The sequence below is a fragment of the Pelophylax lessonae genome (genome assembly GCF_965119305.1).
Source record: "Pelophylax lessonae genome assembly, chromosome: 1".
Lineage (NCBI taxonomy): Eukaryota > Metazoa > Chordata > Amphibia > Anura > Ranidae > Pelophylax > Pelophylax lessonae.
In genome coordinates, this window is record NC_138768.1 from 282120657 (window position 1) to 282264835 (window position 144179).

A 144179-nucleotide genomic window follows, 5' to 3' on the forward strand; every position below is an offset into this window, starting at 1 on the left:
AAAAAAAGGACGTAAATTTCGTTTGGGTACGGCGTCGCACGACCGCGCAATTGTCAGTTGAAGTCGCACAGCGCCGAATCGCAAAAAGTGGCCTGGACGGAAGACAGCAAAATCCTCCGGTGGTAAAGTGGTTAAAGTAAACTTTTCTCTGTCGCTCATTGACAGACGTAGTCCTCCTTGATTAATATCAACTCGGGTTATACTGCCCTCTACAGGAGTAGGACTAGACAGGAAAGAAAACGTTCTGGCCACACCCTAGGGGCAGTCCCAGAGGGTATATCCTCTCACTTCCTGCTACAGCAAATTAGTTTTTTTCTGTCTAGTTAGGAGTAAGGACCTAGATTCCTTGCTAGGATCTTTGGTCCTGGCAGGATTTTTTTAGAAATACTTTTTTAGACAGCTTTTTTTCTCCAGTGTTCCTGTGAGATCTTCAAGCAAGTACGCTGAAACTGGGCGACGGGCTGGATGTTGAGATCCAGTGGTCACCCCAGTTCAGCCTACAAGCGCGTGCAGGCCATAGCTCCGCGCTGGGTCGGCCGCGACATAGTCCCTCTGGACGGGGACTGACCCTGCGAGTTAAACGTCTCGCTTGGACGCCAATGACCAACAGAGTCACGGCGTCCGTATTGGTCGACAGCCCCCCCACCCCAGTGGAGAGGGGTTCTGTCAGGAGTTGGCGCCCGCCTGGTTCCGGTATGGTGAGTAGAATGTTCCCCCTCTCCCCCTGTCGGGTTTGTTGGTGGACGTGGGCCCCTCTCTGGGATGGTCGGACACTCAGTTTCTGGGTCTCCCCTCTATCCTATAACAGGTCACAGATCCCCCAATTTGAGTGTGATTTTTGTGAATAGAAACCAGGAGGCTTGGTTTGGGAGCTGACTATCTAAAGTCACTATATGACTGTAAGGGTGACTGAAGTCAGTGGCAGACTACTAAAAGGCATTACTATTGAGGTATAGAGGTATCCTACCTGTCTAGTGTGTACACAGGCCGATGCCTATGCCTGAGTTACTGCAGCCACAGATCGCCATCCCTCCAGAAAGCCGGTCACTTCCACAGGCCGCACAGCCTCCCGCAGACCGAGGACACCTCCCGCAGGCTGAGGCACTTCCGCAGGCCGAAGGCACACATCCCGCAGGCCGCTGCTAGCTGGCAAGCCGCCGCTATCCTACACAGGCCGCCGCCATTTTCCTGCAGATCGCACGAGGCAGCCATATTGGCGTAGCCTCGTGTCTCCAGCATGGGGGCGGCCATGTTTGAGGTGACCAAACACCTCGTGGAGTAATTGGGAGGCGCCGGAAGGCGTGTAAAGGGGCGGAGCCTCCTCCTTGGCCCAGGGAAAGCAAGCCAAAGACTTCCTGTCTGTAACAGACAGTGCTGGAAGCAGGTTGATAAAAAACTTCTGTGCATCAGGTGAGCCTTGGGGTCTCTCTCTCTCTCGCTCTCTCTCTTTCTGAGGGGTCCAAGCAGATAGACTGAGGGGAGCTACTGCGCTGGGGGACTAAGTTAATTAACCACTTTACTACCAGCCCTATTTCGGACACTTTTTGTTCACAAGTTAAAACCAGTATTTTTTCCTAGAAAACTACTTAGAACCCCCAAACATTATATATATTTTTTTAGCAAAGACTCTGGAGAATAAAATGTCGGTCATTGCAAAATTTTTTGTCACGCGGTATTTGCGCAGCGGTCTTTAAAATGCCATTTTTTTGGAAAAAAATTGAAAAATCACATTTCACTAATTTTAAAAAATACTAAACAGTAAAGTTAGCCCATTTTTTTTGTATATTGTGAAAGAACATGTCACGCCGAGTAAATAGATACCAAACATGTTACGGTTTAAAATTGCGCCCCCCCCGTGGGATGGCGACAAACTACGGTCAATAGAGATCTCAATCTGCGACGCTTTAAATTTATTTAACGGTTACCAGTTTAGAGGTAGAGTGTAGCTCTTTTTTTTAAATTATTGCCCACGCTCTGGCGATCGCGGCGATACCTCACATGTGTGGTTTGAACAGCGATTTCATTTGCGGCTCGACTTGCGTATACGTTTTTTTTTGTGCGCGAGCTAACGGTGACGGGGGCGGCTAAATTTTTTTTTTTTTTTTTTTCTATTTATTTTTTCTTTTTTTTTAACTTTATTACAGGTTTTTAAAAAAAAAAAAAATCTGATCACTTTTATTGCTGTCACAAGCAATGTAAACATCCCTTGTGACAGCAATACGTGTGACAGGTACACTTTATGGAGGGATCGAGGGTCTAAAAGACCCTAGACCCCTCCACTACACTTCCCTGTATGCAAAACGCCGAAAACGGCATTTTTGCATACAGCCGTTTTTTAAATCTGCCGCCTTTTGCGGCACAGTAACCCGGATGTGACGTCATGGACGCCGCCTCCGGGTTACGTCATCGGAGACCCGATCGATGCCGTTTCCGGCATTCATCGGGACTCCATCCAGCCGGCGGACGTGCCGGCTGGGTGCTCGGGGCTCCCGGTGGGACGGGAGCCCCGAGCAAAGCCGCGGAAGGCGGCGGGAGGGGGGGGACGTCCCCTCCCGCCCCCCCGGGTAACGATCGAGCGGCTCCCGAGCCGCATCGATCGTTACCGACGGAAAGCCGACCGCCGGCTTCAAACAACGGTACCGGGATGATGCCTCTAGCTAGAGGCATCATCCCGGTATAACCACTCAAAGTCAGCCGACGTAGATCTACGTGGCTGGTCGTTAAGTGGTTAAAAAAAAAAAAAAAAATGTTTTTTTCTTGCAATTTATTTTTTTGTGTTTGCTGGCAAGTGTCTTTTTACATGAACCCTGCCACACATGTATCCCCACCTGATCCCCTCAGGGTGGCCGCAGGACCCTCCAGTACCCCACTTGTGATGATGCATTATCAGCAGTTTTGGAGTCTTTGGTATCCCAGGTGGAGGTAGCCTGTCAGGGACGGGGGTCAAGAAAAGCGACCCCCGCCTACCCCTATTTCATCTGATACCTCAGATACGGATTCTGAGCTGGTCATTGCAGTCCCTTTTCTGGGGTTGTTGTCTCAGGTACGGTCTCCTCAGACAGTGAGGAGGACGCTTCTGCCTCCGCCATAGCACAAGAAGCGTTGGTGGAAGCACTTGTTGTGTCTGTCCGGGAAACCTTAAATCTTGAGGTTACACCGGCAGAGGTAGCTGAGACTCGTATTCCTTTTTTGGTACTAGCAAGCCTACCAAAATGGTGAAGGGTTTCCCTTGCCCAAATAGGGTCGTCCTTAATGAGCCCTGCTATTTCCAAACGCATTGCTAGGCGCTATCATTTTGAGGAATCCCTCATTCCAAAGATAGACGGTACCACCAATAGTGGACTCACCGATTTCCAGACTAAATAAAGCCACTGTTATCCCGTTGGATTGACAGAATGGGCCCCACCCATCTCTAGGGTGGGGGGACGTCTTCACCGGTTTCCGGATCCAGGGCTTTCCAGAATCCCGGATAAAGGGGTTCGCAAGGTCATATGGTCGGGATACAAGATCGAGTTTCGATCACTTCCACCGGTGCGATTCTTCCCTTCCAATATTCGACATCCCCGGGTCGCTTAAAAAGCTTTGCGGGGGACAGCTTGATGCAACAAGCAGTGGTAGTTCCCATTCCTTGGAGGAGTTTTAGTCGAACTTGTTCACAATGCCCAGGAAAAAGGGCTAGGTGTGTTCAATTCTGGTCTTGGAAGAGATGGAGTCCATCCATACAGTGGTGGCCTCCCTGCATCAGGGGGATTTCCTGGCGTCCATAGACATTTAGGATGCCTATCCTCATATCCCCATCTTCGCAGGACATCAGCGTTTTCGTTGCTTTTCCCAAAGATCATCTCTGGTTCCCACCAGGAGACTGAACTATCTGGGCCTAATTTTTGATACATCCTTGGCAAGAGTGTTTCTCCATGCGGAGAAACTCCAGAAGATTCAGTCAATGATTCGGATGTTGCTGTCCGTCAACTGGCTGGGATTGATGGTCGCCTCCTTAGAGGCAGTACAGTTTGCCCAGTCTCATACCCGAATTCTCCAAAGAGGAGATTCTTCTCATATGGAATCAGAATCCCGATTCCCTGGACAATCGGATCCGATTGAGTGAGCGGACCAGGGAGGCTCTGGTCTGGTGGCTTCGGTCTCCGATGCTCAGCCAGGAGAAGTCATTTCTTCTGATAAATTCCAGGTTACCGATAAATGTGTTGGAACTGAGAGTGATCAGACTTTGTCTGATTTACTGGACCGAGCAGCTCCAGGGCAGCCCGGTTCGGATCCAATCGGACTATGCCACGGTCATGACTTATGTCGATCACCAAGGGGCACCAAGAGTTCCCTGGCGGCCATAGAAGTGGCCAACATTCTTATTGGGGGAACAGTTGTTCCAGTTCTCTCCGCGATATTTATCACGGGGGTGGACAGGCAGATTATTTCAGCCGTCAGATTCTGGATCAAGAGGAATAGTCTCTTCATCCAAAGGTATTTCACCAGCTATCCCTTCATTGGGGCACCCCGGATATGGATCTGTTGGTAGGTTGGCTCAACAGGGCTCGCACCCGCATCCTCTAGCGGACGCAGCCTCTCAAATTGCTGCTGAGATTTCTCCGCAGGATAGAGGTGGAGGGAACTCCAGTTATCCTGGAAATTCCGAGCTGGCCTCATCAAGCCGGGTACGCCGACTTGGACAGGCTAGTCGCGGACGCTCCTTGGAGACTTCCTCTCAGGGAGGATCTGCGGTCTCAAGGACCGATCTTCCATCGTGCTTTACAGTCGCTGGTTTTAATGGCCTGGCTATTGAGACCCAGGTACTGAAGGACAGAGGGTTGTCAGCTTCAGTTATTCCTACTCTAATTAAAGCAAGGAAAGCGACTTCCAGCAAAGTCTATTATCGCACATGGAAGACTTATATCGCGTGGTGTGAATCTTTGGAATTTCCCCCACGTACCTATTCGGTGACCCGAATCTTGGCTTTTCTGCAAAAGGGGATTGAGCAGAAACTATCCTTGAGCACTATCAAGGGTCAGGTTTCAGCATTAGCAATCTTCTTTCAGAAGCCTTGGGCTACTCATTCCTTGGTGTCCAGGGGGTGCGGCACTTGGCTCCGCCAGTGCGCGCGCCCTTACCGCCCTGGGATCTTAATTTGGTGTTTGTCGGTTCTTCAGAAACCTCCCTTTGAAAATATCAGGGAGATTCCCTTGCTTACATTATCCCAGAAGGTGGCCTTCTTGGTGGCTATCACTTCTGCACGCAGGGTGTCAGAACTGGCTGCATTATCATGCCATTCCCCATATCTAGTGGTTCATAGGGATAAGGTAGTTCTTCATCCGAAGCCATCCTTTCTTCCTAAGGTGGTTTCAGATTTTCATCTGAATGAAGATAATGTGCTACCTTCCTTGTGTCCTAAGCCCAATCATCCTCAGGAATATGCGTTGCATTCCTTGGATGTGGTTCGGGCAATCAGGGTCTACCTGAAGACTACGGAATCGTTCCGTAACACGGATTCACTTTTTGTGATCACGGATGGCCCCAGAAGGGGGTTGCCTGCATCTGCCGCGACTATCTCCAAATGGATTAGACAGACGGTGGTACAGGCTTATTCTATTAAGGGTCGGAATCACATTGCACACTAATAAACAAGTAATATAGTGTTTTACTGTATTTTCTATTAGTGTGATTGTGACTTGAGTTAGCGCTAGCGAGTTAGTTTCTATCCCAAGGAGGTTTAGGGTCCCCGCCACCCCCCCAATAAAGATTTAACCCCCTGATCACCCCTACACCCCCTGTCACAACACACACTGTATAGAGTATATAGCATTTTCTATATACCCGTATAAGTGTGACTTGTGACCAGGTTTAGCGCTTGCGGTCGTTCCTTTTATCCTTAGGATACCCGCCACCCCCTCCCAATAAAGATTTAACCCCCTGATCCCCCTCTGATCACCCCAGTTAACCCCTTCATTGCCCTGTCACAGTGTCACTTTTATAGTGTACAGTTTTTTTCTCTGATCACTATTATTAGTGACACAGGTGATATTAGCTAGTGTTAACGTCAGTCTAAAATAGCGCAGATCCCCGGCGCATAGTTAGAAATAACCCCTTGATTAACACACACACACACACACACACTTCCATTACTAGTATAGTGTTTGAACAGATCAATATCTGATCTGATCAGAACTATACTAGCGTCCCCATAGTTTAGGGTTCCCAAAACGCGGTGTTTGCACTATCAGCACTGATTCCTGCCAGCACCTGCGTTTAACCCCCTCCGGCCAGCCCACCCCACCCAGGTAAGTGTAGTAATCAATAGATTACTGTCACTTACAAAAAAACACAACACACAAAACCGCTGTGTTAGCAGAGTCAGGCCTGATCCCTGCTAGCATTAGCAGTTTTTTTTGGTAGCGGTTGAAATAGTCCTTGACAACTTGACAACTTTTATTACCTGTGAGTCACACTACTGTACCGGTAAATTTAGTTAACTAAAATGACCAAACATTGGTACAGTAGTGCAGAGGCTTACAGTATACTGACCATGTCAGATGAGAGCGATGGGGAAGCCTCACTGGCAGATAGCTTCGACGACAGAGGAGTCCCTGTTAGACCCAGGTGTGCCCGACCCCATTCTGGAGTTGTTGAGATGCAGGAATCGCAGGGTGCTCGTATGGAGCAGAGTGAGGGTACTAGTGCCGCTCATCCTTCTGGTGGCCTGGCAAGCGCCAACGGCCTAGTACACCCTAGACCTAGTACAACCAGCACTGCAGTATCACTTGGTGACGTGGCGAGTCCCATAAGTGCAGTTGAAGCTGGTGCGGTGGCTAGCAAGAGTAGTGGCCCGCGTATTCGAAGACAGGCCCGTAGAGCCCATAGTGCCCTCCCTGATGCGCTGGGATATCCCAATTGGCAACCCACTGATTCTACAGCGCCAGTACTTCCCCCATTCACTGCCCAACCTGGAATCCACATGGAGACAGCTGGTTTTACGCCCCCTGAACTTTTTGAGCTGTTCTTCACGGAAGATCTTTACGGATCTATTGTGGATCAATCAAATTTATATGCACAACAATTTTTCGCCGCCAACCCAAATTCGACCCTTGCCAGACCATTCGGCTGGAAACCTATAACGGTTCCCGATTTTAAAATCTTTCTGGGCCTTTCCCTCTACATGGGCATAACCAAACAGAGTGAATCGCGGCTATATTGGTCCACTAGCCCACTTCACCATATGCGCATGTACTCTGCCTCCATGTCCAGGGCGAGATACGAGCAAATTCTGCGATTTATGCATTTCAGCAACAATGAAATCTGTCGTCCTCGGGGAGACCCTCGTGCGCAATTTTTAAAGCATGTCATGTTTGTTATCTATGTACTCGGCATAATATCATCTTTTAAATTTTACCAAACAATTTGGAATTCTATAGTGTATTTGTGCAATAAATTTAAAAAAAATTTATTTTTTTTGCAGAAATTGCGTTTGGAAAATCTGTGCGCAAATACCGTGTGACGAAAAAATTTGCAACATCCACCATTTTGTTCTATAGGGCCTCTGCTTTAAAGAAATATATAATGTTTGGGGGTTCAAAATAATTTTCTAGTAAAAAAAAAAAAATATTTTTTCATGTAAACAAAGTCACAGAAAAGGCTTGGTTTTCAAGTGGTTAGAAGAGTGGGTGATGTGTGGCTAAGATTGAGCATAAAATGCTGGGACAGTTCAAACACCCCCCAAATGACCCCTTTTTGAAAAGTAGACACCCAAAGCTATTTGCTGAGAGGCATATTGAGTCCATGGAGTATTTTATATTTTGCCCTAAGTTTCGGGAAGATGACAATTTGGTTTTTTTTTTTTTTTGTTTTTTTTAAAGAAAGTTGTCACTAAATGATATATTGATCACGCATGCCATGGGTATCTGTGAAATGACACCCCAAAATACATTCTGTTGCTTCTCCTGAGTACAGGGATACCACATGTGTGAGATTTTTTGAGAGCCTAGCTGTGCACGGGACCCCGAAATCCAATCCCCATCTTCAAGTTTTCTAATGGCGTAAATTGCTTATTTTACCTCTACACTACCTGTCACAGTTTCAGAGGCCCTGAAATTTCAAGATAGCACAAAAAAAAATGACCCCATTTTGCAAAGTAGACACTCCATGCTATTAGCTGAGAGGCATGATGAGTCCATGGAATAGTTTATATTTTGCCACAAGTTTCGGGAAAATTATTATTCTTTATTTTTTTTTGTTTTTTTACACAAAGTTGTCAGTAAATTATATAATGCCCACACATGCCATGGGTATATGTGAAATGACACCCCAAAATACATTCTGCTGCTTCTCCTGAGTACAGGGATACCCCATGTGTGAGACTTTTTGGCAGTCTAGTCGCATAAAGGACCCCGAAATCCAATCCGCACCTTCTGGCTTTCTAAGGGCGTAAATTGTTGATCTCACTCCTTACTACCTATCACACTTTTGAAGGCCATGAAATGCCAAGATGGCACAAACACCCCCCCCCCCCCCCCAATGACCCAATGCATGAAAAAATGCATTTTTTTCCTCTTTTTTTCAATTTCCAAAACTTTGTGACAAAAAGTGAGATCTGCAAAACACTCAACATGCCTCTCTGCAAATAGCTTAGGGTGTCTACTTTCCGAAAAGGGGTCATTTGGGGGGGGGGGGTTGTGCTGTCTTGGCATTTCATGGCCTCCGAAACTGGGATAGGTAGTCAGGAGTGAAATCAAAAATTTACGCCCTTGGAAAGCCTGAAAGTGGGGATTGGTTTTCGGGGTCCTGTACTCGGCTAGACTGCAAAAAAGTCTCACATATGGGGTATCCCTGTACTCAGGGGAAGCAGAAGAATGTATTTTGGGGTGTCATTTCACATATACCCATGGCATGTGTGAGCAATATATCATTTAGTGACAACTTTGTGTAAAAAAAAAAAAAATATATATATATATATTTCCTGGAACTTGTGGCAAAATTTAAAATATTCCATGAACTTACCATGCCTCTCAGAAAATAGCTTGGGGTGTCTACTTTCCAAAATTGAGTCATATGGGGGGTTTTGTGCTATCTTGGAATTTTAGGGCCTCCGAAAGTGTGACAGGTAGTGCAGAGGTGAAATGCACAATTGACGCCATTAGAAAACCTGAGAGTGTTGATACACAGCTAGGCTCCCAAAAAGTCTCACACATGTGGTATCCCTGTACTAAGGGGAAGCAGTAAAATGTATTTTGGGGTGTCATTCCACATATACCCATGTCATGTGTGAGAAATGTATCTTTTAGTGACAACTTTGTGTTAAAAAATAAATAAAAATAAAAAATTGTAATTTTCCCAAAACTTGTGGCAAAATATAAAATATTCCATGGACTCACCATGCCTCTCAGCAAACAGCTTGGGGTGTCTACTTTCCAGAATGGGGTCATTTGGGGGGGGTGGGGTTTGTGGTATCTTGAAATCTACCCATGGCATGTGTGAGCAATATATAATTTCAATGACAACTTTGTGTAAAAAAAAAAAAAAAAAAAAAAGATTTTTATTTTTTAGTCATTTTTTAAACACCTGTGACAAAAAATTAAATATTCAATGAGCTCAACATGCCTCTCACTACATTCCTTAGGATGTCTACTTTCCAAAAAGTGGTAATTGGGGGGGGGGGGGGGTTTTACTGCACTGCCATTTTAGCACTTCATGAAATGAGATAGGCAGTCAGAAATTAAAGCTGCGTAAATTACAGTATTTACACCATAGTTTGTAGACACTATAACTTTTGCACAAACCAATAAAAATACGCTCATTGTGATTTTTTTTTGTCAAAGACATGTAGCTAAATACATTTTGGCCAAAATATATGACATAAATTGAGTATATTGGATATTTGTTAAAAGACAAAGTTGAAAATGTCATTTTTTCTCAATTGTCGCTCTTTTTTTTATTAATATCGCAAAAAATAAAAAGCCCAGAAGTGATCAAATACCACCAAAAGAAAGCTGTTTGTGGGGAAAAAAGGACGTAAATTTTGTTTAGGTACAGCATTGCATGATCGCGCATTTGTCAGTTAAAGTCACGAAGTGCCAAGTTGAAAAAAGGGGTCTGGTCAGGAAGGGGGTAAAATCTTTCCGGGGCTGAAGTGGTTAAGGCTGAAGTAACCAGAAGTGATGTCATGACATTGCTTCCATGTTTCTAAATCGAAGACCCAATCAAAGCCCAATCTGGCTTTGTTCGGGACTCCGGCCAGCCAACGTACGGTTCGGCTAGGTCTCTCGGTGGGACTGAAGACCCGGGCAGAAGGCGGTGGATGAACGGCTGATCAGCCGCATTGGTTGTTATCACAAGAAAGCCGACCGTCCGGCAGCTGCAGGCATCACCCCGCTACAACCCTTTGAAGCTGAAGGACACAAATTTGCATTACGTCAGCGTTAAGGGGAGAAGACATTAGTGACACTAAACAATATCCTTTTTCTACAAAAATAATTCATACACATTCACTACTTAATGGCCCTATAATCCATTTATAAGTAAATCATTTTTCTGCATCTTTGAATTATCTTCCGTGAGCTACTAAACCTCTCCTTTTCCCCCTCTTGCTTTTGTTTGTTTAGAATAAGCAGTGCATGTTAGTTGTAGTTTTGTGCACGCCTATGCTTGCTATACATCCCATAGTCAATAGTTACTAGCTCATCTTGGGAGCAAGCAAGACAGTGGCTGCGTTCCTGCATACAATGGGATCATGGAGAATGAGTGTAGCCAGCCTCTAACAGGAAGTTAGATCCCAGCAGCAAAAAGAAAAAGGAATTTGGGGATTTTTTACACTAGGAAACACACAGGAATGTGCAATGCTGTTCAGTGCACTGCAATGTGAGCCCATTCATTTTGAATGGGCTTAAATTGCATTGTGCTACCCCAAAAGTAGCACATGCAGTACTTTTTTTTAAACTGACTGCAACCAGATCATATGGTAATTCTGTACCTGGTGATCCAGTGCAGGCAAATGCACTACATTTTATGACATTAACATTGACACCTGCTGCAGATTGCAACTGCAGTGCCTTTGGAACATGGTGCAGGAAACGCACAGGGAACTCAGGCTTTACTGCACCACCTAGAATGCAAAGTTGAATATATATCCCTATCAAGTGAAAGATATGTGATCCAGGTTAAATACCAGTTTAATATTCAGTATCATGTTTTACCTGGAGTTCTTCGTTACACCTGAACATAAACTCATGATCATCTAGTTTTGCAAGCATATTGATGTCAATCCCAAATCGCAATCAGAAGATCCCTGTCTTAGCAAGAACTGGGAAAAAATTTTGACATAAAACATTATCTTCATTTAAAGTCAGGAATTTCACAATGATCTGATGACCACGGTGTCCTGAATATGTGATTCAGGGGCGTAACTACAGGGGTTGCAGGGGTTGCGATTGCTACCGGGCCCCATGCTCCAGGGGGCCCAGTGCCAAACCAGTGGGTGAACTTCCAGGATTGCAAAAGTCACACTTGCGACCGGGCCCTGGCATTGCACCACTGCGGGGAGGCCCCAAGATTGCAGGAAGGGAGCCCACTGCAGAACTTGTGAAAGGATCCTGCTGCGGGACCGTAATAAAAGGCCATGCAACGAGAGTAAAGAGCCCCAGGATTAGTGGGAAGAGCCCTGGGCTTGAAGGGAAGGGGATCTGGGGGGGCCCTTCATGGTTTCTTGCATCGGGGCCCTGAAGGCTCTAGTTACGCCTCTGATGTGATTCAATAGGAATTGCTCTTTTTCCGATAATGAACTAAGGATCATAAATGATTAGTGTGCTGTGTGAACAATCATTGATCGTTATTGTTGTTCAGACTAATGAAACACCTATATGTGTATGGCCAGTAGGGGACTGTTAGCAGGATCTGTTGACAGCGATTATCCTATTCAGGATATGCAAAGTGGAAGCCTGGGAACAAGAATGACAAGATCGAGAACCAGTTCTGTAACAAGCTTAGTTCTGGCTCATACTTTACTCCCCTAGGCACTGCTCTTACTTGGCTTTATTTACTGATCACTGTTTGGAATGCATACATTTGCAAATTACACACTATGCAGTCCAGTTATTTTTTAGCTGAGAAAACTGTATTTATTTTGTGGTGTTTGCAAAATATATGGTATTTTTTTTTGTTTTTTTTGTATACAAACTTTGTTTTTAGGTTTCATGAACAAGGTTTTTGGCATATGGGAGGGACAGAAAGCAGATTGAGACATCAAAGAATATTAATAAATTAGGGCAGATTTTCATATGCTGTATGTGTTGAGGTAACAGTATAAGGGTCCTTTCACACGGCCGCTCCGTGTGTCTGCAAATCATCCCATCTGTTTGCGGATGATTTGCGGACATAATGTAAGTGAATGGCACTGCGGATGTCAGCGGAATACCATCCGCTGACATCCGATTTTCCTCCTTTCAGTTCTGTTCCGTTTTTACGAACGGAACAGAACCCTATTTTTTCATCTGTGTAAAAAACGGAAAGGAAGGTGTCATCCGCTGACATCCGCAGTGCCATATACTTACATTATGTCCGCATATCATCCGCAAACGGATGGGATGATATGCGGGCACACGGAGCGGATGACACAAATGTCATCCACTCTGTGGAAAAAAAAAAAAAAAAAGTCCCGCAGCGGACTAAAGCAGCGGAGCGGCCGTGTGAAAGGACCCTCACACACTTGAATGCATACAGTAGGTCTATGTGCACTAAGTTGCACTGCCATTTATAGTTACATAGTTAGTTAGTCAGGTTGAAAAAAGACACAAGTCCATCCGGCTCAACCATTTAAAAAAAAAAAAACAGTAATGAAAACCCAACCATACAATCCCATATACACAATCCTATACCCACTGTTGATCCAGAGGAAGGTGAAAAAACCCAGCAAAGCATGATCCAATTTGCTACAGCAGGGGAAAAAAAATCCTTCCTGATCCCCCGAGAGGCAATCGGATATTCCCTGGATCCTTTAGGAAGGCAAGCCCAACGCATACAGCTTAGCACAAAGCAACATAATGCACACGTTAACACAATTATAACCTGAATGCTAGTCCAGTTGGTAGGGAGAATAAGTATTGATGGCATTAGAGCTATAAGTCTGACTCAGGGGTTGTTGGCAGACCCCCGCAGAGAGACCTACACAGATAGCCACGGGTCCTTCTTTGCAATGATCACATGTTACTATCAAGCACACATGGCGAAGGACAGATTCTTTACTTATTAGGCTGTGACTGCTTTTTAAAATGTAAGATTTTTCACACTTTTTGTTTTAATGCATCTGGAATATATTTAGCTGGTAAAATCTTAAAGTTCAATTGGGTTTGAAAGCAGTAGTAAACTCCGTTTTGTGATCTTTACCTACAGGTAAGCTTATAATAAAACTTACCTGTAGGTAAAATGAATATATCTTAAATGTGCACCATTCATGAGATACCTGCTTGTTTGGTAGCAGGTGACGTCACCGGCACATGTGCTTTTATAGCAGTTCCAGCCGTTTTGTGTTTGTTAAAAGTCAGCAGCTACAAAAAGTGTAGCTGCTGACTTTTCAATAAACACACTCACTTGTCCCACGATCCAGCAATGCGCTCAGCGGGAGCCTCAGTTCTCTCCCTCTTCTCTCCCTGCAGCACCGGCATCACCAGTGTGGGCACCCAGCTATGAAACTTGCAGCTTCACAGCTGCAAGGTGCGCATGCGTGATTTGTGCTGTGCTTCCTTAGTGCCCGGGCAATCTTCTGAGACCTGTGACGTGTCCCAGAAGATTGCAGGGAGGGAGGGGGAGAGAAGAACTTCCACTCAAGCCGCCTAGATGGCCCGAGCGGAACTAGGTACCCGCTCCCCCCTCAAAAAAAATGACATGCCAAAAGTGCCATGTCAAGGGCACTTAAAGCAGAAGTTCCACTTTTAGGTGGAACTCCACGTTAAAGGGTAACTCCACTTTCGTGGGGATCAAAAATCAGCAAATAAAGAAAAAACAATATAGTGCATACAATTGTGACACAAATTATATTGTAATTGAATGTTTTTAAAAATGACCTTTCCTTTTCAATCTGCAGCTGTTGTAATTTTCGGAAAATGCAATGCAATATGGCTACCTGGAGCTGTTCTGTACACAGAATGTGTACTGACCACACCCCAGAAACATAATTTCCTGCTTGTGTGATTGGATCACCAATTTTCCCAGAAGTCTGCCTAAGATACAAGTCAGATTTCAGGTATCTCCTGCAACAAAAATGTCATTTTTGATGAGATATTCCCAATAAGAACACGTCTTAAGGGATGCAGGCCCAGCAGCTTTCCTCATTAGATCCCTGCAGCTGCCACAGCTGATAGATAATTATGAACCCACTCCCATTAGACCCACTCAGCACAGAGGCAAAGAGAAACAAACAATGATTTCTTCAGAACAAAAGGTAGGAATCTGCAACAAAGTTTGTTAAAATCCCTGCAATGTACAGAGATCACCCGACCCAGAGGGGAATTTTTTATTTTTTTTTCAATAAAAGTGGAGTTACGCTTTAAGGAACGGCATACTCTTGCCATTCCTTCAGAGCCCTGTGCCGCAGCTAGGCATATACGCAGAAATGATGCCATCGCAGCTCGGCCATTTAAATAGCCGAAGCCCATGAACCTGGAAGGAAGGTCAAGTGAAGATGGAAGCCTTGTCAGTGGTGACAGCACGCAACTGGAGGGTTTCGATTCCAGGTATTTCATAATGTGCTAGTATGGTGTGCACACTAGCATTCTATGACATTACTTTGCAGGAGGAAAAACATTTTTTTCTAAACTTTACTACCACTTTAAGGCTGGGTTCACACTGGTGCAAATAGGATACGGGTTTCCCCGCATCCAATTCTCATGTCAAGAGCCTGTGACCAGCTCTCTAAGAAGCCGGTTTACACAGCTCTGGGACAGCTGCGGAGTGGTTTGCAGGAAATTTGTGTGCGTCTTCTGGTCCGTTTCAGGTCTGAATTTAGCCAAAAATTTGTACCTGAAACAGGGAACTGGATGTACCAGACCTCCTGCTGTGAGCCGCTCTGCAATCCAGTGTGAACCCAGCCTAAAGAAGTGTGCAGTATTTAGAAGTGTAGTATTTTGATATATGCCTTTATACCAACATAAGGCAGCTAATAGTCGGCAAGAAATAGGTGTCTAATATAAAGATGCATTGATCACAAAACTGCTAAATAATTTCAAGCTGCAACAGAACAGTCTTATGCCAGATAACATATGCTAACTCAGGACAAACTGTACCAGAAAAAATAAACCACAATCGCAATTCAAAGCATTCCAAAAAGGGAAAAACAAATTAAGAGTATAGTTGTCTTACTAAATGCCTTAAAGTACAAAAATACTTCTGGTTCTGGCGCCGTATGGAGTAGCTGACTCCTCGCCAGGCTCCCGCTACTCTCACCTGCAAACCCCCCGTTTCAGCCCGCTGACCTGTGGCACTCCATCCCCGCCAGCGATGGACAAATTCCTAGATAAAAGCAGCATCCGTCTGCTGTCAGCCCAGCGCCCACATGAATTAGCAAAGATGGCCCCTGCTATGGAGGTCAGTACCACCCCCTTCTCTCTTCCTCCCCAGCCTGCTGACAGCAACACTGAGCGTATTGCTCAAGCAGTAGCTGCCCTCCTAGCTCCCACTATAGCTGCCTCAGTGGATAAGGCAGTACAAGCAGGCATATCTCAAATCAGGAAAGAACTGGGGGAACACAAGACCAGGCTAAATGAGGCTGAGCAGAGAATTTCCAACATTGAGGATGAATTATACTAAGCCCAAGCCACAGAGCTATCACAGGATAAAAACATTAAATTCATCATTAAAAAGCTAGACTATCTAGAAAATAGGTCAATACAAAGCAATTTACGCTTTGTAGGAGTTGCGGGATCATTACAGGCTTCTGCTATTATGGAATTCTGCGCTACCCGCATGCCTGCAGCTCTGGGTTTACCAGCTCCTTACATGGTCGAACAGGCTCACCGTCTGGGAGCCCCGTCTACTGAACGTACCGCCCCCCTTCATATCATTGCCAAATACCTTAATTATGCCAATAAGACTACTATACTTCGAAAATTCTGACAAACTTGGCCTCTGCAGATTGACAGGCTTAAGATTTTGATCTTTTCTGATTATTAAGTGAAAGTTTCCAAAAAGCGAAAAGCCTTTCAGCAGATATGTTCGGAAAGTTTCCATCGCATTCCAATTTAAACTCACTTTGGCATTTCCTGGCACACTCCGGGCCCAAGACGCTTAACGGGGACCAGCTCACTTTTCAAGACCCATCAGAAGCTGAATCTTTCCTCTGCACTCTCAATCCGGATCCTCAATTCAACTCGTCTACCAAGGCACAACCCATCTCTCATCCTCTGGACCAGCGAAGCCCAAGAAAGGATCCTCCGAAACGCCCAAAATCCTCGGACCCCACCAACAGATCCAGGCCTCGCTGAATATATACGTCCTGAGACTCCCTCTTACTCTCTAAGTTTTAATGGGTAACTGAATACTATTTGTACTTCGTAATATTGCTATCAAGTTGTTAATGTTATCTTTGAGTAGTCATCGACTTCAAGATTTACTCTGCTGGTCACCACTTTTCTTTTATTCGCATGGGCCTTCACATCAATCTCCAGTTGCTCCCGGGCTGAAACGGCATACACCAAGGAAACTCGATTCTCTAAACAAATGGGCAGAGCTTTCACCTCCCCACCATTGGGTGAGTCTGTTTGGGAGCTGGTCCATGCTGTAATCCCATGCGGAAAAAAGTGAAGTCCTATTGCTTCTCAAATTTTTGGTTTAATTTCCCTGTTTCTTTGTTTGCTTTATGCTCTCTCCCCCTCCACTCCCCCACACACACAGCTATTACACTCCTACCTGACTCTCAGACCATACCTACTCCCCCCATGTCACTCTCCTGGCATTTTTTTCAATCATCTATCAAATCTTACCCTGGAGACCATCGTAATGTTAACACCCTGTACACTAATGCCTCGTTTCCACTGAGCGGACCGGTTCGGGTCGGTTCGGTACGGTACGCTAATTTGAGTGTTTCCATTATGAAAGTGGCCCATACAACCGAACCAAACCGCACCATTCCTGGTCCTGCTTCAGATGTAGGGCCATAGGAAATGGTACGGTACGGTTAGGGCGGAGCTACTGGCGTCACACGATAGAGTCCTCTGATTGGCGGACAGGAAACCATCAATGCTCACGTCAAATGAAAGAGCAAAACAAACACCTAATTTGGTGTAAATCCCGCATGGTCCCTGGAAACGCTCACCTGAATAGACCGGACCATTCTAACCCTTCCAAACTGTACCGACCCGAACCGTTCCGCTCAGTGGAAACGAGGCATAACCTACCTTCCCAAAAATTCCCACATGAGAATAACTTTGTGGAAGGTAAAAGGCCTTAGATCCCCCATAAAAAGACTTAAGGTTCTTCGCCAACTTAAAAGACTGAAATCTGACATTGCCCTTTTACAAGAAACACACCTCACATCTCCAAATTTCCACCGCATGAAAAAACTTTGGGTGGGGACAGTCCTTGGTTCTGACGCTGTCGGTCGCAAAGCTGGAGTCCTAATTTTGATCCACAAAAACCTCCCCTGTGAGGTAGTAGCGACGGTCACTGACTTGCAAAGACACCTTATTACTACACACCTACGCTTAGGACACAAAGATTGTCCAATAACATGCTCATACGCCCCCAACAACAGTACAGTAAACACTTTTACAGAGACCTATCCACTAGACTCTTAAAATGTCCTAACATTCCTCACATAGTTGGAGGAGATTTTAACGCTATAATGCATCTCTCTGATGATAGATCTACACCTAAGAAACTCCAAAAGTCCTCAGAGGATTTGGACCAGACTGTGCTTGCAGAGACGATGAATTCTCTGCGCTTTACTGATCTATGGAGATTGTTTTACCCACTAGATAAAGAATTTACTTTTAACTCCCCCCACATAACATCTTCACTAAGATAGACTATTTTTTTGGCACAGACAACATCATTCCATTAATCTGTGGAGCAGAAATCTATGACATAGCTATATCTGACCACGCTCCTACATCCATCTCCTTACTAGTCTCTGGTCCCCAACGTAATGCACGCCTATGGTGTTTCCCATCCCAGAATAATAATTCTGATTTCCAATCCTCCATGGAAGCTTCATGGGATGAATTTCTCTTAGGAAATTCCTCACATATGTGTAGCACCCTACAGGTAGGTGCTAGGTAAATGTATAGTGGGCCTTGTCTGCCTAACAGTGGGGCTGTGATTTATTTAGTAGGGTGTCAGGGCTTCCAGATGTGCCTGCTGAGGGGAGAAGTATCCCCACTGGCTCCTGTGAGAGGCGTCTCATAGGGCAGTGTGGGAAGCCCAATCAGGGGACACATCCAGGCTTGTAACTATCCCAGAAGGCAGATTAGGCTGAAAAGCATTCTGGGAGTGGGTATAAGTTTGGGGGAAGTGCATGACAGGATGTTTTTGGCGGGAGCAGAGCCCCAGGAGGGAGAGTACGGCTGTCTCTCCTCCTGTCTGAGGAAGCGGATGTCTCAGGGTGTGGCCTGAGAATCTAGAGAGTGTTGAGCTGAGCTGAGCTGAGGGGATCCGGTGTGCTGAGAGCCTGTGGAGCGAGAGAGGGGTCCAGTCCCAGGAAAGCCTACACAGGTCGTGAGTACTGCGGATTGCCCCTGGGGGTCTGCCAGAGTCAGAGGGGACCACTCCTGAAGAGGTTCTGGGATCCAGTGCCAGCTAGCTGAAAGGGGGTACCTAGGTTGAGGACCCTGAAGTTACAGAGGGGGGTACATAGTCAGTGAACCCCGAAGAGTTCAAGATAAAGGGAGCACCTGCATATGGGCCCTGAATTGGACAGAGTGTGACAGTTGAGAGTTGCAGCTTTACAGAAATCTACAGTGTACTACCTCAAGCCAGTGCAAGGCGGAAGGGGAGTATTCAGTGACTTTGCAGTGCGGCAGTGTCAGTAATTCTACAATTCACAGTCTTGGGTCTTCTGGACTTATTGTTGAGGATCCAGCACTTCTATCAAGCTACGGTGTGTTCTCAGTGTTAGTGCGCATTGACTGGCGTCGGCTGGCGTCAAGGAAGCACCAACGGGCATTTTCCTAGGATTAAGTCCCAAGTGTAATTAGTTAAGCCTAAAGGAGTACCCCACTCATTCCCTTCTCCCATCCCCTTTTCTACAATAAAAACCACAAAACCAAGATGCCGGAGTCGTCCATGTCTCAGTTCTCACACCCAGGGTCGCAGCTCACATGGGCTGGAGAGGTAACCGGTAACAATGGCAGACCCACATCAGGCCATAGGCCTTTAAAACCTGCTACATATGGATAACCCCAACCTTTTTTGGGAGACTGGCAAGGCCTTTATAAGGGGTAGGATTATTTCATATGCCGCCTCCTTTAAGAAACATGCCCTTCATTAATTCCAGGCGAGCACCAACCTTAACCTTGCCTAACGCTTTCTTTCCTCACAAGACACCCCAGAAAATAGGCATGCAGCCAAACAAGCTTTTAACTCCTAGGCAGAAAAACTAGAACTGACCAAAGGGGCTTTCAGTGATAAAACATTACAAAAATTCAGCAATAAACAAGGCAAACTTTTACCAAGACTTTGTAAAGATCTGCACCGCCCTACGCATATCACCGCTCTTTGAGACTCCACAGGCTCTTTTAGATCTACACCACAGGAAATAAACAAAGTAATGCATACGTTTTACTCCTATTTATATGCTCCCCACCCTATAGACAGAGATATTGCCTTGAGATTTCTGGATAAAATCTACATACCGACACTGATACCCCCTCTCAACTTAAAACCCTAAACGCTCCTATTTCCCTCTCTGAAATCTCCACAACATCTAACACCTAGGCCCAGATGGGTTTACAGGCAAATTTTACAAAATGCTCCTGAATAAGATTACACCTGCCCTTCACAAAGTATATCAGAATAATTGGTTAGGAGACCCATACTTACCCAAAGGAAACTAAGCCATTATCAATCTACTTACTAAAAACGGGAAAGATCCCCTAGAACCAGGCTCATATAGACCTACTGTATATCCCTTCTAAATTTAGACGTCAAGATCCTCTTCAAGATTATAGCGACCAGACTTGGCAATATCAATCCCTCACTAATCCACTCTGCTCAATCAGGCTTTGTAAAGGGCAGAACTGTCACTCTAAATATTCGTAAGGTCATGATGATCCTACAACATGCTAACACAAATTTTGCCATAATCACCCTAGACGCTGAAAAAGCCTTTGACAGTGTCAGCTTCCAATGGCTCTCCATGGTCTTGGCCAAAATGGGTTTTACTGGTCCCTTTTGCCACTTAATCAAATCAATGTATGCCTATCCAACAGCCAGAGTGGTGGTGGCAGGCCTCCTTACTGCAGACTTTCGGCTTCACAAGGGAAGCAGACAGGGATGTCCCCTTTCACCCTTACTCTTCAATTTAGCCATAGAGCCCCTATCCATATACAGTGCCATGCAAAAGTATTCGGCCCCCTTGATCTTTGCGACCTTTTGCCACATTTCAGGCTTCAAACATAAAGATATAAAACTGTAATTTTTTGTGAAGAATCAACAACAAGTGGGACACAATCATGAAGTGGAACGAAACTTATTGGATATTTCAAACTTTTTTAACAAATAAAAAACTGAAAAATTGGGCGTGCAAAATTATTCAGCCCCCTTAAGTTAATACTTTGTAGCGCCCCCTTTTGCTGCGATTACAGCTGTAAGTCACTTGGGGTATGTCTCTATCAGTTTTGCACATCAAGAGACTGAAATTTATGCCCATTCCTCCTTGCAAAACAGCTCGAGCTTAGTGAGGTTGGATGGAGAGCGTTTGTGAACAGCAGTTTTCAGTTCTTTCCACAGATTCTCGATTGGATTCAGGTCTGGACTTTGACTTGGCCATTCTAAACACCTGGATATGTTTATTCGTGAACCATTCCATTGTAGATTTTGCTTTATGTTTTGGATCATTGTCTTGTTGGAAGACAAATCTCCGTCCCAGTCTCGGGTCTTTTGCAGACTCCATCAGGTTTTCTTCCAGAATGGTCCTGTATGTTTGACAGTGGGGATGGTGTGTTCAGGGGGATGAGCTGTGTTGCTTTTACGCCAAACATAACGTTTTGCATTGTTGCCAAAAAGTTCGATTTTGGTTTCATCTGACCAGAGTACCTTCTTCCACATGTTTGGTGTGTCTCCCAGGTGGCTTGTGGAAAACTTTGAACAACACTTTTTATGGATATCTTTAAGAAATGGCTTTCTTCTTGCCACTCTTCCATAAAGGCCAGATTTGTGCAGTATACGACTGATTGCTGTCCTATGGACAGAGTCTCCCACCTCAGCTGTAGATCTCTGCAGTTCATCAAGAGTGATCATGGGCCTCTTGGCTGCATCTCTGATCAGTCTTTTCCTTGTATGAGCTGAAAGTTTAGAGGGACGGCCAGGTCTTCGTAGATTTGCAGTGGTCTGATACTCCTTCCATTTCAATATTATCGCTTGCACAGTGCTCCTTTGGGATGTTTAAAGCTTGGGAAATCTTTTTGTATCCAAATCCGGCTCTAAACTTCTCCCCTACAGTATCTCGGACCTGCCTGGTGTGTTCCTTGTTCTTCATGATGCTCTCTGCGCTTTAAACAGACCTCTGAGACTATCACAGTGCAGGTGATTTATACGGAGACTTGATTACACACAGGTGCATTCTATTTATCATCATTAGTCATTTAGGTCAACATTGGATCATTCAGAGATCCTCACTGAACTTCTGGAGAGAGTTTGCTGCACTGAAAGTAAAGGGGCTGAATAATTTTGCATGCCCAATTTTTCAGTTTTTTATTTGTTAACAAAGTTTGAAATATCCAATAAATTTCATTCCACTTCATGATTGTGTCCCACTTGTTGTTGATTCTTCACAAAAAATTACAGTTTTATATCTTTATTTTTGAAGCCTGAAATGTGGCAAAAGGTCGCAAAGTTCAAGGGGGCCTAAAACTTTTGCAAGGCACTGTATATATAGTGCATTCATAAAATATTAAGACCTCCTTCACTTTTTTCAATTTTGTTATGTTGCAGCTTGATACAGTTGTTTAAAATCATGTTTTCTCAATAATCTACACTCAGTACCCCATAATGACAAAGTGAAAACTGAATTTTAAAAATGTTTGTAAATGTATGAAAAAAGGACAAACTGAAATATGACATTGACATAAGTATTCAGACCCTTTGCAACACGACTTTTTAGCTCAGGTGCCTTCCATTTCTCTTGATCATTGCTGAGATGTTTCTACACCTTGATTGGAGTCTGCCTGTGGTAAACTACGTAAATGAATTGGACAACATGATTTGGAAAGGCACACACCTCTTTATAAAAGGCCTCACAGCTAACAATGCATTCTGTATCAGAGCAAAAGCCATGAGGTCAAGGGACTGCCTGCAGAGCTCAGAGACAGGATTATTGCAAGGCACAGATCTGGGGAAGGCTACAAAAAAAATATCTCACACGGAAGAAGTTTTGGCACAACCAGGACTTTTCGAAGAGCTGGTCGCCCGGCCAAGCTAAGCAATCGGGGGAGAAGGCCTAGTAAGAGAGGTGACCAAGTACCTGATGGTCGCTCTGACTGAGCTCCAGAGATCCTGTGTGGAGATGGAACAAAGTTCCAGAAGGACAACCATCACTGCAGCCCTTACCATTCCCCCCTCCCCCTCCTCGGGACTCTTGGCTGTTGCTTCTCCCACTCTGTATATTAAACCTATGCTCTCCAAACAGCAATGTTCAAACTAGTGGTGGCAGCAACCGCTTCAATTCAGGAGTTCTGCCATGCTTAACCCTTAGCTCTCCAACTGGAAATACCTCTGTAACTGGCAACAGTATCCACGGTGGTAAAAAATGCTTCAACATTCACTCATTTAATCTTAGACATGGGCCGAACAACCCCTGGTTCGTTAATCAAATGTGCTAAAGTAGTGACAGGTGGGAAGAAAGGAGCTCCATGCTGAATGTTGGACACCACTTAAATCCATCACCTGCGTGATCCCTCTCCCATCAGGTGGTAACTCACCCCAACAAGATGCCCCCCATTTGCATATTCAGGGCTACAAGCGCAATAACAAAACACTGTTAAGTGTAGGCGTCCTCCTTAAATGATATCTCCTCTCGCCTCGCATGTACATATAGGGAAAAACAAAGGAGAATCCACTAGTGCAATACAGTTTTAAAACTCCAATTTTTATTGTTAAAACATAGTAGTTGCACTCACATAAACCAAAATCAACACGCATGTAAAATATGGGGTTTGGGTGTTCCCCACGTCCTTACCAACTCCACGCTAGTGTGCCAGACATGGAGGAACTGCCACCGCTTCACCCGTTCACATCTCCAGTCTGCCGTGTAGCCACGCCCTAACGTTTCGTCATTCTGACTTTGTCAAAGGGACCCCCCTTTGACAAAGTCGGAATGACAAAACATTAGGGCGTTTTGTCATTGCGCATGTAGCCCTGACCATGCAAATGGGGGGCATCTTGTTGAAGTGAGTTACCAGCTGATTGGAGAGGGATCACGCAGGTGGTGTCCAACATTGAGCACGGAGCTCCTTTCTTCACACCTGTCACTACTTTAGCACATTTGATTAATGGACTTTATGTGATTTATTTTTTGCACAATTCCACCTGATATGTGTTTATTATTTATAATTAGTTGTTGCAATATTGTATTTTTTGCACATATTTATTTGAACACTTATTTCTTTGAAGTGTTTTTGCGTAGCTTGTGGGAGTTTATTTTTCACACTTTTTTTATATTGAGTTTGTGGTTTAAGCTGCAGCATACTGTATGTATTTATACAAACCGATTCCAAAAAAGTTGGGACACTGTACAAATTGTGAATAAAAACAGAATGCAATCATGTGGAAGTTTCAAATTTCAATATTTTATTCAGAATACAACATAGATGACATATCAAATGTTTAAACTGAGAAAATGTATCATTTTAAGGGAAAAATAAATTGATTTTAAATTTTATGGCATCAACACATCTCAAAAAAGTTGGGACAAGGCCATGTTTACCACTGTGTGGCCTCCCCTCTTCTTTTTATAACAGTCTGCAAATGTCTGGGGACTGAGGAGACAAGTTGCTGGAGTTTAGGAATAGGAATGTTGTCCCATTCTTGTCTAATACAGGCTTCTAGTTGCTCAACTGTCTTAGATCTTCTTTATGATGCGCCAAATGTTTTCTATGGGTGAAAGATCTGGACTGCAGGCTGGCCATTTCAGTACCCGCATCCTTCTTCTACGCAGCCATGATGTTGTAATTGATGCAGTATGTGGTCTTGCATTGTCATGTTGGAAAATGCAAGGTCTTCCCTGAAAGAGACAACATCTGGATGGGAGCATATGTTGTTCTAGAACTTGGATATACCTTTCCAGATGTGTAAGCTGCCCATGCCACACGCACTCATGCCACCCCATACCATCAGAGATGCAGGCTTCTGAACTGAGCGCCGATAACAACTTGGGTTGTCCTTGTCCTCTTTAGTCCGGATGACATGGCGTCCCAGTTTTCCAAAAATAACATCAAATTTTGATTCGTCTGACCACAATACAGTTTTCCACTTTGCCACAGTCCATTTTCAATGAGCTTTGGCCCAGAAAAATAGACTGCGCTTCTGGATCATGCTTAGATATGGCTTCTTTTTTGGCCTATAGCGTTTTAGCCAGCAACGGCGAATGGCACGGTGGATTGTGTTCCCTGAAAATGTTTTCTGGAAGTATTCTTGAGCCCATGTTGTGATTTCCAATACACTAGCATTCCTGTATGTGATGCAGTGCTTTCTAAGGGCCCGAAGATCACGGGCATCCAGTATGGTTTTCCGGCCTTGACCCTTACGCACAGAGATTGTCCCAACTTTTTTGGAATGTGTAGCTCTCATGAAATCCAAAATGTGCCAATATTTGGCATGACATTTCAAAATGTCCCACTTTCAACATTTGATATGTTATCTATATTATATTGTGAATAAAATATAAGTTTAAGAGATTTGTAAATTAGTCCATTCCCTTTTTACTCACAATTTGTACAGTGTCCCAACTTTTTTGGAATTGGGTTTGTACATCATTTTATATTGAATATCTATTTCATCTACACACTGGTATCACATTTATATTTTGTGTGATTTAGCGCGAGAGCTATCCTATTATCATCAACCCCAGGTTCGATTTGGTTCACAGCAGAACTTTCGAACATCGCAAAAGTTCGGAACCGAATAACAAACCCCATTGAAGTCTATGTGACCCAAACTGGAAAAATCAAAAGTTCTCATTATGAAGGCTTATATGCTAGTAATTGGGCACACAATGGTTAATGGGGGTCTGGGTGCTGCCCTGGGGGATATATATCAATGAAAAATAAGTTTGTAAAAAACATTTTTAAATTAAACCCTAAACCCATAAACGCTATGCTGTGTTCAAATTCCTCAAATAACAAGGCTGACTCCTCCATGCCTAAAGTGGTGTACACGCTATAGGAAAATCGGGTGAACGATCGTCTGATTTTCCTCGTTGTTTCACAGCAATTCGGAACCGATGAATGAAAATTTTTATGAAAATTCTCGTACAACAAAGGTTTTTTTGTTGTTGTTTTTTTTTTGTTTCTGATCATGCGCAGTCTTTCTTTTCTGATTTTTCTTGTACAAAAATTGTACGAAAACAGTACACAATAAACGAAAATCGTTCATTTTTTACGAGAAAAGTTTTGGAGTGTGTCCCTTCCAGAATTTTCATACAAAAATTCAGAATTAGCCGTGGAAAGTTGTGTACACACTATATAAAAATCATACGAAAATTCTTTGGATGAAAATTTTCGCCCGATTTTCTTACAGTGAGTACTAGCCTTAATGCTGGGGAATAGCTGTGGACAAGGAGGCAGATTTAGCCACTCTGGCAGCTGCAGTGGACTGCACACTAGTCTCTGCTTGGCGCCCATAGCGCCCTCTGCTATCCACTTCTACTTCACCCTTCCTATCTTTGTTTTTCTCCCACTATTACTTTCTTTTTCTTTTTCACGGGTTCTATGGTTTTTTCAGCTCAGCACTCACTGGTGGATCCCCAGCCCTCTCTTCCCTGACTCCATCTTTTGCCTTATTGGCACAGATCCGTTCACCCTGCTACTCCATATAGATTTCTATATACTTCTTTTGATATCACTACGCAATATCTTGCTATACATACTCATATCTATTTTTGCAGTCAGTGTCATATCAATAAGCAGGATGGGGTATCCATCACCCACGCTTTCTCACCTGGCCCTCTGTTTTGTTTGCCGTGCATCCATGTCCCGTCAGCTCCCGGACCAGACTTGATTTCTACCTTGGGACGAGCATTCATCCATCATTTTTTAGCCGCATGTAAGTGCGATTCCCCCACTTGGGGTATACATACTCATGTTGAAGTCTCACACCTGCTGGCTACTTTCATGCATACCAGCAATAGACTCATTCTGTTCTGTAATTTATTTTACTCTTTCTTGTACAGGCATACTCTTTCACACTTCTGATGAGTGGGCATCTAGAACCCACGAAACGCGTCGTGTTTACACTCCAGATATGAGTTTATGCATGTCATTCATTTTTATACTTATGTCATTACGCTACCATGCTTTTATGCTATGTATTGATGTCTGTTGTTTATATGCATGTTTTTCTATGTATTACATGATTTGTATTCAATAAATCCGACATTGTATATTTATGTTATTTATTTGTTGCATCCACCTCATTTCTAGTCCCACTGGGCGCTCTCTTTTGTTTTTCTATAAAAATTCGGGATGGAGGTGTTTGCAACTAACAGTGCTCAGACCATCTCTTTCTATTTTTGCCCTGATAATATAGGTGTTCGTCGAATAGGTAAACAGCCAATGTACAGCCTGAACTCATGCTGGGGCCGAACCATTCACCCGACACTAGTTATTAACTGCAGACTCTTCCCATGAAAACATGCACATGTAACTGGCTGCAGTTGCTAGTATAACAACCGCCTGCACCCAAGGATGGCGGTTGAGCCAACATGTAACATTGACCCCCAAACTGTTTGTTCCAGGTTCTTTTCCAGTCTTTCCATGCAGCAACAATCTCTCTCCAGTATTTCTCTTAGGTCTCTACTCACTGTGTCCCTGTATACACGGGCGCCTCCATCTACTATCAGCTAGACCCTGTACAATGAGCTTCCCAGGCAAATCCTCCACAGACTTTGCTCCAACTGTTCCAGCAGCTTTAGAAGTCAGTTCTTCAGTTCTCTCTGACCACACAGGACTCTATGCAAATTCTAAATGGATTACCTTGGAGGGCACCCAGCCCCTCCAGGCTGGGTCAATCTCTCAACAGCAAAGGGCCTTGCTGTTCCCGGTCCCGGAATATTTATACTCTATTTATAGCCTCTTGCTGGTCAACCTCTCAATCAGGGATTGTCTGGGGCTGTATCAATATTTAGCCTAGGATCTGCATCTTTCAGCCTACTATGTTCCAGCACTTTATGGAATACAGAAAAAAGTAGGCGAACCTGTAGCTTCAGAACATAGAACAGCTTGTAACAATTAACCCAGCTCCACTAATTAGAGTGAAGCCCACCAAAAACCTTATTTACCTATACCTAGTAGCACCTTACGAGGAGGGTGCTACACTTATAAGGATATTCTAGTCTGCAATATCCAAAGTAGATTTCCAACATAAAAACATTTGTTTTAGGAAGTGGCATTTGAGACAGGAAGAGGAAGAAGGTGAGTAGGATCCAAGATGGCAGCCAAAAGGCATATGTCACAGAGTGACCGTATTGCTGCGTTGGAGGAACATCCAGAAATTTGGGACAAAGAGGATCCCACATACTCAGATAGGAGAGAGACCATGGGAGGAGATGTTATATATTCACATACTTTACATTTGAAAAGGGTGTTTTCTGTCATAAATACCCTTACTTTTTTCACATGCTAGGATCTGTAGATCCTCCATAGATGGAGATCAGCATACTATATGCTGAACTCTACTGTCCATATATTTTAGTGTACAATAAAGCAGCAGTTGAGTGATGCATAACAATAGATAACATTTGCAACATATCAAAGAGTGACTGTCGCTCCTCTGCCAACGCACTTATCCCCATTTTCCTATCCATCCAGGAGAGATTTGGCTGCAGAATCTCCAGAAGTGTGTTGAAGGTGGTGATGGACATTTGAGAAAAGCTGAAAGCTAGGTTCACACTTGTGCAGGTCGGGAACCAGTGCGTTATTGCACACATTCCCGATCCGCAGGCAAAATGCACTGCTCTTTAGCAGATGCGCGGGGGTGCCATTAATTCTTAATGGCACCCTCACTTATTGGAAAACTTTCATGTGCATGAAACCACATGATGCCACAGCACCTTGTGGTTCTCTGTGGCAACATTTTAAAAAAGGTTGGGGGTTATTTCCCCACACTTTTCACAGGTACATTCAAATGACAGAACTGCTGTGTCCACGCTAATGTGAGCCACACCACCTACACAAGTGTGAACCTAGCCAAAGAACCTCTCCAGAAACGTGCATAGATCTCCATACCTAGTTGTGAAGTATCCATGTGTTAGATGCTGTGATACCAAAGTAGGTCCAGTAGCGATACATTGCTATTTTGTCTTCTTACTCCACTTGACTTCTCTTCAACAGGACCAAAAGTATAACTTTGCCAATCAGATTGACAATAGGGTGCACGATATCAGCAAAAGAAGATACAGTATTGCTACGCAATCAGCACACTGTTCTCCAAGTGCAAGGAAAAAGAAAAGTGCAAGAAAAAGGCTCCAATATGATCTAATTTGAATACATAAACACAATATTCTGGGAATGCAAACAGAGCTAGAAGAAAAGAACAAATGTAACCATATAAACACATGCACTTTATTGTCCAAACCTTTTATGCAGGATCTTTCCGCCAGTATGATCAGAATTTTTATTATGATCAGTATTTTATTATGAATTTACTTTATTTTCCAATGATTTTTATTATGATCACTTAATTTTATTATGACCAATATTTTGTTATGATTAGTATTTCTTTTATCATGACCAGTATTTTATTATGATCAGTATTTTATTATGATCGGTATTTTAATATGATCAGTAATTTTGTTATTATCAGCAATAACAGTATGATTGATACATCAACTACAGTAGATGAGGCAAGTGTTGAAAATGCCCTTGACTGACTATTGCTGATATTATCGACCCAGTGTGTATTTGTTTGCCCATATTATTTATCTATATGGACAATTTTACAATATTGTGTTTTTGTATGGTTAGTCTAATAAACTTTTGATATTTTAACAAATTTTTGTGTTTACCTACACTATTTGTCTATGACGGTACCGTTAAAGTCCATCTAGCCCCTCCCTCTCCTTCCTCCCTTAATATATATATATATATATATATATATATATATATATATATATATATATGATCAGTACTTTTAAAATGATCTGTATTTTAAAAGGATCAGTATTTTATTATGATCAGTATTTTTAATATTATCAATATTTTATTATGATCAGTATTTTAATATGATCAGTATTTTATTATGATCAGTATTTTAATATGATCAGTATTTTTTATATTATCAATATTGCATTATGATCAGTATATTTATTACAATAAGTAATTTATTATGATCAGTATTTTTATAACAATCACAACTTTAATATGATCATTTTTTTTATTATTATGATCAGTATTTTATTATGATCAGTATTTTATTATGATCAGTATTTTTAATATTATCAATGTGTTATTATGATCAGTATTTTTATGATAAGTAATTTGTTACGATCAGTATTTTTAGAACAATCACTACTTTAATACAATCAGTATTTTTATTTTTTTTTATTATGATCAACATTTTAATATGATCAGTATTTTTTTTTTTATTATGATCAACACTTTAATATGATCAGTACTTTTTTTTTTATGATTGGTATTTTTAATATGATCAGACATTTTTTTATGATCAGTATTTTATTATGATCAGTATTTTTATTTTTTTTATGATCAGTATTTTATTATGATTAGTATTTTTTTTTTTTATGATCAGTATTTTTAGTATGACCAGTATTTTATTATAGTCAGTATTTTCATCATGACCATTATTTTAATATGATAAGTATTTTTTTTTTAATTAGTATTTTTAATATGATCAGTATTTTATTATGATAATGTTTTTTTTGACTTACCATAAAATCCATTTCTCCGATGTTCATTGACGGACACAGCTCCTGGTCTTCTTAACCATTGGGTTATACTGCCCCCTACAGGAGTAGGACGCTAGGTGGAAAAAAAGGTCTGGCTACGCCTATGGACAGTCCCAGGGGGTATACTCCCTCTCTCTGCTATAGGTACTAAGTTTTTTTACACGCAATGTCAGAGAAAATACAACTCTACAGAGGGGTGAGTGCTGTGTCCATTAATGAACATCAGAGAAATGGATTTTACAGGAAAGTCAAAAATCCAATTTTCTCTTTCGTTCATTGACGGACACAGCTCCTGATCTTCTTAACCATTGGGACGTGCCAAAGCAGTGTTAAACATGAGGGGAGGGAACAGAAAAAAATTCCCAAGGCTAAAAACAGTAGCCAACCAGGCAACAGGAGCTAACCAAAACAACTGGAGCCCACTTGAAAAAACAATACACCCTCAAAGAGGACCAAGTCCTCTAAACAGCAGCCTGCAAAACCTTGCGACCAAAAGAGGCATCTGCAGATGCGGACACATCCACTTTATAGAACTTTGTGAAAGTGTGCACTGACGACCAGTTGGCCGCCTTACAAACCTGCGTCACTGAGGCCTGATGATGGAAGGCCCAGGAGGCACTGAGCGCCCAAGTAGAGTGTGCCTCAATAGGGAAAGGAGGAACCTGACCCCTGATGGAATAGGCCTGAATCACCCTCTGTCTAATCCATCTGGGAATGGTCGCTGAGGAAGCGGACAACCCTGTCCGAGATCCATCTGTAAGCACAAATAGGGAGTCTGACTTCCTTAAAGACTCCATAGCTGCCAGGTACACCCTAATTGCTCGAACCACATCCAAGGCATGCAAGGCAATTTCCTTAGAATGTTTTGGCCTGGGACACAAAGGGAAGGCAACACAATGTCTTCATTCAAATGGAAATCAGAGACAACCTTTGGAAGGAATGATGGACAGGGGCGAAGAACCACCTTATCTCTGTGAACCACCAAGTAAGGTGATCGACAGGATAACACCGCCATTCAACACAATGTCTTCATTCCCACCTTCCAAGACAGCATAAACAAGGGAATCGTCAGAAGAATCTCAAAGGTAAACTTCTGGAGGACCAAAAGCACCAAATTGAGTTTCCAAGGCGGCAACGAAGACCACACTGGAGGAACCAAATTGCGAACACCCTGAAAAAAAGGTACGCACCAGGGAGTGTGTGGCCAAGGTCCTTGAAATAAGACCGCCAAAGTTGACACCTGGCCTTTGATGGTACTCAAGGCCAATTTCTGTACAACCCCCCCCCCCCCTCCATGAAGAAAGGTCAAGATCCGAGCCAGAAGGAGCGAGGATGAACCCCAAGGGACTCACACCACACGATGTACGTCTTTCACATATGATGGCAGATCTGCCTAGAAGTAGATTTCTTGATTTCCTAGCTTTTAACAGCATTGGAATATCCGATTCAGACCAACTCCTATCCTTTAGTACCTGGCTTTCAACAGCCAAGCCATCAAAGCTAGCGACTGCAAAGCAGGGTGGAAGATTGGCCTTGGGACAGCAGATCCTCTCTGATAAAAAAAACTTCCAAGGAACGTCGGCGACCAGCCGCACATCATCGTCGTACCAAGCCTGGCGAGGCCAGTCCGAAATCCCTTCTGCCTCAATCCTGCAAAGAAGTCTTGCCAGAAGCTTGAGAGGAGGGAAGGCCTAAATCAGAAGATACTGACCCCACGGGGACACCAGCGCATCTGTGGCATCCGCCAGAGGATTCCCTGACCGTGCAACGAACCTCTGCACCTTTCTGTTGAGCCGAGATGCCAACAGATCCACCTCGGGGGTGCCCCACCAGAGACACAACTGAAGAAACACCTCCGGATGAAGAGACCATTCCTCCTAGTCCAACGCCTGCTGACTGAAGTATGGAACTGTGCAAATGGGACCTCTTTAAAGGTAGACACCATCAGGCCCAGCATTCGCATGCAAGGAATGACCATCTGCTTGAGAGCAGGAGGCGAATTGCAGCTTGCAGTTTCTGGAGTTTGTCCAGAGGAAGGGGTACTCTGGCCAAGGCCGAGTTTAGAGTCAGACCCAGATAGTCTAGTTTTCTGAAAGGAACCAAGGCAGACTTCTGACGATTCAGAATCCAACCAAACTTTCTCAGGGTCCCTATAGAGATCTCTAGGCTTTCCACCAGCGTAGTAGGAGACTCTGCTCGCAGAAGAAGGTCATCCAAGAGGCTCCTCTCCCACGGCAAAGTGGAGGAAGCGCTGGTGACCGACACATATTGGAATGTGAAGGTAAGCGTCCTTAATGTCGATGGAGGCAAGAAAATCCCCCTGATGCAGGGAAGCCACCACCGTGCGTCACTTTTTTGCCAGCCTGTCACCCAAAAGCCAATTCTACCTGGGCTACAAAGGACTCCAGGACCGCCGTTAATGGATGGTTGGGACCCGAAGGGCCCCGCGGCCTCAGAGAGGGGATGAGGTGGGGAGATGTGCTCTAAAAGACTCCATGAGTCACCAGGGGGACCCCACAAAGAAGTGTAAAACACTACTAAGGGACACCCCCACTGCTCTGGCAGCATACCCGGTTGCCAGTCACAGAGCCCCAATCAATCCTCAGCAGAGAGGGAGAGGACCCCACCACACTCACCACCCTGCTGAAAATAGGCACTGCAGCCACCAGGAGAATCTGCACTGCACGTATGGTGATCAGGAAAGGAAAGGATCCAGGAGTCAGCACCAGGGGATGAGGAGTGGCTCCCACCACCGAAACGCCCTGCCCCCACCCCTGGAGGTGTACCAGACCACCCACACAGCCCCAACATTAGTGGAGGGGGGGGTAGGATGGAGACAGGTGAAGGGGCTGCCTAACGGGAAGGAGGGGGTCCGACCGTCTCATGGACAGGCTCGCGTCCACCCCCAAAACCCTCCAGGGGAAGAGGGGGGACAGCTACTCACCATACCAGGAACCAGGCGGGCACCGCTTCAGACAGAACCCCTCGCCATCTAAATGGGGGGGGCTGTCAGCCAGGAAGAACACTGCAAGTCGGGCCAAGACTCGGTGGTATGTGAGCTCGCGAGGCACTTAACTCGCAGGCCAGCCCCCGTCCAGTGGGGCTATGTTGCGGTCGACCTAACGCGGAGCAGAGGTCTGCGTACTCTCGCTGGCCAAACTGGGGTGACCACTGGATCTAGATTATCCAGCCTGTTGCCCAGTCTGGCAGTTAATTGTAGATCTCACGGGAAAAACCAGGAGAAAAAAAATATATCTAAAAGAAAAAATGTTGCCAGGACCAAAGATCCCAGCAAGGAAATAGGTCCTTACTAGGCAGAAAAAAAGTACCTATAGCAGAGAGAGGGAATATATCCATGGGACTGCCCCTGGGTGTAGCCAGAATTTTTTTCTGCCTAGTGTCCCACTCCTGTAGGGGGCAGTATAACCCAATGGTTAAAAATATCAGCAGCTGTGTCCATCAATGAACGAAAGAGAAAAGTATTTTTTATCATGACCAGTATTTTATTATGATCAGTACTTTTTTATTATGACCAGTATTTTATTATGATCAGCATTTTTATTATGACCAGTATTTTATTATGATCAGTATTTTTTTATCATGACCAGTATTTTATTATGATCAGTATTTTTTTATTTATTATTATTTTTTTATGAACAATATTTTATTATTTTTTTATGAACAATATTTTATTATTTTTTATGAACAATATTTTTATATTATTTTTTTATGAACAATATTTTTTTTTTATGAACAATATTTTATTATGATCAGTATTTTTGTATCATGACCAGTATTTTATTATGATCAGTATTTTTTTTATGATCAGTATTTTTTTATGATCAGTATTTTTTTATGATCAGTATTTTTTTATGAACAATATTTTATTATTATTTTTTTTATGAACAATATTTTATTATGATCAGTATTTTTTGTATCATCATGACCAGTATTTTATTAAGATAAGTATTTTTACTATGATCAACAATTTATTAAGATTAGTATTTTTATTATGATCAGCATTTTTAGCACTGCCATGTGCATGAAGCCTTAGGACCAAGAGCAAGATATTAAAAAGCATGAAAGACTGCACAGTAGAGAAATGAAATACAAAAATATAAGCACAAGACTAATCATGGATCTTTCCCAACATTGTGATATTCAACACGAGAAGAGAGAGCATGTAAGGTAGTGGAAAGGGTTAAATCCTGAGCAGGACGTCACTGCCTAGGCAGAGTCAGCACACGGAGGATGGAGCTGTCATTCCAGTATCTGTGAGCATGGCCCCGCCCCCGGCCGCTCTCCTTTCACCAGGAAAGACTTCCATCCAGCTGGCACAGGTGATCGCATCTCTATACCGGGGGATAGGAGCGCTGACCGACAGCCGGCCCTAGGATGACACCAGGAACAGGTGCGCAGTATGGGACTGGGAGAATGGGCTCTGCTGGGGGAGGCAGAACTGGTGATCTCCATCTTATGTCTATGTCATTATCACATTAGGACGTCTTACATGGCCAGGCAAGGGGAGATTAGTGTGTGCACAGAGCCCAACCCATCAGTGTATGTGTGTACAAAGACTCCGACCCATCAGTGTGTGTGTGTACATAGACCCCGACCCATCAGTGTGTGTGTGTACATAGACCCCGACCCATCAGTGTGTGTGTGTACATAGACCCCGACCCATCAGTGTATGTGTGTACATAGACCCCGACCCATCAGTGTGTGTGTGTACATAGACCCCGACCCATCAGTGTGTGTGTGTACATAGACCCCGACCCATCAGTGTATGTGTGTGTACATAGACCCCGACCCATCAGTGTATGTGTGTACATAGACCCCCGACCCATCAGTGTATGTGTGTACATAGACCCCGACCCATCAGTTTATGTGTGTGTACATAGACCCCGACCCATCAGTGTATGTGTGTGTACATAGACCCCGACCCATCAGTGTATGTGTGTACATAGACCCCGACCCATCAGTGTGTGTGTGTGTGTACATAGACCCCGACCCATCAGTGTATGTGTGTACATAGACCCCGACCCATCAGTGTGTGTGTGTGTGTACATAGACCCCGACCCATCAGTGTATGTGTGTACATAGACCCCGACCCATCAGTGTGTGTGTGTACATAGACCCCGACCCATCAGTGTATGTGTGTGTACATAGACCCCGACCCATCAGTGTATGTGTGTGTACATAGACCCCGACCCATCAGTGTATGTGTGTGTACATAGACCCCGACCCATCAGTGTATGTGTGTACATAGACCCCCGACCCATCAGTGTATGTGTGTACATAGACCCCGACCCATCAGTTTATGTGTGTGTACATAGACCCCGACCCATCAGTGTATGTGTGTGTACATAGACCCCGACCCATCAGTGTATGTGTGTACATAGACCCCCGACCCATCAGTGTATGTGTGTACATAGACCCCGACCCATCAGTTTATGTGTGTGTACATAGACCCCGACCCATCAGTGTATGTGTGTGTACATAGACCCCGACCCATCAGTGTATGTGTGTACATAGACCCCGACCCATCAGTGTGTGTGTGTGTGTACATAGACCCCGACCCATCAGTGTATGTGTGTACATAGACCCCGACCCATCAGTGTGTGTGTGTGTGTACATAGACCCCGACCCATCAGTGTATGTGTGTACATAGACCCCGACCCATCAGTGTGTGTGTGTACATAGACCCCGACCCATCAGTGTATGTGTGTGTACATAGACCCCGACCCATCAGTGTATGTGTGTGTACATAGACCCCGACCCATCAGTGTATGTGTGTGTACATAGACCCCGACCCATCAGTGTATGTGTGTACATAGACCCCCGACCCATCAGTGTATGTGTGTACATAGACCCCGACCCATCAGTTTATGTGTGTGTACATAGACCCCGACCCATCAGTGTATGTGTGTGTACATAGACCCCGACCCATCAGTGTATGTGTGTACATAGACCCCGACCCATCAGTGTGTGTGTGTGTGTACATAGACCCCGACCCATCAGTGTGTGTGTGTACATAGACCCCGACCCATCAGTGTGTGTGTGTACATAGACCCCGACCCATCAGTGTGTGTGTGTACATAGACCCCGACCCATCAGTGTATGTGTGTGTACATAGACCCCGACCCATCAGTGTATGTGTGTACATAGACCCCGACCCATCAGTGTATGTGTGTGTACATAGACCCCGACCCATCAGTGTATGTGTGTACATAGACCCCGACCCATCAGTGTGTGTGTGTGTGTACATAGACCCCGACCCATCAGTGTGTGTGTGTACATAGACCCCGACCCATCAGTGTATGTGTGTACATAGACCCCGACCCATCAGTGTGTGTGTGTGTGTGTACATAGACCCCGACCCATCAGTGTGTGTGTGTACATAGACCCCGACCCATCAGTGTGTGTGTGTACATAGACCCCGACCCATCAGTGTGTGTGTGTACATAGACCCCGACCCATCAGTGTGTGTGTGTACATAGACCCCGACCCATCAGTGTATGTGTGTACATAGACCCCGCCCCATCAGTGTGTGTGTGTACATAGACCCCGACCCATCAGTGTATGTGTGTACATAGACCCCGACCCATCAGTGTATGTGTGTGTACATAGACCCCGACCCATCAGTGTATGTGTGTACATAGACCCCGACCCATCAGTGTATGTGTGTACATAGACCCCGACCCATCAGTGTATGTGTGTGTACATAGACCCCGACCCATCAGTGTATGTGTGTACATAGACCCCGACCCATCAGTGTGTGTGTGTGTGTACATAGACCCCGACCCATCAGTGTGTGTGTGTACATAGACCCCGACCCATCAGTGTATGTGTGTACATAGACCCCGACCCATCAGTGTGTGTGTGTGTGTGTGTACATAGACCCCGACCCATCAGTGTGTGTGTGTACATAGACCCCGACCCATCAGTGTATGTGTGTACATAGACCCCGACCCATCAGTGTATGTGTGTACATAGACCCCGACCCATCAGTGTATGTGTGTGTACATAGACCCCGACCCATCAGTGTATGTGTGTACATAGACCCCGACCCATCAGTGTGTGTGTGTGTGTGTACATAGACCCCGACCCATCAGTGTGTGTGTGTACATAGACCCCGACCCATCAGTGTATGTGTGTACATAGACCCCGACCCATCAGTGTGTGTGTGTGTGTGTACATAGACCCCGACCCATCAGTGTGTGTGTGTACATAGACCCCGACCCATCAGTGTATGTGTGTACATAGACCCCGACCCATCAGTGTATGTGTGTACATAGACCCCGACCCATCAGTTTATGTGTGTATGTGTGTGTACATAGACCCCGACCCATCAGTGTGTGTGTGTACATAGACCCCGACCCATCAGTGTATGTGTGTACATAGACCCCGACCCATCAGTGTGTGTGTGTACATAGACCCCGACCCATCAGTTTATGTGTGTGTACATAGACCCCGACCCATCAGTGTATGTGTGTACATAGACCCCGACCCATCAGTGTGTGTGTGTACATAGACCCCGACCCATCAGTGTATGTGTGTACATAGACCCCGACCCATCAGTGTATGTGTGTACATAGACCCCGACCCATCAGTGTATGTGTGTACATAGACCCCGACCCATCAGTGTGTGTGTGTACATAGACCCCGACCCATCAGTGTATGTGTGTGTACATAGACCCCGACCCATCAGTGTATGTGTGTACATAGACCCCGACCCATCAGTGTGTGTGTGTGTGTACATAGACCCCGACCCATCAGTGTGTGTGTGTACATAGACCCCGACCCATCAGTGTATGTGTGTACATAGACCCCGACCCATCAGTGTGTGTGTGTACATAGACCCCGACCCATCAGTGTGTGTGTGTACATAGACCCCGACCCATCAGTGTATGTGTGTACATAGACCCCGACCCATCAGTGTGTGTGTGTACATAGACCCCGACCCATCAGTGTGTGTGTGTACATAGACCCCGACCCATCAGTGTGTGTGTGTACATAGACCCCGACCCATCAGTGTATGTGTGTGTACATAGACCCCGACCCATCAGTGTATGTGTGTACATAGACCCCGACCCATCAGTGTATGTGTGTGTACATAGACCCCGACCCATCAGTGTATGTGTGTACATAGACCCCGACCCATCAGTGTATGTGTGTACATAGACCCCGACCCATCAGTGTATGTGTGTACATAGACCCCGACCCATCAGTGTATGTGTGTGTACATAGACCCCGACCCATCAGTGTATGTGTGTACATAGACCCCGACCCATCAGTGTGTGTGTGTGTGTACATAGACCCCGACCCATCAGTGTGTGTGTGTACATAGACCCCGACCCATCAGTGTATGTGTGTACATAGACCCCGACCCATCAGTGTGTGTGTGTGTGTGTACATAGACCCCGACCCATCAGTGTGTGTGTGTACATAGACCCCGACCCATCAGTGTATGTGTGTACATAGACCCCGACCCATCAGTGTATGTGTGTACATAGACCCCGACCCATCAGTTTATGTGTGTGTACATAGACCCCGACCCATCAGTGTGTGTGTGTACATAGACCCCGACCCATCAGTGTATGTGTGTACATAGACCCCGACCCATCAGTGTATGTGTGTACATAGACCCCGACCCATCAGTTTATGTGTGTATGTATGTGTACATAGACCCCGACCCATCAGTGTGTGTGTGTACATAGACCCCGACCCATCAGTGTATGTGTGTACATAGACCCCGACCCATCAGTGTGTGTGTGTACATAGACCCCGACCCATCAGTTTATGTGTGTGTACATAGACCCCGACCCATCAGTGTATGTGTGTACATAGACCCCGACCCATCAGTGTGTGTGTGTACATAGACCCCGACCCATCAGTGTATGTGTGTACATAGACCCCGACCCATCAGTGTATGTGTGTACATAGACCCCGACCCATCAGTGTATGTGTGTACATAGACCCCGACCCATCAGTGTGTGTGTGTACATAGACCCCGACCCATCAGTGTGTGTGTGTACATAGACCCCGACCCATCAGTGTATGTGTGTGTACATAGACCCCGACCCATCAGTGTATGTGTGTACATAGACCCCGACCCATCAGTGTGTGTGTGTGTGTACATAGACCCTGACCCATCAGTGTGTGTGTGTACATAGACCCCGACCCATCAGTGTATGTGTGTACATAGACCCCGACCCATCAGTGTATGTGTGTACATAGACCCCGACCCATCAGTGTATGTGTGTGTGTACATAGACCCCGACCCATCAGTGTATGTGTGTGTGTACGTAGACCCCGACCCATCAGTGTGTGTGTGTACATAGACCCCGACCCATCAGTTTATGTGTGTATGTGTGTGTACATAGACCCTGACCCATCAGTATGTGTGTGTGTGTGTGTGTGTGTACATAGACCCCGACCCATCAGTGTATGTGTGTACATAGACCCCGACCCATCAGTGTATGTGTGTACATAGACCCCGACCCATCAGTGTATGTGTGTACATAGACCCCGACCCATCAGTGTATGTGTGTACATAGACCCCGACCCATCAGTGTATGTGTGTACATAGACCCCGACCCATCAGTGTGTGTGTGTACATAGACCCCGACCCATCAGTGTGTGTGTGTGTACATAGACCCCGACCCATCAGTGTGTGTGTGTGTACATAGACCCCGACCCATCAGTGTATGTGTGTACATAGACCCCGACCCATCAGTTTATGTGTGTATGTGTGTGTACATAGACCCCGACCCATCAGTGTGTGTGTGTACATAGACCCCGACCCATCAGTGTATGTGTGTACATAGACCCCGACCCATCAGTGTGTGTGTGTACATAGACCCCGACCCATCAGTTTATGTGTGTGTACATAGACCCCGACCCATCAGTGTATGTGTGTACATAGACCCCGACCCATCAGTGTGTGTGTGTACATAGACCCCGACCCATCAGTGTATGTGTGTACATAGACCCCGACCCATCAGTGTATGTGTGTACATAGACCCCGACCCATCAGTGTATGTGTGTACATAGACCCCGACCCATCAGTGTATGTGTGTACATAGACCCCGACCCATCAGTGTGTGTGTGTACATAGACCCCGACCCATCAGTGTATGTGTGTGTACATAGACCCCGACCCATCAGTGTATGTGTGTACATAGACCCCGACCCATCAGTGTGTGTGTGTGTGTACATAGACCCCGACTCATCAGTGTGTGTGTGTACATAGACCCCGACCCATCAGTGTGTGTGTGTACATAGACCCCGACCCATCAGTGTATGTGTGTACATAGACCCCGACCCATCAGTGTATGTGTGTACATAGACCCCGACCCATCAGTGTATGTGTGTGTGTACATAGACCCCGACCCATCAGTGTATGTGTGTGTGTACGTAGACCCCGACCCATCAGTGTGTGTGTGTACATAGACCCCGACCCATCAGTTTATGTGTGTATGTGTGTGTACATAGACCCTGACCCATCAGTGTGTGTGTGTGTGTGTGTGTGTGTGTGTGTGTGTGTGTGTACATAGACCCCGACCCATCAGTGTATGTGTGTACATAGACCCCGACCCATCAGTGTATGTGTGTACATAGACCCCGACCCATCAGTGTGTGTGTGTACATAGACCCCGACCCATCAGTGTGTGTGTGTGTACATAGACCCCGACCCATCAGTGTGTGTGTGTGTACATAGACCCTGACCCATCAGTGTATGTGTGTGTACATAGACCCCGACCCATCAGTGTGTGTGTGTACATAGACCCCGACCCATCAGTGTATGTGTGTACATAGACCCCGACCCATCAGTGTATGTGTGTACATAGACCCCGACCCATCAGTGTATGTGTGTACATAGACCCCGACCCATCAGTGTATGTGTGTACATAGACCCCGACCCATCAGTGTATGTGTGTACATAGACCCCGACCCATCAGTGTATGTGTGTACATAGACCCCGACCCATCAGTGTATGTGTGTACATAGACCCCGACCCATCAGTTTATGTGTGTACATAGACCCCGACCCATCAGTGTATGTGTGTACATAGACCCCGACCCATCAGTGTGTGTGTGTACATAGACCCCGACCCATCAGTGTATGCGTGTACATAGACCCCGACCCATCAGTTTATGTGTGTATGTGTGTGTACATAGACCCCGACCCATCAGTGTATGTGTGTGTACATAGACCCCGACCCATCAGTGTATGTGTGTACATAGACCCCGACCCATCAGTGTATGCGTGTACATAGACCCCGACCCATCAGTGTATGTGTGTGTACATAGACCCCGACCCATCAGTGTATGTGTGTGTGTACATAGACCCCGACCCATCAGTGTATGTGTGTGTGTACGTAGACCCCGACCCATCAGTGTGTGTGTGTACATAGACCCCGACCCATCAGTGTATGTGTGTGTGTGTACATAGACCCCGACCCATCAGTGTGTATGTGTGTACATAGACCCCGACCCATCAGTGTGTGTGTGTACATAGACCCCGACCCATCAGTGTATGTGTGTGTGTACATAGACCCCGACCCATCAGTGTGTATGTGTGTACATAGACCCCGACCCATCAGTGTGTGTGTGTACATAGACCCCGACCCATCAGTGTATGTGTGTGTGTACATAGACCCCGACCCATCAGTGTGTATGTGTGTACATAGACCCCGACCCATCAGTGTGTATGTGTGTACATAGACCCCGACCCATCAGTGTATGTGTGTACGTAGACCCCGACCCATCAATGTATGTGTGTACGTAGACCCCGACCCATCAGTGTATGTGTGTACATAGACCCCAACCCATCAGTGTATGTATGTACATAGATCCTGACCCATCAGTGTACAGTATGTGTGTACATAGACCCGGACCCATCAGTGTATGTGTGTACATAGACCCCGACCCATCAGTGTACAGTATGTGTGTACATAGACCCCGACCCATCAGTGTACAGTATGTGTGTACATAGACCCCGACCCATCAGTGTACAGTATGTGTGTACATAGACCCCGACCCATCAGTGTACAGTATGTGTGTACATAGACCCCGACCCATCAGTGTACAGTATGTGTGTACATAGACCCCGACCCATCAGTGAATGTGCGCACAGCCCCTTGCCCATTTGTGTATATGTACAGATTTTAGTCCATCAGTATATGTGTGTGTGTACATAGACCCTGACCCATTTGTGTATATGTACAGATTTTAGTCCATCAGTATATATGTGTGTGTGTACATAGACCCTGACCCATTTGTGTATATGTACAGATTTTAGTCCATAAGTATATGTGTACAGACCTCAGCCTCTCAGTGTATGTGTCAGTTTGAGTTGCCATGTCTGATGGCTAGCTACTTTCAGTGCTTAATAATTAATGACTGCTTGTGTCTGCCTCCCTTATCCAGTAGCATCTGTTCTGCTAGCAGGCTGCTGCCTGTGTGGGTGCAGTATAACATACAGCATGGGAGATGGCAGGATTATGGCTTCCTCTCATCAACATCTAAGCATTGTTATATTGTTTCACATGTCTCTGACTATTTACTGCCTATAGAGCATGAGATCTGACATTTCCAGGGCCCAGGGTCATCACTCTGTGCTGGCTTTCTGCAATCTATGAGCAGGCATATTCTTATATCCTGGAATGACTTTGCTACATGCATACATTATAATATTACTATGTCTAGTAGTAGCAACACCAGAGACTACAAATTCAAGGAGTGGTGTGTACACCAGACTACATAAGAAATGTTAATGTGTGCTTTTCATGCATGTGTGATCTGACATGCTTAGTTGGCTTATATGCGGTAAATCTTATTTGCTCCTATTATCAAAGTCTTCAGTGTTTATCATTAGTACTGCTGGTAATCTCCAAACCATGGTATGCTACTGTTTGTTTTTTTCATATACCCAGCTTTTAAAGCAAGGTGTACATTGCACAGGAAAAGCAAACAAAAGTTTTCCCTGCACATAACCAACTAGCCTGCAGAATAAACAAAAGGCGCTGGCTAACAGTGTACATTAACCACTTAAGCCCCAGCCCTATTTCGGACACTTTTTGTTAACAAGTTAAAACCAGTTTCTCTTACGTCCTCCGACAGTCGCCGCCTCCTCTAAGTCATCACAATTGGGTATTGTCCACCTATCCGTAGGAATAGCTAGGCATATAGACTTAGTCAAAAGACAAAAGGCATTAGCATATACACACCCACGGGGGCTGTCCCATCTGGTCAATACCCCCCCTGCATCACCACTCCCAACTCAGTTTTAGTTTGCCTAGCTTTCAGGAATAGTCAGGCTCCCCTGTGCTGGGGCTTCAGTCTCAGCCTTCCTATATCTTTCATTTGATTTTCTTTGAAAATTGCCAAATGGATCAGACAGACCATTGAGCAGGCTTACGCCTTGAAGGAACGGGTTCCGCCCTTCCCTGTTAAGGCGCACTCTACCAGGTCTTTGAGTACTTCCTGGGCCTATTGGCAACGGGCCTCGGTGGCCCAGGTGTGCAAGGCGGCGACTTGGTCGTCGGTGCACACTTTTTCCAAGTTCTACAAAGTAGACGTTCTGGCATCAGCTGATGCTTCCTTTGGCCGCAAAGTTCTCAGTGCGGCTGTGCCATGATGGACCTTTGGTTTTTTCCTGGGTCCCTGGCTGCTGGCATTTGCTTTCCTGGGCTGTTGCTCCTGTTGAGCATTGTTTGTTGCTGTTGCCCAGTTGGTTCTTACAGTGCGGGTAAGCTTCCTTTCTCTGATGTGGGTACTGCGTTGCCTTTTCTACGGTTGCGTCTCCCACCCCTCATGTCTATACTGCTTTGGGACATCCCAATTGTGATGACTTAGAGGAGGCGGCGACTGTCGGAGGACGTAAGAGAAAACGGAATTTTTGTAAAATCTTACTTGTAAAATTCCTTTCTCTGAGTCCTCCGACAGTCGCCGCCCCCGCCCCTCTTTTTGGGGTTCTTATTACCTACTGCTATGCTACCAAACTGAGTTGGGAGTGGTGATGCAGTGGTGTGTACATGCTAATGCCTTTTGTCTTTTGACTAAGTCTATATGCCTAGCTATTCCTACGGATAGGTGGACAATACCCAATTGTGATGACTTAGAGGAGGCGGCGACTGTCGGAGGACTCAGAGAAAGGAATTTTACAGGTAAGATTTTACAAAAATTCAGTTATTTTTTTCCTAGAAAACTACTTAGAACCCCCAAACATTAGATATATTTTTTTAGCAAAGACTCTGGAGAATAAAATGGCGGTCATTGCAATATTTTTTGTCATGCAGTAATTGCGCAGCGGTCTTTAAAACGCCATTTTTTTGGAAAAATTTAGAAAAATCGCATTTCACTGCATTTAAAAAATACTAAACGGTAAAGTTAGCCCATATTTTTTTGTATATTGTGAAAGGTGATGTCACGCCGAGTAAATAGGGATGGCGACAAACTACGGTCAATAGAGATCTCAATAGGCGACACTTTAAATTTTTTTAACGGTTACCAGTTTAGAGTTAGAGTTTAGCTCTTTTTTTTTTATTATTGCCCACGCTCTGGCGATCGCGGCGATACCTCACGTGTGGTTTGAACAGTGATTTCATTCGCGGCTCGACTTCGGTATACAATTTTTTTTGTGCGCGAGCTAACGGTGACGGGGGCGGCTAACATTTTTTTATTTATTTTTTTTCCTATTCATTTTATTTATTTTTTTTTTTTACTTTTATTACAGGTTTTTTTTTTAAAAAAAAATCTGATCACTTTTATTGCTGTCACAAGCAATGTAAACATCCCTTGTGACACCAATATGCAGTGACAGGTACTCTTTATGGAGGGATCAAGGGTCTAAAAGACCCTAGACCCCTCCACTACACTTCCATGTATGCAAAACGTCGAAAACGGCGTTTTTGCATACAGCCGTTCTTTAAATTTGCCGCCTTTTGCAGCACAGTAACCCGGAAAGTGACGTCATGGACGCCGCCTCCGGGTTACATCATCGGAGACCCAATCAAAGCCGTTTCCGGCTTTGATCGGGACCCCATCCAGCCGGCGGATGCGCCGGCTGGGTGCTCGGGGCTCCCGGTGGGACGGGAGCCCCGAGCAAAGTCTCGGAAGGTGGCGGGAGGTGGGGGACGTCCCCTCCCGCTAACCCGGGTAACAATCAAGCGGCTTCCGAGCTGCATCGGTCGTTACCGACGGAAAGCAGACCATTGGCTCTAAACCACGGTACCGGGATGGTGTCTCTAGCTAGAGGCATCATCCCGGTATACTAACGCAAAGTTACCCGATGTACCCCTACGTCACTTTGTGGTAAGTGGTTAAACAGAGGGATTCATTGCACAGCATTTGCAAAAATATGTGGAAGCTGGACGGCCTCATCAAGGCCCTGCGCTGGAAAGTGTGGTCCTAATTTTTTTAGATTTTGAAAGTCTCCATTTTAGAACATATGTAGCATATGTAGGGGAATTTAACCACTTCCAATGCCGGGCACTTTCACCCCCTTCCTGCCCAGGCCAATTTTCAGCTTTTGGCACTGTCACGTTTTCAATGACAATTGCGCAGTCATGCAACACTGAACCCATATGACATTAATCATTTTGTTCACACAAATAGATCTTTCTTTTGGTGGGATGTAATCACCACTGGGTTGTTTTTATTTTTTTTGCTAAATAAATAAAGAGCAAACTTTCTGAAAAAAAATGTTTTTCTTTGTTTCTGTTGTAAAATGTTGCAAATAAATAATCTATCTTTATGAATTTAGACCAAAATGTAGTCTTCTACATACCTTTGGTGAAAATAACCCAAATCCTTGTATATTATTTAGTCTGTAGGAAAGTTATGGAGTCTACAAACTATGGTATATATCTTAAAATTGATCAATCCTGATGTACTGACAGCCAATTTATTTCTTGAGGGCCAAAAATGTCAGGACAGTACAGATATCCCCCAAATTACCCCTTTTTCGAAAGTAGACAATCCAAGGAACTTAGTAGGAAGATAGAGAGAGAGATATCTGCACAGTCATTGGTGTAGTACAGCATTATTATATAATGGGTGCGGCAGTGATCAGGGACACTGACTGGTGACAGTGCTAAAATTAAAAGAAAAAATTTCCTATATAATATATATATATATATATATATATATTTATTTTTTACTTTTTTTTTAACAACACACTTTTACCAGAGTAATATATTATCATAGTAACATTGTACTACTCTAGGGAAGCGTTCAGTATTTTTTATTTTTATTTTTTTGTTTACACATTATCTTTGCATATAACAGTGCATTGTATTGTTATATGCAAGCATTTTACTGAATGAAATAGATTCATTCAGTTTGTTTTTGTTGTGATTATTCAGAGCTAATCGCATGGTACAGGTAGGCTGTGATTAACCCAGTCTGTTCCATGCGATCACACTGACCAATCACAGCTAGCAACACAATTGTATACAATGGATGGCTTGAAAGGAAGTCATCCATTGTTTACAACTGTCTTCTGACCTACTGTGATTGGTTACAGCGTTCACATGGTACCAGCAGCAGGCCAGTACAGTGATTAGTCATTGGCTGTGTCTGATAGTGCAGCCGTGCGCGGGGTGCGATGCGGGAGGACGTCATGTGAAGTCCACCAAGATCGACAAGAGATTTCCGCAGGGGTCATCCTGCCATAGGCCAGGCGGGAACTGGTTAAAGAGGAGCTCCAGTCATTTTTGTGTTTATTAAAAGTCAGCAGCTACAAAAAGTGTTGCTTACTTTTAATAAACAGCCACTCACCTGTCCCAGGATCCAGTGATGGGCTCACCCTAGCCGCCGCTTCTCTTCCCATCATCTCAGCTGTGGGCACCTGGCTCTGACAGCTTGCGGCTTCACAGCTGGGTGCACACTGCACATCCCAAATGGTCCATCAGTCTTCTGTGACCCAGAAGACTGCAGGGAGGGAGGGGGAGAGAACGTCGTCCACTCGGATCGCCTAGGCGATCCAAGAGGTATTGTAAGCGGGTACCTCTTAAAACTAGGTACCCACCCCCCCCCCCCCCCCAAAAACAAATTGCACGCCAAATGTGTCAGGGGAGGAGTAATTTAAAGCAGAACTTCCCCTTTTGGAGCTCCGCTTTAAAGACAGGTATGATTGGAAGCAGCGTGGGGACACATTGGACATCTTTAGCAGCCAGTGTGCTTTGCTGGGCTTCTTATTGTCCCTGCACCTCCACTTCAAGACAAGACCTCCACTGCAACACGCACGTTTTTTTTTTTAACATAGTGTCATCAGTCAGTATCCCTGATCCCCGCCATATAAGTCAGATGATGGCACTATGTTACACTGGTAACAGTATGGAAAACAACAATAAATGAATAAATACAATTTTATTACTACTTTGGAATGTAGCAGAACACATTTTGGGATAAATTTAAGAAGAAAGATTATTTGTTTGTAAAGTTTTATAGTAGAAACTCGTGTTTTCCTTTCTTCTTTTTTTTTTTTTTATTTATTTTTCGTTTTATATAGCAGAAAATAAACCCAGTGGTGATTAAAGACCTCTAAAGGAAAGCTCTATTCGTGTGGGAATAAAATGCTCATTTATTCAACACTGTACGCAAATTTAATTTGCGTACAGTGTTGAATGACTGAGCAATTGCAAGCTAAAGTAGCACAATGCTGAATAGCAAAAAACGCCCCTGTCATGAAGGGGGAAATACCAAGGTTGCCAACTTCCTGCAACTTTTTTTACTGAGAAAACATGGAAAATTTATTGACGACCTAAAAAATGACAACTATTAGAAATGAAGGCAATTAATATTTAAACTGCATTTGCACAATATGAAAACATTGGCAATACCCAGAGCAAGTCGTTTACCTAGTTTTACATTTAAAAAGGAGTGTGCTACGTACAGAGCACAGGGTTCAGGGGTGCGGTATGTACAGATTTCAGATTATGTATAGAGTGCTAACCATTTTACTACAAAAAATGACACCCTCTTTTCCTCCAAATCGCCCCCCCCCCCCCCCCTACACCAGTAAAGTGCTCTCCTCCTACCCCCAAATCCTCCCCTTCGACAGTAAGAGAGAGCAAAACTGCTGCTGCAAAAGAGCAGCTATTGCTTTCCCCCCAGGACTCAAAGGAGAGTGTAAAGTGCCCGCCACAAGGCAGGCTGTGGGCACAGGTTTCAAGCTCCTAATACCACGAACGCTGGGTTCCTAAGGAGAGGTGGAGCGGTGGAGGACAGCTGATATCACTCCTTCACTGACTGTCTGAGGGTTGCAGCCAATGGTTAAAAACCATTGGGGTTTTTTTTTTTTTTTTGCTATATAAAGGAAATTGATGAAATAAGCTTAATCGCTTAGCTAGCAGTAGCCAGTCTAATAAGTATGTTCCCTTCATTGATTTCAAGTAAACACCTAAGCGGAGCAAAAACTGGTTACTGACTGATAGAACTCAAGGGGCACACAATAAGTGCCAAGGGCTGCATGTTTGACCCCGGGGGTACAGCTAAACTTTGTCTTTTAGCCAGACAACATGCTGCCTCCACTAATGCATTCTCTTTATAATTTCTATATTAAAATAATCTTGTGCCATTACTTGTAACAAATAGGATGGAGCTTTACAAAAAGGAGGACATTGTTCATGTCTGCCTAAGGCAGCAGTGGTCAGTTCACGAGGTATTGAAGGACGTAATGTGGCTGCTGACATCACTGTAATCTGTATATGTAATGCTTCAGAATTCTCTCATAGACTGCGAAGATCCTTAAAGAGCTGGTCAGAGAGTGGGTAGGGATAGAGACAGGACACGCGCGAGCAGTGGCCGTAGCATGGGTTGTCAGCACCAGGGGCAAGGCAAGTAATTTGCGCCCCCTAACCCGTGGGATTTTAGCACTCGAGTCTCTTCCACTAGATTAGTTAAAGAAACCCTTACCCCCTAAGCACATGTATTGTTTGTTATGAAAATACTGAAGTAAAATGCATCTAAATACAAGTTTGAATGACCAGCGTGCCCCCTTTCAATGCAGAATGACCAGCGTGCCCCCTTTCAGTGCAGAATGACCAGCGTGCCCCCTTTCAGTGCAGAATGACCAGCGTGCCCCCTTTCAATGCAGAGAGATCATCGTGCCCCCCTTCAATGCAGACAGACCAGCGTGCCCCCCTTCAATGCAGAGAGACCAGCGTGCCCCTTTTCATTGCAGAGAGACTTACCTGCAGCGGCGGCTTCTCCTCAGTTCACCACATCTTCTCAAGTCCTCCACGTCTCCTCGAGTCCTCCCGCCTCCTCTTCGCCAATGGCATTAGTTCGCCTTTCAGCCAATCAGGAAGCGGGTCAGCGCCAGGCTGCTGACTCACTCGCTGCTAAACTGACTGAGCAGTGAGGAGAGGGGGCATAGGTGGTGCTTGGCTTGCAACACCACCCCACCCTACACCAATGGACAGGTGAGGCACAGTCCAGCCTCGTCCCGACCTGCCATTTTCATCCATAGGGCGGCCACGCTGGACATCTCCCAGCCTAAAGATGGAGGCAGCCACAGACAGTGTGTGAACTGTGTATGTCAGAGTCAGACAGACACAGTGACACTGCGGATGCGCCCCCTCCCCCCCCCCCCCAGATGTTGCGCCCGGTGCGGCTGGCCCCCCCTGCACCCCCCACGCTACGCCACTGCGCGCGAGATCCCTTTCCGTTTACAAAACCGTGATCTCACTTCTGGTATTTTCTACTAGTTTCCAAGGGCTGCTCCACAAGTATCAAAGGGACGCAGGCTGGACACTAGGGGCCTGGGTAGCTAAAACTCCAGATGCAGCCCTAGACATACTGTACTTATTCAAATCTGTTCTGTGGAGTTCTGTTTTAGTTGTATTTATTTGTTATTGCAAGTATTACTTCATCAATGAGTTCTTTTATGGATTCTTCAACCCTTTCATCCCCAATATGTAGATACATTTAAAGATTAGTACCGTTTTATCCATTCGTTGTTGCAGCTTTCTGGCCGATAAGAGGCGCATAGAACGATATAGTGCAATGTAGAATTTTAAAATATAGTACCTGAAGCAAAATATTGCCAAGCTCACTACTCGTATTCTTGGAAAACAGCCATCAGATTTACAAGGAGCTCCTGGGGGAATTAAGTACTTAAAAGGCTTATATTGTTCATGAACTTTTTTCTCACGCTAGGGGAGCGTTTATTTAACCCTTCTGTAATATTGGGCACTAAGCTTGGTTCCAGAAAGCATCAGTCCATAACTGATTTTCTTTCTCGTTGATTGAGACACGGGAGATATTTCATCTTTGGGTTATACTGCCACCGGGGACACAGGTAGACAAAAAAAAAACTGTAGACCAGGATAACCCCTTCTACTACTACTACTACTACTACTACTACCACCACCAACATGCGTTTGTACTAGTGTCCTAGGATGGACATCTTTTTCCAGCTGTTTTTTCTAGCACTTATTTTTATTTCTCTTACGTCCTCCGACAGTCGCCGCCTCCTCTAAGTCATCACTGTTGGGTATTGACTTCCCATCTGCAGGAATAGCTAGTCCAAAGACAAAAGGCATTAGCATATACACACCCATGGGGGCTGTCCCATCTGGTCAATACCTCCCCTGCATCACCACTCCCAACTCAGTTTTAATCTGCCTAGCATCAGGAATAGTCAGGCTTCCCTTGTGCTGGGGCTTCAGTCTCAGCCTTCCTAATCTTTTATTTGATTTTCTTTGAAAATGTCAGTTTTTTTTCTCTTACTTTACTAGCTGTTTATTTTGTCAGCTTCTAGTTCTAGTCTTCTCTTCGGATGAAGATGGATCATGCGGTGCTTGGATTCGCGCTGACCGTCCTGGTTTTCCAGGGCACAGAGGGTCAGATGGACCCCCAGCCCGCCATCGAGTGTTCAGCTATGGTTCGCCCTGGCATTACGAACGACCCATCCCTGTTTGCTACAGGGATGCAGCCGTGGGGTGGCTACCTCACAGGACTCGTCTGCGGTGCTGCAGCGTCATGTCCCTGGCTCACGGCACTCCCTGTCAGATGAGGACAGAGGTTTTCCGTGCATAGAGGCTCCCCACGCCATCTGGTACAGGTAAGTACTTTTCTGTGTGGGGCCTCTGTCTGGGGTGGCAGTCTGTGTTGCTTTGTGTTCCCCGTGTCTGTGCCTGTGTGACTCCCTGTGCGATCCCTGCGGGGTTCGCTTGTGCAGATCTGTATGTTGCCGGGGGGTCCCTGTCCCTGTGTCACCTAGGTGCATTGTTGGGGGTGCAGACGTTTATGACTGTGCGGGGACCGCAGCGGTGCATTTTCGCGCGGTCCGCCATCTTTGCTATGGGCACACACGTGTAGCTCCTCTGGGGCGATTCTGCATGTCCTTTTGGCGCCATCCGCCGCCATTTTGTGGGCGGTGGAACGATCGGTCCGGCCGCATGTCGGCGGCCATTTTGGCGTGGCCTCCAATGCATCTCTATGGGGCAGCCATTTTCCCAGGGACTGGCTTATAGTTCAGCCCTCTCCAGCAGCACTTCCTTTCCATCAGCAGCAAGGACTCTGGTAGCAACGCTCTGCGGGCTCTGCAGGTTATCACTATCAATTTCCCTCTGTATGTCGCTTCTGGCTCAGTTTCTTTTCTCCTTTGGGGGTCTTTCATCACTGTAGCAGTAGCGGTGGGCTGCGCACACCGCAGCGTTCTTAAAGGGGACAGAGCAATCTCGTGTCGGATGACGTGCCGCCTGCCCGGCTGGAAATGGGGGATCAGATCCACCAAGGAGTCATGTACTTTGGTGGCTCCCTTGGTGGCTCGCCTCTCTAGTGTCGCGGTACTTAAACGGCGACTGATATGGCTGAAGAGCTGGTCGGCCGACCAGTCCTCGAGGAAAACTGTTGCTGATTTCCCCTATGTTGGCTCTCGCCTTTTTGGCGAGGCGTTGGACACCTTGGTAAAAGGCGTCACGGGGGGAAAGAGCACTATGCTGCCCCAGAACCCGAAGAACAAGTCTTTCCGAGGCAAGCGGGGTTCTGCGCCTAGATCCAATCAGGGGTCCTTTCGTGCCTTTCGGAACCAATCCAAGGGCAAGCCCTTCAAGGCTCAGGGCAACCAGAAGAAGCCCTGGGTGGGTAAGCAGAAGGCCGGCAATGCCGGCTCGGCGGGACAATCCGCCTCTGCCTGAAGGGGCGCCCTCACCCGTTTCTGGGGTGGGGGGACGTTTGCGCGGTTTCCTCCAACCTTGGCTGCTCCGGAGATCGGATAGGTGGGTTCAGGAGATCGTTCGATCAGGTTACAAGATCGAATTCCTTTCCCGGCCGGCGGACAGATTCTTTCCCTCCAATCTCCATCTGCTTCTGGGGCGTCTACAGGACTTGCATCAAGCGGTGCAGGACCTGCTTGCTCAGGGAGTGATTGTCCCGGTGCCTCATCGGGACAGGGTTCGGGGGTTGTTCACTGTGCCCAGAAAGGAGGGCAAAGTGCGTCCTATTCTGGACCTGAAAGCACTGAACCGCTTTGTGCGTGTTTGGCAGTTTCGAATGGAGTCTCTCCGTTCAGTTGTGGCCTCCTTGAGTCCAGGAGAATTCCTGGCTTCGATGGATCTGAAGGATGCGTACCTGCACATCCCCATTTTCGAGGGTCATCAGCGGTACCTTCGGTTTGCTATCGCAGAGGACCACTACCAGTTTGTGGCGTTACCTTTCGGTCTCGCTTCGGCACCAAGGGTGTTTACCAAGGTATTGGTGCCGGTTCTGGGCCTGCTGCGGGTCCAGGGCATTGCGGTCCTGGGGTACCTGGACGATCTGCTTCTGAGATCATGTGCCAGCCAGGACCTTGTGCGCGATCTGTTCATCATGGTGCAGACGCTCCAGGAGTTCGGTTGGACCATCAACGTTCAAAAATCGGCATTGGCTCCATCGCTTTGCCTTCCCTATCTGGGTATGGTCCTGGACTCTGCTCAGGCAAAGGTGTTCTTGCCGGAGGACAAGCTCCGGACTTTGCGGGACAAGCTCAGGTCCCTCAGGGACAATCCGTCCTCGTCACTCAGGACCTGTATGCGGGGCCTGGGGTTGATGGTGTCGGCCTTCGAGGCACTTCCCTTTGCCCAGTTCCACACACGGGTTCTCCAGACGGAGATCCTGGCCAGGTGGGACAGACTTCCTCAGTCCTTGGATCTGGATGTCTCTTTGAGTCGCCAGACCAGATTGGCTCTTCTGTGGTGGATCCAGTCCCTGTCGGTGGCGGAAGGCAAGTCCTTCCGTCCGTTGGTGTGGATGGTGGTTACCACGGACGCCAGCCTGTCAGGCTGGGGTGGAGTCCTGGGCAACCTGTCTGCCCAGGGCACTTGGTTGGAGGAGGAGTCCTCCCTCCCGATAAATGTGCTGGAATTGCGAGCGATCAAACTCTGTCTCTTCCAGTGGTCGGACCGTCTCCGGGGCCTGCCTGTTCGCGTACAGACGGACAATGCTACCGCGGTGGCTTACATCAACCACCAGGGGGGCACCAGGAGTGCTCGAGCGGCTCGGGAGGTGACCGACATCCTGTCTTGGGCCGAGACTCATGTCCCGGCGATCTCAGCGGTTCACATTCCGGGTGTGGAGAATTGGCAGGCCGATTATCTGTATCTGAGCCGCCAGACCCTGGACCAGGGGGAATGGTCCCTACACCCGGAGGTCTTTCAGATGCTGTGTGCAAGGTGGGGATCCCCAGACGTGGATCTGTTCGCATCCCGGCTAAATCAAAAGGTGGAAAGGTTCGTGGCAAGAATGCGTGATCCGTTGGCGGACGCCTCGGATGTGTTGGTGGCCCCTTGGCATCAGTATCGTCTGATGTACGCCTTTCCTCCAATTCAGTTACTATCCCGGTTCCTTCGCAGATTGGTCTCGGAACCGCACATGGTGATTCTGGTGGCGCCGCACTGGCCTCGCCGGTCCTGGTACGCCGACGTTGTTCACCTGGCAGTGGCTCCTCCGTGGCGTCTGCCCCAGCGGGAAGATCTCCTATCTCAAGGCCCGATCTTCCATCCTGCTTTACAGTCGCTGGCTTTAACGGCCTGGCTGTTGAGACCCATGTCTTAAGGGACAAGGGTCTCTCCCCTGAGGTTATCCCTACCCTGGTCAAGGCTAGGAAATCCTCCTCTGGTAAGATCTATTACCGTACCTGGAAAGCCTATTTTGCCTGGTGTGAGTCCAGGGGGTTCTCCCCTCGTTCTTACTCGGTGTCGAGAATTTTGGCTTTCCTCCAGTCTGGAGTGGATCAGCGCCTGGCGCTGGCCACAATAAAGAGCCAGGTGTCTGCTCTGGCTGTCCTTTTCCAACGCCCTGTGGCGTCTCATTCCTTGGTGCGCACCTTCATTCAAGGTGTGCGACATTTGGCTCCTCCCAGGAAGGAGCCTTTACCTCCTTGGGACTTGAACTTGGTTCTGTCCGTGTTACAGCGTGCTCCCTTTGAAAACATCAGGGAGATATCGTTGCCTCTGCTGTAGAAAAAAAGTTGCTTTTCTAGTGGCGATCACTTCGGCTTGCAGAGTGTCGGAGCGGGCGGCGTTGTCTTGCCGCTCCCCTTACTTGATAATTCACAAGGATAAGATGGTTTTGCGACCAACCCCATCCTTCCTTCCCAAGGGGATCTCTGAGTTCCACCTTAATGAGGACATTGTCCTGCCTTCGCTTTGTACGAAGCCTAAGCATCCGAAGGAGATTGCCTTGCATTCCTTGGATGTTGTCAGGGCGATCAGGGTTTACCTGTCGTCTACGGAATCCTTTCGGAAGACGGATTCCCTCTTTGTCCTTCCTGAGGGACCTCGGAAGGGCATGGCTGCATCCGCAGCGACTATTGCCAAATGGATCAGACAGACCATTGAGCAGGCTTATGCCTTGAAGGAACGGGTTCCGCCCTTTCCTGTTAAGGCGCACTCTACCAGGTCTTTGAGTGCATCCTGGGCCTATTGGCATCGGGCCTCGTGGCCCAGGTGTGCAAGGCGGCGACTTGGTCGTCGGTGCACACCATTTCCAAAATTCTACAAAGTAGATGTCCTGGCATCAGCTGATGCTTCTTTTGGCCGCAAAGTTCTCTGTGCGGCAGTGCCATGATGGACCCTTGAATCTTTCTCTGGGTCCCTGGCTGTTGGCATTTGCTTTCCTGGGCTGTTGCTCCTGTTGAGCATTGGTTTTTTCTGTTGCCCAGTTGGTTCTCTTACAGGGCATGTAAGATTCCTTTCTCTGATGTGGGTACTGCGTTGCCTTTTCTACGGTTGCGTCTCCCACCCCTCATGTCTATACTGCTTTGGGACATCCCAACAGTGATGACTTAGAGGAGGCGGCGACTGTCGGAGGACGTAAGAGAAAACTGAATTTTTGTAAAATCTTACCTGTAAAATTCCTTTCTCTGAGTCCTCCGACAGTCGCCGCCCCCGCCCCTCTTTTGGGGTTCTTATTACCTACTGCTATGCTACCAAACTGAGTTGGGAGTGGTGATGCAGGGGGGGGTATTGACCAGATGGGACAGCCCCCATGGGTGTGTATATGCTAATGCCTTTTGTCTTTGGACTAAGTCTATATGCCTAGCTATTCCTGCGGATGGGAAGTCAATACCCAACAGTGATGACTTAGAGGAGGCGGCGACTGTCGGAGGACTCAGAGAAAGGAATTTTACAGGTAAGATTTTACAAAAATTCCGTTTTTTTTTTTATCTACCATTAAATGTATTTATTTTGTTGCAATTATTTTTTCAGTAAAGATTCTCCTCTACACTGCAGCTAGAGTTGGTCTTTTGAAGTTATTCAGGGCTGCTGCCCCCTGCCCGACCTTTGGAGTGCCGCATTTGGACCTCACTGGAGTGGACATTGCCGGGATAGCCTGGAGGTGACCTTTGGGCACTTGGTTAAGCATAGGGCACCTTCCAAAACTTGTTTAGGTCAAAAGTAAGCAGTGGAGCATTTTGCAGGTCCAGAGCTGCTGGCATTGTCGCAGCGCTTTCCCTGTAACTGAAGACTTACTTTTTGAGTAGGCTGCTTGTGCCGAGCATCAGGAGTTACCATGTGGGTCGCTGGGTGCTTTTAAAATTTCCTATTTCTTTCCAGTTTCCACTGTGAAAGGGGTTAAGTGGTTGTAAACCTCAGTCATAAAATATGAACAAGGCATATCCCTCTATAATGTGTACTTGCCTCACTCTAGAGCACAAAGTGTCATTTCTGTCTGCTGCCTTGTTCCTCTGCTATCTGTACGAGTCACTGCTAACAAGTTTTCCTGACACCAAGAGAAAAAAGGTGACAGGGGAGGATCTCCAGCACACAGCCTGTGATTGACAGCCTCTGTTCTTGTTCCTGTACTGTGTGAAGGGGGGTGTATCTCTCCCCTTCAGCCAGCACTCCTCTTCTCACTGAGATTTACAGAGTGTAACTGTGTAACTTCAGCTCTCTGCCCCCTGTTTCTGACAGCTCAGACAAGCTTTGTAAATTCTGAATGGATATAGCGAGGTGAAGACTGCATAAAAACAGGTACAATTTATGTAGAAGGATTTGTTTAATCTCTGTATATCACCTGAGGCTAGTCACTTCATTGGGTATATGTAAAGGTTTACAACCACTTTAAGGGTGTGGGAGTAAGCGCTGACGTTATCTGCTAGGTAGAATGCTGTGATTGCATTCATTTTCCCACCATACAGCATGCTATGTTCCCAGCAGCTGCTACTACTTTGCAAAGTATTTACTTAGATTTTTTCCCTGCTTACAGTGACTTTGATCATCTCCAGGCATCTGATCTTCACTGGCTATGAGCTGTTTGGGTTTTGAGAGTACCTGAGACCTTGCCTTGTGCCTTGTACCCTGAGCCCTATGTTGCCACATAAGGTGAGGGGACATTCCCACTGTATAGAATGCTCACACTCTTTTATGGCACTTTTCCACTGCAAGTACTGGCTCGGCTCTACTCGGCCCTGCTTGGTCCGGTTTGGTTTTCCACTGCATGGTACCGCATGGTACGGTTTTGGAACGGTTCGGTACGGTTTGGTATGCTTTGCTTTTCCACTAAAGTAGTACTAAAGTAAGTGGGTGGCATAACAATGATTCTCTGACCAATCAGTGGCTAGTAGTGACAAACAGTCAAGGCTGCATGCAAAGGATTGTGGGATATGGTACCGGTACGGCCCTGTTGGAACCACAACTGAGGTGGTACTGTTTAAGCGAGCCGTACCGTTCGGTTCCATGTAGTGGAAAAGCGCTGCTGTACCGTACCGTACCGAACCGTTTCTACACTGTACCATGCGGTACCAGCAGTGGAAAAGCACAAAAGCGAGCCGAACCGTTGGGTTCCATGCAGTGGAAAAGCGCCATTAGTGTCTCAGGGGCTGCTTGTAGAACGCCTACTAATGTGGCTGATGTTTTCAGCATGGAATCCTGTTGCCCTCTGCTCCTAGAGTGTATCCCACCTTCAGAGTCATAGCTGGCTTTGTTGGGTGTGGCCGGTGCGCTGTCCTCTTGGTTGAGGTTTTTACAACAGCCATGCAAGACTTTAACAGCCCAAATCACCCAGTTACTTGTTGACTCCAACTGCAGAGGCCACAAGCACGCTCCTGTGCCTTCTCTTGCAGATTCTGTATCAGATCTACTGTACCTGCGACCTCGAAGCCATCACCTGCTGAGGCACTTGTCTGACTCTAAATTGCTCCAGTCTTTCCCCAACGATCTTGCCTACAGTTAGTCGCAGGCATGTGGCATTACTCCTAACGTAAAATAGACTGTTTCAGCTCTTAATGCAGTGGGCACTACAAAACTAGATAATTAGCCTTGTTGCTTTTACTAGTGCCATTTTTAGTCTTGGATATTTTGGAGCCCCGTAGACCTACTGTTTCAAGTCTTATTCCATAGAGTTTGGAAACACCCTGACAAGATGTTTGCTCCCCCCTCAAGTGCTTGGTACCTATTTGAACAAGACTTTGTTAGAACAATGCCCCAACTGTGGATCTGGCAGTGTTTTGCCTTACAAAGTGACCACTCTATGCCAATGGCAGACCCTGCTCTTTATCTCATTTTGACCATGACCCAACTTTGCTAAACCTTGGCTGACTGATCAAAGTCCCTTAAAGAGGATCTTACCACTGCTACAGTTGATCCCTTGGTTATAGAACATTTGGAGCAAATAGTTGCAGCGTTAAGCTGGAGGTTTATGTGTCTCCTATCTATACACTTGGTTGAAGTGCTAGACCACAGGACCCACATCTTAGAAGTGTCTGATCTGCATGGCCTTTGAGGGGCAACCTCTTTTCCAATCTCTTGATACCATTATGAAGGATGTTATCTGTAGTAGGAGTACCCATCTTCCCCAGCAGAAGAAGCCTAAGGAACAGACTGTAAAGTCTTTTTGCCTCTCTATCACATCAGAATTGTCACTTTCATTTCTCCACTCCTGCACCACCCATGTGCAAACAACTGATGTTTGGCTCCCAACCCCCCTGTTAGATCTGGGGCTCAAAGTCTGCTAAATCCTCAGACAAAAACTTTCTCAGCATGAAGATGCCATCTATTTTTCCAGACTTGAGGGCTTTTGTACCTTTTTTGGACACTTGTACTGCTTACATCTCAGAGGTCTGGGTGTAGGAAGTGGTATCCAAAGGCTACAAGCTGGAGCTTTGCTCCTTTTCCCCTTCCCCGTTTCTCACCTACAACTTTTCTGTGCGCCCGCACAGAATAGCAGATCTCCGTTGAACCCTCTTGGGTCTTCTAATTTAAGATGTTGTTTCCCCAGTTCCCATGGCAGAATGATTTTAGCACTGAATATATATGGAACCACCAGGTCTGTTATGTCCTCTGATCCTTTCACAGAGAGCTTTTTTTTATTAGCGTTGGAGGACATCAAGGACTTGTATTTACATTCTCTCAGCTTTTCAGTGCACCAGAGTTTCCTACGCTTTTTTGGTCTCTCGTCTGTACCTTGGGTGCTGGCCCCAGTAAAAAGCCTTACTGCTCTCTAGCAGCATACTCATTGTGGGATACATAGACAACCAAAGAACAGCTGGTGTAGGCTCTGTTGATTGACATGGCATTGACTGTCAGATATTACAGTGGTTCAGATGGATCCATAGCCTTCAGCAGCTGCCACTGGTACAAACTCCTCATTTGGGGTATCTGTGTCTAGTCCTGTATACAACGCAGGCCAGAGTGTCTGTTCCAGAGGAGAAACTTCAGACTGTCTTATCTTAGGTCTGAGCTATCCAGTCCAACTCTCCACTATTTCATTAATCCTTGGTTTGATGGTAGCCTGCTTCAAGGCAGTCCAGTTTGCCCAGTTTTACTCCAGACCTCTGCAATACAACATTCTGTCATTATGGGGGCAAGTAAGTCCAGTTCTTAAAAATATGTTTTGTTTGACATCAAGGATCGGGTTGTCCCTTGCTTGGTGGCTCAGGAATCAGGGAAGTTCTCTCCTTCCCGTCTTTTGGAAGAGTTTCATAACGCATGCCAGCCTTCCAGGCTGCAGAGGAGTCTTGGGCACCATATTGATGCAGGGGACTTGGTCGTCATCACCTGTTAAACATCCTGGAGCTTCAGGTTAAGCAGAAGCAATGGATGCTCTGATGACCCCATGGAATCAGTGCACACTGATCTTTACCTTTTACCCTCTGAAAAGTCTTCTCTGCTTCCTCAGATTAACGTTTAGGGCATTCTGGTGATTATCGTTGCTGCAAACTGGGCAAAGGCGATATGGTACATCAACCTTGTAAATCTCTTGGTGGACACTCCTTGGGCTTTACCGGATTGTCCAGATCTTCTGTCTCAAAGACGGATTTACCATCCTAAATTTGCAAAAATAAATGTTGCGTTGTGTCTTTAAAATACCTCGTGGGTAGCTCCACTATTTCAAAACCAAAATTTCATAAATGCAATGCATGAACCAAAAAAATATCAAAAACAATATGCATATATACTAGGGGTTGTTTGATCATTATCCACCTATAGGATATTGTGTGGTTTGCCACCGTCCCTGTCGTAATGTTTATGGGGTTAGGTACCTCAGGCCTAAAGATTGGTGGGACTTTATGGGCAAGGTATAGATAGTAAAAATTAGTATAATACTTAGTAAAAATAAATTTTGTTTACTGTATGTAAAATCATATATATACAGTATACAGTGGTAATAGTGAGGGGTTGTAGACCCCTGAGTGAGAAGGGTGAGGAAAAATATAGAGTGGTGACAGTGTGTAAATAGTGACTTGGTAAGATAGGAAGTTTCTCTATTTCTTTTAAGAGAGTTTTCCTCTTTTGCGTCCCAACGTGTTTCGGCTCGCTCCTGGAGCCTTTTTCAAGGGTGTGAGTCACATAATATTCCTGAAATAGTCAGATAAATACTCTCAGTTACATATTGGTGATACCTATTGATTGGTATATCAAGCAATGGTATCTCCAGACAATATTGTTACATACATTTTGTTTTGCCGCGAGTAGAGATGGAGTTCCCTCTAGAAACAGCGAGAGCGTGAGCCTTGTAAGCCTGCAAGGTATTAAGTGAGTTTAGGAAATCATATTTGTATCGACCAGTGCTGAGTGTTGTTGGAGTTAAACTTACTGGCTATGTGGTAGGTCTCAGTGCCCAGGATCGCCAGATGGGACATGCGGAAAGGTCCCATTCAGGTGATGCTAGGGTGTCTTGCTGGTTTGTACTCCAGATTAGAATAGTATATCCAGTCAGGGAAAAACTCTGAAAGAATGATTTGAGGAGTTAAATTCAGTGTGTGGGAATTATTGAGTGCAACCGACATGTATAGACCCTTTCATAAGCTAGTACCTTGTGGGTTCCTTGCTTGCGTTGAGGTCGGGCATCTGATTGTATGCCTGTTGGAGCCTGTTGGATGGTGTGCTCCGATCTGCAGGGGTGCATGGGTATGATGTATTGTATGTTATACGAAGATAATATAATATATATAAAGTATATATGTAGAAAAATGAAAAAAAATGCAAAAAATGAAAAGAATGGACGGTAGAGTGGTATAGGCCACTTGTGCTTGTTGTATTATTATGTTTTGGAATAATATATGTGTATAGCCATCTATGGGCTTTAAAACTTCTGGCTATGTATTAGCCACTTATTCCATTAGTGTATATTGGACCATCTATCCGTGCATCTTTGTGGTGATTATTGCCTCAATTTGAGCGACAGTGTGTTGCTGAATGCATTGCAATTCCTGGTAGGAAGTCAGCAAACATGTGTGGGAGTTTACTTGGTTTGTTGAGCCCAATATGTATCTGGTAAGCAAGACCGGAAGGTATCCTCACAGTGGGGGTACAAAAAAAAAAAAACAGTGTGCACAAATGTGACTTTATTGTTGCTGTTACATGTTTAAAACAATGCTGGCCTGTTAGGGCCAGTAACTCACTTTTGAAAAAAAAACAGGAATGTCTCTCCAATGTGCGGGCTAGTAGCGGCTCTTGGGTACCTCTCTCCTCTCAGCCTGTGTGAGAGTGAGAGGACCCGATGCTCCCCGGCCTTATAACGAGGCTCGCGCATGCGCAGATCGCGCCGCACGTTCCTCTCGCTGATTCCCTTCAGCTGACGTTAGGCTGTGGGGCGCGTGCGCGAGTTGCGCGCGCAACCTCACCTACGTCATCCGGGATATCAGCTGGCGGCCGCCGACAAGGTAAGGCGTGCTTCCACTGATGTGGGAGGGGGCGGGATGACGAAGCCTCATCGCTTCTGTGTGCCCCGGTCGGCCTGGTGGGCGGCGACAGGGGCTTACCTTGTCGGGTGTTTTTAGTGGGTAAAGTCATGTCATAACTATGCGGCTCACATGAAAAGATAAATAAATAATACAAAACTGGCATATAATAAATGAAAAAAATGAAGTAAACATATATAATCTCTTTAGTGGTCTCATAGAAAGAAGTATTAACAGCAGTGTGCAATTTGGATCTGAATATCAATGGGATGACAGATGTTCTGGGAGGGGGATATATATATATACCCCGGGATGGTTACCCGTATGCTAATCTGATTGGAGGTTGGGAAGGCCTGTGCCCGACATACTTGGACCATTGGGGGGTACAGTGATAGATGTTTTTATGGGGGGGAGGGGAAAAAGGATTGGAAAATAGGAGATATGGAGCCAAAAACGGCGACATAGGACAGTGGTGTTAATAGCCCACCTGTGTGTCTAGGACTGGGGTTTGGACTGTGGGCAGGAAAGGGGGAGGAGTCAGAGCATCGATCGGAAAATCAACGATCATGGAGTTTAGGAGTGGAGATGTAAAATCGTGTCAAAATGATGAAGCGAATGATAGAAAGAATAGAAAAAATTAATAGAAAAAATTAGTAGAAAAATGTATTATTTATTTATCTTTTCATGTGAGCCGCATAGTTATGACATGACTTTACCCACTAAAAACACCCGACAAGGTAAGCCCCTGTCGCCGCCCACCAGGCCGACCGGGGCACACAGAAGCGATGAGGCTTCGTCATCCCGCCCCCTCCCACATCAGTGGAAGCACGCCTTACCTTGTCGGCGGCCGCCAGCTGATATCCCGGATGACGTAGGTGAGGTTGCGCGCGCAACTCGCGCACGCGCCCCACAGCCTAACGTCAGCTGAAGGGAATCAGCGAGAGGAACGTGCGGCGCGATCTGCGCATGCGCGAGCCTCGTTATAAGGCCGGGGAGCATCGGGTCCTCTCACTCTCACACAGGCTGAGAGGAGAGAGGTACCCAAGAGCCGCTACTAGCCCGCACTTTGGAGAGACATTCCTGCTTTTTTTCAAAAGTGAGTTACTGGCCCTAACAGGCCAGCATTGTTTTAAACATGTAACAGCAACAATAAAGTCACATTTGTGCACACTGGTTTTTTTTTTTTGTACCCCCACTGTGAGGATACCTTCCGGTCTTGCTTACCAGATACATATTGGGCTCAACAAACCAAGTAAACTCCCACACATGTTTGCTGACTTCCTACCAGGAATTGCAATGCATTCAGCAACACACTGTCGCTCAAATTGAGGCAATAATCACCACAAAGATGCACGGATAGATGGTCCAATATACACTAATGGAATAAGTGGCTAATACATAGCCAGAAGTTTTAAAGCCCATAGATGGCTATACACATATATTATTCCAAAACATAATAATACAACAAGCACAAGTGGCCTATACCACTCTACCGTCCATTTTTTTCATTTTTTGCATTTTTTTCATTTTTCTACATATATACTTTATATATATTATATTATCTTCATATAACATACAATACATCATACCCATGCACCCCTGCAGATCGGAGCACACCATCCAACAGGCTCCAACAGGCATACAATCAGATGCCCGACCTCAACGCAAGCAAGGAACCCACAAGGTACTAGCTTATGAAAGGGTCTATACATGTCGGTTGCACTCAATAATTCCCACGCACTGAATTTAACTCCTCAAATCATTCTTTCAGAGTTTTTCCCTGACTGGATATACTATTCTAATCTGGAGTACAACCCAGCAAGACATCCTAGCATCACCTGAATGGGACCTTTCCGCATGTCCCATCTGGCGATCCTGGGCACTGAGACCTACCACATAGCCAGTAAGTTTAACTCCAACAACACTCAGCACTGGTCGATACAAATATGATTTCCTAAACTCACTTAATACCTTGCAGGCTTACAAGGCTCACGCTCTCGCTGTTTCTAGAGGGAACTCCATCTCTACTCGCGGCAAAACAAAATGTATGTAACAATATTGTCTGGAGATACCATTGCTTGATATACCAATCAATAGGTATCACCAATATGTAACTGAGAGTATTTATCTGACTATTTCAGGAATATTATGTGACTCACACCCTTGAAAAAGGCTCCAGGAGCGAGCCGAAACGCGTTGGGACGCAAAAGAGGAAAACTCTCTTAAAAGAAATAGAGAAACTTCCTATCTTACCAAGTCACTATTTATACACTGTCACCACTCTATATTTTTCCTCACCCTTCTCACTCAGGGGTCTACAACCCCTCACTATTACCACTGTATACTGTATATATATGATTTTACATACAGTAAACAAAATTTATTTTTACTAAGTATTATACTCATTTTTACTATCTATACCTTGCCCATAAAGTCCCACCAATCTTTAGGCCTGAGGTACCTAACCCCATAAACAATATGCATATATAAACAATAAATTCAACTTTCAATTTGAACACAAATCAATAAGCATTCAATCAGTGAAAGAGTCCACCACCTCAAAATTAATGTCCAAGTAAATTAAATAAATTGTCATGTATAAGAGGGTTTCACACCATTCCTTTGTTTTTTCCTCCACTCGTAATTGGCAGTAGTGACCTTTGTGATTTACACCACCATATGCAGCCGAATGGATAGACCCCAAATTATAGGTGGTCTATAACAGCATGTTTATATCTGGGATCACGGATAATGTATTCATAAAAAAAATAATTTTCCCTCTATTGACCTGATATCATTCATCATCTGGACTGTGAGAGTATACCTCTCAACCACTGCTTTATTTTTTTCTGAAATACTGTTTCCTTTTTTGTCATCACAGATGATCTCTGTAAGGATGCACCGACTTCTTGTTCTAGTATTTCATCTCGGCTCAGATGATCATCCAGGCTTACAGTCCCAAGGATTGAGGCCCTTTCTTGTTAAGGCACACTCCACCAAATCTGTGAGTGCTCTTGGGCCTTTCCGTATCCAGTAACTAATCCCGGATTTGAATGGCTGCCACCTATCTTTTGTTCAGTCTTTCTGCAAGGTGGACATTTTGGCCTCATCTAATGCCAGCTTTAGGCATAAGATCTTTCAGACGGCTCCTTGAGCTGCAGGCAGTCTCCAGTTCTCTGTTGCATTCTTGTGCCTGTTAACATTTATTTGTTGTGGATATCCTAACCATAAGGCTACGTTCACATCTTGGCGTTGCTATTACAGGCCTTTTTATGGGCGTTTTTGCAGGCGTTTTTTGTGCAGGCCTTTTTAGATTGACTAGAGACCAATGGAAAATGCCTGTAATCTGCCCAAAAAGAAGCTCATGTACTTTTTTGAGCGTTGGGCGTTTTGCTCACGGCGTCAAAACGCTCAGATGTGAACAGGGGCCATTGAAATGAATAGGATTGGTCTTGTTGGGCGTTTTGAGAGCTGATCCTAGAGCAGAAAAACGCCCCCAAAATGCCTACATGTGAACGGAGCCTAAAAGACTTCCTGTGTCGCTCAAAATTTGAGAAGGAAAATAGGATTTTAGTACTCACTGTAAAAACACTTTTTTTTCTTTGAGTCCAATAAGAGACACAGATCCCACACCTCAGGATTTATCATCAAACTCTTGGTGCTGATTTGCTACAAAACTGAGGGATGCATGAGGGCTGGGTTGTCCTACTTTTTGTTGTGTGGATTTTTATTTGGTTTTTTTTTTTGGCTAGTTTTTCAATCCTTCTGTAGATGGTGGTGTAACCTGAAGTTGAAAGACTCCCTGTAACCCTTAACTGACTCCAAGAAAAGGATTTTTACCACGAATATAAAAATCCTATTTTATGAATTTTCTTCATTTTATATGCAATGTCAGATATTACGTAATGCTTCACACAGAACATATTGAACCATCAGGTCCTGCACCTCAAGAAGCTTACAATCCCTTCCAGACAGGCAGGTGGAATTCTGTACAAATGTCTCTGCAGTCAGTTTATCTTAGAAAACCAGTGCCTCGAGGCAAACCTGTTTAATTATCCACTTTCCTGGCAAGGCATACGCCGTTTTGAAGGGCACCTCCTATATAACAAACTTACACTTGCAGCCTCCACCCACGTAATTCATTTTCAGACTCTGTAAATATATCCAATAATTTGTGAGTGTAATTCCTTGCTATGGAAATGACCATAATGGCATAACAAGCAGCTGGTGTCTGTCTAATCGGGTGTGCACACGCAATTACTATAATCACTTGTATGGGTACATGGGCAGAAATGAGGTGAAGAAACACAGATCCCTCAAAGAAACGCATGTTCTCTCAAGTATTTGTTTTTAGCTAGAATAATATGCATTGTTATTTAGTGCCAGTCAAGCAAATAACAGTCCACATTTTGTCCTTGTTTGTAAAAAATGCCACAGCAACTGTTTTTAACTTCAAACATAAGGCTCATTTATGTGTATTTTATACACTGATTTTCAGAACTATATTCAGAACCGAACTTGGATTTCACAATGTTGGTACCTGTTTTAGAATCACTGTTTAAATACATCCAAAGGCTCCTGTATGACAGTCTAAACAAGTACCAAGTACGCTCTCCTCTGTGGGCAGTCGGATGTAAACAGACTAGGGCTGCAACTAACGATTATTTTGTCTGTCGACTAAACTAGCGATTATTTTTTTGCTTAATCGAGTGTTCTTCTTTGATTAGCTAATTAATCCTTTGAATATCTTTACAAAAAATGATACGTACAACTTCTAATATAATATTTTAACTTTTATTACATTTTTTCCAAAAAATACTTCAATGTGGATGGAAGTTTTTACAGTATACAAAAATGGAAGTGGCAAAAATAAAATGTAAAAAAGGGAAAAATGTCTGCGCTAAAAACAAAATTATATGAGTGAAATAGCATACTAGCAAAGCTGCTGGCACTGATCTATAGAAAACGATCCAGTAAATAAATATATGCAAAAATGTGCAGCGCTAAAGCAATAAGTGACATAAAATCAAAAATATGACAAAACAAATTGTGTGCACAATCAAATAGAAGGGACAAATAGTCCTCAAAAATAAAAGTCCATGAAATAAAAAAAGGTGAAAAGAAAGGGGTTGACCCAAACTTGAAAAAAATAAAGTAAGCAAGTATCAGATGTTCCAAGTGGTTCCTATTCTTAACCACTTGCCGACCGCTCACATGGCGCGTACTGCGGCAAAGTGGCTCGATATCGTCCAGCGACGTAGACCTACGTCGCTGGACTCCTCCCATTGTGGGTGGCGCACGCGCCGCCGGAGGCTCGCTCCCGCTGTATTCAGACACAGCAGGACTCGGGCCAGGGGAGGAGAGGCGGTGATCACCGCCGCTCTTCCCCGATCGTCGGGGATCGAGTGAGGAGATCCGCCCGCTTGTGTAAACAAAGCGGGCGGATCTCCTATGTGACAGACAGGGACAGATTACAGGATTCAGCATAGCTGAACCTGCGATCTGTGCCTGTGTCACACAGCCCCCTCCCCCCACACACATCAGTAAGCACCAGGCATATATTTAACCCCTTGATCACCAATAAAGTTAACCCCTTCCTTGCCAGTGTCATTATTACAGTAACAGTGCATATTTATAGCACTGATTACTGTAGTAATGTCACTGGTACCCCCAAAAGTGTCAAAAATGTCAGGGGGTCCGATCTGTCTGCCGCAATGTCGCAGTCCCGCAAAAAAAAATCACATATCGCCGCCATTACTAGTTAAAAAAAAAAAATGAATACATTTCCCGTAGTTAGTAGCTGCAATAACTTTTGCGCAAACCAATCAAAATACGCTTATTGCAATTTTTTTTTTTTACCAAACATATGAAGCAGAAAACAAATTGGCCTAAAATGTTAAAAAAAATTTTGATTTTTACATTTTTTTGGGGGGGGAATTTCATATAAAAAAATGTGAAAAATATTGTTATTTTTTCAAAATTGTCACTCTTTTTTGTTTAGCGCAAAAAGTAAAAATTGCACAGGTGATCAAATACCACCAAAAGAGAGCTCTATTTGTGGGAAAAAAAGGACATAAATTTTGTTTGGGTACAGCGTCGGACAACCGCGCAATTGTCCGTTAAAGTAACGCAGTGCCAAATCGCAAAATATGGCCTGGTCAGGAATGGGGTAAAATCTTCCGGTCTTAAAGCGGTTAAAAATACACTCATTGAGAATTTTTTTGTCAAAGACATGTAGCTAAATACATTTTGGCCTAAATATATGACAAAAATTGAATATATTAGATATTTTTTAACTGTCAAAATAGAAAAATATTGTTATTTTTTCAAAATCGTCGCTCTTTTTTTATTAAAATCGCAAAAATTGAAAAGCGCAGAGGTGATCAAATACCACCAAAAGAAAGCTCTGTTTGTAGGAAAAAAAGGACGTAAATTTTGTTTGAGTGCGGCGTTGCATGACCGCGCAATTGTCAGTTAAATTCGCACAGTGCCAAGTTGCAAAAAGTGGCCTGGACGTAAAGCAGGAAAAGTGTGTGAAAAAATATATAAAATTAAAACCTGCGCTAAAATTATAAATTATATGTGAACCAAGTGATACCTGAAGCAGCAGCTGTTCACTTAGGCAAAGGCCAAGATGGAATACAACATTATGAAAACACAGCGCTACCAGGAAAGTAATGCAATTGATAAATATAATACTTCAATAATAAAATATGTGAGAATCTAATTCATAAATATAAGGTGCACTCAATGATGAAAATGAATTGTGTGTGTGTGTATATATATATATATATATATATATATATATATATATAATATATATATATATACCAATAAATATGTGTAAAAAATTTCACAATATATCAAACATATCAAAAATATTAAGTGCTAAAGTGAAATTGTGCAAAAATAAAGTGCAGTCCAGAAATATATAAGTCCACTGAATTGCTAAAATAAGATGCTGGACAAAAAGTGCTTGAAGTGCTCCACACAGTGATAAGTGCTCCAAAACCGACCCTTTTGGGGATCCACTCACCAGATACTGGGAATAATCAAGCCTCAAAAGAAAGGATATCTCCAATGTGGACCAGGGAATGGATGTATCTGGTGAGTATCTGTATCAGCATCTGGTGAGTGGATCCCCAAAAGGGTCGGTTTTGGAGCACTTATCACTGTGTGGAGCACTTCAAGCACTTTTTGTCCAGCATCTTATTTTAGCAATTCAGTGGACTGGCAGGAAATGACACCGTGTGTGAAGGGATAAGAGGGCTGCTTACCAGAGGTCCGTGGCCATTCAAACAAATGAATTGGCCCCAAAACAGCAATAGGCATTGGCACTGGTACAGGGTCCCGAGCAAGCACTGTTCACATCCCAGATAAATATTCCTCAAATCCAGTAAGGCACCAAACAGGATCAATTGTGAATGGCATTTAAATGAAAAATAGAAGGGGGGGGAGACACATAGCGTAATCCTGTAAAAACAATAGGAAGGCTTTATTAACCACTTTACCACCGGAGGATTTTGCTGTCTTACGTCTGGGCCACTTTTTGCGATTCGGCACTGTGCGACTTTAACTGACAATTGCGCGGTCGTGCGACGCTGTAACCAAACTAAATTTACGCCCCTTTTTTCCCACAAACAGGGCTTTCTTTTGGTGGTATTTGATCACCTGTGCGATTTTTACTTTTTGCGCTATAAACAAAAAAAAGAGCGAAAATTTTGAAAAAATAACATATTTTTCACATTTTTTTTTTTTATATGAAATTCCCCCCCAAAAAAAATGTAAAAATCAAAATTTTTTTTCATTTTTGGCCAGTTTGTTTTCTGCTACATATTTTTGGTAAAAAAAAACGTATTTCCGTAGTTGACGTAATCGATTACGTCAACGCGTCATTGCAGAACTAAAACAGACCACCTATCCAGGTACACCCGACTGCCATCTGATCCCCCCAAACGGATGAGGAACGGACCCCCATCCATCTGTTTTTAGAGAAAAGGATCAGATGTCAACAGACATCCGTTGACACCTGCCGCTCCATAGAGGAGACTGGATCCGATTGGGTCTGCTTGAAAAACCGACAGGCGGACCCAATCAGTCCTTCCATGTGAAAAAAGGCCCTTTATGGTACAAATTATTATATACAGTTAACAAAAAAACCTTTACTTTCCATGAGTCAACCAAATCTCCTCCATTTGTGTCTTACATTTTTTTTGGCTTTATTTTCACCTGGTGGCCTGGCCAGTAACACACTTCCTGTCTTATAGGCTGTGCATGTGATCAGAAAATTGTGCGAAAAACACCTCTTTCAAAGCGATTGTACGATAATCTGATCATTAGTACACACCTTTCGAGAGCCGATCACGACAATTCATGCAAAATTATCAGCTGGGAGGAGTACGAAAATTTTCATTTAATCAGTACAGTTGTCGTTCGAAAATATAATACCAGACATTACATCACTTCGGAAATTTTATTCTGTCGTATGAGAATTTCCATAACCTCATTTTCGATATGAGATTGGTATGCAAAAAAAAAAACAGATGATCATTTGTCCGATTATCTCATCGTGTTTACCAAGCTTTAAGATGTCTCTGCTCAGGATGGAGAAACAATGGAGCCATAGAAACATAGAATGTGTCGGCAGATAAGAACCATTTGGCCCATCTAGTCTGCCCAATATATCTGAATCCTATGAATAGTCCCTGGCCCTATCTTATATGAAGGATAGCCTTATGCCTATCCCATGCATGCTTAAACTCCTTCACTGTATTTGCAGCTACCACTTCTGCAGGAAGGTTATTCCATGCATCCACTACTCTCTCAATGAAGTAATACTTCCTCATATTACTTTTAAACCTTTGCCCCTCTAATTTAAAACTGTGTCCTCTTGTGGTAGTTTTTCTTCTTTTAAATGTGCTCTCCTCCTTTACCGAGTTGATTCCCTTTATGTGTTTAAAAGTTTCTATCATATCCCCTCTGTCTCTTCTTTCTTCCAAGCTATACATGTTAAGGTCCTTTAACCTTTCCTGGTAAGTTTTTTCCTGCAATCCATGTACTAGTTTAGTAGCTCTTCTCTGAACTCTCTCTAGAGTATCTATATCCTTCTGGAGATATGGCCTCCAGTACTGCGCACAATACTCCAAGTGAGGTCTCACCAGTGTTCTGTACAGCGGCATAAGCACTTCTCTCTTTCTACTGCTTATACCTGTAACGCTCCTGCGTTTTTATTGTAAGCTGGATTTGCAGCTGCAGAATCTCCACTCAGTAGTCATGTAGAGATGTGTTGGAATACCAGATCCAACTCTCCAGACTCATCACTGTGGGCCTGTCTGCTTCAGCATACAGATATACACACACTCAATAAGATGTTCCTGGAGTGATAGGATGTATATGATAGTATGGAGGTGATGTGCTGAAGGGACAGGTGTGAGCAGTGACAGTAATGGTAAGCACTTGATAGTAATGTTCAGGAGAGTAGTAGATGGTAATAGGTAGAATGCAGATAGGTTAGTAATCATGTATGGTAACAGGTGGTAAGGACAGCAGATGACATATACAGGATAGACTAACCCAGTGCAAGGATAAATGGTAGTAGACTCAAGAGCTAGCAATCTATGTAACAGTGCAGATGGTAGAATTAGTATGCATAGATAGTAACAGTCCTTAATGTGCAGAAGATGATAGTGTAAGTTAGTTATGGAGGATTCCCCTGTGGGGTACTTATCACTAGTAAGGTTTAGTAAGTAGAGGGGTCCAGTAGTGAGGGAGTGATCCGGTAGCGAGATACGGGATCAGTAGCGAGGTTCCGGTCTGTTCCAGGTAAAGGCAAATAGCTGGAGGTTCCGACAGCAAGACAAGGCTTGTAAGCATGTAGGCACACATTGAACGAACAACGTGAGAGAGAACGCCGGCGATTGAAATAGCCGCTCAGCGGCGCTCAGCGATGACGTCATCCGTCTTAAAGGTGTATGCGTTCCACCTAACTAGAAAGGTGGGACGCAATGTTGAAAAGAAAATGGTAAATAAGGTTACCAAAGGTACCAGAATCTTACATTACCCCCCCCCCTTAAGGCCGGCTCCGGAAGGCCTATAGCACTGGTTTCTCCGGGTATTTCGAGTGAAACCTTCGTATAAGCCTAGGTGCGTGAACATCAGAGGTATCCAACCAGGTGTCGTCTTGGGGTCCATAGTTCTTCCATCTTATGAGATATTGGAGTTTTCCTCTGTGGATACGAGAATCCAAAATCTCCTTAATCTCATATTCTTCTCCGCCTTCAACTTGTACTGGAGGTGGAGGCAAGAGTAGAGGTGGAGCTTCAGTAGCGACACATGAAAGATGGGACGTATTTTGAGATCTGCCGGTAAGGTGAGTTGCACTGCAGCTTTTCCAATGAGTTTCTTAATTGGGAAGGGTCCCAGAAATAAAGGTCCAAGCTTTTTGCTAGGGATTTTTAATCTTAAATTTTTTGTCGATAGCCAAACGAGGTCCCCAATAGCATATTGCGGAGAAGGTCTTCTACGAAGGTCGTAGTACCTTTTTTGTTGACTATGAGCGTGTGAGATGGTGGTATTAAGTAAACCCAGAGAGTCTTTTATTTGGGTAAGATAATCCGAGGCTACTGGGTTACTTGATGGTAGGATGCGTGGTGGAAGAAGTGTGGGATGAAACCCATAGTTCAAGTAGAACGGACTTTGCTTAGTAGTACTGTGGGTTGCGTTGTTATAAGCAAATTCCGCCAGAGGGAGGAGGTCCACCCAATCATCCTGTAGGTATGATGTGTAGCAACGCAGATATTGTTCTATACACTGGTTGACTCTTTCAGTCTGTCCGTTGGTCTGAGGGTGGTAGGGAGAAGTGAGCTTTCGCTCAATCCGTAGTATTTGACATAGAGCTTGCCAAAATTTGGAGATGAACTGTGAACCACGGTCGGATAAAAGAGTCTTTGGAATTCCATGTAACTTGAACACATGTTTCATTAGTAGTTCCGCTGTTTGTTTAGATGAAGGTAGTCTGCGAATAGCAATGAAATGTGCCATCTTTGTCAGATGGTCCACTGACACTAGAATGGTATTAAATCCTTTGGAAGGTGGTAGTTCTACTATAAAGTCTAAGGACACAACTTCCCATGGGACCTGGGGTATTGGTAGACTGCAGAGTAGACCAGATGGTTTTGTAGTGTCAATTTTGGACCTTGCACAGATGTCACATGAAGAAACAAATTTTTGTACAGACGTCTTCATATCAGGCCACCAAAACTGCCTGGTAAGCAAATTAAGGGTTTTCGTCATACCCATATGTCCTGCCATGGGCACATCATGTGATAATTCCAAGATCTTGGTGCGCATAGTAGGGGGTATGTAGAGTTTGTCGTGGTAATAGAGGAAGCCTTCTGAATCAGTACTTAGTTGTGGTGGAGGTGAATCCAATCCTATACTGTGCAAAATCTCTTCCTTCAGGGAACGAACAACACCAATAATACGTTCATAGGGTATTATAGGAATAGAAGGGATTTCGGCGCAGTTATCTTCGGTTAATCGTGATAACGCATCCGCTTTTTTATTTTTGTCTGCAGGCGTGTAGGTCACTAGGAAGTTGAATCTTAGGAAGAATAATGACCATCGTACCTGCCGGTGGGAAAGAGTTTTGTTAGTCTGGAGGTATTGAAGGTTTTTATGATCTGTATATATGAGTATTGGTAATTGGGTACCTTCAAGTAGATGTCGCCAATTCTCCAGTGCCAGTTTTATGGCAAGCAACTCCTTTTCACCCACTGGGTAATTCACCTCTGGGCTGCTTAGTGATTTTGAGAAGAAAGCAACTGGGTGGAGTGGTGAAGTATTTGTTGGTCGTTGGGAGAGAACTGCTCCTACTGCCATATTTGACGCATCTACCTCCAGAATATATTGGAGGGATGGGTCTGGATGGCGTAGTATGGGAGCAGAAGTAAAGCTTGATTTTAACAAGCGGAAAGCTCCATTTGCTTCTTCTGACCATTTGAATGGTTTCTTTATACTTGTAAGTTGTGTGAGAGGTCTCACAATAGCAGAGAAGTTCTTGATGAACTTCCTATAGAAGTTTGAAAATCCAAGGAATCGCTGTAATGCCTTACGAGTTGTTGGTATAGGCCAATCCAGAATACAGGATATCTTGCTCATATCCATCTTGATTCAGGTTTTGGATATGATGTATCCTAGGAATAATATTTCTTCTTTATGAAATAGGCATTTTTTTAATTTCACGTATAGATTGTGTGCGAGTAATCTGGATAACACAAGTCTTACATGTTTTATATGTTCAGACAGAGATCGAGAATAGATAAGTATATCGTCCAGATATACCACAACACAGACATCAAGTAAGTCTCTAAAGATGTCGTTTATGAACCTTTTGAAAAGCTGCGGGAGCATTACACAACCCGAATGGCATCACAAGATATTCGAATAATCCGTATCTGGTTCTGAATGCTGTTTTCCACTCATCTCCGTCACGGATTCGGATTAGGTTGTATGCCCCTTTTAGGTCCAATTTAGAGAAGTAAGTAGCCCCAGGCACTTGTTCAATGAGTTAAGGGATGAGCGGTAAAGGATAGCGATCCTTTATTGTAATGGTATTTAATTGCCTATAATCGATAATAGGCCTAAGACTTAAATCCTTATTGCGGACAAAGAAAAGTCCTGCAGCTGTGGAAGAAGTAGAGGGTCTGATGAACCCTTTTGTCAAATTCTCATCCAAGTATTCCTTGAGATGAGAGAGTTCATTCTGTGAAAGAGGATAAACATGACCGAAAGGCAATTTGCTGTTAGGGAGTAGATCGATAGTGCAATCATAATCCCTATGGGGAGGCAACACTTGAGCATTTTTCTCAAGGAATACTTCGGACAGATCCTGATAGCATAGTGGTGCAATCTCGTCTGACACCACAGACAGGATCTTTCCATAAGATGGGAGGTTACACGTAATCTCACAATAGTGAGAAGAGAAAGTTAAAGTCCGTCTTTTCCAATCTATGATTGGTTGATGTGTGTGTAACCAGGGGAGTCCCAAAATAATGGGAAAATGGGGTGAAGATAGTATATCAAAGGAGGTGGTCTCCATATGAGACTCGTTAGCAGTGACAAGGAGTGCTTGTGTCTGATTGGTGATTGGACCAGAAGATAGCGGGATACCGTTAATGAAACGAACAAACAGGTTTAGGTTTTGAAATAATAGGTATTTTATTTAAGGTAACAAAACGTGTATCGATATAGTTCCCACAAGATCCTGGGTCGATCATAGCCTTGGTGGTAATCCTAGTCTGGTCCCACTGTAATGTTAAATGAACAAAGAGATAGGGTTTAGAAAAGGAAGTCGTTAATCGCCCTAGCAAGACATGTGAACACTCACCCTCTTTTTTGCGGACAAGGGGACAGACGCTTATCGAATGATCCGGGGATGCGCAGTACATGCAGAGATTACTGGATCTTCTCCTGGCTCGTTCAGTAGTTGATAAAGGTGGGCGTATGGTTCCTACCTCCATAGGAGTAGGGTCAACGGCCGAAATCCGAGAAGGACTAGACAATGGCATTCCCATTTTCTCAGCCTTTCTTTCTTGCAGTCACCTGTCAATGTTGATACTGAGTTGTATTAAGGCATCCAAAGTGCCAGGTAAATCCGCTCGGGCGAGCTCGTCTTTAACGGCTTCTGACAACCCGAGTCTGAACTGAGTTCGCAGAGATGTATCATTCCACCCTGAATCAAGGGTCCATCTTTTGAACTCTGCTACAAAGTCTTCTACAGGTCTCCTTCCTTGTTTTAAAGCCCTCATTTAGATATCAGCAGTACTCTGCCTATTGGGGTCATCATATAAACTAGCGAGTTCCGCTAGGAATAAAGGATAGGAGTTGAGAAGCTGATCATTTTTCTCAAAGAGAGAGTCTGCCCAGGCCTGTGGATCACCCGTTAAGTATGAAATGACGGTACAGACTTTAATTTGATCAGTAGGGTAAGTACGAGGTTTTAGCAAAAAAAGCAATTGACATGCGTTTTTGAATTCACAAAATTTTTTCCGATCACCTGTAAACACTAGAGGAGGGTTTATTTTGGGTTCAGGGGGCTGAGCAGCAGTAAGCTGGGAAAGACGGGTTACCTGCTGTCTCAGAATCTGATTGTCTTCTTTTACTTCAGTAAGAGCAAGTATTAATGCATTTACTTGTTGTGTTAATTGTGTCACTTGAGTGGGTAATTCTGCTGAATCCATTTTTTTAAGGTTCGTTCAATCTGTAACGCTCCTGCGTTTTTATTGTAAACTGGATTTGCAGCTGCAGAATCTCCACTCAGTAGTCATGTAGAGATGTGTTGGAATACCAGATCCAACTCTCCAGACTCATCACTGTGGGCCTGTCTGCTTCAGCATACAGATATACACACACTCAATAAGATGTTCCTGGAGTGATAGGATGTATATGATAGTATGGAGGTGATGTGCTGAAGGGACAGGTGTGAGCAGTGACAGTAATGGTAAGCACTTGATAGTAATGTTCAGGAGAGTAGTAGATGGTAATAGGTAGAATGCAGATAGGTTAGTAATCATGTATGGTAACAGGTGGTAAGGACAGCAGATGACATATACAGGATAGACTAACCCAGTGCAAGGATAGATGGTAGTAGACTCAAGAGATAGCAATCTATGTAACAGTGCAGATGGTAGAATTAGTATGCATAGATAGTAACAGTCCTTAATGTGCAGAAGATGATAGTGTAAGTTAGTTATGGAGGATTCCCCTGTGGGGTACTTATCACTAGTAAGGTTTAGTAAGTAGAGGGGTCCAGTAGTGAGGGAGTGATCCGGTAGCGAGATACGGGATCAGTAGCGAGGTTCCGGTCTGTTCCAGGTAAAGGCAAATAGCTGGAGGTTCCGACAGCAAGACAAGGCTTGTAAGCATGTAGGCACACATTGAACGAACAACGTGAGAGAGATAGCCGCTCAGCGATGACGTCATCCGTCTTAAAGGTGTATGCGTTCCACCTAACTAGAAAGGTGGGACGCAATGTTGAAAAGAAAATGGTAAATAAGGGTACCAAAGGTACCAGAATCTTACAATACCTCTCCCTATACATCCAAGCATTCTGCTGGCATTTCGTGCTGCTCTATTACATTGTCTTCCCACCTTTTAAGTCTTCTGAAATAATTACTCCTAAATCCCTTTCCTCAGATACTGAGGTCAGGACTGTGTCAAATATTCTATATTCTGCCCTTGGGTTTTTACGCCCCAGGTGCATTATCTTGCACTTATCCACATTGAATTTCAGTTGCCAGAGTTCTGACCATTCTTCTAGTTTTCCTAAATCCTTTTCCATTTAGCGTTTCCCTCCAGGAACATCAACCCTGTTACATATCTTTGTGTCATCAGCAAAAAGACAAACCTTACCATCAAGGCCTTTTGCAATATCACTTATGAAGATATTAAACAAAATTGGTCCCAGTACAGATCCCTGAGGTACCCCACTGGTAACATGACCTTGTTCTGAATGTTCTCCATTGACTACAACCCTCTGTTGTCTGTCACTCAGCCACTGCCTAATCCACTCAACAATATGGGAGTCCATGCTCAATCACTGCAGTTTATTGATGTCTTCTATGTGGGACAGTGTCAAAAGCCTTACTAAAATCTAGATATGCAATGTCTACTGCACCTCCACCGTCTATTATTTTAGTCACCCAATGAAAAAAATCTATAAGATTTGTTTGACATGATCTCCCTGAAGTAAACCCATGTTTTTTTTCATCTTGCAATCCATGGGATTGAAGATGTTCCACAATCCTATCCTTTAATAGGGTTTCCATTAGTTTGCCTACTATTGATGTCAGACTCACTGGTCTATAGTTGCTCGATTCCTCACTACTACCTTTCTTGTGAATGGGCACGACATTTGCCAATTTCCAATCTTCCGGGACGACTCCTGTTACTAATGATTGGTTAAATAAATCTGTTAATGGTTTTGCCAGCTCACCACTAAGCTCTTTTAATAATTTTGGGTGTATCTCATCAGGACCCTGTGACTTATTTGTCTTCACTTTAGACAGCAATCTTAGAACGTCTTCCTCTGTAAAGACACATGCATCAAATGATTCATTAGTCATCCTTTCAAGTGGATGTCCTTCTTCTTTTTCTTCTGTAAAAACTGAACAGAAGTATTCATTAAGGCAGTCGGCTAGCCCTTTATTCTCTTCTACATACCTTCCGTCCTTTGTTTTTAATTTAGTTATTCCTTGCTTTAATTTCCTTTTTTCATTTATATATCTGAAGAATGTCTTATCCCCCTTTTTCATAGACTGAGCTAGTTTTTCTTCTGCCTGCGCTTTAGAAGTTCTTATAACTTGCTTGGCCTCTTTCTGCCTAATCTTGTAGATTTCCTTATCTTCATTGCTCTGGGTTTTTTTATAATTACAAAATGCTAGCTTTTTATTTTTAATGATTTGGGCCACTTCTGCGGAGTACCACAGTTGTCTCTTACTTTTTTTGCTTTTACTGACAAGTCTAATGCAATTTTCTGTTGCCTTCAATAATGCACCTTTTAAGTAGTCCCATTTCTCCTGGACTCCATGTAATCCCTTCCAGTCTGATAAGGACTCATTTATGACTAATTTCATTTTTGAAAAGTCTGTTTTTCTAAAATCTAAAACTTTTGTTTTTGTGTGGTGAGACTCTTTCACAGTTCTTATATTAAACCACACTGACTGGTGATCACTAGATCCCAAGGTTTCGCCTACAATGACATCATATACCGAATCCCCATTTGTGAATACCAAATCCAAAATGGCCTCCCTCCGGGTTGGCTCCTCAACCACTTGTTGCAGAGACAACCCCAGTAGGGAATTTAGAATATCTGTACTCCTGGTAGAACTTGCTATTTTGGTTTTCCAGTTTATATCTGGAAGATTGAAATCTCCCATAATGATAACTTCTCCTTTCATTGTCATTTTAGCTATTTCTTCAACTAGTAGATCATCTAGTTCTTTAACTTGACCAGGTGGGCTATATATCACACCTACACGAGTTACTGCATGATTAGCAAACTGCAACGTAACCCAAACTGACTCTATGTTGGCCTCACCAACTTGTATTAGGTTAGATTTAATGCTATCTTTCACATGCAGGGCCACTCCTCCTCCTTTCTTGCCTTCTCTGTCTCTTCTGTATAAAGAGTACCCTGGTATGGTTATGTCCCAGTCATTACTTTCATTAAACCATCTCTCCGTAACAGCCACTAAATCTACATTCTCAGATGCCATTATTGACCCAAGTTCATTGATTTTTTTACCTAAACTGCGAGCCACCTTTTGGACTGCAGCATTGTCAGTCGGGGGATAAGATAGTGGTAAATGTGCTAGCAAATTTAAATAGGCTTGACTAACAAATTTAAAGCATAACTCCACGTTTGTTCGGAAAAAAAAAAAAAAAATTAAAAAACTTTGTTGCAGATTTGTACCGTTTGTTATTCTAAAGAAATCACTGTTTGTTCCTCTGTGCCCCTGGATGAGTCTAATGGGAGTAGTTGCATAATTATCAATCAGCCGCTGCTCCTGCAGTGCTCTGAGGAAAAATTGCAGGGTCTGCATCCCTTTAGACAAGCTCCTATTGAGTGTAATTTACCAAAATTACTTTTTTGTTGCAGGTGATGCCAAAAATCTGACTTGTATCTTAGAGTAGATTTCTGGGAAAATTGGTGAGCCAATCACACAAGCAGGAAATTATGTTTCTGGGGGGTATCCTGTGCACATTCTGTGTATAGAACACCTTCAGGTAGTCATATTGCATTGCACTTTACAGACAATTTACAAAGCTGCAGATTGAAAAGGAAAGGACATTTTTCAAGAACCTTCAATTAATTACTTCTGTCGCAATTGTAAATGCTATATTATATTTTTTTCCCATGATTGTGGAGTTATCCTTTAAAGCTGAACTCCAGCTAACATTTTATAAGCAGCAGTCACAACAGATTTTTTTTTTTTCTTTTTTTTCTTTTTGGGAAAAAGCTTTTATATACATAAAATCTGACAATTGTAAGCACCCCTATCAGTGCTCAAATAGTTTATCGCAACCCTATAACTTCTACTTTTCCAGGACCGCTTGGTCTGTTAACCCTTTCACTGCCAGAACCATTTTTTTTTTATTTTCACACTGAGGGGGTGGGCACACTTTGGTGGTCATAAAAATAAATTGGGCAGCTGTACAGCTGCCTGATCGCTTTCATTAGAAAACAAACAGTTGGTTTGCGGAGTGTACACAAACTTCTGGAGGCTGCAGCTGCCAGGAGTGTGTGTGTAAACCTTTCCCCCAGCCCCACTGCCAGCTAAAAAAATAAACATGTTATTCCTACCTGTTCTGTGCAGTGACGTACCTCTCTTCTGGTGTCCCCCCATCTGCGCTCTTGGTTCCTCTTCTTCTGCCTGCACCATCACAGCAAACTGCTTGCCATGGGGGGCGCACATGGGGGCTCAATCCTGAGCTCAACTGTGTGTGTCCATAGACGCACACAGCGTGGCTCAGGCGCCACTCCCTCCTAACAAGAATTGGTTGACAGCAGTAGGACCCAATGGCTCCCACTGCTGCCTCTTGAGTCCTGTGAAGAGAGAGAACAGTGCTGCATTGAGATAGGACTCAGGTAAGTAGTTAGGGTGCTGGGGGGGGAGATGATCATGGATGTTTTTTTCCTAATTGCAGAGAATGTATTAAGGTAAAAAAAAACCTTATGCATTTACAACCACTTTTTAATACCGCTTTAAGTGCTTTTTTTTTTTTTTGTGGGAGGCTATAGTTCATGATTAGAATTATTATTTTGACATTTTCTCAGTTTAAGTAGAACTCTGACCATTTGTGTAATTTTAGACTTAGGGAGGAAGGATTAGAACCTTGATGAGGTTTTTATTGTCTGTATCTTTACTGGGACTGAGTTCTGAGTTTTCCCTTTTGCTTCCAGTTGGGACAGGAGTAATGGGTATTCCAACAGAAGAAACTGAGCCAAGTCGGGTAAGTTTTTAGAACTTTTAGTAACTAACCTTTTCTTATATTTTTTTTTGATTACAGACTGGCTGATATGAAGGAATCTTCACGCTAATCCACAATCCTTGGCACGTGGTAAAGAAACACCTTGCAAGATGGGGAACAGCTTACCTTCTACTGCCGCCTTTGTTCGGTTCTGCCAGAAACTGAACAGGGTGAAGACTCTGGAAGATGACTTAATGGAGACTTCGCTAAAGAGATGCCTTTCCACTCTTGACCTCACCCTTTTAGGCGTGGGTGGAATGGTGGGTTCTGGTCTTTATGTACTTACTGGCACTGTAGCCAAGGAAATAGCAGGCCCAGCTGTGGTCATATCATTCCTTATTGCTGGATTTGCCTCTCTACTTGCAGCTCTGTGCTATGCTGAATTTGGTGCGCGGGTGCCAAAAACTGGTTCCGCATACATGTTTACATACGTTTCAGTTGGTGAAATTTGGGCATTTTTGATAGGCTGGAATGTGATCTTAGAATATATGATTGGTGGCGCAGCCGTGGCAAGAGCTTGGAGTGGCTATCTGGACTCTATATTTGACCACAAAATAAAAAACTTTACTGAAACTCACATTGGAACCTGGAATGTGCCGTTCTTGGCTCACTACCCTGATTTCCTTGCTGTGGGAATCTTGCTGTTTGCCACAGCATTTATAACGTTTGGGGTTAGGGTGTCATCCTGGCTGAATCACATCTTTGCTGCCATTAGTATGGGAATAATAGTTTTCATCCTCATATTCGGCTTCATCCTGGCAGACCCAAAGAACTGGTCAGCTGAACATGGAGGCTTTGCTCCGTTTGGGTTTTCCGGTATTATGTCTGGCACTGCCACGTGTTTTTATGCCTTTGTTGGGTTTGACGTCATTGCAGCATCAAGCGAAGAAGCAAGGAATCCTCAGAAAGCTATTCCCATTGCAACTGCTGTGTCTCTAGGCCTTGCCACAGGGGCGTACGTTCTGGTGTCCACTGTCCTGACTCTTATGGTGCCTTGGAATACATTGATACCTGACTCTGCCCTTTCTGACGCTTTTTACAGGAGAGGCTATTCCTGGGCAGGATTTATCGTAGCTGCTGGATCCATTTGTGGTAAGTACTAAATATGAAGTTCATTTTGGTTTGTTATTTTGCAGTACAACATAAATTCACAATATTTTGGCACAGGGCTTCCAACATCAGTCCCTAACCCCTTCACGTTGAAGGGTTAAAAAGGTTTTAATGCCTATGCACAATTTTGCAACTTTGTCATGTGTTAGTAAAACTGTACATATCATCACAACTATTTTGTGCATCCAGGTGGATTATACCTTGTTTTTTTCAGGACAAATTTGGCTTTCATTTGTTAGTAAATGGTTATGGGTAGCTTCTTTTTTTTTTATATATATTTTATCAAAAAAACTGGCCCAAAATAGTAAAAAAAATCATTTTTTTAAATTTAGCTGTATATTCTTGTTACTACCATAACCTTCCACCAAAGAACAACCCAAAAAAAATTCTGCTCCTGGCGATCACAGAGATACCACATATGTGTATGTCAGTTGTTGTTTGTACCCGTAGTACAGCCCAAAAGCAATCGTACACTTTTTTTTTTTTGGATGCTAACATAAAAATCCTGCCCAAAATATACTGACCCTGAGCTTGACCTTTGACCCATACCAACCCAAACACTAACCCTAGCACTGACCTAGATCAAACCTTGATCTAGGTATTTTTTTTTTTTTTTTTTACACACACTTATTTTTTTCCTCTCTGCAAGGAAAGAGAAACCTTTATATTCAAAGAGAGAGAAAAACACATGGACGGGCTTCACAGTGACTGAAAATCAAAGGCTAACACAGCGATCTGGTGAACCAGAATCGCACTGTGCGGGCACGCTCCTAGCACATCGGGAAATGGAGGAGCATATATGCGGCCCCATGGAAAAAAGCACAGTGCAGTGGGGCCACATATATGTGTTACTTCGGCGGGAAGGGGTTAAGTACCCCACACCGGTCATGTTTTCAGGATTTTTCATCTTGCGTAGGTCAGCGTCAATGGCTTGTATTGATGACCAATACTTTAGCCAAAGAAATGAGGGTTCCTGAAGACTGAGGTTGGGTACCACTCTTTTAGCACAAGGATAAGGATCTTTATTGTAGCCATGTAGTTGTAATTGTCAAATCTCATTTGCCCCCGCTTAAAATAACTGTCACTGTTTTGAAAATAAGGATCATTACCCTGGTGTTTTAGCTCTTTGAATTGAGCCTTGGGTGTGAAACTATAATTAATAATACCTTCACCCCCTCTCCGACCACACCTGCCTTTAAATGTCAAACTTGCTTTGGAAAATAACAGCTGGCTCATGAAAGATAATACCTGCCACAGGACAATACAGACAAGTCTTATTAAAAACACAATACCTTAGGAATACATCAGGCTCCTTTTTGGTTCTTGATCCCATAAATTACAATTTACACAACACATAGTAGCCGTTTCTACACTAACTGCTTGTGACCATAGTGTAGGGGCAAAAACCTAACCTGGACCGGCAATCAGAGTTTGACACACACACTTTCACTCCGTGCAATGCAAAGTACACAACTTGGAAGAATGGGATGTAATTTCCCTGTGCCATTTATAAGATCAGCTATTCTCAACCAGGATTTCACGGGACCCTAGGGTTCCGCCAGAGGTTTCTAGGGGTTCCTTGAGCTGTGGCTGATTGAACTTCCATCTGATGGTGCTTGCATAGTTTTTGGGCCAGCGCCTCTTAGCAGAACCAGCAGTATGACACCAATGATCTTTCTAGTGATCTGTAAGGGTGGTCATTCTGACCACCAATGTAAAAGGGGCATTTTTCCCACTGGCCACCAGTGTAAGGGGCATTCTCCCACTGACCTCCAATGAATTGGTTTTATCTGGGGTACCCCAAGACCTGCAAATTCTTTCAAGGGTTCTTCTATGGCAGTGATGGCGAACATTGGCACCCCAGATGTTTTGGAACTACATTTCTCATGATGCTCAACTACAATGCAGAGTGCAAGAGCATCATGGGAAATGTAGTTCCAAAACGTCTGGGGTGCCAAGGTTCGCCATCATTGCTCCTATGGTAAAATGGTTGAAAAAGGCTGTATTAGATTGTTCTGGTGATGTGAGAATGAGGGAATGCCCTCATGGTATACTATAATAACTTAGGGGTGTCCGTAATGAGCATTTTAAAAACGTCATCTTTATAGAAAATGGTTTCTGGAGCAGGGAGTGTCTTCACAATTTGGAAGTTCAGTGTGAGGAAAACAAATCGTGTGTCAGCAGGTCAAGTAGCATATTGGATTATGTCAATCCTAGTAAGTTTTAATAGGTTGTCCTCCATAATATTTAGGACTTGGTGTGAATGACTTGACTGTGGTAAGTGACAGCTATTGATTCTTTTTAGTTATGTGTTCTCACATACCAAATGTATTGCTCATCTCACACGCACTTAACATAGTAGTGTATTTGTTTTACTGTTAACGTATGTGTGTCGTGTGCATGTTTCAAGGGTAAAATCTTTATTTTTTTTTTTTTTTTTGTGCTATTTGTCAAGTTGCAAAATGTTCTTATTAAAAGTTGGAAGTTCCACTACTGCTGCCACTGTAAGGGCTTGTTTAAATGGGGGGGGGGTGTTTGCTTGATGTGCTCTGCAAATGTAAGTCAAATGCTGGTCAGCAGATTCTCATTGACTTCATTAGTGTCAATAGTACTGCATTTTTTCATATTGGGTTGCGTTTTGGACTATAGACAAATCAGGCCAAACACATCCTCTTCTCGTCAAATACTGCGCTATGCATTTAAAACGCATGCCTCTTGAGTGGAGCTTCACTCCAGATGAAAAAAGGTTGTCCTGACGCCCATTCACACAAGCCCTAAACCTGAAAAAAGCCTAAGGCTCCATTCACACCTGGGCGTTTTTAAGTGTTTTTCAGCTCCAAAAACGCTAAAAGAAAACGTTCCAAAACGCCCAACAAGTAAAACCCCATTCATTTAAATGGCCCCTGTTCACATCTGAGCGTTTTGCAAAACGCCTGTAGCTGAAAAAAGTACATGAGCTTCTTTTTGGGCTGATTACCAGCGTTTTTGATAGATGTCAATGCCTGCCTCCAAAAACGCCTGAAAATCGCGGTAAAAAACGCGGTAAAACGCTATGCTCAAGTGTGAATGCAGCCTAAAGCTATTTTTAACAAAATAATTGTGATTAATGAAGCAGGTTGTATAATTATAGGAGTCTTGCTGAATAAATCTGCTCAATCTCACAATAACTAGATGGAGTACTTGAGCTTTTGCAAAACTGTTTCAAAGGATGGGCCGAATTTTAGTTACCGTATATACTTGAGTATAAGCCGACCTGAGTATAAGCCGAGACCCCTACTTTTACCACAAAAAGGTGGGAAAAATCATTGACTCGAGTATAAGCCTAGGGTGAGAATGCAGGGCGGCGGGCATGGTACAGGAGAATGCAGTGTGACTGGCATGGTGCAGGAGAATGCAGGGTGACTGGCATGGTGCAGGAGAATGCAGGGTACTGGCATGGTGCAGGAGAATGCAGGGTACTGGCATGGTGCAGGAGAATGCAGGGTACTGGCATGGTGCAGGAGAATGCAGGGTACTGGCATGGTGCAGGATAATGCAGGGTACTGGCATGGTGCAGGAGGATCCGGGGTTGTGGGCATACTACAGGAGATGCAGTGCTGTGGGCATGGTACATGTGGACCATGCCCGCAGCACTGCATCCCTTGTAGTGTGCCCGCAGCCCTGCATAATGGCAGGTAGTGAAGCTGTTTCACTTACCTGTTCCAGAGGCGCCTTCATTTTAAAAATGGCGCCGCCCGGCGCCGACACGTCATTGCGCACGCGCCGCCGCCGCTCGTATACTTTCGGCTATTCCCGGCCTCTCCCGAGCGGCGCCGGGAATAGCCGAAATCACACGAGCGGCGGCAGCGCGTGCGCGGTGACATGTATGCGACGGGCGGCGCCATTTTTAAACCTTAAACCCGTCGGAGCGGACAGGAAACTTTTTTTTTTTCCTTGACTCGAGTATAAGCCGAGGGGGACGTTTTCAGTACAAAAAAAAAGGCTGAAAAACTCGGCTTATACTCGAGTATATACGGGTATTTAGGTGTTGAAAAGCAAGTGTCAACCTGATAGTGTCTACAGTACATTAAAATGAAGGGGGCCTATGTATGTAATAGAAAATTATTACAACCATTGGTGTGCACAGCCTATTGCATTAGGGTGTACATGCACCCCAGAGCACAAACACATGTTTGTGTATATCAGCAGAGCAGTGGACAGTGTCAATAGGGCAGTGGACCGTGTCAGTACTTTTTTTTTACAATGTTATTTTATTTGGGGGCTTTGGTGAAATATCAAGGGTCCTAAACCGAGAGAAAGGGACTGAGGACAAAGCTTCCCTAGTCCCTTTTATCTGCAGTCTCAGCTGCACTGGACAGTGAATGAATGGGAAATGCCCTTTGCTGAGCAGCTTCCTGGTCATTCACAAACTGAAGCATAGTCCCTTTTCTCTGCAGCCTCCGCTGCACTGGACAGTGAATGAATGGGAAATGCTCTTTGCTGAGCAGCTTCCTGGTCATTCACAAACTGAAGCATAGAAACACTTTATTATGCTTTATTTAGGAATGCACACAGCAGCGATCGTTACAGATCACTCACTGTGTTCATTCATCCATCCTAAAACATCCTCAGCAGCCAGCGGGAAAGGAGAGGAGGGAAGCTGGCAGCACTAAAGGGTAGAGACGGGATGCCAGGAAGCAGGGGGAATCTGCACCACACAGGGGGACCAGGGTGTGTCCAGGACCCATAGTTGTATTGAATGGTGCAATTGCCTAATTTTGGAACTGTCATGTTGTAGTTTTCAGGAACTTTTTAGGGGCCATTCACACTGCCGTTATTTACCATGCATTAACACATGTGCCTTCACCCATGGTGTGTCCTGTGTTGGGTTCTGGGTTAAGGCAGCTCATTTTGAATGGGCTGCCAACCCACCAGAATGGACAAAAAAATGTATGCTACACCCGTATTAGGGTATGACAATTAACATGTTGCTAATCGCCAGTCACCTTCACCCCGTGACAGTGAGTGGGGGTTCCTTTCCCCCGCAGCCGCTGTCGCATTTAAAATTGGCATGGCTCCTCCCTCACAGCTGTGTCTTTCATTTATAGTGATTTATGAATGAATTACAAATTTTGTCTACCACCATGGCAGATCGACTTGTAGCTCTCCATGGCGAAAAGGTGCCCTCATAGTAAATTGACACTTCCTGCAGCTCAGCAAATGTCTGCCCATACAGAGCTGTATAAAATGTCTGCAGTAACCTAATGTGACTGCATCCATGATCCACTGAATGTGAGAAAATAATATATTCACTTTTTTTTATTGCTAAAACAATTGCATGCATTATTTTTTACTCAAAGCGGAACTTATCCTTTTAATAAGTTGCTGCATGTCACAATGCATTTTAATGCAGCATGTTTATTTTCACCCAAAGTACACAAACGCAACAAATTGGTGTGAACTGGGCCTATTGGGGAAAAATAGATTTTATCCTGTTATTTTGAATGGACTCTTGAGGTTTCAGGGCATCCTTCAGCAGAATGGGTAGGGTCATGGAATTTATTAGTAAGAAGCCCACAATTATATTGTCACCAAAAGATTTCTTGCAGTGAAGATGCGAAAACCTCGCCCCTTTTGATCTATATTGTAACGACACCCGGGTATGAAAGGGGTTACAGTCGTTTAGGACATTTCATTCCTGAACACAAAGACAGCTACCGGACACTCCACTCAGCTGAACAAGAAACCCATACGAGTAACCCCCCCCCCAAGTACGAGACGAGGCTCTGTATTGAGGGTCAAGCAGGAATCAGACTCTTTATTGAAAAGGAATACACGCTTTATATACACATTAGAAATAATGTAGTCACTACATGAACAATGACCCAAATCCAGCCCCGAACATCACACAATGGTTACATAACGAGCCCCCAATACACATTACTCCGAGTGTCAATACATTCCTTAGCAGACAACAGGGGAGTTCATTAGCACACTTAACAATAGGTGAATGGAAAGCCACCTCAGACAAGAATATCCCAATTTACTTATTCAGACAAAAGCAACATCGTTAAGCCCCGTACACACGTACGGATCGTCGTCATACAAACGTCGGCGGACGAAAGATCTGCCGATTGTACGCGTGTTAGTATGGTGCCTCCGACAGCTGTCTGCGCACAATCCGCAGACAAGAGTCTTTCTTGCAAACATGAAAATTTTTGTCTGCGGACACCAGAACGGACGATTGTTCGCCTGTCAGTACAGAAATCAGCCGACAGACCGCAGATTTGCAAGACTGGGCATGCTCAGAAAATAAAAAACACAGGGAAAGTTAACCATTACATGACATCACTTCTGCAGTCAGCTGAAGTCTGCGGACAAAATTCTTGTGCTGTCCTTGTGCTGTCTTTGCACTTTTCAACAGACACCGACATCCCGGGGAGAAAAGACGAACATTTGTATGACGACGATCCGTACGTGTGTACGGGGCTTAAGACAGTCGGTCTCCACATTAAACTTCCTGGAATGCCCATATTAGGAGTTGTACTTCCTGGTGAGAGACCTCACAATGTACAGGGAATAAAATCTTCATATTTCAAGAGATATTTCCTGGTCACCCCGCGCCCAAAGTGACTTGGAACCCGTTCACATCTCTGCTTTTTTGACCTATATTAATTAGAAATAAAATAAAAAAATAATCAGACCAGTTATAGTAAGATGAACAAAAGACCAGTAGAACCTCCTTAGAACACAAGATGTGTACGTGTCTAACATCACAAATTCTAAATATAAGGGGATTTTTCTTAATTTTAGAAAAGTACGGAATTTGCATGGTTCCAGCCCATATCCACTATCCTAATGAGGATTAAACCCTTTTATTTTTGGGGTTTGTGATAGAATGAGGCATGCAGATACCTTCTAAGAAGGTTCTACTGTGCTTAGATAAAAAAATCAAACATTTTCTACCTTAGGCAAGGATTAAGGACATGAATTTAAGAAGTAATAATGTATTTACTTAAAGAAAAATGCATTTTATTTGGGAATTTGAAATTTGTAGAAAATGTAATTTATTAAGAGGGAGGGGAGGAGGGAGGAGAGACTATCTTAAGGAAAGGGGTGAAGGTCCTACTTAAATGATGCTTTATGTATTGATCATCTCAATTTGTGTTACATAGCAAGATAATAGTATTGTACTTCACATGATCCCCGTAAATGAACTGTTTTTTTTTTTTTTTTTTTGTTTTCTTTTACAGCTATGAATACAGTTCTGCTAAGTAACCTCTTCTCCCTACCAAGAATTGTTTATGCCATGGCTGAAGATGGACTTTTCTTTCAGTTTTTCGCCAAAGTAAACCCAACCACCAAAGTACCAGTCATTGGAATTGTGGTGTTTGGTATCTTGATGTCTCTACTTGCTCTGATTTTTGACTTGGAAGCGCTTGTGCAGTTTCTGTCTATTGGCACATTGCTGGCCTATACCTTTGTTGCAGCTAGTATCATCGTATTGCGATTTCAGCAAGAGAAAGTTGACACTTCAGCTGCAGGTGATCTAGAGCAAAGTCCTCAGCACCGAGAGTCTGGAGTCAATTCAGATAGGATCATTGGGGAGGAAATGAAGGAATACGAGTCTTTCTCTGATAAGCTTCAGCTGGTTGAAAGTCAGAAAAAGGCCAAAGAGCGTAGAGAAACTGGACACTTGAAAGCTGCCTTTGAACCATACCTTAGGTTCCTGAATGACTATTATCCTGGAGAGGTGGTCACTATTGCAGTTGTGACAATGATGGTCTTCGCCATCTGCATGTGCTGCATCTTGGTATTTGGAAGCAGTCAGCTACACCTTCCCACATGGAGTTTTTATCTTCTGCTTGTGATCTTCATGATTGGGTTCCTTATCAGTCTGTTCTTAATCTGGGTCCATGAGCAGCAAAAGAAAATAAAAACATTTCAGGTAATTATATGTCAGAAAACCTTTTTCTGCTAATATGCTATACAACATGGGTGTCCAACCTTTTGGCTTCTCTGGGCCACATTGAGTGTAGAGAAATTTTCTCGGGCCACATATAAAATATATAATATAGTTAAGGTATATAAGTAATAAAACACCGCTGCGCCCTTCCCGCACTTCTGCGCCCCCCCCAGCACTAATTTAACACAACTAGAGGATGATCCCTTCCAAGGCAGCCTCTGCCTACAGTTAGTTGGAAGCCGCTGTGGCCGTGCCCCCGACCCGACTTCCTTCCTCCCCAGCATTTTCGTTAAGTGTACAAATTTTTTCTTTTACGAGGATGAAATAATAATTGTACACAAAATTAACAATTGTAAAAGATCACCTTGTAAAACAACTCATTCAGATTAAAATAGAAATGAAAGGCAAAACATTGCTGTTTAGATAGTGATCACATTCCCTCTGTTCTCAGCTGCATAATAGCTTGGGGAGGAGAACACCGATCTTCCTAGTGAAAGGCTGTGCAGGGGGATGTGTGTCAGGATAAGTCTGATCATTGGAGAAGAGCAGGCTGAGTTCCCAGCACAGCTAGAGAACTGACCACAGTGTGTTCTCCTGCTTAGTGTGGTCAGTTGTTTAACTAGAGAGCAGAGGGACTGGCAGGAAGACCAGGGATTTCACACAAACGAAGCAATACAAAGAGAACAGGATAATTTTTCATACAAGTTCATGGTACAGCAGGCACATATCAGGAATATGAAATGTTGGGTTTACATACTCTATAAAATAGAAGTATGTTTTTTTTTTTTTAAGATTCAAACTCACTTAACTGAATGCAGCATCGGTGTCCCCCGCCGGCTTTAAGAGCTCAGTGTTAGATCGCTTGAGCTGAGGAGGGGATGGGAGCAAGCCGCTGATAGCCTAAGCTGGGTGCCAGTCCAGGCATGTGGGCAAGTCCCAACTTCATTGTTGCAATCTTGCCCAAGCCTGGGCCAGCTCTGTGGAGTCAGCCAACAGCGGGCTTCAGCTCACTGTCTGCTGAAAATAGGTTACAGGAGTGCACTACGAACTGCACTCCTGTGATCCACAGGAGACGTACAGCCAAACAAGCTTTGGCTGTACTTCTCTTTTTAAAGTTGTGAGTTTGTATGTATCTGCATTCACTTTACAGAGAGTACTTGGCAAGTGTTTTTGGAAGTTTCAGGCTACACTTGAGCTGAGCGTTTTTTCAGGCATTTTTCAAGCATTTTTTAGGTGTTTTTGAGTAGCTTTTTTTAGCATATTTGCAAATATTATAGGTGCTTTTTCAGGTGTTTTTCTTTTAGGTGATTTTGCTGTGGCCAATAGCAACCTGTGTGAGGTATGAAGTGATGCTAGATTAGGGGAGGAGAGCTGCTGTTTGAGCTGAAAATGCTTGAAAAAAAAAAAAACGCTAAGTTCTCACTGTTTAGGTGTTTTCCATTAAAGTCTATAGGGACACTAAATGCTCAACTCTGCCTGAAAAATAGAATGTACTTTTTTGAGCAACAGGCATTTTACTACAGGTTACCAAACTCCCAATGTGAACGGGAGGCCATGTGAACAGGAAATGAATGGAATTTTGCTTGTTGGGCATTTCTGAGTGTCGAGCTTCGAGCTAAAAAACGCTCAAGTGTGAACGGGGCCTTAATCTTGGACTTGCAGAAATGTACTTGGGAAAATTGTAGAAAATCAAATTTCTTAGCATGGATGTTGATCTCCTCCCTAAAAAATGCTCTGTAGGATTTCACTTGTGGTTCAGGAACTTTCTAAAATACTCCATTGTTTGGAGCGATTGCTAGTATTCTATTACACTTGTATGAGATATTAACACTTTGAAAACGTTTTACATACTATCAATGCATTTATCCTCAAGTTTGACTTTTTATTCTACCCATTGGCTTTCGATTTCCAGTTCTGTACATTTTTATACTTCTCTTCTCTTCAGTCCCAAGGCTCTGTACTAGGGCCCAACTCCTATTTTTTTCTCTATACCTCTTCCCTGGGCCAGTTGATGACCTCCCATGGCTTCTAATACCACCTCTATGCTGACCACACCCAGATCTATCTCTCGACTCCTCAACTTACCCTCTTGATCGGCTCCCGTATCACAAATTTACTGAGCGACCTCAGTATGAATGTCACACCACTTCCTCAAACTCAATCTTTCTAAAACCTGAGCTTGTAAAATTTCCTCCTCCCCATGACTTTACCATTGAGATTAACGGCACAACCGCTGGTCACTCCACACATGCCAAGGTGCTGGGCGTAATCCTAGACTCTGACCTTTCCTTCAGCCCCCAAATCTAATCACTGGCAAAATCCTGACGCCTTAAACTCCGCAACATTTACAGAATTCGCCCCTTCCTGACTGACACCACAAAACAGTTTGTTCACTCCTTGGTTATTTCCCGCCTTGACTAATGCAACTCCCTCCTCACTGGCCTACCTTTACATAGGCTATCCCCCCTTGAGTCTATTATGAATGCTGCTGCTTGACTAATGCACCTTACTAACCTATCCTTGACTGCTGCCCCTCTTTGCCAATCTCTTCACTGGCTTCCCTCTACCCCATCGTATAAAATTCAAAATACTAACCACAACATTGCCCCCAGCTACATCACTAACCTCATATGTAGATATCACCCAAATTGTCCTCTCCGCTACTCCCAGGACCTTCTGCTCTCTAGCTTCCTTGTCACCTCCTCCCATGCTCGCCTCCTGAACTTCTCCAGAGCCTCTTCCATCCTCTGGAACTCCCTGCCTCATTATGTCCGGTCAGCTCCTACCCTGTCTGCCTTTAGGCGATCCTTGAAAACTCACTTATTCAGGAAAGCCTACCCCCCCTCCACCTAAGACCTGTACTTGAGTCACTTCCATCAGATCATCCCCTGCAACTGTAACCTTTTGTACCACATCCCCCTCCCTTTAGATCAGGGGTCTCAAACTGGCAGCCCTCCAGCTGTTGCGGAGCTACAAGTCCCATCATGCCTTTGCCTATGGGAGTCATGCTTGTAACTGTCAGCCTTGCAATGCCTCATGGGGAATTGTGGTTCTGCAACACCTGGAGGGCCACCAGTTTGAGATCCCTGATCTAAAGGGAGGGGGATGTGGTGCAAAAGGTAACAGCTGCAGGGGATGATCTGATGGAAGTGACTCAAGTACAGGTCTTGGGTGGAGGTGGGCTAGGCTTCCCTGAATAACTGAGTTTTCAAGGATCGCCTAAAGGCAGACAGGGTAGGAGCTGACCGGACATAATGAGGCAGGGAGTTCCAGAGGATGGAAGAGGCTCTAGAGAAGTTCAGGAGGCAAGCATGGGGAGCTCCGTGAGCAGGACCCTCCTATTCCTTCTGTATTGAACTGTATTGTATTTGTACTGTCCCCCTTTATATTGTAAAGCGCTGCATAAACCATTGGCGCTATATAAATCCTGTATAATAATAATAATAACATATGCAATGATTGACAAAGCTGCTAAAGGAAACCTAATACATGATAAGGCAGCCTTTTGGTCTGTATTATCATGTGTAAAGTTAGCATGCCTTATCTGCCACTGCAGCTTTATAAGCTAGTACAATAGACAGACCTACTGTTCAAAATTTAGATTGGAGATCATTTACCATATGTTGTCTGTGTATACTGCTACAGACAATTTTTAGTGCCTCTTGACATTTCCGCACAAATGTCCAATATGCATAAACAAAGAAATTTATAGGCAGGAGACCTAACATCCAGGGCGGATTTTAAAAAGTATCATAAAGGGTTTCCACCATGCTAAATTGAAAAAAAAGTGCCATGTAACCTGTAGTGCCTCATATATGTTCTGCACAGTGTCACTAGGGCAGCCAGGGGCCAAACCTCTTTTATTTACCATAATCTTGTACGCATCACAGCAAAATTAAAGGAAATGTCGGTAAATTAAATTCTTTCTTTCTGTTAGTCCGCTTATTCATCAGTTCTACAGACTAAATAAGCAAAATTGTAGGCAGAAAAAAGGTAATGCTAAATTAACTGAGCATTCAGAAGCCTGGAAGCATTAATCATTATATAAAAAGTGTTTTGAGTAAATTAAATTAGTACATATGTGAGTCATTTTTATGCGCATGTGAAGTTTTTAATAGAGTGTTTGTCAACCTTAAACCCATAGGTTCCACTTGTACCCCTAATTCCAGCTCTGAGTATCCTGTTAAACATCTATCTCATGCTTAAGCTGAACGCTATGACATGGGTGCGGTTTGCTGTATGGCTTGCTGTTGGTAAGTTTTTTTTTATTCAGTATTTTCTTTTCACATAAGACCCAGGTCAAAGTCTTGATACTTTTGCGAATCAGGTATATATACTAAGCACATTTACTTTTATTATGGGCAGTAGCAAAATACCACATTATGGCCACTAGATGGCTCTGAGGAGCGAAGGAAATTATGTCTATGGGCAGCACAGTGGTGTATTGGTTAGCACTTTCACCTAGCAGCAAGAGGGTCGCTGGTTGGAATCCCAACCACGACACTACCTGCCTGGAGTTTGCATGTTCTCCCTGTGCCTGCGTGGGTTTCCTCCGGGTACTCCGGTTTCCTCCCACACTCCAAAGACATGCTGGTAGGTTAATTGGATGCTGTATAAAAAAAAAAAAAAAATTGGCCCTACTGTGTATGAATGTGAGTTAGGGACCTTAGATTGTAAGCTCCTTGAGGGCAGGGACTGATGTGAATGTACAATGTATATGTAAAGCACTGCGTAAATTGACAGCGCTATACAAGTACCTGAAATAATAATAATAATGTCTGTGTAACAATAGATACAATGCAGCAATTCCAGAGAATGCCAACGAAAATTGCCAAAAAAAAGTAACCATTTCATTTTTTTTACTTATTCCCTCTAGGGTTCTCTATAATAGTCATTTTATAGTCTTCAGAACAATTCTCCCAATACATTCACAGCATATTCCCAAATATGCTACAAGCCCTCTTCTAGAAGTAAGATTTCTTGACACATGGCTCTCGAAGAACTCAGATGTGATCCCTCTCTTAAAAATACTTTGTGCCTCATTGCACCAATGGAAGTGTCATGGCCATAAGAATCCTTTGACTCTTTCTTTCAGCTGTATCATTTTTGTTAATAGCGCTGTAGGAAAATAGATCACAATACACCATGCATTAGACTAAAATTATTTATCAGTAGTCCACTGCCTTGAGTGTGTCCTCTACTGGCTTCATAATGGAAATATGAAATATTAATAAACTTATTTTTCATATCAGTCCAAGTAAATAAATGGTTTTAAAGCTTGGAAATAAAAAACGATAATGGGCATTGTAGACTACTTACTAGAAAATGTTGACACAACTCCCTTTGAGTCAAGTACAGTGTGAACTATTTTCTGTCTGTTTTTTGGGGTTAATTTATTATAGTTTTGATAAAAGCTGTGTTCTGCAAAGTTACTGTCAGTGAAGGCCAATATTTAAACGGTATTAAACCTGAAAGCAAACCTCTATTATACTGCAGCTTACCAATTCTCAGATGTGGTGGGTACATTAGACTTTTTTTTTTTTTTTCTCCTGGTGATCTACTCAGTTATTTTTCAACAGAACAAGCTACCGTGCAGATATAGCAGTTAAAGGGTTGAGACAAACCATTTAATACTGACAGGGGTGCTTACAATGGTCAGCTTTTATTCATGTACAAATCCCACAATGAACAAAACTGTTTCTGTAACTACTTAAAAAAAAGAAAAAAAGTATTAGCTGGAGTTTGGCGTCAGTTAGTGTATCTAAATCTGCTAGTCCAGCTAACACTACCCTTCCCCCTAGGTTGATAGTGCTGCTGTCCAATGATGAAAAAAGGAAAACTAATGCAGCCACCACACCTAATGATTGGTAAGCTGCAATATGTTACACTTTTGGTTTTGAGCTTAAGTGCCGGTTCACATATCTGCGATCACAGAGATCGCATGTAATTCGGAGCGCACTGCTCCTAAATTACATGCGATCTCTGTGCGGTGCAAATTCAACCATACAGTTTGTATGGCTGAATTCGCACCGCAGTCGCACCCAACTGGCACAGCACCATTTTTTTGGTCCGCAGCAGAATCGGATGGCATGGTGGTTCACACTAGGGCGATCCGATTCTGTGTGAACTTTTAGATCGCACTGCGATATGCGATCTGATCTGGGGGTGTCGTTAACTTTTAATTGCATATGGCAGTATGAACTGCCAGGGGTGCGGATGCGATGCGGGAACACGCTGTATGTTCGTAGCGTTCCTGCATCGCAGAAATGTGAACCGGTGTAACGTTAAAAAACAATACCCCGTGAAGAAAATATACCCTCGTCACTTCCTGTGTGAAACAGCTGAGCAGCGCAGCAGTGCGCTGCTCAGAGCCCCGGAGACGTAATTGAACAGCAAAGAAGTTCACAAGTGCGCATGCTCAGAGGGTAGGAAATAATCACGGCACTGTGTGAAATGCTATACTTGCGGCGGTATCATTAAAACAGTTCGGCTGTAACATCAAACATCTGCACTCCTATCGCTGTCACTTCCCTGATCTCCCCTACTAAATATAAAAGCGGCGGCGGGTGTATGAGATGTAAATGACGCCGATCTCGACTCCGTGATCCGCTTTTATATTTATTAGGCGAGATGAGGGAAGTGACAGGGGAAGGAGTGGAGATGACTGATGTTGCAGAGGAGCTGTTTTAATGTAACGGCGGCAAGTGTAAGTACCGTGAGAAATCCATACCTTCCGTAGCTGAACCGGAAGTGACGAGGTATGGTTTTCTCACGGGTATGGTTTTTTCACGGAACACCGGCACTAATACTTCTTTAACTTTTTTTTTTTTTTTACAAACAAGGTTGCTCTTTATTGAAAAACAAGGAGGAAACTTACAGAATACAACACAAAGTGTAGCCAGTGTACATCATCACAAAGGAGGGGGGAACGGGTGTGCAAAGAAAGGATAACAAACATTCGGGGGGGGGGGGGTGTGCACCGCAAAACAATGTAAAACACACAGAAGGTACAATATACAGAATACAAGAAAGTTTAGGCAAATTATTATTATTATTATTATTCAGGATTTCTTTAGCGCCAGCAGTTTACGCATCGCTTTACAATGTTAGAGGGAGACAGTACAGTTACAATACAATAAAATACAAGATGATTAAGAGGGCCCTGTTCAGAAGAGCTTACAATCTAAGGCAAATAAAGCAGTAAAAGGACACACAATAATCCTAACAGTCCAACCAGGGTTGCCAGATTCTCTCATATTTCTGAGGGCAATTCCTATTAATATCGGTGAGCTTATACATCGGGAGGGCCCGTTGACCAGGGCCTCCCACGAGGCCGTCTGGGGGGGGGGGGGGGGAGAGAGACCCAGCGAAGGACAATCTCCTTCTTAGCATAGTAGAGTAGCAGAGAAATCAATAAGCAAGTATACTTAGACCGTCTAACTGTATCTGGACTGCCAGCTCCGGGGCGCAAATAACACTGCTTTAACTTTTTAACCATTTAAATTATTAAATTGTGCAAACTAAGGACTGAACCCTCCACCCCTACCAAAAAAAAATGTAATTTGGAATGTGACACCTAAATTGTTATAATGAGAGTATACACAAGTGAAATGTGTATATTAGTAAATATTTCATTATGTCCAACTATAATTAAAATTAAAGTCCAGAAAATACTTTTCTCTTTTAATCATTTTTATCGAGTTTAAATTGAAAGACCATTTCAAGATACAAATAATTTAGACCAGAAAATATTTTTTTGTGAATAATTGGACAGAGTGCGTAGAACAATTTGTATACAAATTAAAGGGTACTCCATTGCATCTCACCAGCCCCTTGAATTTCCTCCCAGCATCAAAAAACACTTTTTTACAGTGGATCAAGTACGACTTAACAACATTCTACCACATTTAAGGAGGAAAGAGTCGTATGGCGCTCTTCTTCTGACAGTGCTTACGTGTATGCATACAGCAGTCATGTGGCTCTTGAAATGGCTTTCAGTTATTTTCTTGTCAAACAGACGTCTGTTGTCTTTGCCTGTGTCATGCTACCAAGAAGAGCTGAGGAGCAGATGAGCATGAGCCCTGAAAACGTAAAGCTGAATATGTGAAAAATGTCCTAAAATAAAAAAAAAAAAAAAAAAATCAGCACAAGGGGCACATTGTACGAACGAAATGTTATGTCCATTGTTCTGATTTTTTATATTTTTGATTTTAGCAAAACTTGGGCTTTAGAGTGATTATGTAAACAATCACCTTGTAAAACAATTCATTTAGTTTACAATAGAAATTAACGGCAAAACATTTTTGTATAGAAAAAAAAACCCCAAAAACATTAGAAATCCCCCCCCCTTTTTTTTTTTTTTTTTATAAGTGATCACATTCCCTCTGTGCTCAGGTGCATAAGAGCCGGGGGAGGAGAACCCTGATCTTCCTAGTGAAAGGCTGTGCAGGGGGATGTGTGTCAGGCCAAGTCTGATCATTGGAAGAGAGGACACGGAGATCCCAACATAGCTAAAGAACAGACCACAGTGTGTTCCCCTACTTATTGTGGTCAGTTTTTCAATAGGAGAGCAGAGGGACTAGTTGAAACACCAGGAATTTCACACAAAGGAAGCAATACAAAGATAACAATATGAATATGAATTGTTGGGGTAACAAATGCTTTAAGTTAAAATTTAGTTAAAAATATTGACTGGCACCCATTTGCTTTTTATAGAATTTCTAATGTGACCTCCTCCTATTCATAGAAACATGGAAAAGTGACAGCAGAAAAAAGAGTGAATAGTCCATGGAGCCGGCTTTTTTTTTTTTTTTTTTTTGAGGGGGGGGGGGGTTTCGTTAACCTTTTTTTTTGACTGAGTAAAGATCTAGGTTTGTCCCAAGAATATTTGAAGTCCTGTCCTGGTAACTATCTCATTACCTATGCTGGAAGTCTATTCCGAGCATCAACTACCCTTTCAGTAAAATATGTTCTAAGATTAGTTATGAACTTTCCTCCTGCTAGTTTGAGGTCATGTCCCCATGTTCTTGATGTTTGTTTCATATTGGAAAAACTGTCCTCCTGAACCTTATTCACCCCTTTGATGTATTTAAAGGTGGCAATCATGTCTCCCCTGTCTGACTGTACATATTAGGTTCCTGAAGTCGCTACTGATATGTTTTATACCCCATTCCTTTCACCATTTTTGTTACCCTACTCTGGACTCGTTCTATGCTATTCCGAAGATGTATAGCAGGTCAATTCACTAAGACTAAGGGATAAATACCGCATTCATTTTTTAATTAAAATAACTCATGCAGTATTTATCTCAAAAGTAGTCAACTCACTAAAAAAAAAATGCGCTATTTACCAAATGCGTTAAATATTTATGTTTTGCAATATTTATCACTTAACCACTTGCCTACAGTGCACTTTCACTTTCACCCCCTTCCTGCCCAGACCGATTTTCAGCTTTCAGCGCTCTCACACTTTGAATGACAATTACTCAGTCATGCAACACTGTACCCATAAAAAATTTGTGTCCTTTTTTTTCACACAAATAGAGCTTTCTTTTGATGGTATTTAATCACTACTGGTTTTTTATTTTTTGTGCTCTAAATAAAAAAGACTGAAAATATTGTGAAAAAACACATTTTTCTTTGTTTCTGTCATAAAATTTTGCAAATTAGTCATTTTTCTTCACAAATTTTGGCCAAAATTTATATTGCTACTTATCTTTGGTAAAAATAACCCAAATAAGTATATATTATTTGGTCTTTGTGAAAGTTATAGAGTCCACAAGTTATGGTGCTAATCATTGAAAATTGATGACCACACCTGATGTACTGAAGGCCTATCTCATTTCTTGAGACACTAAAAAGTCAGGAAAGTACAAATACCCCCCAAATGACCCCTTTTTGGAAAGTAGACATTAAATACCTTGGAATAAGGGGCATGGTGAGTTTTTTGAAGTTGTAATTTATTCCCACAATTCTTTGCAAAATGAAGATTTTTTTTTTTTTTTACAAATTGACGTATTAACAGGTTATTTCTCTCACACAGCATATATATACTTGCAACTACACCCCAAAACACATTCTACTACTCCTCCTGAGTATAGCGATACCACAAGTGGCAGACTTTTTCACAGCCTGGCCACATACAGAGGCCTAATATCCAAGTAGTACCGTCCGGCATTCTAGGAGCATAAATTTCACATATAATTTCCTGACAACCTATCGCACTTTTGAAGGCCCTGGAGCACCAGGACAATGGAAACCCCCATAAAATTACCCCATTTTGGAAAGCAAACAGCCCAACGTATAATTTTTGAGGCATAATGAGTCTTTTGAATATGTCTTTTTTTTCCACAAGTTTTTGGAAAATGTGGAAAGAAAATTAAAACGCATTTTTTTTTACACAAAGCTGTCCATTTATGCAATATTCCTAACACATAGCATGTACATAGCAAAAATTGCACCCCGAAATACATTCTGCTATTCCTCCTGAGTATGGCGATACCACATGTGTAACACTTTTACACAGCCTAGCCACATACAGAGGCCTAACATCCAAGTAGCACTTTTCACAAAGTTGTCCATTTATCCACTTTAAGACTGGGCCTATTTTTGACACTTGGTGTTTACAAGCTAAAATCATTTTTTTTGCTAGAAAACTACTTAGAACCCCCCCAACATTATATATATTTTTTTAGCAGAGACCCTAGAGAATAAAATGGAGATCGTTGCAATATTTTTTATCACACCATATTTGCGCAGCAGTCTTCCAAATGCAATTTTTTTGAAAAAAATTCACTTTTTTTAACTAAAAAATAAGAATACAGTAAATTTAGCCCAATTTTTTTCCATAATGTGAAAGATAATGTTACGCCGAGTAATTAGAAACCCATGCTTCAAAATTGCGCACGCTCACGGAATGGCGCCAAACATTGGTACTTAAAAATCCCCATAGGCAACATTTTAAAAATTTCTACAGGTTACCAGCTTAGAGTTACAGAGGAGGTCTAGCACTCAAATTATTGCGATCGCGGCGATACCTCACATGTGTGGTTTGAACACCGTTTACATATGTGGGCGGGACTTGCGTATGCGTTCGCTTCTGCGCGCGAGCTAACGGGGACAGGGCACTTTCATTTTTTTTTTTTTTATATTTATTTTATTTATTCATTTTTTATTTTTACACAGTTTTTTAAAAAAAAATGTTTTGATCATTTTTATTCCTATTACAAGGAATGTAAACATCCCTTGTAATAGAAATAGGCATGACAGGTCCTCTTTATTGTAAGATCTGGGGTCAAAAAGACCTCACACCTCACAACTACACTATAAAAGAAAAAAAAAAAAAAAAATCGTTGAAAAAAAAAAAAAAAAACGCCCCTTTTAAACCGGTTGCTAGGCAAAGACTTTTGACGTAGCTCGGGTCCTCCAAGACCATAGAGTCAAGTGAGGGCCATCTTGCCCTCACTTGACTTCCTGTCTCTGAGGATCCGGGACCGGATAGTTTTCCCCGCTGCCAAGCTGGGAAAACGTCTGGGACGCGGCGGGAGGGGGGGGCACCTATTCCCCTGCACCGTAAGGGTAATTCAGCGGCGAATCCGCCACTGGGACCACCCGCCGTTTAAAAAAATACCGGAGTTATGGGGGCTATCTGCTGCCATAACCCCAGTATTTAGCTTTAAATGGCCGACGTATATAGTCGTTAGGCGGTCGGTAAGTGGTTGCATGTATATAGCAAAAATTGCACCCCAAAATACATGGAAATGGCACTCAGGATGCCCTAATAAATTAATTTAAACCCTTAATCAAATAAACCTGAAATAAATAAGACCACACAGGAAATTGGTTTGGACAAAGGCCGCGGCTGTTTTTTATTATTGGCTTAATAAATATATAAAAACTCAGATACTTTATTTATTCAACTTCACTTTTAAAGATAAAAACATCCAGCAGCCCAGCCAGACGGCTCGGGCTGACACTATGACATCAACATTTTAAAATGACATTTTCCACACGCACAGATAAATACCTTTTTTTTTTTTTTTTTAAAACCACAGTCCACCCTAGCACCTTGGCTAAGGCGACAGCAACAAGCCAATAATTAAATAACTGGCCGTGACATAATAAGGGAGGGGGGGAGGGGGAGACAGTAGTATACTGGTCCTGAGGAGATGAAGTGACCAGGAGACCCTCAGTCACCACTTAAATAGCCCCCACCGCAGAGCCAGCTAGAACTGGATCCTAGTCAGGAGCAGGGGAATTCAGGCGGGAGTTCGGGGGGCACGCGCTAATCTGCCTAGCGATAGCTTAGATAAGGGCGGGAAAGCAGCAATAATTTGAATTCTGCCCAGATACTTGACCTAAGAGCGGGAAAACCTTGACCCAAGGATTAATCCAGGTCAAAAGTTCATTCACTGAATCCTGACTGAACTAACTAGGCCTAAATAAACCTATGAACTAACTTTGTTACCACCTGAATTATCTAACTAACTAACCCCTTCTGCCATTCCATATAGAAGATGAGGGTTATATGAAACCCCATCTTCTTTATATGGAAATGGCACTCAGGATGCCCTAATAAATTAATTTAAACCCTTAATCAAATAAACCTGAAATAAATAAGACCACACAGGAAATTGGTTTGGACAAAGGCCGCGGCTGTTTTTTATTATTGGCTTAATAAATATATAAAAACTCAGATACTTTATTTATTCAACTTCACTTTTAAAGATAAAAACATCCAGCAGCCCAGCCAGACGGCTCGGGCTGACACTATGACATCAACATTTTAAAATAACATTTGCCACCAGACAGGCAATAACTTTGCGCCTGTCACCACCAACCCACCTCGCGGCCTGCTCAATACAGCTCCCTAAGCCATTATTTAAAATGTCCAAACCAATTTCCGATAAATGAACCCCATCCTTCCAATAGAGGCCCTCTAAACCCCCCTCTAACTCCATGTGCCTATAACAAACGATCCCTAAATCTCTCAACAGTTTTGCTAAACCCCTATTTAATCGCTTCCTCATCCTTTCAAGCGGTTTCAAACCCAGGCATTTAAAAAATACCAGTCTCGAAACCACTTCAGAAAAAACCAAACGAGCGCTAGGGAGTTTACTTTGTATGATCGCTAGATCATTCCTAATCGCATAGAGCAAATCGAGGGTTTTTAACTTTCCTAAATCATTTCCCCCTAAGTGGATGACTACGATGTCGGGAAGGGGAAAATTTAACATCAGCTTGGAAACTGCAGGAACTAGCTCCGACCAAACCATGCCCCTCTTACTGAACCACATAACCTTGTAACTGCCTCTGTCCAATCCCAAATTGTCCGAATACACTCTCTTCTTAGCTCGAAGATGGGCCCAGTGGATATATGAATGGCCGATGATCCAGATAATAATTTTTTCACCTGAAATTAAACAACATCATTAGGACGTATATAGGACTTGTAACAATTAGAAGTCCATCTACCAATCCTCTTAACATCTTCCACTCCTAATCCCCACCTAGCTGCTTCTGTCGCAGCACCAATGCGAAATTAATGTGTAGACAGACTTTCAGCACTTACATTCAAGTGCTTCAAACACATCTTAAACACCGCAGTGAACTGGTAACGAGAAACCGGTTTTCCCGACCTGTGAACAAATAAAATTTCCTCCTCTACTGGCCTAATTAAAAGGAAATCTTTTAGTAAAGCAACTGGGCAAACAGGTGCTCCCCTGAACTCATGTAGAACTATTTGCCTACCCAACCCCAGCTGATCTGTTTTAGAACGGGCCAGAAATATTGTTACACTGGATACATAAATATTTACATCCTGAACTCTCAAACCTGTATAACCCAACCTCCTGTCTGGAATAAGCTCTGAAATTCTAAAGGCACCAAAAAACATTGTTGAGAACAAAGCCCTGAACAACTGTGCTTCATAACCAGAGAAGCACACAGTCTCCAGGGCCCCGCAAATCCTATTCAATAATTCTAACGAAATAGGCTTTCTGTCATCTAATTTAAAGTTTCTCTTCCTATATCCCTTCATGGCCTGGTGGACCGAGAAAAATGAAAAACAGGCTGGATGATTTTTTAGCTTCCCGAAAAAAGATACTCCCGCCAGAATTTTGCTCACATGTGACCAAGAAAATTTTTTCTTGAAAAGCATATTTAAAAATGATAACACCAACACTTCGGAGAATTAATCCTCCGATAAACCCAATGAATCAAGGTGTTGAAGCCATAAACCCCAAGCTGATCGATATCCAGCCATCGTGGACGGGGCCAAGGACTGATCAATGTTATCATAAATAAATCCTAAATCAATGTCCACAACCGATCGGGGCAATGATGTCCAGCAGTGTCTGCCTCCGGTAGCAGATGAAAGAAACGTTCCATCTGGAAACGAGACAGACAGTCTGCTAAAACGTTGCTTTTTCCAGGAACAAAGGAGGCTTTGAGCCAGATGTTAAATTGCAAACACTTTGCTACCAAATAACGCAACATAATCGTGACTGGAGGCGATTTAGAGGAGAGACAATTAATGGCGAAGAGTACGCCCTTGTTGTCAGTCCTAACACAAATCCTTTTGTTCCTAAATTGATGACCCCATAACTCTACCGCCACTATTATTGGGAATAATTCTAATAAAACAATGTTGTGAATGAGGCCGGATGCTTTCCATCTGTCGCACCATGGTGCTGCGCACCAATGCTTGCGCCAGATTGCGGCAAAGCCCTTCAAACCAGCTGCATCTGTAAAGAGCAGAAAATCTTCATCCAGAATGAACTGCTCCTGCCAGATTGTGGATCCATTAAAATAAAGCAAAAATTTAAGCCAAACTAAAAAATCCTCCTTCATCTCACCGGTGATTCTAACATGAGACGAAGGGGATTTCAGACCTGCAGTAGCAGCGTAAATCCTTCTAGAAAATTTTTTTCCCATTGGCATCACCCTTGAGGCAAAAGCCAATAAACCTAATAGAGCTTGCAGTTTATTTAAACAAACCTTCTTTTGTCTGATCATCCATAACAGGGAGACTCGCAGCTTCTCAATTTTTTCCTCCGGCAGTCTGAATTCCATCTTTTCCGAATCTATCGTGATGCCTAAGAAAACTATACATTGGGATGGAAAAACAGTTTTTTCTTCGGCTAGGGGCACCCCGAATTTCATACAAATCTGCACAAAAACCTCCAGCAGATAGGCACAAGTGTTAGAAAAAACAGGACCTATAAATAAAAAATCGTCCAGGTAGTGGACTAAAAGATGTGAACCCGTAATTTGAGAAACCACCCATTCTAAAAAGGAGGAAAAAGTTTCAAAATAAAAGCAGGATAAAGAACAGCCCATTGGTAGGCACTTGTCAAAATAAAATTCATCCCTAAAATAAAAACCTAAAGAATTAAAGGAATTAGGGTGGATAGGCAGCAGGCGAAAGGCTGACTTTATGTCGGCTTTCGCCAACAAAGCACCTTGTCCTGCAGACCTAAGTTTAACCAAAGCATCCTCGAAAGTTGCATAGTGAACAGATGCCATGCTGTCATCTATCTCGTCATTGAGGGAGTCATGCAAAGGGTATGATAGGTGATGGATCAACCTATATGTATTTGGCTCCTTTTTCTGAACAATTCCCAAAGGTGAAATCCTGAAGTGTGGGAAAGGTGGTTCAGAAAAAGGACCCGCAAACCTACCCTCCCTGAGTTCCGTAAAAAAATTTTCAGCCACGATGCTTTGTAAACCATCAACTGATCTAAGATTATTGTGGATAGTACAACCTTTGCCTTTAAAAGGCGGTAAAGAAAAACCAAAAGCAAAGCCGTCAATTAGTAGGCGTGCTTTCAAATTTTTTCAGCCACGATGCTTTGTAAACCATCAACTGATCTAAGATTATTGTGGATAGTACAACCTTTGCCTTTAAAAGGCGGTAAAGAAAAACCAAAAGCAAAGCCGTCAATTAGTAGGCGTGCTTTCTCCTGGTCTGGGTACCTGACTAACCAGGGGAACATTTCTGGGAGCCTCACTGGGGTGGTAGTTTTTTGGAACAGCTTGCTGGTTGTTGGACAGCTTTTTAAAGCATTTAAAAACCGGATGTGGCCCGGCGCAGAAAGCGCATTCGTGTCTAAACTTACACGATCCAGGCCACCTACACTGCGATTCGTTAAAATTGAAGCAGATACCCTTTTTAAAGGTCTGCCCGCCTGTAGATTGTGGGTTAACAGGCTGTTTTGGGAGAAAGGACCGTTGTGGTAAGAACAGATCAAGCCACAAACCAACGTCCTTTACTCCCCATTTTAGGGAAGGTTGAACTGCTAGCTTTTGTCTAAAGGCAACGTCATAGTGAAACCATGACGTCCCCCCAAAGTTTTTGTAAGCTTCCAGCACGATGTCAATGTGCTGGAACAAACCCACACTTTTCTTTGGAGCCTTTTCACACAAAACACTGTAAAATATCAGGAAAGCCTGTAACCAATTGTTAAATGTCTTTGTTATAGGGCGTCTCCTCTCTTCTTCTTCTTTTTTCTCGGGTTTAGACACAAATTCTTTGGCAGAGGGCAACAATGACAGCATGTCAATATAAACTCCCTGCCAAATCTTCTCTTTCATGGATTCGGACAAGTGGTATCCTAGAGGGGATATCTCGCACACTAAAGGCTCTCTCAAACTTGTCTCGGGCAAATTTTGAGACTGAGCTATCTCAAAAGCAGAGTTATCCAAAGAGGGGTTGTTAATTGATAATTCCCCGCAAGGTGGCGCCAAAGAGGGATTGCTAACTGACAATGGATTGCCAACAGCTAAACCACCACAAGGTGGCGCAACCCAAACATTAGCAGGGGACGGTGCCTTTGTTTTTAAATGCCCGGACACATTCCTAAATTCCTGTAAAATATCCGACATCATTGAAAACATTCCTGCCATTTCTTGAGAAGAGGACTCACCCCTCAATGGCAAGGCCGGAATACTGGCGTTAGGGTCGTCTGCCGACGCTACCCTGGTGGTGTTAGCGGCGGCCTCGGTGCGACCTGCGGCCTCCGGAACCTCTGCTCCCGTCCTGCGTCCCGACGAGCTCCGGCTCCTCGATGCCCTCCCGGTGACATCCGCATCCTTTCTTCCGGACGACCTCTTCTGCGGTGACCGCCTCCGTGAAGAACCGGAACCGCCACCTGTAGAGGGAGAAAAAGACTTCCGGGGCACCCTCGCTCTCTTTGCTGCCCCGGCCACCGTACCGGATATTACGGGCACCACGATACTGCGCATGTCCGATGACCTCTCCTCTCCTTCCGATGCCGCCGCCGAGCGTGACCGTTCCTCCGTGGGTCTCCTCACTGCACTCGCCGATCCGCCCACGATGGCTATTGGGACCCGTCCTCCTTCTTCTTCCACCGCGGCCGCACCGGATCCTGGCTCTTCCGACAAAGGTAGCTGTAGGCAACGCCTGACACAGGCTTCTCCACCCGCTTCACCGGCTCGCTCTATTAGCTGTCTGATAAGGCTCATGACGGCAGGGGTCCAGGGAGACAGTAGTATACTGGTCCTGAGGAGATGAAGTGACCAGGAGACCCTCAGTCACCACTTAAATAGCCCCCCGCAGAGCCAGCTAGAACTGGATCCTAGTCAGGAGCAGGGGAATTCAGGCGGGAGTTCGGGGGGCACGCGCTAATCTGCCTAGCGATAGCTTAGATAAGGGCGGGAAAGCAGCAATAATTTGAATTCTGCCCAGATACTTGACCTAAGAGCGGGAAAACCTTGACCCAAGGATTAATCCAGGTCAAAAGTTCATTCACTGAATCCTGACTGAACTAACTAGGCCTAAATCTATGAACTAACCTTGTTACCACCTGAATTATCTAACTAACTAAACCCCTTCTGCCATTCCATATAGAAGATGAGGGTTATATGAAACCCCATCTTCTTTATATTCTATAAAGGAAAGTGTACAGGAATAGTCCGAGTCCATCTCCGATCCGCTACTATTAGCAATTTCAAATTCCGAATCTGATTCGGATATGGATTCGGATACTGATGAGAGCTCCCCGGTGCTCTCATCAGTCATGTAGAGGACCTGAAGGGCATCCTCGCTGCTGTACATCCTTTTTGACATGCTGGCTGTGATGGGCTGTGCGACGGGTGACGGTTGACTGCGGATGATCACTGATGGGTGGCAGGTGACTGATGGGTGGCAGGTGACTGATGGGTGACAGGTGGCAGGTGACGGTCACTGATGGGGTGACAGGTGACGATGACTGATGGGGTGACAGGTGACGATGACTGATGGGGTGACAGGTGATGGTCACTGATGTGATGACAGGTGACGATGACTGATGGGGTAACAGAGGACGATGACTGATGGGGTGACAAGTGACGATGATTGATGGGGTGACAGATGACGACCACTGATGGGGTGACAATTGACGATGATTGATGGGGTGACAAGTGACGGTGATTGATGGGGTGACAGATGACGATCACTGATGGGGTGACAGATGACGATCACTGATGGGGTGACAGATGACGATCACTGATGGGGTGACAGGTGACGATGATTGATGGGGTGACAGGTGACGATGACTGATGGGGTGACAGGTGACGTTGATTGATGGGGTGACAGGTGATGGGCAATGGTCACTGATGGGTGACAGGTGATGGGCAATGGTGCACGGCGGTACTGATGGCAGCCTCTGGTGACCGGTGAACTTTAGGCTATGTTCACATGTGAGCATAGCAATCGCGGGCAGAATTACCGCAATTCTGCCCGCGATTCGGGAATCATTGCAAATGGCGGGACGCCTGTGTGTTGCCCGTGATTTGCAATAGCACCCCAAACGCTGTGCGATGTTGCCGCGATTTCCGCCTGCCGAATCGCGGTAACATCGCGCAAACAACGCATGATGCCCCAAAGAAGCTCTTGTACCTTTTTTGGGCGTCATGCGATGTTTGCGCGATGTTACCGCGATTCGGCAGGCGGAAATGGCGGCAACATTGCACAGCGTTTGGGGTGCTATTGCAAATCACGGGCAACGCACAGGCGCCCCACGATTTGCAATGATTTCCGGATCGCGGGCAGAATCGCGGTGATTCTGCCCGCGATCGCTACGCTCACATGTGAACGTTATGGGTGTCAATTTCTGGCCACTGATGAGGTGACTGTTGGGTGACAGGTGCAATTGGGGGGGGGCTGAGGACTGTGTGGGGACCTTTATTTTTGTGATTTTACATTGTGACATGTGTACAGAGCAGTAACTCACTGTTTCTAGCTCTGCTCTCCTCACACTGGAAACTGTATGAGGAGAGAAGAGCTAGTAACACTGAGTTACTGCTCTTTGTTTACATTTTGTGATCGGCTGTGAATGGATTCACAGCCGATCACATAGTAAACAGTCACTGTCAGTGACTGTTTACTACTGCCGGTGACTAGCTGTGTTCCTAAGGAACACAGAGCCACCGACATGACCGCGCTGCGTGCTCCCAATCGCGCATGCGCGGTTTTCTCCTGCACTCCTCTATTGTGATCGGCTGTGTCATTGGAACACAGCCGATCACGTGGGAAACAGCCATGCCCATTGATTGTTTCCCCCCTGCCGTTGACCGGCTGTGTCCCGTGGACACGCCGACACCGACAGTGCAGGGCGGCGTGCACACGATCGCGCGCCTGCCCTGCCTGAATGGGCCGCCGTCATATGACGTCTTCCCAGAACAATGGTCGAACATGCTAAGGCTCCTTTCACAGGGTCCACAGTCCGATGCGGACTGTTCCCTGCTCAGCGGGGATCGATCCGCCGATCCCCGCTGAGCAGGCGGATGACAGCTCCGTCTCCGCACTGTGTGTGGAGAGGGAGGTGTCACAGCCCCGCTGCTCTCGATGGGGGAATCAGATGAGAGCGGACCGCCTGTCCCCTCTCATCCAATCCGATCCGATCCCCTGTACAGATGGAAAATAGGGTTTCTATCCGTCCGGATTTCACGGACAGGATCGGATGCAGATGGCAGCGGGTGTCAGAGGACATGTCTCCACTGACATCCGCTGCCCCATAGGGATGAATCCGATCAGATCAGCCTTAAAAACTGACAGGCGGATCTAATCAGATCGTTCGTGTAAAAGGAGCCTTAGGCCTCTTTCACAGGGGCGTTCCGTATGTCCGTATATCACCCCATCCGTTTGTGGGTGATATACGGACATGATGCATGTCAATGGGATTTCGGATGACCATCCGCTGACATCCGATTTGCGTCCTTTCAGTTCTGTTCTGTTTTTTGGAACAGAACCCTATTTTTTCTTCCGTTTAAAAAACGGAAAGGACGCAAAATTGGATGTCAGCGGTGTCATCTGCTGACATCCGCAATGCCCATAGACATATTATGTCTGTATATCATCCGCAAACGGATGGGATGATATGCGGACATGCGGACCGGATGACACAAGTGTCATCCGTGTCCATAAAAATAAAAAGTGACTGAACGGACGACAAAAACGGAGCGCCCGTGTGAAAGAAGCCTTACACTGCACCAGAGGAAGAAATAAATGCACACAGAAATACGTGAAAATATTCTAGTGTGCTTTCATTCATAGAAAGATCTTCCTCTGGTGAAATGTTACAATTTATTTTCATTCCTGAGCTCAAGGCAAGACATTTCCACACGGATACATTGTATACTTTTAATTTACTTGCCAGTGCAGAGTTCCCTCATAGTTATTTTGTACTTTGCTAAAATACTAGCTCAGTGGTGGATCCAGGGGGGGGGGGTCAACGGGTCAGTTGCCCCCCCCCCCCTCAAATATTACCCAGTCTAGTCCCAAGTCCATACTAACAGTGTCTCTCCCAGGCCAGCAACGGCGGCAGTAGTGCCAAGATCCTCTGTTGTTGTACCGCTGCACTGCTGGCCTATATGTTCTCTGCAGTGTACTGGTTGCTATCGCCGCCTGGCTTCTAGCAACCAGTGACGTTCATGACGGCCTGAGGAGGAGGAGGAGAGCGAAGCCCCAGCATTCAGAGCGGAGCCTTCTTCTCCTCTGCAGCACGCGTAGTGTTGGCTCCAACCACCTCCTCCCTCCAGCTTCTCCAGGCTCCAGGCCAGCAAGGTGAGAGATGCAAGCAGAGATGACTGGAGTCGGGCACACAGCTCTGGAGAGGGCAGGGTAGGGGCGGAGCAGTAGGGGAGTGGTGATTGGAGGATCGGCAGACAGGCAGAGTTGCACTGAGGAACACATGGCTGCTCCCTGGCCTGGATGCTGCTGATTGCATTGTTTCTGCTGGCTGCTGGAGCTTGTCTTTTATCTTCACACACACTGACATGGATTTCTGATGACAGACAGGTAGGAGCTCTGACAGGGCAAACGTTATTCCCTTCCTCCACCACACAGTAAGCATCTTTCTCAATGCATGGGGATGCCCTCCTCCTAGTGATCCCCCTATTCAGTCTACAAGACATCCAATCTGATCAGCATCACATGGAAATGGATCCATGGTCAGGGATCACACACGTACATCCTTAGCAGGTCCACCACTACTTGTCACTTTGTAACAACAAGCATCCTTACTGAGCCCCGTTCACATCGGCGCAATTTGACAGGTCAAATTGCATGTCAAATCGCAGCCTATTGCAGGCAATTGGAGCATCGCAATCGGTAGTTCCTGCACTACTTTTGGCGACTTCGGGGGGCGATTTTCAATAGACATCTGTGCATAAACCCGCACAGATGTCTCTCATGTCGCCCCTGAAATCGGACTGAGATGCGGCTTTGAAATCGTGTGAGTTCAGATAAACTCGCACAATTTCAAAGCCGCATTCAATGTGAACGAGGGTTAAGGCTAGGTTCATACCTGTGCGGGTGATTGCTGCTGCTGCGGGACAGCACCTGCTCCCACAGCCGCAACCATCCACACAGAAAAACGGGCTGTCATTCAGGAGATGCATGCGGATGCCATTAATCCTAATGGCACCGGCGCACAGTTGAAACCGCAGCAGCCGCTTCCTGCTCTGGGAGCCGCACTGCACTCGCGGCTTCCATGCGGTTCACAATTTCAAAAATGGGACAGGAACCTCTTTTCTGCATTTTCAAAGGATTTCAAGGAACCTCAAAATGAGGTTTCGCCTAGGGTGTCAAAAATCCTTGCACCAGCACTGAAGCAGATGTACAATGCTGGCTCAGCCTGGCTGCCTCCTTAGAGTCCCAATTGCTCTTCCATGGGCGCTCCTACCTACCTATAAAAGTGAGTATAATTAATACATTCTATTGTCTAAAATCACACAATACAGTCAGGTATGGTTCCCATATTAATGAAAAAAAGTACTTCTGAAAATCATATGTAGAAAACACAGTTGCAATTTATTATTTGTCTACCCGCTATTCTGTGAAGCTGGACTTGATCATTAACTACTTCTGGACCAGGCCTATTTCTGACGCTTGTTTTTTACAAGTTAAAATCAGTATTTTTTGCTTGAAAATTACTTAGAACCTCCAAAACATTATATATTTTTTTTTTAGCAGAGACCCTAGAGAATAAAATGAAGATCCTTGTAATATTTTATGTCACACCGTATTTGCGCAGCGATCTTACAAATACAGCTATTTGAATAAAAAAATAAGAAAACAGTAAAGTTAGCCCAATTTTTTTCTCTAATGTGAAAGATAATGTTACGCTGAGTAAACTGATATCAAACATGTCATGCTTCAAAACTACGCACACTCGTGGAATAGCGACAAACATTGGTACTTAAAATCCCCATAGACGACACTTAAAAAATTCTACAGGTTACCAGTTTAGGGTTACAGGGGAGGTTGATGGCTCAAATGTTTGCTCTCGCTCTAACGATTGCGGAGATAACTTTTCGGGCATTGCCCCTCCTGAGACTAGACTCTGGATCCTCCCCTGTGCCAGCTGCCTACTGGCAGGTGATAAATATTGAATGTGTGTGTTCTTTAGTGAATTGTCTTTAACCACTTTGGGTCAGCCCTATAGCAGGTTTACTGGTGCAGGGTGGCAACTGTGCCCCAGATCACGTGTATATATACGTGATCCAATGCTTCTGGATAGGGAGGGATGGAGTTTGTGTCCCTGCAAAGCAGGGAATAATATCCATCTCTTCCCCCAAGTAAAAGAACCTCACACAGTATAGCAAAACACCAGCTAGGCACAAAGTTAACCCATTAATCGCCCATGATGTTAGCCCCATCCCAACCAGTGTCATTAGTACAGTGACTGTGCATATTTTTAGCACTGATTAGTGTTACTGGGTCCCCAAAAGGTGTCAGTGTCGGAATGTCCACCGTAATATCGCAGTCCCGCTTTAAGTCAATGTTTGCCGCTATTACTAGTAAATTAACAAAAAAATGCAAACCAATCAATATATGCTTATTGGGTTTTTTCTTTTAACAAAAATATGTAGCAGAATACACATTGACCCTAAATTTAAAAAAATATATATATATATATTTTTTTTTTTATTTTTTTTTTATTTATTTATTGGATATGTTTTATAGCAGAAAGTAAAAAATATTATTTATTTTTTTTTTCCCAAATTGACGGTCGTTCTTTGCTTCTCGTGCAAAAAATAAAAAACCCATTGGTGATCAAATCCCACCAAAAGAAAGCTCTATTTGTGGGGGTGGGGGGGGGGGGGGGGAGGACATAGCATTTTTTTTTGGGTACAGTGTCACACGACCGCACAATTGTCTGTTAAAGTAACGCAGTGCCGCATCGCTAAAAACGGCCTGGTCATGAAGGAGGGTAATTCTTCCAGACGTCAAGTGGTTAATGATTAATCCCTTTTGTGGTATTTATCTCCCAATTTTAACAAATGTGCAGTATTTACCTTCCATTCGGTGTTTTACTTTGATGAATTGACTGTTTTATTTATTACCTTGTGTAATATTTATTGAAAAATGGATCACGTGCCCTTTACATCGCATGCAGTAACCTTTGGTGAATTGACCCCTGGGTGTGGCCTATGTTAATTGCATTGCAGGATAGCTTACAGATTACATTTGTACAAGGTGATTCTTCTTCCTGCTAGAGTTTGCTAGTTAAAGTGTTACTAAACCCAGGACCCTGCATTCACTTTATCTGGTTTCCCACAGTACACATATCGATATCGGTTTTTCATATCCGATACCGATATTTTGCCAATTGCATATCGGTATCGGCTGATATGGGCAGATATTTTGAACATTTAAAGTTTTGCAAAATAAACACAATTTTCGACACAAATCTGTTACTGAACCGACCTTTGCTGGCTGGCTGGCAGGCACCCTGTGGTGGGTGAGTGGCTGGCTGGCACCCTGTGATGGGTGGGTGGCTGGCACCCTGTGGTGGCTGGCTGGCACCCTTAGGTGGGTGGGTGGCTGGCTGGCACCCTGTGTGGTGGGTGGCTGGCTGGTATAGGCCCAGGGCCTGTGGGTGGCTGGCTGGCTGGTACAGGGCCTGTGGCTGGCTGGTACAGGCCCAGGGCCTGTGGCTGGCCGGTTGGTACAGGCCTGTGGGTGGGTGGCTGGCTGGCACTGGGCAGCTGTGGGTGGGTGTATGTATGTGGCGGCTGTGGTAAACACACTGTGTTCACTGTACACTCACTGTCTCAAGACTCCCCAACTCCAGACGAGGCTGAGGGAGGCGGCCTAAGAAGGCAGAAGCTGTCCCAGTGAGCGGAGGTGCGTGGCACAACATCCGCAATGACGTCCCGACAATATTGGCAATATCGGTAACCTCCGGTGCCGATTCTGATATATCCAGGAAAGAGTATATCGGCCCTCGATATATCGGCCTTGCCGATAATCGATCGATCCCTAGTACACAGGCCATGGAAATGCAATTATTTTAGTAAATATAAACTGCTAAATACCTTTTTTTCATTAGCAGTATCTATAGTCTTGTGACTTCTATCAGTGTCTGGCTAAAGCTTGTAGGAGATTTCATTCTCCCCTGATCGTCCTATGAGGCTACAGGACCCCTGACCCTCTGTCTGGACAGTGCTGATTACATGCACTCGCCCAAGAAAAAAAAAAAACTCTCTAGCAATACAAACTGAGCATATGCAGCCTGTTCTGTAAATATCAGGAAATCTATTGGAGTCAGTGGAAGAAGGAGATGATCAGAGAAGACAGGATCAAACATCCTTTTTACACAATGCAGGGGATTAACCCCTTAGGTTCCACCAGGAGTATAACAAGCATGCTTTACTGCATATGTAGACTGATTTTACTGTTGTGGGTTTAGTAACACTAAGGCTGCATTCACATGTCAGCGTATGATCGCGGGCAGAACCGCCGCGGTTCCGCCCGCGATTCGGAGATTTATTGCAAATCGCGGGACGCCTAGCGTTGCCCGTTGATTTGCAATAGCCCCCCAAACGCCGAGCGATGTTGCCGCGATTTACGCCCGCCGAATCGCGGCAACATCGCGCAAACAAAATCGCGGAACACAATACGCTCCAAAGAAGCTCTTGTACTTTTTTGGAGCGTATTGCGTCCCGCGATTTTGTTTGCGCGATGTTGCCGCGATTCGGCGGGCGTAAATCGCGGCAACATCGCTCGGCGTTTGGGGGGCTATTGCAAATCAACGGGCAACGCCGTCCCGCAATTTGCAATAAATCTCAGAATCGCGGGCAGAACATGTGAATGCAGCCTAAGTCTTTCATTCAGTCCAATCCTTTATTACTGCTGAGAAACATTCTCAGTATTATGCTTCATATATTGTGAGTTGCTGCTTGCTGCTCATAAATTATATAATGGTCTGTAGACCAGGTAGCTTCTTGGTACCATCTAAAGCCTTGGTATCTATGCAGGAATAAACATAAATCCTTCTTCCTTTCCTCTGTTTATTTGCAGGGCTCGTTGTTTACTTTGGTTATGGCATCTGGCACAGTAAAGAGAACTTGCGAGGACCGAAGAATCACGGGGTCACCGCACGTTATGTGGTGTTTCCAAACAGCAGCCTTGAAGAAACCGTGCAGCAGGTCCAGCCAAACGTTCAGGACACCATGGGAAGGGCAGAGGTCATAGATGACGAAATTCAGAAGAGATGATACTTAAAAGGTCTATTCTGACCCTACATGCTAGGAAACCCTTATGTTGTACAATCTCCTTCTCTGGATGGAATTTACCATTTGCACTGAAAATCACATTAAACAAGTCTTGTATACTTGTCCAAGAAAGCACAGAGAACATATCAGGAGATATAGTTCTTCTACAGTTTGTAACCTTTGGTATGTAAAGAAGCCTCACAAGCTAGATCTAACTGCGCAAGAATAATGTTTTGGTCCTATCATACATTTACATAGGTATTGTGTCCCATATATATCTCTACATTGGGAAGACAGACCTGAGCCCCACAACTGTCCTTGTGTTGGAAAGACAGACAGTCCTCTGCCCCATAACGTTCTCTATATTTGAAAGACAGTCCTAAGCTTTAGGTACTTGAAGGCTATAAAAGGGGGAAAAAGTACAGTAACCCATGGTCACTAATTAGCAAATACCTGTATGATTTCCATAGATGAAGGTTAAGGTACGACAGGTTCTGTATTATGCATATATATTATCAAACAAAAGAAAAGCTTGCACAGAAGTAACCAACCAGGAGCTATGTGAGTAATCGCTCTCTCTCACTGTATGGCAAAGTTACCCTACTGTAGTTAGCTATGTGTTCTTGCTGTCGAATTTGGCTAGAAAAAACCACCAACACTTCCAAGTGCTCATTTAGGTTTTATTGCAATATCAAGGAAAATCCTGCTATACATCCACTTAGCCCCCGTTCACACTGGGGTGACCTGTCAGGCGACCTGGTCGCCTGACAGGTCGCCTGGCATAGAGAAGCTGTGGACCCGTTCTAATAGGAGCGACACAAGTCGCTCCGATTTAGAAAAAGGGTCCGGAGCTTCTTTGGTGCGAACTGCATTGACTTCAATGTTATGAAGTCCGTGCCGGCCGCTCCGAGGTCGCGGTGCAAGCAGCGCGCCGCGACCTGTGAGGTCGCCCCGGGAAGTAGCGTCGCCCCAGTGTGAACGGGGCCTAAGACAATTTGGTTTGTGCTTATTTTGGAATAAAATACACACCAGAGAAGTGTTGGCTGGAGTCTGATGCTGGGATAATCCCCTAATGAGCCTTGGAGGTTTTGTGTGATGCAGTTTATTCAGTTCATCTCTGCTGAATTCTAGGGATGTTCGGCTTGTGTGCCTTTCAAAGGGTTCCAGCAGTTGGTCTTGAATGACTTGTATCTTTGAATGTTTTCTCTTGCTATCTCTAAAGTAGCTATTGAATTTTGTGAGGTTGGCACATTTTGTTTTTCTCCACGTGGACATGGGACAGGCAATGGGAAAATTGATTTAAAGCAGAACTTTATTTTTTATCAAGTTGTTATGAGTAGTGTTCTTTAGCAAGGAACATACGTTCCACATTAATAATTATGCTACCAAAATTGGCGTATGCTGCAAATTGCCTCCAGCATTGCTCCTGTTTCTTCTTGCTGGTTGTCATTTTGCTGAAGCCCAGAACCTTTAAACAGAAGGAAAATAATAGAGGACCTAAACCCATCGATTTAACGGTTTTAAAAAACTGTTACATTCCTGGAATGCTGGGGTTGCTAACTGCCGCAATCGCTGGTGTCTTCAATCAAGCTGTCAAACCATCAAATAGCTGGTGTCGTAACTGATCACATGTGCAGCATATGGCAGTTGCAGATCAAACAGAAGTAGCTTCCTTGGCTGTAAAGGCTGTCAGCAGATTGGCCTCTACAAATTTGGTAGTATCTAAAAATAGAGAGCAACTGAGCAATGTGCAAAACAGAGTGAGACATTTGTATTACTGGATTTTAAACCGTATAGACACTTATTTTTAATGAATCAATGGGTCGGGCAGTGGAGGGCCAAAAGGCACCACATCCCACAAATTGAATGTTACCTACTGTGTAAAGTAGTAGTCTTTGGCACCTATAAAAGTCCCGTCCTGTTTCAATTCCTATTTACTTATTTTTCATGTTTTATATAATTAAATTTTTACCAGAATTCCACTTTGAGGCTGGGTTCACACATTATTATGAATTTGATGTGGGTTTCCCCGCATTCCAATTCGCATGTCAGGAGATTGTGACCGGCTCACTATGGAGCAGGTTCACAAATCTCCAGAGCAGGAGTCCTGTGTGTCTTCTGGTCCATTTCAGGTTCGAATTCAGACTGAAATCAGTCCTGAAATGGTGAACAGGGATGCGCTGGGCCCCTGCTGTGAGCCGCTCCATGCAGCAGTGTGAACCCAACCTTAAGCAGAGCATACAACCTAAAATAGATTCAGAATACTTTATTAATCCTAAAGAGAAATTATTTAATTTATAAAATTTCATTGAAATCGTAGTCATTTCTTCAATGTGAATATCATGGTCTTCTTATTCACACATTTAAATGAGTGGTTCAGTTGAACAGGAGCATTCAGTATAAGTTCCAACTTGAGAAATAAAGATAAGAGCGTGTATTGGAACTTACAGTATTGACTTGCTTTGTCTAAAAAAAGTAATTACCCAGTTGTGCACAAATAATGATGTAGAACAGATCAGTACTTTGACCTTTCAATTATAGGATCAATTCTAGAATTCTGTAATGGTTTTCATTATAAAACACAATTTTATAGTGAACTGTAGAAAAACGAGTACGTAAAACCTGGTGGGTATGACCTCAACATGGCAGATTCTATTGACTATTCTGTTATCATTTGGTGGACAGTTAATATGTGTACTTTTATTCACAATGAAGTTATGTCAACTGTTCTGCAAAGATGCAAAGTCACCAGCATTCCAAATAAATGGCTTTCATGTGTTTGATGTGAAGATAGCATAATATAAGGCATAAGAAACCAATATTTTAGAACCTCGCAGGGTCCCTTTCTCAATGCAACTTGGGGAACCTGCGAGGCAATGGAAATGTTGGTTGCTTATGCCTTCTGTGATGCTGAGCTGTTGTGTTCTGACAGGGGGATTGTCCCTTCCCCGCCTGAACACTCCGGTCAGTGCGATCCATCATTGGCTGAGAACGCTGATCAGGAGCCGGTCGGCTGCTGGTTTTCCAGCATGCAGGTCCGACAGAAGCTGGCCAAACATCCAGGTTCTGTCTGACCGGCGGACATACTCACGGACTGAATGTTGGCTGGTTTTTATTTATTGTCACCAGGCATTCGGCCCATGTGTACTAAGCTTAAGTTGTCCACTGTTCTGTCATTTAACAAATGGTGCACAGCGATAATTTTATACCTGAAATTCTACTTTATTCAGCATAATGCTCAATATGTCTGTGTGTATGACATTAACACTGATTAGGGCATTGGAGTCCTGCCTTTGTACAGCCAGGTTTTGTATCAATGTGTCATTGTTCTTTGTCCGTGTAGAGGTCCACAAGTTCAGGACCACAGGTTGTACTTCTCTGGACTAAGGTAGTTACTATTTGCATTATAGCAGAATAGATAAGTATTATGCCGAGTAAATATTACCATATCATTAATAAAATAGAAATTATTTATTTTTGAAATGTAAGACCTTGTGTGATTTTGGGGTTCAGACCATGTAGTTTCAGAAGGTTGGCTTTACCAAACTTAGAAGCAGGGCTGCTGTTAGAAATCATGGGGCCCTGCACAGCCTACCAACTCCGCTCACCCGCCTCGGAAAAAAAAATGCAGCTTGATCTTCAAGTGATATTTAACCCTTTTCAGCCTGGTTTAAATTTGATTAGACTTGGATCTGAACATGCCTGAGCTCATCCCTGCTAATTAGAATGCTGCATCTGTCTTTAAGGTCTACATTTTCCCTAAACCTTAAGGTACATCTATTATGCCTTTCAGTCAGCTAAAGCATGTACTCCAAAAGTTATTTTAAATATTTATGGGCCATTTCACACTAGCATTGCTCTCTGAAGAGCGATCTGCATCCATTCATAACGCTCTTCAGCGGAGCGATGAGGAGGCATTTTATCACCTACTCACCCCTGCAGTTTTAGTCACATCACTTATCTATAATGAAGTATCAGAGACAGGAAGAGGACAGGCATCCCTGCAATGAAGATTTCTCCAGGATCCAGCTGCTTGGCCAACATGGGAAATCTTTCATTATAGGTAAGTGATGAGACTAAACCTGTAGGAATTATTTATTTATTTAATAATATTTTTATCTAAACTTCGGCTTTTAAGAGTGGACACTGGACACAGTAAGGGGAAGACAGCTGAGACTGGAGGGCAAGTGCAGAGCAAGATGAGACTTCTGGGCCTTGAGAAACTAGGCCTTGAAGAAGAGGGAAGCAGGTATAAAAGGAAATAGCATTCCTATTTCCAGTAATAGTGGTTCTAAAATGCCACTGCTGATAATTGGTGTCTAAAGTAAAGATTCAGATGTATGGACAATTTTTTTCAATGAAACTATAATGCAAAAGTTCACAATTTTCTAATGTAACTTGTGTGTTTCTTCTTTCTTCTGAATGTGTCATGCATTCTGTATAAGCCATATAAAATGGGTGTGAAAAAGTTCAGTGTTTGCTATATGAGATAAATTAATGTATGCAGCCCAGAGATGAGCCAGTGTCTGTGTTCGAGTCCTGCTGGCACTGTAACATACACAAACACATGTACTGTTCTTGGCTGTACCTATGGTGGTTTGGTGCCACTGAAGTTTTTGTGCAGCTACAGTTACAGTTCCAATTTTCTTCAGTTAAAAGGAATTTACTTTTTTTGTTGTGAATTAGGTTTAGTTTTAAATTATAATTTCAAAATATAAAAAATGTTTAACAGGGTGTGGCAGGGCAGGGGATGAGATAGGAGGCTTAATGCTGACCTCTGACATCAAAAGACTTCATAAATGGCCGGAATAAGGGGCGTGAGAGCAGCTTTGGGGAAAGGTGGGTGCTGCTATACACCCCTAGACCTCAGATCACTGCTGATAACCAGGCCAATTCAGAAACTGATTTTTTTAAGAGTAAGTTGCTCCAAAAATGGAGCCCATGGTGAGGAGGAGCAAAGCAGCAGAGCTGTAAAAAGAGATGCACAGTGGGAGGGACATTCACCAAAACTGGAGCAGACATAACTTGGAGCAGCTGTGCATAGCAACCAATCAGCTTCAAACTTCAGCTTGTCCAGTTAGACATTGAATATGAAAGCTAGAAGCTGATTGGCTGACATGCATGTTCCAGATTTTGGCTGCTCCAGTTATAGTAAATTTCCCTCAGCGCCTCACAATCAGAAGAGAAGCTAGAAACAGATGAAAACCTTGAAAATAAAGCTACATCCAAACAAGACCTTTTCCAACTGTACCATACCTCACTTTGGTGCATCCTTGGTGTGTGCACTGCTAACCCTTGAGCTGGGGAAAGTAATGCCTTTGATTTATCAGCACTGAAGAAAAGTATGTGGAAAAAGAAGGGCTGGTGTGTGTGGAATAGCTTTTGTACGTGTATAGGGCCTCTGCGTGTAGTTTCACATATAAAACACACACAACCACGGTATGGAGTCTTTTCATGCATCTGCACTGAAGTGGTGTGACAGCTGAACTATACTTGTCCCCTTCCTGCCAGTGACCAGTGCGTTTCTCCAAACTTCGGTTTTCCCAGCACTCCAGGACAACCGAAAGGATGGTGGACACAGTGCACTTCAGGAAATACGCAGCACCTTCAACACCACCCTCTGCCTTGTGTAAAGTTCAGGGGTATAGCTAAAGTGATAGTGCGTTCAGGATCACATGCACAGCCAAGCCAACACAGGCAAGGAGAGAAGGGTGGAAAAAGGGATTTGTCATGCTCAGGCATGCTGTTGGTGGACTGATCAGTGTGGCGATCCTTCCAGGACAGCTGCAGCTCCCAAGCCAGATGTCACCCGCATCCGCTGAGGGCAGAGCAGTCATTGGAGGAGAGGAGCAGGTGGATGGAGCCATGAGTTTTCCCCTGGCACTGCATTTCTGTAGGGGAAGCGGTGCAACCTTTCAGGGGGCATCAGAGCAGCCCGACTTAGCGGTTGTTACCCAGGTGCGGTCCGCTCCCCCCTAGTGACACCACTGCTGTAAATCAGTCCTCTCCTCTATGCTTGACTGTCCGGGTACCTCTCACCTGCACAGGTGAGAACCCCTGAGTACACTAACTGCATCAGGCATTTCTCTTCAAGAAACAACAACCCAAAATAGGGGTGAGACATAGCACCTGTCCAGGAGCCATCCTCTGTGTCCTGTACACTTGTTATAAGTAAGTGGACAGGGCCCAAACAAGCTAGGCCACAGGTTTTGCTTCACATTTATTAACCATTTAAGGACCACCTACCGTAGATATACTGAGGCAGGGCGGCCCTGCTGCGCTGGATCATGCACATGTACGTGTCTGTATTTCCAGGTAATGCGCTTCTGCCACCCTGGCTGTGCTGCCATTCGCTATAGCACAAGCCGATCAGCGGGTCCTGGCCAGGGATTCTTGGCCAGAACATGCCGATCAGCTGAGCGAATGGCCAAAGAGAACCCTGTGTTGGTAAGCAACACAGGGCTCTCTACTGTCGGCAACACAGTTTTTAGGTAAAAACAGTGCAAAGTAAACACATTACACATTGTTAGACACACATTTAAACCATTGATTGTCCTCGATTTTAACCCCTTCCAAGTCAGTGTCATTAGTACAGTGGCAGTGTATTTTATTAGAACTGATCACTGTATTATTGTCAGTGGCAGTTAGTCAGTTCCCTGCCAGTGTCAGATTGCCTGCTGGACTATCACAGTCTCCCATTATAAGTCACTGATCGCTGCCATTACTAGTATTAAATAAATAAAAATTCCAGCATATATCTCATAGTTTGTAGATGCTATAACTTTCATGCAAACCAATCAATATACACTTATTGTGATTTTTTGACAAAGACCCGCAGAAGAATACATTTTGGCCAAATTTTATGAAGAGAATATTTTGATTGGATGTTTTATAGCGAAAAGTAAATTTTTTAGTCCTTTTTTTTTTCATTTATATCAGAAAAAAACAAAACAACCTATCGGCAATCAAATACCACTAAAAAGAAAGCTCTATTTTAAATAAAACTTTTGTTTGAGTAATATGTTCCATGACTGTGGAATTACCAGTAAAAGTAGCACAGTGCTAAATAGCCTGGTCATGAAGCGGGTAAATTCTTCCAGAGCTGAAGTGTTTAAATTATTATTATAGTCAATATTTTAAAATTATATACCATTGAAACATGACAAAAGAAATGAAACGGCCTTTTAACTTTTAATTTGCTGCCTACTGTTCATCAATACCTGGTGACCTTGCCAGTGCTTGACAATTTCAGTAGGGTGACCTTACGGTGAAAGCACTGTAGTGTTGTCACAGGTAAGAACCCCTCTCCTCAATGCAGTCAGTGCTGGCTTTGCCTTGATCCACCTGTAGGCATTTTAACTGACAACATAACACCGGGGGAGAGGTGTGGGCATGGCTGCAAATGCATGCAATGTCCATTATTTCTGCTTTCAACACATTAACTTGGGGAAAAACATGTTTTTTTGCTGCCTAATATATCCCACTTTCTTGCAGATGCCATTGTAAAGAGATAACCAATGTTATTCACGTAACCTGTCAGAGGTTGTACTGTTTTATGGTTGTCACGCAGTCACATAGTTGGTAAGGTTTAATAAAGACACCAGTCCATCCAGTTTAACTGGTGTGGGTGCGTTTATGTCAAAATCTTTGTGTATATTCTATATGGGTTCAGCAAGATAATTCTTCTAACTGTGAAGTGGGACCAAAACAGTTGGACATGCAGATGTGTCTTTTTAAAGAAAAATCTTGATATTACGCTCACTGCATGTTTACAAAGCTCAAAGAACTGTAGAAATATCTGTTTTATGCCGGTTTGATATTTAATTGCACATCTGTACTGTACTGTGCTCAAAGCTTTTTTCTCAAGCTGGTATAGAAAGGACTGTGTACGCAATGAACTTGTGAACTGGCTTTATTCATGTGATTTCAACGTCACAATAATCTAATCATGCAGTTGTTTTATTGTATTATCAGTGCTTATGGCAACATGGAGGGAAAACAGCTTGTATTTTTGTATCAACTTATTTCACATTCTTTTGAAAAAAAAAAGTGCTCATCTTAAATGCTCTATTTCCTATAATTTTTCACTTTTTTCCTGTTTGGTTTTAATGTACAGTGATGTATTTATTTAACAGAAAAAAAAATAGATAATAAATGTTAAGAGATGCAAAAACTGAGTGTGTGTGTGTGTCTTTAAATGAATAAATGTTTTAAAATATTTTACATACAGTACATGTGAAGTTGTTTAGTAAATGGGCTTAAGGTTTAACTAAAGGCAAAACTTTTTTATTTTTTTTATTTTTGGGTAGAGTGGAGATGGAGAGAGGGAGATTCCTCTCTATTTGTCCTTTTTATCATTGAAAGTAAAAATAAATCCCGGATTTTGGGTTGTCTCCAGAAAAGTAATAGGAGGTAAATCTTCCAATGGGGGCACAAGTTCTGGTGACCTGGGGTCCCCAAGGAATTCTCTTAATTTGCAGGGATTTCCTCTCTTTTTGTTTGGCTATGGGACAGGAAGTGAAGGGAAATCTCCTAAATGATTACATAATGACATAGATGGTGAAAAAAAAAAAAAAAATCTTACAGGAGGTATAACCCTCACCTACTCTATCCAAAATGGAAAAAAAAAAAAAAAACGGAAAATTGTATCCTACTTACCATAATTTTCCTTTCCTGGTGCCTATCCATGGCAGCATACCAATGATAGAGCTCTGCCTTGACGCCTCCTTTAGGACCAGTGAATAGCATAAAATAAAGATGTGGTCCCTCCCCCAATATTCTCCGTAATATAGAATACAGAGGTTGGGAGCATATTCTGCCATGGATAGGCACCAGGAAAGGATAATTATGGTAAGTATGATACAATTTTTCAGTTTTCCTAGTGCCTCCATGGCAGCATACCAATGACAAATAGCATACACAGGTGGGTTTGATGCTAACAGAGAACTTTAAATTCGGCAAGCAAGGACATAGCCGCACAAACTGCTTTTCTTCCAAACTCTGCAGTTGTAAGAGCTCCTGGGTCAATATAGTAGTGTTTGAGAAACGTGTGATGAGAAGACCAAGAGGTCTCGCTGCCCATGATGCCCCAGTTGAGTGCGCATTCACTTGAGATGGGGGATCCATGTTCTTCAACCTGTAGGCTTTCTGTATTAATTTGACCACTCAGGATGCCAAGGTTCTGCTGGAGGCTTCTTTTCCTGGGATGATAAACAGTCTCTCGGAGATCCTGAATTTTCCAGTAGCTTCCAAGTAGACCCTGAGTACTCATGACATGGAATCTAATTCTGAGTAAAAAAAAAACTGGCAAAGACCATGGTTCTACTAAGGTGATCTGGTGTGGCAATCTTAGGCGTAAACCCTCGGAGAGGGCGAAGCTCTACTCCGGGAAGAAAGAAATGTGTTCGTCACCTATTCCCAAAGAATAGAGTTCTGAGATTCTTCAACCAGACATAATGGTCACAAGAAATGCCTTCTTTAGATTTAGATTCCAGATTGAGGCTTGCTCTACAGGTGAAAATGAGGGCCAGGTTAAAACCTCCAGTATTAAGGGAAGATCCCATTTAGGAAAAGAGCGCCTCACAGGGGGGACGCATCTTCAATACACCTCCGAGAAATGTGACTACCAGCGGGTCCTCTGCCCATCTCGTATTAGTTCATGCAGAAATTGCTGCTACCTAAACTTTAAGGGAACTTAGACTGAGCCCCAAATCAATACCAGTCTGAAGGAATCCCAATATATTGACAGCAGAAGGGGAGATGGGGTTTAAATCCTTCCCCTTAGTATAGGATAAGAATTTGTCCCAGATCCTTGCCTATATAGTATTTGTTACCGGTTTCCTGACTTTAAGAAGGGTGGATATGACCTCCTGGGAACAACTTAAGGATTCAAACCTCCTCCTCTCAACCTCCATACTCGAAGTTCCAGCCTCTGTGGGTTTGGGTGACCTAGCTTGCCCTGAGACAGAAGTTGAGGGAAAGGAGGAATCCTGACCGGGGGCTCACACTGAGGTACATTGCTAGCGAGAACAATGGCCTCTTTGGCCAGTACGGTAAGACTGCCAATACTTGCACTGGTTTCTTCAGAAGTCTTAGGAGAAACTTCGAGATGAGTGGGCAAGGATGGAAGGCATATGCCGTTGAGAACCTCCAAGGATGCAGAAGGCGCTAGAAAAATCTTTTGAGCTTGGCATTCTCCGGGGTCGCAAATGGATTCACCTGCGAAGAGTCCCAGAAATGGACAATCTGGTGAAAAATAGGAGGATAAAGGACCCACTCGTTTTCTCCAAATTTTCTCAACAAGGAATCCACTTCTGTGTTCAGCCTGCCTGGGAGATACATCGCTCTAAGATCTACAAGGTTCCTCTCTGCCCAGACCATTATTGGCTCTACTTCCCTTAGAAGAAATCTGCTGCGGGTGCCCCTTGTCTCTGCAGATATGAGACAGCTGCCCTGTTGTCCAGGCGCAAAATCACCCTCCGTCCTCCAACCTAAGGAGCTAATGAGGTTAAGGATAGAAACGCCGCTCTCATCTCTAGGGTGTTGGATACCGCATTTCTGGTAGGAAAGGACCATCTTCCTTGTATCCTGATTCCTTTATCAATGGGCACCCCACCCCTCACCGCTTGCATCGGAAGTAATTATGGTCCATGAGTGGGGACCTAGATGATGAGACTTGGAGAGATTTTCTGGAATTGTCCACCAATGTAGGCTTCTGCGCATCAGAGCTGTCCCATCCGGATTGTCTGAGAAAGATGTCATCTCCTCCACTGTGCCAGTAAACCTGCCTGAAAGTATCTTGATATGCCAGTGAGACCACGGGACTAGAAGGATACATGAGGACATTATGCCTATGAAGCTTAGGCACTGTGAAGCCGTTAGATGATGCTTCCAAAGGGTCTTGAGCATTTTTTTGAACGATGACCCTCATCTTCGGTCAGGGAAGTGACACTGTGCCTTGCCTTAATCTGTATAGAACATTGCCCCCAAGTAAATCATATTTTGTGTTGATGATAGCTGGGTCTTTTCGTGATTTATTAGCCATCCTAGTTTCGACAGTGACTGCAGCAGTATGTTCCTGTGGACTATAAATTGGTTCGGGTTGTTTGCTAGTAGGAGAATATCATCCAGATAATAAGTGCTCAACCCTTTCTCTTTGAGAGGGGCAAGAACCGAGATCGACACTTTTGTGAATACCCTGGGAGAGGTGCACAGGCCAAAAGGCAGAGCTTGGAATTGTAGGTGAACATGACCCACTATGAACCTTAGGTACTTCTGGAAGGAGGGTAGGATAGGCACACGCAGGTAAGCATCCTGCAGATTTATTGATATTAACCAATCCCCTGGTTGTATGGCTTGGATGATTGTGTGCAGTGACTCCATCTTGAAGCTCTTGAGATGGATGTACTGGTTGAGCCTCTTTAGGTCTATTACTGGTCTCCAACCGACTGTCTTTTTTGCACTAAGAACAGGGTGGGATAAAAACCTATGAAAAGTTCCCCAAAGGGAACAGGTACCGCTGCCCACTGGAGTTGAAGTGATGTTATAAACTGATTTAGGGCCAGCGCTTTCTGAGGCTGGTGTTTCTGTCCTTTTGAAAGATGTCTGAAGAGACTGCCGAAGAAAAGTCCAAAAGTGACCGTACTGAATTGTGGACAGAACCCCATGGGTCCTGGCATTTGATGGCTCAGATTGGGAAAAAAATGTTTTAGCCGGGCTCCTACCGGGAGTGTCTTGGCTCTTCTGGCGTCAAAAAGACTTAGTCCTCTCTTGGGGAGTGGCCCCTAAGAAGGATGCCTGAGTGCCCTTCCATGGTCTTTTGTTGTCCCTGAATTGACATGGCAGCCTGAAGTCTCTGTAGTTTGATTGTCTAAATCTTGATAAATAGACTCTCGACCTTTTGTACTTTCCTATCCTGGGGAAGCAAGCCATATTTGCCCCCAGTTACCTGGGAAAACAAGGATTTGCCAAAAAGAATCTTGCACCAGTTTTGATTTGATGCCAGATCGGCCTTCCCAAGGCTTTAACCACAAGGCCCGCTTTGCCATTAATGCATGAAGCATTGAACGGGCCGAACAATGAATTGTGTCTATAGGCGCCTCTCCTACAAAATCTGCCGCAGATTTGAGCTCCTCCAGAGCCTTAATTATATTTTCTCTGGGAACATCTTGGCACAGGTCTCGACATTTTCTGTCCAGGACCTAATAGTGTTAGAGACAGGTTAGTGCAATAGCAGGCTTATAGGCCGCTCCTGAGGCCAGGTAACTCCTCTTAGGGTCCAGGTTGATTTGCCTATCCAGGGGGTCTTTTAAATGGCGTTGAATCCTCCATAGGCAAGGTTACGTTCTTTGCTAAGTGTACTGCTGCCGTGTCTACCACCGGTATTGAATTCAAAGACTGTGTATCAGTTTCTGCTAATGGCTACAACCTGCTAGTCCCAGGGCAAATTTATTGTCTGTTTTGCTCCATTCGTCCTCTATAATTTCTCTAATCTCCCCCCCCCCCCCCCCATTAAAGGGAAGACAATCTGCTTCCTCTTAAGAAATGGAAAATAAGTTTTGGACTTTTGCGTTAGCTCTGCTTGCCCCTCCCAAGGAATGGCATTCTTTACCGCCTGAATAAAAGGCTGTACAAGAGAAAAACTGAAACCAGATGGTTCCGAATCCTCTGAAGACTCCTCTGAAGGGTCTTCCGGAGACAAATCCCTGGGTGTTTGTCCCGAAGGAGGCAGAAGAGTACTGACAGCTGAGGGTCCTGAGATATTGGGCTCTGTATCCTGAACTTGAGAGACTTGCTGGACTGGTTGAGCGGGGATTATAGCCGCCAACTCGATAAAGAAGTCCTTTCATGGTTTGTTTGAGTAGATCAACCACTTGCCGCCTTTCAAGTTCTCGGTTTACTGCATAGTCCCTGAGGCAGTCTTTTCAGACTAATTTATCATGGAGTGGAACCACCCAGCACTTTTTGCTTGATGAATGAGCTGGGGGGGAGGAAGAGTGATAATGTCTCCGTGACCTTGATCATTATGATGACCTATGGCAGGGGTGTCAAACCCAATTTCATTAAAGGGCCGCATAAGCAGTATGATTGCCCACAAAGGGCCAGTTGTATCTAGGGTGCGCTACATACAGAGTTCAGGAGTGCATTAGGTACAGAGTATAGGGTTTAGGGGTGCATTATGCACAGTGTGCAATCCAACCCTCCCAAAGCTTTCTTGCATCTCTCTCTCTCCTACCTGACCTGGCTCTAGTACCTACCTGTGTATGCGGCTTTGCCTCGCCTTTCAAAGAAGTCATTTTCTCTCTCAGCTTTTGGAGATCCGTCCCTACCATTGGTGTGTGCAGTTATCTGTTACTCCTGGGAGCTGCTGTGTTTGCAAGTGACAGCGGAGAGCGGAGGGCCAGAGCTGGAGGTGGTAGAATGGAGTTTCACCATGTTCTGGCTGCAGAACTGGGTGCGAGAGCCACTTGATACGTCCTGGAGGGCCAGATTTGGCCCACGGGCCTTGTGTTTGACATGTGTGACCTATGGCGTGATGACATGTGTGACCTGCAGTCTGGATTATAGTCATCACGACAGCTTGAACACTTCCTGGATCTCTTCGAGGGCACGGGACTGTAACAGACACAGTCTGATTGTCAGTGGCACTCTCCTTCTTTTTTTTTTTGGACAGATGGTCCAATACCTACTGTGTACAGGAGGATCTTAAATATATGATGAATGGCTTATGATAAAATCGTCAGGCGGATCAGCTGTAGAACAGTAAAGACAATCGGCAAAGCTGTGAAATTCCTCAAAGAGAGAGAGAGAATAGAAAAGTGAAGGGAAAATGACCAGTACCGAACACCGAGGAAAAAGGGGCTGCAGGGCAAGGCTGACTCTCACTGGCAGCCCCAAGCCCAGAATGGAGCCAATTTTTATAGAGTAGAAAGGGGTTGGGTAGGATAAAAATGATCTCCGCCCCCAATCTGGAAAGTTTAGCTCGTAAGGTAACCAGTATCTGTTTTCCACAAATAAGATGTGCCTGCGCTTACCAGCTGCCTAGCTCGGTGCTGCCGATGTTTAGAATCCAGGCTGGGGTGCGTGCGCATCCCACAGAGCCGATCAACGTACGCGCACAGCCGCTCTGGTCGCGCATGTGCACGAAAATGCTGGCCTCGCAAGGCCCTTCGCAAGCACCAGAGTGAACAGCGGGATTGAGAGAAGAAAAAAAGGCAAACAAGCCCTGGAGAGGCTTAAGCCCCCACCATTGCCAGACGACCAGATTCAGCCAATGGCTGGCGGACCACTGGACACCGGACAGCACAGAAAAAATAAGGTAAAACAGGCCATGCTGAGCCACGCATGCACGAGGGCTCTAAAAGGAAACCTTAAAAGGGGGAGAAAGAAGATCTCATTTACCCTGTAGGAAAGGATTACTCTTTACTCTTTTTCTCTTGATGCCTAAGGGAAGGATAAGGAAAAGGGGAAAAAAGGAAATAAACCAAGAAAGACTAAGAAAGCTGATCCCCCCCTGCACACCCACCAGCATTCCTAAGTTTGAATATTGGCAGACTGCGTTCCTATGAAGAAACTCTGCAAACCCCAAAACATCCACAGAAGGGGTTCCCAGTCTTATTCGCGCTATTAGCGGCCCAAGAACAGGGACTGTGCACGGGAGAGGCTGAACCCGGCGGACGCTGCCAAAGGCAGAGGTAGGGACATGCTGGTACTTCTTTGCTGATCAAGAGATATGAGGAAAAAAAGGAGAATGTTGGGGGAGGGACTACATCTTTATTTTATGCTATTCACTGGTCCTGAGGGAGGAGTTGAGGTAGAGCTCTATCATTGGTATGCTGCCATGGAGGCACCACCCTATTGTCCTTCCTTAAAGCCGACTTTGCACTTCTCCCGTAGTCCCCATGCACACGTAAGTTTACAAGTGCCTGTATGCTCGGGAAGCTGCATGTGCCATGTACAATATCAATGTATACCTGCGCTAGGATACAGGGCTGCTCCCCAAATGCAGAAGCCATTAGCATTTAGCCAAGCATGGGTGCGTATAGCCATTCACTTGTATTGGCAGCAGTATACTGCATGTGCGGTTTCTGGGTGCCCGAAAGTGGCAAGGATTTTAAGCCTCAGCACACAGGAGTTGGTAAGTGTCCATGTGCATGAAGCCTTACTGAAAATTAGCATAAAGGTTTAAACACCTGTAGGAGTGGGAGATAAGCAGGTACTGTACTTTGCCTTTCTTCTAACTTCTGTGTGCAAGGAGTGATGTCATTTTTTGGCCAATGAGATTGGAGGGAATGGTGAGCACTGCAACACAGTGCTGGGTGCATCTTCGGAGACATTTGGTGTACTTTACATTCTGCAGATCTCACTAGGAGGACGATGTCACCTTTGTTAAGACCCTGTGGGCAGAAGCCAGAGAAATGCTATATATACTACCTAACTTTTTACCCCAAACTGTTTTTTTTTTTTTTAATATGTTTGTTTCTTTTAAACAAGGAGGAAAAAACACAATGCATTATAGCTGCAAGATATGTTTTGAAGCCCAACTCTAGCTTTACTTAAAAAAATAAATAAAACCTATGTATGTATATACTTGGAATACTCACTTTCCCCCTGGTGCTGTCCACTGCAGACACTTCTGTTCCACCTCCTGCTATCACTCAGCATCATTCAGCCCACTTTCTGTGAGCCCAGGCCATCATGGACACATCTTTGTTGGTGCTTCGTAATGCAGCCTTGGTTCAAAGAATGTTGAATAAAGCATCACTAAACCATCACAGTGGGCACAATTCACTAAGCGATGTTTTACCACATCCGAGTATGCAGTAAAATAACGCACACCATTCCCCCAAAAAAAAAAAAAAACTGTGCAATTCATGTAGAACCTCTCCTTAAAATATTGCATGCATTATCTTTCCGAAATATGCATTAAGTACCGCATGAAACGTGCGGTAGGTTATCATAAGTTAAGTGTAAGGCAGCCAGCAACCTAGTCAGGGCTGGGATGGCATGGCTTCTCTGTGTTGAGGGCTTTAGGTACCCTATAAGTTGGGTATGGAGCTCCATGATAAGTGGCTTGGATAACCAAAACTTCTGCAGGGCATCAGGATCCATGAAGTGATCCAGCAGTGTGCGCTTCTTAACCACTTACTGACCAGCCACCGTAATTATACCGCAGCAGGTCGGCTCTGTTACCCGAAACAACATATCTGTACATTGTTTTGTGTAGCAGTTAGTGGGGGCACGCAAGCACGCTAGAGGGGGAGCCAATCACCGGCATCCGCCGAGCACCGTGATTGCTCCCCATGAAGACAGAACGACAGTCTACCGAAGTAAACACGGCAGACCGATGTTCTGTCAGTGATGAACACTGGGATCCTATGTTCCTCCAGTAAGTACATCCCCCACACAGTTAGAAAGCAACCCCTAGGCACACATTTAACCCTTTGATCGCCCCTGGTGTTAACACCTTCCCTGCCAGTGTCATTAGTACAGTAACGGTGCATATTTTTAGCACTGATCACTGTATTAGTGTCACTGGTCCCCTCAAAAGTGTCAGGGATCCAATCTGTCCGCCGCAATGTCCCAATCTCAATCGCTGATCGCCGACATTACTAGTAAAAAAAAAAAAAAAAAGACATAAAAGACATAAATCTTTCCCCTAGTTTGTAGACGCGATAACTTTTGTGCAAACCAATCAATATACACTTATTGGGATTTTTCTTTTTACCAAAAATATGTAGCAGAATACATAGTGGCCTAAATTGATGAAAAAATTAGATTTTTTAGTTTTCTTTATTGGGAAAGTTATATAGCAGAAAGTAAAAAATAGTTTTTTTTCAGAATTGTTGCTCTTTTTCTGTTTTTAGCACAAAAAATAACTGCAGAGTGGATCAAATACCACCAAAAGAAAGCTCTAGGCTATTGTATCAATTTCATTTGGGTTCAGCATTGCACGCCCGCGCAATTGTCAGTTAAAGTAACTTATTGCCGTATCGCAAAAAATGGCCTGGTCATTAAGGGAGTAAACCCTTCTCGCCCTTAAGCGGTTAATGCTGGGTTCACACTTATGCGAATTGGATGTGGGTTTCTCCGCATTCAATTCGCATGTCAGGAGCCTGTGACTGGCTCTCAATGGAGCCGGTTTACACAGCTCCAGGACGGCTGCACAGTGAATTGCACAGGAGTCCTGTGCGTCTTCTGGTCCATTTCAGGTCCGAATTCAGCCAAAGATTCAGACTTAACGGTGAACAGGGACGCACCAGACCCCTGCTGTGAGCCGCTCCACATGGAGTTGTGCACCTAGCCTAAAGGTTCTTTCCTTTAAAAGGACCACTTGAGATCCTCTCTTCCTCCTCTTCTGCATTACTTTAACCTCTTGCCGACCACCCACCTTAGTATTACTGCGGCAGGGCGGCCTGGCTGCACAAAACCACATAGTACTACGTGATTTCGTGCACAAGGTCTCAGGGGTGCGGGAGGATTGCCGCCGGCCTCCCACAATTGTCAGATAAACTGACAGAAGAACCGCCTGCTTATGTAAACAAAGCAGGCGAGTCTTCTGTCAGACAGGCAAAGAGAGATCAGGAGTTTCAGCTAGGCTGAAACCGCGATCTCTCTGTGCCTGTCACAGAACCCATCCCCCCACACAGTTAGCAAGCATATTTAGGCACCTATTAACCCCTTTGATCACCCCCAGTGTTAACCCTTTCCCTGCCAGTGTCATTTATACAGTAACAGTGCATAATATTTAGCACTGATTACTGTATTAATGTCACCGGTCCCCAAAAAGTGTCAAAAATGTCAGTTAGGGGCCCGATCTGTCTGCCGTAATGTCGCAGTCCTGCTAAAAAATCGCAGATCGCCGCCATTACTAATAAAAACCAAAAAAAATCTATCCCGTACTTTGTAAATGCTAAAACTTTTGCCTAAACCAATTAAAATATGCTTTTTGAGATTTTTTTTTAACCAAAAATATGTAACAGAATACAAATCGGCCTAAACTGATAAAAAAAAATTAGATTTTTTAAATTTTTTTTATCGGGAATGTTTTATAGCGCTGTCACTCATTTTTTGTTTATAGCGCAAAATCTAAAAACCGCAGAGGTGATCAATGACCACCAAAAGAAAGCTCTATTTGTGGGGGGAAAAGGACATTAATTGTATATGGGTACAGCATCGCACGACCGCGCAATTTTTCGTTAAAGTAAGGCAGTGCCGAATCAAATAAAAAAAAAAAATGGCCTGGTCATTAAGGGGGTAAACCCTTCCGGAGCTCCAGATGACTGGATTCAAAGGGCTCCATCCTCTTTGCTATGCCATCTGCCAGGCTCCAGAGACAACTACTGAGTAAACTCTAGCTGATACATGCTCCAGCTTGCACTTTCCCACCTATTTTTTAAACAAATCACTTGGGGGTCTGACCACTGCCATAGTTATTGCAAGCTTGGACCAGTACTTTAATTACGGCATGCATTTATTTATTTTTTTACTTCTGTGAATTTACTTTAATGTTTTTGGTGTTTGCGCTAAATACCGCATACGAGCAATAGTGAATTTACATTTTTATTATCGCATGCATTAAGTGATCACCTGACCGTCATAACGCAAGAAATAACCCATTGTCACAATTCTGCACTTTGCAGCAATGAGAACCACCCGAGGCCAGAGAGGAAGAGAAAATGCACTCTTTATCATGTGACCAGCTGAAAGAAACCTGGTTTTAGGAAAAGTGTGATGGAAATTTATATATGAAATGTTGCATACAAATATGTTGTGTTCTTAATTTTTTTCAGCTGGCACTTTAGGCTCCACATGCTTTTTTTTTTTAGTGGTGGGCGGGAGGGTTCTTAACTGCTTTGATGACATTATTGACCGACACAACTGAATAAGTCAGAGCAGCGACTCCTCTCCCTTCCTGCCTGGGCTCGATATGACATTTTAATTAGAGACAGTCTGAAAGTAATCAGTGATCCTGCTATGCTCTTCAGAAAATCCATAGTCTGCTGAGAACCCTGTAGAAAATGTTTATTCGCAAAAAAAAAAAAAAAGATAATGTAGAACATTAGTTTGCCTATATTTTTCAACAAATTCTGCAGCCTTATACAGTGTACATCCACTATTTACATCAGTCCTTGCTCTAAAAGATGAATTATTCTTAATATCTCTACCACAATAATACAGTAAACCCCCCTCAATGGCGGGGGTTACGTTTCGGACCCAGCCGCGAAAAGTGAAAATCAGCGAAATAGAAAAACCCTATTAAAATGCATTGTAGGCATGTTTTTTTTACTGTCACTGTACGTGTAAAAGCATTTTAAGGTCTTTAAACACACTTTTAAAACAATAGAAACTCATTTGAACACATAAAAGATACTGAGAGACAGAGCAAGAGCTATGGAAAACACAAAAATATTTCATTTTTAATGATTTATATAGTAAAATAACATTACAGAAAAAAACGCAATATACCGGGACCGCAAAAACTGAACCGCGATGGAGCGGGGGTTTACTGTACACAAATTCTTCCTTAAAGCGGAGTTCCACCCGAAATTTATACTTAGCTCCATCTTCTCGCTCCCGGTCACCTGAAAAACAAATGGATAATCGCAATTTTTTTTTTTTTTTTCACTTACCTTTTAGAGAAAATATACTCACCTTACTTCCTTCTTCCTCCCCTCGGCGGCCACGGCGATTCGTCACTTCCTGGCTTTTGCAATGATTCCTGGGAGCTGAACGTCATCGCTCCCAGGAATCATTGCGCCTGCACCGGCCCCGACGTCAGTTCCGGGGCGCGCGCGTCATTCCCTTCTAAACAGCTTCTGGGCATGCCCAGAAGCTGTGGAGGGATGACACGCGAGACCCGGAAGTGACGTCGGGGCCGGTGCAGTGCATCGTGGGACCAAAGAAGAAGGAAGAGGACCGAAGAGGACGCGGAAGAGGATCGCGCTGGCTTCAAGCTGCCCACACCTGAGATGGCAGCCCTGGACAAGACAATTTCAAGTTAAGTATTTCTCCTGAAAGGTAAGTGCAACCCGGTACAGATCAGAGGCTAGCCATTGTGGAATGTACTAGCCCTGACTGTCCCGGGGGTATTTTTATAAAAAAATGTATAACGAGGGTGGAACTCCGCTTTAACCACTTCTGGACCGGAAGGATTTGCCCCCTTAATGACCAGGCCTTTTTTTGCGATTCTGCACTGCGTTTCTTTAATGGACAATTGCGCCGTTGTGCGACGCTGTACCCAAATAAATTTGAAGTCCTTTTTTTTCCCACAAATAGAGCTTTCTTTTGGTGGTATTTGATCACCTCTGTGATTTTTATATTTTGTGCTATAAACAAAAAAAGAGCGACGATTCTGAAAAAAATATATATATATTTTTCACATTTTGCTATATAACATTCCCAAAAAAAATAAAAAATTAAAAATCTAAATTTTTTAATATTTTAGGCCAATTTGTTTTCTGCTACATATTTTTGGTAAAAAAAAAAAAAAATAGCAATTAGCTTATTTTGATTGGTTTGCGCAAAAGTTATTGCGTCTACTAACTACGGGAAAGATTTATGTCATTTTTATTGTTTATTTTTTACTAGTAATGGCGGCGATCTGCGATTTTTAGCGGGACTGTGACATTTCGGCGGACAAATCGGACCCCTAACTGACATTTTTTACACTTTTGGGGGGACCAGTGACATTACACTCAGTGGCGATTTTGGCTGTGAGGAAGAGGGTCCTTCCTCAAAACGCATAAGCCACATCAGGTTTTGAGGACGCCATCACGCTATCCAAGTGTCCTGGAAGCGAGCTGTGCCCATTTCCTATATGCTTGTTCATATGCTACGTTTGTGAGTACGGTATATTGTACGCTAACCTTCTTTGATTTTCATAAACTTTTAAGTGGTAATGCACAAGGTCGGTGCGCCCTTCTCTTGTTGTTTTCTTGTAGTGCCTTTTGGACACCCTTGGTCCTGAGGGGGGCAGCAAGACCACTTCATTTGTGTCATAAAGCCACCTAGAACATTCACCCTCCCGCATACCACTCGAGCGCAGGAGAGATATTGTTGTTTTTTAGAGAAGGGGTTAATACTGTAAGTGATCAAGGGGTTCAATTTGAGCCTAGGGGAGTGATTCTAACTGTGGGGGGGCTTGTGAAATGATCACAGAGACCTGTAATCCTACATGGAAGGAGCACAGGCACCCTTTGATCATTCCAGGGAGAAGAACGGTCAGCTGTGTTTACAACAGCTGACCGTCCTTCTCTCTCAGCAGGGGGCAATCACGGATGTCAGGTGGCAATCGAAGCCGCCTGCCCCGTGCATCCGAGTCCCCACTGCCGAGTGGGGGAGGGAGCACATTCGCTCCCCAGCTGCAGGCGCGTGACCGACGTATACCTACGCCGTTTTTTTTGCAGGAGGGGCTGCCCACAACAGTATAACTGGCGGGCCTTAAGTGGTTAAAATGCACATACTTGCACACATTGTAGGGCCAATTTAGGTAAAAAGCAATAAAATTATTGTATACTCTTTTGGGGAAAATGTCTACACCTGAAATTCCCAAGCAGATAGTGTACTTGGTGTAAATGGAGCTTCAGCTATATAAAACAAGTCATCCTATGCCCCCAATCTAATTCTAGGAGCCGCCATGAATACTACACTTACATGAAGCTCACGCTCCTGGCCCGGCAGGGTGAACGGGAATAGTACTGTGTTAAAGTGAAGTTCTGTTATGTGATTTCTTTTTGAGTTTGTTGAAAGATATTTACTTACCATTTGCAATGTCCTTACTTTTCTGCATGTTTTTTTGGAGTGGATTGTTGCCAAATGTAAGACAGATACACATTTACTGTTTTTTTACATTTCTGTATTGCATTCCTTTTTCTCAATAAAAACTGTTTCTAAAAAAAAAAAAAAAAAAAAAAAAAAAGTGTCAACCACTTAAACTGGCGATACGTGGGCAATGACAGGCCAAATTTTGATTCATGGATGGCCACTGTAGCTAAACTGCTCAACTGCCCTGTTGGGAAAATAAACATTAGATCAATGCTGCGGGCTATAAACTACGGTGCTGATCTGTGTATTCTCACAGTGGGGATGTCTCCCTGCTGTTAGAGTACAATGACACAGTGGGGAGGATTCCCCTATCCATCTTGAATGCTTAGATGGAGGAATGGGTACGTTTTTTGCGCCCAACCCACTGGTTAAATGGAAAAAAAAAAGACTCATCTATGGCCTACTGTATAGCATGGATGGATGAATCTTTTTATTTTTTCCTTGATCAGCCTGCAGATGTATAGATCATATGGCCAACTTTATATGACAGATTCCTTCATCCACACTATACAGTGTGGATGGATGAACCTTCCCTTGTGCCTGTTGTTTTTTGTCAGCCGCTGACTATCAAAATAGTGGGACAGTTTCTGCGTTTGAATGGATGCATTCTTTGGCCAATGATTTGCATTACTTTTTGGCCAATGATTTTCCACCGGGCTCCTTCGATTTTCCCAATTGACCCCATTGGTTTTATTAGGGGTCCCCCAAGACCCCAGGGTAAAAGTAACAGTTGAGTAAGGCTGCTATGGATAGGCATAGTCTGGAATGCAAATTGCACCAACCCACAGCCTCCCATAATTCATTGTCCACTGATCAGTCTGCAGTAGAGGAAAGTCTGGTTGTCATGGTGTAGTGCTCACTTCAAGTTTGCTCTTTGTAATGTCTTACTAAAAACATCAACTTATTTAAAGTATAAAAGTACTCTGCAAATGATGGCCCACTGATTAGCAGGAAACTAACAACCAGTCGTATCTCAGACCACAGGAAATCACATGTGAAAGCTGCATGCGTAGTTTAGGTTGTCAAGCTATGTAGAAAATAGTCTCTGACCAGCAGACATCTCACATTGCCTAGATAGAGGCTTCCATGGGAACAACATGTTCATGTGTGATAGAAATCAGCTGAAGACACAGAAACACCACATCTCTGGAAAATAAAACCTCCTTTGATAACTAAGTAGTCACTTCTAAAACAAGAGGAAAGCAAAGTATCTGGTACTAGTAGCTACATGGATAATGTCAAAAGAAATACATTGTGGGACTCTCTGACAACTGACTGTAGTGAGCAGAGATAAAATCAGAATTTACTACTTATGCGTCATACAGCAGTTTTTTGTTTTTTTTTAGTAAGTATATCCATCTAAGGTACCTTTCACAAGGGCGATCAGATCAGGTCCGCCTGTCAGTTTTTCAGCCAGACCTGGTCCGACCCTCCAGTCTCTTCTATGGAGCAGCGGATGTCAGCGGACACATGTCCACTGACACCTTCCACCATCCAGCACCTGGTTCGATCCTGTCTGCCACAAATAGACGGATGGTGGTACCATTTCCCATCTGTCTGGCGGATCAGATGGAAATGAACAGGCCGTCCATTTCCATCCGATTGCCCCATAAAGGAGAAGGGGGACTGTGTCCGTGTTGGACCTGTCATCCGCCTGCTCAGCAGGGATCAGCAGAGAGATCCCCTGCTGAGCAAGCGGATTTCGCTTCAAGCAGGTGCCCGTGTGAAAGGGGCTGTGACGGAACAGGACACCCCGACTGGGTATCTCCGCCAAGAAGACTGCTTCCTTAGAAATCTGGAACACGGGATCCGTGAATCTGGCTATAGTTACCCCAAGAACTAGACAGTACAAGTTTTGGGGTCAAACCAGCATGAACTGATTAATCAAACACAAAGCACATGGAGATGAACACTTCAGGGACAACCCCTCCCCCTTAGTCAATCCACTCAACATACCCATCCCATAATAACAATATAACAATGGAATGCAGGTATTCAACAACAACAAACCCCCACCCCCACTAGCAAGAGTCTGATTAGTGCAGAGCTGGCCTGACTGGGGTTTTTGGTCACCCTGTGCCCCTTATAGACACAGGGTGATTTACACATAAGAGGGGCCGGGGAAGCTGGACAAGGGGTCTCCCAACCTCCCTAAAGCAATTGGGGTTCCACAAGCCCCCCAACCAAAGTGTCTCACGTCACAGGGGCCAAACACAGATCATTTGCCGCTCTGGTCAGTGGAGCCTCTGCTCTATACATACATATTCAAAGAAATGGCGAACATTTTGAGATTTCATACTGTTCCAGCATGTGCAAATCGTAGAAAAACTCTTTTATGGGACTTTTACAAGACAACCAAATATAGCAGAAAACAAATGAATGTAAATATATAAATGTTTATTAAAGTTTCTTAAAAAAGAAAACCTCACATGAGGCTTTATTTTTAAAATTAATGGAAATTGACAATCAAGATTAACACTATACATGATATCTGTGGTGATACCCTATCCCATAAACGGCTGCACACTCCCCAAGGTACCCATCCCTTTACTGTAAGGCTCGGTTCACATACATCCAGGGACAGTCTCATTGTCATTTTTCAAAGGAGTCTGGTGCAGTTTCTTTCACCGGATCTTTCACTTTGTTAAGTGTATGACACTTGAAATTGCACCTGAACCGGACCTAAAATCGTACAGGACTCTTGAAAAACGCACTGTGGCCGGCCCACAGATATGTGAACCTGCTCCATAGAAAGTCAGTTTGGTTTACATGTCATGCCAATTGGAGACAGTTCAAAATGCATTCAATTTTCATATATGTAAACCGAGCCTAATTAATAAAGTGGCAGATTCAGGCTAGGTTCATGCCTATGCGTATTGCAGTGTATTTTCGGTTTTGCAGAAATGCACTACAGTCCATTTAACATGATTTCCTATGGCTCACGTTCACATCTGTGTGTTTTCAAACGCTGTGTTTTTTTTGGAAAGGGTCAGGGAATGTTTTTGCCCATAGCAGGTTGCATTTTTGGCTCCATAGACTTCAATGGAAACGCAGCAAAACACATGAAAAATGCAATGTTTGCGTTTTCCCTGTGTTTTTGCTTGTTTCTCCTGCGTGACAACAGATCCCTCCAAAAGCGCACTAAAAATGAGTGTCAAGAAAAATGTATCAAATGCAACCTGAATAGGTGTGAACATAGCCTCAGTAAGCAGCAATCAGCCTGACGTGGACAAACTTAGGCTGGCCATACACTATACAATTTTCTTGTTCAACTTTCCTTTAGATTTACCAAAACCATGTAATATAGGGTCAAACCTAAACACTTTCAATTTGTATGCAGTCAGGCAGGCCCTTGCACTACATAGTTTAAGGTAAATCTAAAGGAAATTGAATAAGAAAATTGTATAGTGTATGGCCAGCCTTAGAAGTAAGTTATGTGACTGAAGCTGTACCCCAAAACATGTATCTAAACCTCAACTTTGAGGGCCGATTCACACCTTGATGTCATCCTTTCAGTCATGCTTTTTTCAAAGGAAAAAATTGATTCATTTTACATCAGTTTGCACATCCGTTTTCTGTTCAGTTCAGTTTACCTCAGTTATCTGTTTGAACGTCAGTTCAGTTCTATTTACATCAGTTTATATCAGTTCAGTTTACATCAGTCTCTGCATCCGTTTTTTTTTTTTTTTTTAATTATTGCAGACACCAATCAAAGGGGACAACAGTAAACAAAAAAAGTTTCTTGCCTAAAAATGGACATAAACTGAATAGATCTAAACAGATGGTATCCGTTTACATCCATTACCTTCCATTTCAGTGGATCTGGATGTTGACTGTTCCATTTAAAAAATTGGACCTGAACAGACATAGATGTAGGTAGATGTGAATGGATGATCATCCATTTACATCCGCTCACCCATAGACATACAGGGGTTTATTTACTAAAGCTGGAAAGGGAAAAATAAGTCACAATTCTGCAGAGAAACCAATCAGCTTCTAACCTCGGCTTGTTTAACTGCTTCCGGTCCGCGCTATAGCCTATATACGGCTGCAGCGCGGACTCACATTTTCGGGAGGCCGTTTTTAAACGGCCTCCCAGAAACAGTCTCCCCGCGCGCTCCCGAGAGCGCTCATCGGGGAAAATCTGTGTCGGCCGTGTCCCTTGGACACAGCCGATCACAGATCGTGGTGAATGGCCAATCACAGCGGCCATTCACCACGTGATCGGACCATCCAATGAGAGATGATCTCATATGTAAACATATGAGATCTTCTCTCATCGCCAGCGCTCCTTCCTCACACGGAGACTGCAGTGTGAGGAAGGAGGGAGAGCTGCCCAGCGCCGGGGACACAGAAGAATGTAATCAGGGCACTGATCACCAGTGCCCTGATTACTAGAGGTAAAAAACATACACAAATTGCCCACAGTGCCCGCCTACAGTGCCCCCCCATCAGTGCCCACAATCAGTGCCCATAGTGCTGCCAGTCAGTGCCCATCAGTGCCTACTCATCTAGGCACTGATGAGCACTGACTGGCAGCACTATGGGCACTGAGTGTGGGCACTGATGGTGCTGCCCATCAGTGCTCATCAATGCCGCCCATCAGTGCTCATCAGTGCCACCCGTCAGTGTCCATCAGTGCCATCCGCCAGTGCCCATCAGTGCCGCCTATCAGTGCCCATCAGTGCCGCCCGTCAGTGCCACCTCTCAGTGCCCAGCAGTGCCACCTCTCAGTGCCCAGTAGTGCCGCCTATCAGTGCTCATCAGTGCGGCATATCAGTGCCCATAAGTGCCACCTCATCAGTGCCTATCAGTGCCGCCTCATCAGCGCACATCAGTGAAGGAGAAAAATGTATTTATTTTCAAAATTTACTCGCAGAAAATAAGAAAAACTTTTTTTTTTTTCAAAATTTTCTGTCTTTTTTCTTTTTTTTTGTAAAAAATAAAAAACCCAGAGGTGATTACATACCACCAAAAGAAAGCTCTATTTGTGTGAAAAAAATGATAAAAATGTCATATGGGTACAGTGTAGCATGACCGCGCAATTGTCAGTCAAAGTGTGAGAGCGCTGAAAGCCAAAAATTGGTCTGGATGGGAAGGGGGTTTAACCACTTCCATACCGAGTCATGTAAAATGACGTCGGCAAAGTGGTTGTCTAGATCCAGGCCGCCGTCATATGACGTCGGCCCGTTCTAGCTGCTACTGCGCGCCCCCGGCGGCGCGCAGCCGCGCGATCAGGGATGAGGCTCGTCCCTCGGACATAGCCCATCCCTGATCAAGGTAAACAGCCAATAGAAATTGGCTGTTTACCACGTGATCGGCTGTGTCAATCACAGCCGATCACATGAGCGGCTCCAGCACGAGCCGCTCGTTCTCTCTGCAATGCGCGCCCCCGGGGGCGCGCAGAGCAGCGATCGGGGACGAGGCTCGTCCCTCGGACAGAGTCGATCCCCGATCTAGGTAAAGAGCCAATGAAATTGGCTCTTTACCACGTGACCGGCTGTGTCCAATCACAGCCGGTCACAAATGTCAACAGAGAACACGGTAACTAGCTGTCACCGTGTTCTCCTCCTCACACACTGATCCTGTGTGAGGAAGAGAGTGTGGTAACAGCTAGTTACCAACTACAGTGCACCCTACACACACTGATTGCCCCCCCACCCCCAATAAAGAGCACCTGTCACTAGCCCATCAAAGTACCCGAGTACCTGTCATCAGGTACTCAGATGACAGGTACTTGGGTACTCTGATGACGGGTATTCGGGTACTCTGATGACGGGTACTCGGGTACTCTGATGACAGGTACTCGGGTACTCTGATGACAGGTACTCGGGTACTCTGATGACGGGTACTCGGGTACTCTGATGACAGGTACTCGGGTACTCTGATGACGGGTACTCAGGTACTCTGATGACAGGTACTCGGGTACTCTGATGACGGGTACTCGGGTACTTTGATGACGGGTACTCGGGTACTCTGATGACGGGTACTCGGGTACTCTGATGACGGGTACTCAGGTACTCTGATGACGGGTACTCAGGTACTCTGATGACAGGTACTCGGGTACTCTGATGACGGGTACTCGGGTACTCTGATGACGGGTACTCGGGTACTCTGATGACAGGTACTCGGGTACTCTGATGACGGGTACTCGGGTACTCTGATGACGGGTACTCGGGTACTCTGATGACGGGTACTCAGGTACTCTGATGACAGGTACTCGGGTACTCTGATGACAGGTACTCGGGTACTCTGATGACGGGTACTCGGGTACTCTGATGACGGGTACTCAGGTACTCTGATGACGGGTACTCGGGTACTCTGATGAC

At 44.1% G+C, this 144179-nt stretch overlaps 1 protein-coding gene across 1 annotated transcript; it reads left to right on the forward strand.

The window, feature by feature from the left end:
* The first annotated feature begins 34587 nt into the window (after positions 1-34587).
* Positions 34588-116421, forward strand: SLC7A4 (solute carrier family 7 member 4). Its single transcript, XM_082270967.1, has 5 exons — positions 34588-34730; positions 81010-82062; positions 89313-90007; positions 94170-94278; positions 115832-116421. The coding sequence occupies exons 2-5, from the start codon at positions 81081-81083 to the stop codon at positions 116026-116028; spliced, it is 1983 nt and encodes a 660-aa protein (XP_082127093.1). The 5' UTR covers positions 34588-34730; positions 81010-81080; the 3' UTR covers positions 116029-116421.
* Positions 116422-144179: the final 27758 nt, after the last annotated feature.

Coding starts and splice junctions, on each gene's coding strand:
- SLC7A4 (XM_082270967.1), top strand. CDS start 81,081: ATGGGGAACAGCTTACCTTCTACTGCCGCCTTTGTTCGGTTCTGCCAG. Junction 90,008..94,169: donor AGAAAATAAAAACATTTCAG/GTAATTATATGT, acceptor TTAAACCCATAG/GTTCCACTTGTACCCCTAAT. Junction 94,279..115,831: donor TGCTGTATGGCTTGCTGTTG/GTAAGTTTTTTT, acceptor GTTTATTTGCAG/GGCTCGTTGTTTACTTTGGT.